At 43.2% G+C, this 144179-nt stretch overlaps 3 protein-coding genes across 17 annotated transcripts; 1 reads left to right on the top strand and 2 right to left on the bottom strand.

The window, feature by feature from the left end:
• Nucleotides 1-1070: 1070 nt before the first annotated feature.
• On the bottom strand, nt 1071-32495 carry LOC118942053 (UBA-like domain-containing protein 1). Of its 2 annotated transcripts, XM_036955993.2 has the most exons (3): nt 32227-32495; nt 31544-31603; nt 1071-5368 (listed from the first exon to the last, which is right to left on the bottom strand). In XM_036955993.2, the coding sequence occupies exons 1-3, from the start codon at nt 32332-32334 to the stop codon at nt 5036-5038; spliced, it is 501 nt and encodes a 166-aa protein (XP_036811888.1). In that variant the 5' UTR covers nt 32335-32495; the 3' UTR covers nt 1071-5035. The 2 variants fall into 2 exon arrangements, with proteins under 2 accessions (XP_036811888.1, XP_036811889.1); XM_036955994.2 differs by lacking the exon at nt 31544-31603 and having other exon boundaries at nt 32227-32478.
• A 15221-nt stretch (nt 32496-47716) lies between these two features.
• On the top strand, nt 47717-51535 carry foxj1b (forkhead box J1b). Its single transcript, XM_036955995.2, has 2 exons — nt 47717-48610; nt 49415-51535. Exons 1-2 carry the CDS (start codon nt 48020-48022, stop codon nt 50270-50272), a joined length of 1449 nt encoding a protein of 482 aa, XP_036811890.1. The 5' UTR covers nt 47717-48019; the 3' UTR covers nt 50273-51535.
• A 25649-nt stretch (nt 51536-77184) lies between these two features.
• Nucleotides 77185-124396, bottom strand: LOC110499166 (inactive rhomboid protein 1). Of its 14 annotated transcripts, none has more exons than XM_036955996.2 (18): nt 123738-124391; nt 105949-106101; nt 104391-104530; nt 103970-104116; nt 89406-89637; nt 88738-88944; nt 86994-87122; nt 86671-86840; nt 86180-86437; nt 85526-85637; nt 85289-85363; nt 83399-83560; nt 83178-83278; nt 82911-83069; nt 81397-81573; nt 79470-79623; nt 78997-79220; nt 77185-78582 (listed from the first exon to the last, which is right to left on the bottom strand). In XM_036955996.2, exons 2-18 carry the CDS (start codon nt 106063-106065, stop codon nt 78387-78389), a joined length of 2760 nt encoding a protein of 919 aa, XP_036811891.1. In that variant the 5' UTR covers nt 106066-106101; nt 123738-124391; the 3' UTR covers nt 77185-78386. The 14 variants fall into 14 exon arrangements, with proteins under 14 accessions (XP_036811891.1, XP_036811893.1, XP_090068015.1 ...); XM_036955998.2 differs by having other exon boundaries at nt 82995-83069; nt 123738-124058; XM_090211889.1 differs by having other exon boundaries at nt 89529-89637; nt 123738-124041.
• Nucleotides 124397-144179: the final 19783 nt, after the last annotated feature.

Below are 144179 nucleotides of genomic sequence, written 5' to 3'. Positions count from 1 at the left end.
TATCAAGAATCTGATTAAGCAGCATGATCATTACACAGGTGCACCTTGTACTGGGGACAATAAAAGGCCACTCTAAAATGTGCAGTTTTGTCACACAACACAATTCTACAGATGTCTCAAGTTGAGAGAACGTGCAATTGGCATGCTGACTACAGGAATGTTTACCAGAGTTGTTGCCAGATAATTGAATGTTAATTTCTACCATAACCCGCCTCTAACGTTGTTTTAGAGAATTCGGCAGTACCGCCAACTGAACTAAATACCGCAGACCGTGTGTAACCATGCCAGCCCAGGACCTCCATATCCGGCTTCTTCACCTGTGTGTCACACCCTGGCCATAGAGAGGTTTTTATTCTCTATTTTGTTTAGGCCAGGGTGTGACTAGGGTGGGCATTCCATGTTCATTTTCTATGTTTTGGATTTCTGTGTTTGGCCGGGTGTGGTTCTCAATCAGAGGCAGCTGTCTTTCGTTGTCTCTGATTGAGAACCATACTTAGGCAGCCTGTTTTCCCACTGTTAGTTGTGGGTGGTTATTTTCTGTTTAGCGTTTGTTGCACCTGTCAGAACTGTTTCGGCTATTCTTTTAGTTATTTTGTATTCAGTGTTCAGTCAGAATAAATAATATGAACACGACGCTGCACCTTGGTCTTCACCTTCTTCTTATGAATGCCGTGACACTGTGGGATCGTCTGAGACCAGCCACCTGAACAGCTGATGAAACTGAGGAGTATTTCTGTCTGTAATAAATCCCTCTTTGTGGGGAAAAAACTAATTCTGATTGGCTGGGCCTGACGCCCCAGTGGGTGGGCATATGCCCTCCCAGGCCCACCCATGGCTGCGCCACTGCCCAGTTATGTGAAATCCATAGAATAGGGCCTAATGAAATTATTTCAATTGACTGATTCCCTTATATGAACTGTAACTCAGTAAAATCTTTAAATTGTTGCATTTATATTTTTGTTCAGTATATATCAATCTCTCTCTACCCCTCTCGTCTCTAAATCTCCATCTCTCTTTCACCCACCAGCTAGAGTAAATTCAGTCACAACTAAAGAGACATACGTCATACCTTGAAGGTCAACATACGATATTTATTTAGGAACACAAAAAATGATAAGTTAATTATCAGGTAGTCCACAAATATTGTGGAAATGGTATATCAATACAGTCATACAGGGGGAAACCATCCCGAGACGCCCGGATTCAAACAAAATGGTGAATAAGGGATGAACTGAAACATTATTTTAGTCAATTTAAAGATGGTTTACTCATTATCGTTATTATATTGTCCAAAGAAGTTATTCCTTGTTTATTTATTTCTTCCTAAAAAAAAAAAAGAAAAAATATTTCTAGCTAGGTTTTATTTTATATACTTTATTCAATTTAAATAACCCAATGACAACAGAACTGAATGGGGCCGACCCTGCATGTGAATATTGCCTTGAATCAATGCCTTTCATAGCCTGCTATAGGCAGGATCACAGTGCACGGGATGCCCAGTTGTATAATGCTGCAATACAAATGATACACCAGAGGGAATGGAAAACACCATGTAGACCGTCATTGTGAATAAGAATTTGTTCTTAACTGACGTGCCTAGTAAAATAAAGGTTCAAATGTAGTATCCCCTACCCCCACAGCCAGAAACACATCTCGGTTTCATGTACGTTTGCTACAAAAAAACAGTATACATTATGAGCACATCATGCAAAGTGGCAAGTTCTGCTTTACAAATAGTATAGTAGTCTGTTTTTTCTCCTCGCCGATCAGCTCTTCCCAAACACAACCTAAAGAAACCCCGCCCACTCCCAAATCCCACCCACCAAGAAAAAAAACATATTAAACTATAATATATCAAACCATGATTTTTATATAATACCCAAATCTGCAGAAACCTTGCAGTGGACAGTTCTATCTTCCAGACCAGGTTAATAGGAAAGCATCACCCCTCGTTGGAAAGAAAAGCTATAGCAGTGAACAATATCATCGTCAACATGAGCAAATACCAGAGCTGAAAAATCACAATTGTTTAAAAAAAAAAAAAGTCCTGTGTTGTCAAACAGTTGAGAATCCCTGATAGGCTGAAAGAAGTCAGGTGACGACTAGGTGAGGTAAGAAGAGTCCCATCTTACGATGGGTAATGAAAACTAGGTTGCTGTTTCTTCTGCTCTGCAAACACGTTCGTGATGAGTAGAGTATAAACACTGTACTGCCAGATCCCCTCTCTCCATGAAGTGTACACACTCTTTATAACATGTTCCTAGTAGAGTATAAACACTGTACTGCCAGATCCCCTCTCTCCATGCAGTGTACACACTCTCTATAACATGTTCCTAGTAGAGTATAAACACTGTACTGCCAGATCCCCTCTCTCCATGCAGTGTACACACCACTCTCTATAACATGTTCCTAGTAGAGTATAAACACTGTACTGCCAGATCCCCTCTCTCCATGCAGTGTACACACTCTTTATAACATGTTCCTAGTAGAGTATAAACACTGTACTGCCAGATCCCCTCTCTCCATGCAGTGTACACACTCTTTATAACATGTTCCTAGTAGAGTATAAACACTGTACTGCCAGATCCCCTCTCTCCATGCAGTGTACACACTCTCTATAACATGTTCCTAGTAGAGTATAAACACTGTACTGCCAGATCCCCTCTCTCCATGCAGTGTACACACCACACTCTCTATAACATGTTCCCAGTAGAGTATAAACACTGTACTGCCAGATCCCCTCTCTCCATGCAGTGTACACACTCTCTATAACATGTTCCTAGTAGAGTATAAACACTGTACTGCCAGATCCCCTCTCTCCATGCAGTGTACACACTCTCTATAACATGTTCCTAGTAGAGTATAAACACTGTACTGCCAGATCCCCTCTCTCCATGCAGTGTACACACCACACTCTCTATAACATGTTCCTAGTAGAGTATAAACACTGTACTGCCAGATCCCCTCTCTCCATGCAGTGTACACACTCTCTATAACATGTTCCTAGTAGAGTATAAACACTGTACTGCCAGATCCCCTCTCTCCATGCAGTGTACACACTCTCTATAACATGTTCCTAGTAGAGTATAAACACTGTACTGCCAGATCCCCTCTCTCCATGCAGTGTACACACCACACTCTCTATAACATGTTCCTAGTAGAGTATAAACACTGTACTGCCAGATCCCCTCTCTCCATGCAGTGTACACACTCTCTATAACATGTTCCTAGTAGAGTATAAACACTGTACTGCCAGATCCCCTCTCTCCATGCAGTGTACACACTCTTTATAACATGTTCCTAGTAGAGTATAAACACTGTACTGCCAGATCCCCTCTCTCCATGCAGTGTACACACTCTCTATAACATGTTCCTAGTAGAGTATAAACACTGTACTGCCAGATCCCCTCTCTCCATGCAGTGTACACACCACACTCTCTATAACATGTTCCTAGTAGAGTATAAACACTGTACTGCCAGATCCCCTCTCTCCATGCAGTGTACACACTCTCTATAACATGTTCCTAGTAGAGTATAAACACTGTACTGCCAGATCCCCTCTCTCCATGCAGTGTACACACTCTCTATAACATGTTCCTAGTAGAGTATAAACACTGTACTGCCAGATCCCCTCTCTCCATGCAGTGTACACACCACACTCTCTATAACATGTTCCTAGTAGAGTATAAACACTGTACTGCCAGATCCCCTCTCTCCATGCAGTGTACACACTCTCTATAACATGTTCCTAGTAGAGTATAAACACTGTACTGCCAGATCCCCTCTCTCTATGCAGTGTACACACCACACTCTCTATAACATGTTCCTAGTAGAGTATAAACACTGTACTGCCAGATCCCCTCTCTCCATGCAGTGTACACACTCTCTATAACATGTTCCTAGTAGAGTATAAACACTGTACTGCCAGATCCCCTCTCTCCATGCAGTGTACACACTCTCTATAACATGTTCCTAGTAGAGTATAAACACTGTACTGCCAGATCCCCTCTCTCCATGCAGTGTACACACTCTCTATAACATGTTCCTAGTAGAGTATAAACACTGTACTGCCAGATCCCCTCTCTCCATGCAGTGTACACACTCTCTATAACATGTTCCTAGTAGAGTATAAACACTGTACTGCCAGATCCCCTCTCTCCATGCAGTGTACACACCACACTCTCTATAACATGTTCCTAGTAGAGTATAAACACTGTACTGCCAGATCCCCTCTCTCCATGCAGTGTACACACTCTTTATAACATGTTCCTAGTAGAGTATAAACACTGTACTGCCAGATCCCCTCTCTCCATGCAGTGTACACACTCTCTATAACATGTTCCTAGTAGAGTATAAACACTGTACTGCCAGATCCCCTCTCTCCATGCAGTGTACACACTCTTTATAACATGTTCCTAGTAGAGTATAAACACTGTACTGCCAGATCCCCTCTCTCCATGCAGTGTACACACTCTCTATAACATGTTCCTAGTAGAGTATAAACACTGTACTGCCAGATCCCCTCTCTCCATGCAGTGTACACACTCTCTATAACATGTTCCTAGTAGAGTATAAACACTGTACTGCCAGATCCCCTCTCTCCATGCAGTGTACACACTCTCTATAACATGTTCCTAGTAGAGTATAAACACTTGGACAGATGAAAAGAGAGAGCAGAAACAGTTGCTGCTTTAAGTCCTTGTCTCAGAAAACATCAGAAGTATAATCCTTGGACTTGAAGATGTTTTGTTCCATACATTTCTCTTATCTATGCATTTACTGAGAATATTTTTTTCTAAACAAAGATTTCAGTTGCTCTCTTTCTTATTACTAAGTGTGTGCGCTTCTTAAAAAAAAAAAGTTTGATTTCTTATTTGCATTGTTTCCACTTCTTGAATTGTCCACGTTTAGTACTTGCTTGGTTTTTCTTGGTTTGTGTAGCTGTCTCTATCTCCACCCTACCACCCTCAATTGGAAAGAGACACACCTTCACTTCCCCCCCCCCCCCCCCCCAGGGCCGTCTAGTCCTGGCCCCTCATCTCTCGGCCTCCATGGCCACACTCGCCTTCTGTTCGGTGGCTGGGTGCTGGTGGGGGTTAACGGTGACCCCCGTGGGCCAGACTGCGGGGTTGGAGGGGGGCTGCGAAGGGGGCTGCCCCTGAGTCCAGAGTCCCTGACCCTGTGGACCACTCATGGGCATGGGGAGTGGGGGCACGCCCCAGCAACCGTGTGGAGGAGGGGGAGAGGTGGCCATGGAGGCCATGGGGCTGCTGGAGGTGAAGCTCTCTGAAGCCTTGAGACGGGAGAACATGGTGAGGGCATCAGGGAAGTTGGGCGGGGTGGCCGGTGTGTTGGCTGGGGTGCACATCTGGAAGAGAGAGATGAAGAGAGATTTTAGGGGGCGAGAAGACGTACGGAGGAGCACATCCATATACATCACACAATGTGATATAATTATCATTATCACACTTATCACTATACGTTTCACACTATCACTGCCGTGCATCCAGTTTGTTTCACACCATCACTACATCCAGGATGAGGATGCCTGTATATCTAAGCCTGTATACGGTCCGTCCAAAACAGAGAGGGGAATGTAGGGGGATCCTGTCCTCTCTGTCCCTGAGGATCCTGATGACATTCCTCTCCTCCTCTTTGTTCTGTTCCTAACAACGTTTTTTGTTGTTGTTTTGTACACATTACAAATATCAGGCACAAATATTCATTCTACAAATGATCAGCAATCAACAACTTACATCAGTAAATCAAACATGTCTAACAAAAAACAAAGTCCACCGGTAAAAACAACAGACTCCAAACACATGATCTCATAATGATTCAAGAAGATGTCATTATGTTTGTTATTAAGTAGGAATAATGTGTTAACTAGATGATTCAATGAAATCAAATATTTGTCATTTTGGTATAGAATTCTGGAATTGTTGATTGTGTATTTGTGTATTGATTGTGTATTTGTGTATTGATTGTGTATTTGTGTATTGATTGTGTATTTGTGTATTGATTGTCTATTTGGCAACAAGAATGTTAAAAAAATCACAATCATTTCAATGGTCTTGTCATCCTCGCAATAGTAGCATAGTATAACCTTCATGTCAAAAACATGGGTAGTTGCCTAAAAGTTGCAAGGTTTTCCCAGAAATCTATCACAGACTTACCCTCATACAGTAGAACCTAGTGTGTCAGATCTTCACCTTTTTTTTGCAGATAACACATATCAACATCGACAAATTTGGACAACATGGAATTACATGGATACGTGATATCTTATGTAAAATCTTAGGAGAGCACTTCCTTAAGTTTGTTTGGTATACAGTATTTGTAAGGCATCAACCAACATGTTACAATATTTGGTTTTACCTCGAAGGTATAAATTGGTTGTTTGACTGGAAATGTGTCTTATGTATTTGTAACAAGATTTCTCAAGTAAGCCCACGCCTTCCAGACTGAGTTCTGGATCAGCTCTGTGATCATCATCAAAGCTCATATTATTTTTCATTAGTGCAGTTAGTCCACTGGGAATGGCTTTGATCACATAAATATACTCTCTGAAAGGTATTGGAAACTCATTCAGTGTTATATTTCCCTATTAACAAGGTGACCCTCCATGACCTCACATCATGTTAGCAGATCACCTGATTGTCACGGTGCCATCTCTGGTAGTAGCTCCTTCAGTGACGACGATGGTGGTGTGGGTGAGGACAACAATGTCAGAAAGAACTCCCCCCTATCCAGCCCAAAACAACATGGACCAACCAACCAGCACCTCCCTGCAGGTCACAAGCCAGGTCAAGTAGATTGAAACAATATTTTTCAGAACACACTCCTCAAAAAGTGTTGTGGCAAAAACAAAAAGGATCTCACTCCAAGAGGCCTGGTTGGTCCAGGGCCAGTTTCCTTTACTCCACATAGATAGGCCTATTATTATAGACCTACTGTTTCTAGCTGACCACAACAACAAGCTGTTACACAGGCAGCCCCATAGACCTACTGTCTACTTCTGAAGGAGGGCTCAAAACTGGGGTGCCAGTGAAATATGTTTTTGTTGGTAAAGTTTGTTTTTGTTTCACTTTTTCTTTTTTTTATGATGCAGGTTTATTCAAACAGCAATGGGTACGCAACAATGGGCATGAAGACCAGGTTTATTCAAACAGCAATGGGTACGCAACAATGGGCATGAAGACCAGGTTTATTCAAACAGCAATGGGTACGCAACAATGGGCATGAAGACCAGGTTTATTCAAACAGCAATGGGTACGCAACAATGGGCATGAAGACCAGGTTTATTCAAACAGCAATGGGTACGCAACAATGGGCATGAAGACCAGGTTTATTCAAACAGCAATGGGTACGCAGCAATGGGCATGCAGACCAGGTTTATTCAAACAGCAATGGGTACGCAACAATGGGCATGCAGACCAGGTTTATTCAAACAGCAATGGGTACGCAGCAATGGGCATGCAGACCAGGTTTATTCAAACAGCAATGGGTACGCAACAATGGGCATGCAGACCAGGTTTATTCAAACAGCAATGGGTACGCAACAATGGGCATGAAGACCAGGTTTATTCAAACAGCAATGGGTACGCAACAATGGGCATGCAGACCAGGTTTATTCAAACAGCAATGGGTATGCAACAATGGGCATGCAGACCAGGTTTATTCAAACAGCAATGGGTACGCAACAATGGGCATGCAGACCAGGTTTATTCAAACAGCAATGGGTACGCAACAATGGGCATGCAGACCAGGTTTATTCAAACAGCAATGGGTACGCAACAATGGGCATGAAGACCAGGTTTATTCAAACAGCAATGGGTACGCAACAATGGGCATGAAGACCAGGTTTATTCAAACAGCAATGGGTACGCAACAATGGGCATGCAGACCAGGTTTATTCAAACAGCAATGGGTACGCAACAATGGGCATGCAGACCAGGTTTATTCAAACAGCAATGGGTACGCAACAATGGGCATGCAGACCAGGTTTATTCAAACAGCAATGGGTACGCAACAATGGGCATGAAGACCAGGTTTATTCAAACAGCAATGGGTACGCAACAATGGGCATGCAGACCAGGTTTATTCAAACAGCAATGGGTATGCAACAATGGGCATGCAGACCAGGTTTATTCAAACAGCAATGGGTACGCAACAATGGGCATGCAGACCAGGTTTATTCAAACAGCAATGGGTACGCAACAATGGGCATGCAGACCAGGTTTATTCAAACAGCAATGGGTACGCAACAATGGGCATGAAGACCAGGTTTATTCAAACAGCAATGGGTACGCAACAATGGGCATGAAGACCAGGTTTATTCAAACAGCAATGGGTACGCAACAATGGGCATGCAGACCAGGTTTATTCAAACAGCAATGGGTACGCAACAATGGGCATGCAGACCAGGTTTATTCAAACAGCAATGGGTACGCAACAATGGGCATGCAGACCAGGTTTATTCAAACAGCAATGGGTACGCAACAATGGGCATGCAGACCAGGTTTTCAAAAAGTTTAGTCCGAAGTCCTGGTTAAATCTTTGCGACGCTCAATTCAGTCATGCGCTGTTTGAATGAACATTTGGAAATGCTTTCTCAAAAAAACTTCCCAATTACAGTACATTTTGATGGCAAGGTAGGCCTGCTTACCTGGCAGAATGATATCATGATGATTTGTATCAATCACGGGGCATTTGTTTTGCTAACTCTGCCATCACACATTGTACAGTACGAAAACACCGCTAGCTAAACAAGGTCTCTAGCTACAATTGAATTAAAAAGGCAACAACACACTCCACATTTTTTTGGTAATGTTTCCCGACCTTAAAAGGGGTCTCCATAAGCATTGTTGTGGATTTAGAATATCCAGATTTTGTAATTTTTCTATTAAAAAAAGACCGAATACCTCATAAACATAGAAAAATTTTACTTCAAAAACTGAATTTATGAAAAGATCAAACACATTAAGGGCTCTACAACTGTAGTGTCTGTTTAAAAACACTAACAATAACACCCTTTTTGAGATTGTGCAATCAATGTAATTGTGATACTGCCAAGTTAAAATGTAATTATTTGTGTATGGAGGGTAGGTCATTATAGGCTACTATAGCACTCAGATTAAAGATTAAATTAAAGATTTAAATGATGCACGCATCATCCGCTTTCCCAGGCAAGTGTTATTTTCATTTGGTCCAGTAGCTTTCAGATGGCACTGGCCCTGGGTGCCACTGCCAAATGTACCTGAATGTCAAGCCCTGCAAGGGCATGCTAATTTAAAAGATGGCTAGTCATTATTATCCTGGTTCTGTATGGAATGCAGCTACATTATGAGACAGTTATTGTTGCCAAGTAGCAGTGAAAAAATGGTGCGACCAAATCATGTGCTGGTGCTATCAACTGAAAAGGTTTGTCTAAAGACCTGGAACTACAACAAGCCAGTATTACACAGCGTTCAACTCCCAACAGCAGGTAAACAAGGTCCAAAGAACAAAACTAGTGTAAGAAAAGCCCAACGCGTGATGAATGCTCATTTTGAGAATGTGTCATGTATGCATCCAGATTTAGCCCCGATGAGCGGCATGATATGAAGGGTGAGCATGTCTCTGTTGCCCTCTAACAGGAAGTGCTGTGTCATGTCTCCGGTCTATTTCCTGTCCTATGTGTAAAGAGACACCCTGCAGCGAGAGGTAACTTCCTGTCCTTCATGGTTACCCCCTCTACTTCCTCCCTATTCACTCTACTCAGATATCTAACACAGCCACCGTTAAACAGACCACCCCAGATTGTTTTACTGCTGAGCTCACATATGCCCTTCACACACACACACACACACGAGCTGGAACGATGAACCGAAAAATGTACGACACCGGCCATACCGATTACTTTTGCTGATATTTTTAGTAGCCTTTACTAGAGAAATGTGAAGTTTGAAATGTATCAAGTTTGCTAACATGGATGATTGTTAATGGGACAATTGATTGCTACAAGCATCAAGTTACTAGAAAAAACTGTGATGTACATTAATAAACTAATCATTCTATTTATCGTTATCGCATCAATTCAGACAATTTATCGCAATATGGATTTTTGTCCATATCGCCCAGCTCTAACGCACGCACACAACAGGACAGAGAGTGATTATGTATTGCTCCATTGGGGAAATTAAAATGATCTGTTCTCAGTGTAGACAGCACACTGTAGAGGTCTAGTCTCTGTGCCCTCAACCTAGCAGTCATTGTCTAGGTGCTGCTTTTGTTTACCCAAAGAGAAACGAAGCAGGCCTAGCCTAGATGTTTTCGGTGCAGTCCCAAACAATGTCAATATATCCTAAGATGAAGCACATGCTCAGAGAAACTATATGTACAGTTTATTCCCACATATCAGTGGTAGCCAGGCAGCACACACAGGCTAGGACTGTGCAGACTGCAGCATTAAGGGCCTGCTGTAAAGCCATAGTAGCTTGATTAGGCTGGCAGCAGATTTAAACGAGGAGGTGTCAGTCTGTGAAGGACACGGTCAGGTAATACTTCAAAAGGCTGCTGGGACAGTGTGTGCGGGCAAAGCATCAAATCCGATTGGCTGAGGTGACTGGGGGCATGTGCATTTAAAATGAGAAAAGCACATTCATGCATGCACATTTGGGGAAGGGAAAGGCATACCTAGTCAGCTGCATAACAATGCACTCAATGGAAAAGTGTCTTCCACATTTCACCCAACCCCTCAGAAGCCATTTTTTCCCCATTTTTTCATCCAATCAGGTGGAAATGGATGTTACCTAAACTAAGTGAAATGCATGTTACCGACCGCAGCATTCATTATTTAGAGAACTGGTGAATATTTGTTCTAGGAGTGTGTTCTAAACACGGCAAACACTGAGGCGTTGCCTTGGGGACGGTCCGTTGCTATGAGGAAGACAGACCTGGTGGTGATGGATAGGACTAGAGCAAGCTTAGACACATCTGTCATTAACTTTCTACAGATCTGTTTACTGAGTGCAGTTTACTGTGGACTCCAATCTGAAGTTTCACCCTGCACTGCTCTAGACATGCCTGCCTGTCTGTCTGTCCAACCAGCCCTCCACTTTGGTGAAGCTTAAGCCTCAGTCGCTCACTCCTCACTGCTCTCTCTGTGCTTCTCCTTGCAAGACTGATGAGCAGTCATTTCCAGTCTGACCGACAACATTCCTGAGTAAAACCCTGTTTACAGGGAGCAATTTGTATTGAATTTGAAAGGGGAAACAGATATTCCTCCCTATAACTATCCAGCCTGCATTCACAGACTGGAGGGGTTCAAACGTTACCCCTCTGCCTTGTAACGTCACATGAATGCTGTAGCACTGCATATGATTCAACCACATGTTACAGGTCTCTGTCTCTCCTTCTGGTAGCTGTTTCATGTCATCACCTGCAGACAGATCCATTAGTTTAACTAGATAACCACAAAGCTCTGGGTAGAAGTTGCCCTTAGGCACAGACCTAGGATCAGCTTACCCTCCCTGAATCCTAATGCTAATCATTAGGGGGGAAAACATCAAACTGACCATAGATCAGTGTCTAGGCGTAACTTCACCTTTCACCATCATTATCTTTCCCGCCACCCACATTTCTGCTATTTTTTAAATTTTATTTAACCTTTATTTAACTAGGCAAGTCAGTTGAGAACAAATTCTTATTTACAATGACAGCCTACCCCGGCCAAACCCGCAATTGGCACAATTGGCCCAGCGTCGTCCGTGTTTGGCCGGGGTAGGCCGTCATTGTAAATAAGAATTTGTTCTCAACTGACTTGCCTAGTTAAATAAAGGTTAAATAAAACATTTTAAAAAATAAATCCTAACCCGGACGACGCTGGGCTAATTGTGCGCCACCCTACGGGACTCCCAATCACGGCCAGTTGTGACACAGCAAGGAATCAAATCAAATCCAATTGTATTTGTCACATGCACCGAATACCTTACAGTGAACTGCTTACTTACAAGCCCTTATCCAACAATGCAGTTTTAAGAAAAATACATGTTAAGTAAAAAAAATTAAAGTAAAAAATAATTATAGAGCAGCAGTTAAATAACAGTAGCGAGGCTATATACAGGGGGTACCGGTACAGAGTCAATGTGGAGGCTATATACAGGGGGTACCGGTACAGAGTCAATGTGGAGGCTATATACAGGGGGTACCGGTACAGAGTCAATGTGGAGGCTATATACAGGGGGTACCGGTACAGAGTCAATGTGGAGGCTATATACAGGGGGTACCGGTACAGAGTCAATGTGGAGGCTATATAAATATCATGTTAGCAGGCAATATTAACAAAATATTCAGGTTTAAAAATATATACTTCTATGTATTGATTTTAAGAAAGGCATTGATGTTTATGGTTAGGTACACATTGGTGCAACGACAGTGCTTTTTTCTTGAATGCGCTTGTTAAATCACCACTCGTTTGGTGAAGTAGGCTGTGATTCAATGATAAATTAACAGGCACCCCATTGATTATATGCAACGCAGGACAAGCTAGATAACTACACACGGTTGATATTACTAGAGATTGTTAAGATTAATAGTTTTTTATAAGATATGTTTAATGCTAGCTAGCACCTTACCTTGGCTCCTTGCTGCACTCGCATAATAGGTAGTCAGCCTGCCACGCAGTCTCCTCTTGGAGTGCAATGTAATCGGCCAAGATCGGTGTCCAAAAATGCAGATTACCGATTGTTATGAAAACTTGAAATCGTCCCTAATTAATCGGCCATTCCGATTAATCGGTCGACCTCTAGTTGTGACAGTCATTGACTGAAGCAGGATGGTCTGTTTGAGTAGGCGATGCATCTTAACAGAGTAGCTTCTGCTCTTTGTCTCCTCTCCTTCATCAGCACTGCTTTCACCTGTCCAGTCCTTTTCAGGTCAGTGCAATTACAGGAAAGGAGATAAGCAATATAATTAACCTTAAGACTATTGGGATGCTTCCTCTGACTATCAGGAACCCTTAGGGCTAGGTGACTAGGACGTCCTGTAGTTCATATAATATTATGGTAGTTAACCTGTTGGATCTCTAGGGGCGCTATTTCATTTTTGGATAAAAAACGTTCCCGTTTTAAGCGCGATATTTTGTCACGAAAAGATGCTCGACTATGCATATTCTTGACAGTTTTTGAAAGAAAACACTCTGAAGTTTCAGAATCTGCAAAGATATTGTCTGTAAGTGCCCCAGAACTCATTCTACAGGCGAAACCAAGATGATGCGTCAAGCAGGAAATTAGCGGAATCTCTGAAGCTCTGTTTTCCATTGTCTCCTTATATGGCTGTGATTGCGCAAGAATGAGCCTACACTTTCTGTCGTTTCCCCAAGGTGTTTACAGCATTGTGACGTATTTGTAGGCATATCATTGGAAGATTGACCATAAGAGACTACATTTTCCAAGTGTCTGCCTGGTGTCCTGCGTGGAATTCGGTGCGCAAACGCCAGCTGCTTGTACTTTTCCATTTGATTGAGGGAAGAAACCATGCTTCCACGAACGATATATCATTGAAGAGATATGTGAAAAACACCTTGAGGATTGATTCTAAACAACGTTTGCCATGTTTTCAGTCGATATTATGGAGTTAATTTGGAAAAAAGTTCGCGTTTTGAGGACTGAATTTTCGTTTTTTTTTTGGTAGCCAAATGTGATGTACAAAACGGAGCTATTTCTAATACACAAATAATCTTTTTTGGAAAAACTGAGCATCTGCTATCTAACTGAGAGTCTCCTCATTGAAAACATCCGAAGTTCTTCAAAGGTAAATTATTTTATTTGAAGGCTTTTATGTTTTTGTTGAAATCTTGCGTGCTGGATGCTAACGCTAATGCTAACGCTAAATGCTACGCTAGCTAGCCACTTTTACACAAATGATTGTTTTCCTATGGTTGAGAAGCATATTTTGAAAATCTGAAATGACAGTGTTGTTTACAAAAGGCTAAGCTTGAGAGATGGCATATTTATTTCATTTCATTTGCGATTTTCATGAATAGTTAACGTTGCGTTATGGTAATGAGCTTAGGTCTGTAAATAGAATCCCGGATCCGGGTTTGGTCGACGCAACAGGTTAATGTGATTACATGGTTGGTAATGGAATAATTGATGAGTCTCTGTACCACCGTAAAATGACATACTGTATCTGTTAAATGTTTAAAGTAGGAGTGCTCAGTGCTACTATGCAGCACATTTGCAGTGTTCTTTGTTCACACACTGCAGCTCTCACTGAGCTCTGACAATCATACTGCTTATGATCATATGCAAACAACAAAAATTGTATATTAAACATTCATGAAAACAAGTGTCGTACATAATTTAAAAGCTTAACACAAAAGCATTACGTACATCTTCTAACCAAGCAGAGGTGTCACGAAAGTCAGAAATATCGATAAAATAAATCACTTACCTTTGAAGATCTTCATCTGGTTGCAATCACAAGGGTCCCAGCTACATAACAAATGGTCCTTTTGTTCGATAAAGTCCTTCTTTATATCCCAAAACAGTATGTTTCATTGGCGCGCTTGACTCAGGAATCCACCGGTTTCCCTCATTCAAAATGCATACAAATGAATCCCGTCAGTTACCAATAAACTTCTTCCAAACATATCAATGTTCCTAATCAATCCTCAGGTACCCTAATATGTAAATAAATGATACAATTTAAGACGGAGAATACCAGAGACCATTACTGGAGATAAATAATGAAGTACGCACCCTCACCAGAATGCGCAACAAACACTACAGCCAAAATGGGAGCCACTTACTAAACTACTTCTAGCAAATTTTTTAAAAAACAAGCCTGAAACTCTAAAGACTTGACATCTAGTGGAAGTCCTTGGAACTGCAATCTGGGAGATATTCCTTTTATATTACGTTGACAGCCATAGTAACCAAGGGTGAGCTGAACAAAAAAAAAAATCTGGATGGATTGTCCTCGGGTTTCGCCTGCCATATCAGTTCTGTTATACTCAGACATTATTTTAACAGTTTTGGAAACTTTAGAGTTTTCTATCCAATACTACCAATTATATGCATAGCCTAGCTTCTGGGCCTCAGTAACGGGCAGATTACTTTGGGCACCTCATTCATCTAAACTTCCGAATACTGCCCCTAGCCCAAAGAAGTTAAACTGTATTTTTTTATCTTGGTTTTCCATTAAAACAACACAAAACCTTCATAAAATTCCACATCAATTCACAATGCAGCTGTGCTGCTGCCAGCAACGGTTTGGGACTTAAGGTGCGTCCCTTTCAGCATTGCACCTAAACAACTTCCTTCTCCTTTAACATCTCAAAGTATTGACTTTGCTACTGCTGCTGTTCTTTCTCTGCCATTCTTCCAACTGTTAACGACAATGACGTAGTGGTGGAGAGTCGACTCCAAAATAATTGATTCCTTGACTCCTTACACATCAACTCCCGGTGTCGACTCCCATTTCTGAGTGTCAATAAATCTTAGGACTCCTAAGATTCTGTATTTTTGGAAGAGAGGAGATTGATTAGTTGCCATAATTCAGAGAACAGAGACACTTGCATCTTCCATTGCGAGCTAACTAGGGGCACAGTATAGGCAGGTCAGCCACCAGGCAGACAGTCAGCACCTACGCCTATCTATTGGTAATCAAAAGCTGTATCACTCAATGGAATGCTGCATCTCACAATTTCTTGGCTTGCAATGTCTCGCAACTTCAGTAAAGCTGGGCCTATCATCAATGGAAAAACCTAGGATATTCTACACGCAACAAACCAACCACCGAACACACACTCGCATTATTAGCAAAGATAAAGAGAACAGCAAGCCAGAGAGGAGGGGGCAGACTGTGCGCATACAGTGCATTCGGAAAGTATTCAGACATTTTGTTACATTACAGCCTTATTCTAAAATGTATTCAATTGTTTTTTTCCCCTCATCAATCTACACACAATACCCATAATGACAAAGCAAATACTGTTTTTTGGAAATTGGAGCAACTGTATTAGATTCAAAAAACTATCACATTTACATACACGTGTTCATACCCTTTATTCGGTACTTTGATGCACATTTGGCAGCAATTACAGTCGAGTATGACGCTACAAGCTTGGCACACCTGTATTTAGGGAGTTTCTCCCATTCTTCTCGGCAGATCCTCTCAAGCTCTGTCAGGTTGGATGGGGAGCATTGCTGCACAGCTATTTTCAGATCTCTCCTGAGATTTTAGATCGGGTTCAAGTCTGGGCTCTGGCTGGGCCACTCAAGGACATTCAGAGACTTGTCCCAAAGCTACTCCTGCGTTGTCTTGGCTGTGTGCTTAGGGTTGTTGTCCTGTTGGAAGGCAAACCTTCACCCCAGTCTGGGGTCCTGAGCGCTCTGGAGCAGGTTTTCATCAAGGATCTCGCTGTACTTCATTCCGTTCATCTTTCCCTCGATCCTGACTAGCCTCCCAGTCCCTGCCGCTGAAAAACCTGCCGTAGGGATGGTGCCAGGTTTCCTCCAGACGTGAAGCTTGGCATTCAGGCTAAAGAGTTCCATCTTGGTTTAATCAGACCAGAGAATATTGTTTCTCATGGTCTGAGTCTTTTAGGTGCATTCTGGCAAACTCCAAGCGGGCTGTTATGTGCCTTTTACTGAGGAGTGGCTTCCGTCTATCCACTCTACCATAAAGGCCTGATTGGTGGAGTGCTGCAAAGATGGTTGTCCTTCTGGAAGGTTCTCCCATCTCCACAGAGGAGCTCTGTCAGAGTGACCATCGGGTTCTTGGTCACCTTCCTGATCAAAGCCCTTCTCCCCCGATTACTCTGTTAGGCCGGGCGGCCAGCTCTAGAAAGAGTCTTGGTGTTTCCAAACTTATTCCCCTTAAGATTGATGGAGGCCACTGTATTCTAGGGGACCCTTTCTAGTACCCTTCCCCAGATCCTCGACACAATCCTGTCTCGGAGCTCTACGGACAATTCTTTCGACCTCATGGCTTGGTTTTTGCTCTGACATGCACTGTCAACTGTGGGACCTTATATAGGCAGGTGTGTGCCTTTCCAAATCATGTCCAATCAATTGAATTTTCCACAGGTGGACTTCAAGGTTCAAGGTTTCTGCCCTAGCACTACACAGCTGATTCAAATAATCAAATAATCAACTAATCATCAAGCTTTGATCATATGAACCAGCTGTGTAGTGTTACGTCAACTAAACGTAAACGTGCACCACTTGGGGTGCCGAGGACCGAGTTTGGGAAACGCTGGTTTAAACGTTCACACCCCTAACATGCTGACCAGTCCGGACACGTCGCGTGCGCGAGCGTCGCAAATTCAATTTAGAAATCCATGTTATTCAATTATTGCACCCACACTGCTCACGTGCGCCAACGAGCGTCTGCGACGCCAAGGGCTAAAATAGAAGTCATTCCTATTTCTGACACAGATCGCGCTGAAAGTCCTGCCTCTCCTCATTGGTTTATAGAAGCAGGTACCCATGTGCCATCTCCTCATTGGTTATACCCACGTGGGTGACTGAAAGATGAACTGTTTTGCCGGTAGTCGTGGTAATACAATGAAAGTTCAGATGCGATCACCATATAAGTTAAACGATGAAAAAGCTTGGAAGGAGGAGAGATGACTAGAAACGATTCGGTTGGCCGTTTTATGTGTGGATGAATTGTCGGAGTAGAAGTCCTTGTGCATTTCAGGTAAAATAACAACTCAATGTTTATATCCCAGGACAAATTAGCTAGCAACAGGACAAATTAACGTTAGCTAGCAAGTGCAAGCTAACTAGCTAAATTGCCATACATGTTTAATGATTTTTGACCTGTCTCCAAATTAATGTCATTGGTTCAGAGTTTGTTTTGATATTTTAACCTGCGTGTGTTGATCGTGGGGGGGGGGGGGGGCAAAATCAATGTATGCACAATAGCGCACGATGGCGCACGCGCGCAGCCGGTTTGGGTTCCATGTGATTAGAACCTGATTCACCGTGAGAAATGGCCTATAGATTCATTGCTAGTTTGCCTAAATACCCTGGTAAGTCTGTCAGTCAGTCAGGCCTGTAGAACTGATATTCAGCAACACAGTCTGGGATTTTCCATGATCCATCAGACACTGTCAGCTGACCCAATGAACACTCACATTTACAGGTTGGGAAAAGTAGTGTGTGTGTGTGTGTGTGTGAAACCAAAGAACACCACTGCTAATGAACACATCTGCTCCTCGCACTCCCCCACGTGTCTTGTGTCGCCTGAGCCAGCCAGCGCGTGTGTGTGTGTGTGTGCCTGTGTGTAGGTGTGGTTAGCCAGGCCCAGTGTTCTCGGAAGCGGTGCTCTTGGAAACACGCAGGGCAGCATGCTGGAACATGCTGAGCTCAGGCCAAGGCTCTTCTGATGTGGCTGACTGCCTGGCACTGTGAAAGGCACAAGGAAATACTATACACACTGTGTGGCCTGAATCACAAGATGGCGCCGTGTGTGGAGGTAATGTTTCTCGCATTATTACCTACAGTCCTAAAAAATGACTTTTGGATATCAGATCGCCGGTCACTCTCTAGCTTTGTGGTCACTCACCAGAAATTTGACTTTCCTGAATTGGATCCTATGTTCTTACCCCCAACCAGCGAGGTTCGCTGTACATTGCACGGACAGGAAGAAAGAACTCTCTGGGAAAGAAGGTGGAGGTGTATGTTTTATGATTAACTACTCATGGTGTGATTGTGGTAACGTACAGGAACTCAAGTCCTTTTGTTCTCCAATGTGAGTAAGACATTTAAGCGTGTTAACCCTCGCAAGACTGCAGGCCCAGCCAGACTATCTCTAGCCGCATCCTCAGAACATGTGCAGACCAGCTGGCTGGAGTGTTCAGACATTTTCAATCTCCCCATATCCCAGTTCATTGTCCCCACCTGCTTCAAGATGTCCACTACTGTTCCTGTACCCAAGAAAGTGAAGGTAACTGAAATAAATGACTATGGCCCTGTAGCACTCACTTCTGTCATCATGAAGTGCTTTGAGGCTAGTTAAGGATCATATCACCTACACCTTACTGACTGACACCTTTAGACCCACTACAATTTGCCTACCACAACAGATTCACGGATGATGCAATCGCCATCGTGCTGCAAACTGCCCTATCTCATCTGGACAAGAGGAATACCTACTGTATGTACAAATGCTGTTCATCGACTACAGCTCAGCCTTCAACACCATAGCACTATCCAAGCTCATCACTAAGCTCGAGGTGGTGAAGGTAGGCAACAACACCTCCACTACGCTGGTCCTCAACAAGGGGCCCCCACAAGGGTGTGTGCTCAGCCCTCTCCTGTACTCCATGTTCACCCATGACTGCGTGGCCACGCACATCTCCATCATGTTTGCAGACAACACAACAGTGGTAGGCCTGATTTACCAATAACTACAAGACAGCCTAGAGGGAGGTGAGTTCCCTGGCAGAGTGGTGCCAGGAAAATAACCTCTCCCTCAATGTCAACAAAATGAAGAAGCTGATTGCTGTCTCCTAAAGTCGACAGAGGGAGCACGCACCCATCCAAATTGACAGGGCAGCTGTGGGGAGGGTGAAAAGCTTCCAAGTTCCTTGGCGTGCACATCACTGACAACCTGAAATGGTCCATCCACACAGACAGTGTGTTGAAGAAGGAGCAACAGCGCCTCTTTAACCTCAGGAGGTTGAAGAAATTTGTCTTGGCCCCTAAGAACATAAACTTCAACAGATGCACCATTGAGAGCATCCTGTTGGGCTGAATCACTGCCTGGTACAGCATGTGCATCAAAACTTGGACCGAGAAAACGGCTTCGATCTCCAGGCCATCAGACTGTTAAGTTACAGGTCTGTGAGAGCCAGAAATCTTGCTTGTTTGTAGGTGACCCAATATTTATTTTTCCACCATAATTTGCAAATAAATTCATAAAAAAAATCCTACAATGTGATTTTTCTGGATTATTTTTCTCATTCTGTCTGTCATAGTTGAAGTGAACCTATGATAAATTACAGGCCTCTCTCATCTTTTTAAGTGGGAGAACTTGCACAATTGGTGGCTGACTAAATACTTTTTTGCCCCACTGTATATACTGTATTCTAGTCAAGGTTCATCCTATATAACTAATGCTGTACACCTTTTCTATTCATATACTGTCCACAATGTCTATACACATACACACCATAATATGTGTACAAAACATTAGGAACACCTTCCCAATATTGAGTTGCACCCCCTTTTGCCCTCAGAACAGCCTCAATTCGTTGGGGCATGAGACTACAAAGTGACAAAAGTGTTCCACAGGGATGCTGGCCCATGTTGACTCCAATACTTCCCAGTGGTTGTGTCAAGTTGGCTGGATGCCCGTTGGGTGGTGGACCATTCTTGATACGCACGGGAAACTGTTGAGCATTGGGGGGGGGGGGGGGTTGCAGGTATTACTGTACTGTTGGAGCTAGGAACGCCCGCAATAACATCTGAAAAATGTGTACACAACCAACATTTTATTTCATTTATGTAGGCCTAGGCTTTGGAACTATGAGCAAGAACACACACACAGTCATACACTCACACAAACCTGGGGCACACTGCACATTCTCAATATGGGAAAAATAAATTGGATTTCAGTTCATTCCAATGAAAAATTGTAACTTGTTTCACCAGCCAGACTGCCATAGACACAAAGCTCATCTGTGTTACCAACTGAAAAGAATGATCTCTTCTCCAAATAATTCATCATCGTTACCCTGTTATTACCCTATTCTACCCTGCTGGAAAACGAAGTGCTCCCCCTTTCTCTTCCCCCTTTTCTCCAATCCTCATTTCTTCCCACTGTTGCTACCTCACTTCTTTCCTCCATTCCATCTCTTGACTTGCTACCTCACTTCTCTCCCTCCTTCCCTCCTGCCCTGGTGATAAACTGACCATGGGCCAGGCAGACAAAGGGATAGGACAATTTCTCTCCCTTCTTCCCTCCTGCCCTGGTGATAAACTGACCATGGGCCAGGCAGACAAAGGGATAGGACAATTTCTCTCCCTTCTTCCCTCCTGCCCTGGTGATAAACTGACCATGGGCCAGGCAGACAAAGGGACAATTTCTCTCCCTGCAGCCATTGCAACAGTACAGTCAGCCATGTTGTGATTTATGACTGATTGTGCATCTCTTACCATCTGAAACACAACCAGATCTAGCGTAATGGAGACTTCAAAATACAGTTGTGTGTGTGCTCTTGTTCTTCTATCCTCGAGGGGACCTAAATCCCCCAAAGTCCCCACGACAGGGTTTCCGTTAGGAAAATGTGGCGCAGGACATTTGACCAGCAGTATTTTAAATTTACCGGACATTTGAGAAATTTACCGGACCCATAGGCATTGGGTTCGTAACCTGATTAGGGCGTCCACCCACGGTGCTCAGAATGACAGAAATCACATTTAGTTGATAGTAATTCAAATTAACAGAACATGCAATGTGCGGGCGGTCCTTCTTACCTAATTCTGATGCACACTTTGATGTTAAAATGACTGTCCACATTTACTTTTCCTCAGCCAACAAGACGAGTAACTAACAGCAAAATCACTAGCCTATGCCAATCTACTATCCAACATAGTAGAAATGTTTACCTAATCTGTTGGTCAGCTTGTCAAGAAAGAATTAGCCTATTCCAAACAGACTCTGGGACAGTTGGGGGACGATAGATCCCAAATTCATACAACCAGTAAGCCTAGGCTACATTTAAAAAAAAGTTCAAAGCAATGAGTTTGATGCAACAGATCAGAAAGTTTAGCTTAAAATGTTGATAAACTATTATTTCTTCACATTTTAAATCGCAGCAATACACACAAGGCCGTAAGCAACTCGCGACTGTTCGTTCCATAATGCAATTAGCGGGAAAACAGTGTTGTCAACAGCACAAGCGAGCGGTTTCATGTGACAGACATGAAAATATCCATTAGAAATTTAGAAAGCTCTAGCATGGGCTGCTTATATGACTAGGATTGTGCCTTTGGCTACTGGACAATGAAAGTTTCTATAAAATAATTGCCTCCATGGATAGGCTAGGCTACTTTGAAGCAAGGTAAGACATGCCTCATAATGTGTAGTTAAATGTTCCGGTTTCAAACAATTAAGTATATGTTTTCAAAATACATACTGCCTCCTGCTCATTGTGAAGTGGTGTGTGACGAGCTGATGAAGGCTGCCTTCCATTGCCTATGCATTTGCTGTTTGAGATGCTGCAGAAGCAGCTCTCACGCTGTCTGACAGATTTGCACTCAAAGGCTCTGTATCTGTATGCTGTACGTGTGCGATAAATAAGATGCATAGTGAATATACTGTACACACACTAACGGTTTTGACTTAAGGTTATTCTTTATAGGGGTGCCAGGTAGGTTGTGCCTACCAGAGAAAACATTGGTTTCTCCTTTTGGTTTGGGAGGGAATGAGTCCCATCTGGTCCGTCAAGTCTTGTTGTTCAGGCGGCGATCGACGTCACCGGCTTTCTAGCCATCGCCGCTCCATTTTTCATATATCCATTTGTTTTGTCTTGTTCCATACACACCTGGTTTTCATTCCCTATCACACTGAATGTATTTATTCCACTGTTCCCCTCCGTGTCTTTGTGTGAAATTGTTTTGATGTTGTGGGTATTGTTACGCGCCAGACTTTTGTTTATGTTCTGTGTTTTGGGCATGTTATATGTACTTATGTGCTTTCGTTTGGACCGGAATAAAAAGTGCGCCTGTTAACTACACTCTGCTCTCCTGCACCTGACTTTGCCTCCAGTACACACCCGTAACACATACACTTTTCATAAACCCTTAAAACATTGAAAATAACTTCAAAACAACTATTCTTTTGCGTGGGTTGTATTACCAACATAAATGATCACACACATATAATAATATGAGTTCTGGATCCTCCAGAAAGGTTCTGTACCACTAAATGTGAATGAATGCAAATTAACCTATAGTCCGATAAGCATAACCAGTCAAATGTATTTACATTAATTAAAGCATTCTTTTGCAATGGGATATTTTCTTCTCCAGAGAATTGGCTGGTGCCAGTTTTATTTATCGGCTTCTCAAAAATAAAATATAGACAAAATGCCTGCTATTACCGGCTAATGTAAACCCTGCTCCACAAGGATAGTACAACAAGAAAATTCTACCTGGTGGGGACATTTCCCACGTCCCCACGAGGACAAAGGCTATTTTAAGATTAGGGTTTAGGTTTAGGGCTACATTTGAGGTTAGGGTTAAAATTACAGTTAGGGTATTTTATTAAGGTCCCCAATAAGCCGGGGCCAAGGCAGCTACTACTCTTCCTGGAGTCCAAACAGGAAACTAAACACAACAAATAAAATATAATATACATAACACTACATAAATGAAAAATACAATGCAAAATATATATATATATATAAATGCCTGCCTCTTCACAGTCCCTGTTGTGCCGTAAGGTGTTCTTTATCCGTTTTTGAAATCTTATTTTATTTTTGCCTAGAATTTCATTTAAGGTGCTCCAGAGTTGAACTATCATTCATCTTTGTTTGGGGTTAGGGTTACGGTTAGGGTTAGTGTTAGGGAAAATAGGATTTTCAATGGAAATCAATTTTAGGTCCCCACAAAGATAGAAAAACAAGTGTGTGTGTGTGTGTGTTATTGACCGTCTGCTTTGCTGGAGAGGGGTACTGAAAGCAACGTGTCTGATCTATACCTCTATCTGGGCCTTACAACTGTAGTAAAGTGAATGAAGCATCATGTGACCTGGGAAGAGGAAGTGGATTGACTTCCACTACATCACATGTGACCCATGTGACCGATAACTAACCTAGACAGCCAGCTACACTAACAACCAGGAAATACAGTTTATAAAGGCTAATACAACATAAGCCTGTGGATTTGACTACCAGGGGAAATGACTCACTCAAACACAAATATACAGTGTGCAGATATGGATGTCATTGTTCATTCATGTCTGGTGTGATATTGTAGGTCTAGGGCAGGTCTAGCTGATCAATGAACAAACCAATAGGCTCCATATGTCATTTTGAGGTCAAATGAACCACTCTTTACAATGCTGGCATTCACAGTCGCTGGCTAACTATCATCTGGGTACAGTGACGTAGTCAAGAAAGGATTGGACCGCAGAGCATGTTAAGAGTAGTTGAAAGATTATTTCCTGGCACTATGCATACTCTGAGGTTGTGAGGGAGGGGATGGAGGGATGGGGGAGGGAGAGGGATGGATGGAGGAATAGTTTCTGGTAAGTATATGCATGTGATTTTGTTTCTCGTGTAAATATAAATAGCGTTCGCATTAATGCGCACGTGCACATACGTACACACACACACACACACACTTCACTGAGTCAGTGGCTTCACCACCTCCCATTCAGAAAGTCTCCCAGCTCATACACCCAGAGACCGACACTATGGCCTCTGTCGAGGCTCTACCAAAACATAGCCAGATAGTTAGCTCTGTGTCTGCAGCCTAACTAGCCCCTGCTGCTCTGAAAGAGTCCATTTTGGGGAACCCGGAGCCTGGCTTCCTGTTGGAATGTGTTGCGGTGGCACTGTTTGTATGGGCAGAGAGTGTGTGGAGAGGGAAACCGCTGAGGGGAGAGCCGACGAGACACAACAAAAAGGCAAATCTAAACATGGCCGAGCACAGACCGGCTGCTTAGGACCGGAGTCAGGAGGGACAGGGGCAGTGTTAATTTTGGCAGCTATTTTAGATTTTGTTTAAATCTAACAATACATTTTTAGTTTTAGTCACATTTTTGTCATTTCATCCTTCTTTAGTTTTAGTTATATAGAGCTTCTAATGTGATCAAAGCAAAAATAGCCTACATGAAAGTAAAAGAGAGTAAACATTGTTTCTAGTTGAGGTTAGTTACAAGTGCCCAGGCATCGCATCAGTTCAAAAGACTGCCTGAGAGCTGTGCAGGGAAAGCCGGGCAGATCAGCTCAATCATACCCCGCAACTGAAAGATGTAAATCCTGCCCATGAGGAGACTGCATTAAATATTCTGCATGCCTGCTTAGGACATGAGGAGACTGCATTAAATATTCTGCATGCCTGCTTAGGACATGAGGAGACTGCATTAAATATTCTGCATGCCTGCTTAGGACATGAGGAGACTGCATTAAATATTCTGCATGCCTGCTTAGGACATGAGGAGACTGCATTAAATATTCTGCATGCCTGCTTAGGACATGAGGAGACTGCATTAAATATTCTGCATGCCTGCTTAGGACATGAGGAGACTGCATTAAATATTCTGCATTAAATATTCTGCATGCCTGCTTAGGACATGAGGAGACTGCATTAAATATTCTGCATGCCTGCTTAGGACATGAGGAGATTGCATTAAATATTCTGCATGCCTGCTTAGGACATGAGGAGACTGCATTAAATATTCTGCATGCCTGCTTAGGACATGAGGAGACTGCATTAAATATTCTGCATGCCTGCTTAGGACATGAGGAGACTGCAATTAATATTCTTCATGCCTGCTTAGGACATGAGGAGACTGCATGCCTGCTTAGGACATGAGGAGACTGCATGCCTGCTTAGGACATGAGGAGACTGCATGCCTGCTTAGGACATGAGGAGACTGCATGCCTGCTTAGGACTCTGGACAAAACAGATGGAAAGAAGCTTCACGTCAAATGAAATGTCCATTAGACTCACGTGGAATTCTCGTCTCATCACATTTTCATCAACTAAAATAGTCATTTGTAATAGTTAGTGTTTTTTTCCAGGGCATCGCGTCTCGTTATCGTCATAGTTTAAGTCAGAAAAAATAGGTTATTGACGAGTATTGTTTGTCCGAGTTATTGTTGATGAAATGAACACTGGGCCAGGAGGAAGAGACAGCCAAGGTGAGGCAAGGGGAGCAGGAAGGGCAGGGGGACTATCCAGACAAGAGTATGGCAAGTACGAGTAAGATTCTCCTTGCCACTGATCTGGAAGTCTGTAGTTCTCCTAATGGTTAAGGTTAGGATTTAGGGAGGGAAAGCTGATCCTACTTAGGCCCGTTACTCATGCAAGCTCCTCACTGAGTGGTTGGCTCCTAACTCCACCATGGCTAGGCTAACTCTCACTTTAATGACAGACACAATGCTTGTCCCTAGGCCCTTTATATCAATATGAACAGGCTCAGAGAAGAGAAAGTCCACATTAAAGAGTCTGCTTTCACGGCCTTTAGTCTTTGTGTTGTCAATTAGAGGATCCTTCATTAGTATTCTACCCATAGCCACATGACTCGTTTGAAGCCTGTCATGCTCTCTAAAAAAACATTGTGTACAAAACACATCCCACATTACCATCCCTTTCCCTCTCTGACACACACACCTCAAATACGTGTCTGTGCAAAGATGAACGTTTGTTTATGTTGTGCCAGGGAACGGGCAGGGCTTTGCAGCACTCCCCTGGCTTTCTTTATTCTTTGCTAGGCTAAATCTACCATGTTTCACAACCTAATGCAGGAAGAAAGAGGGGAGCTGCATTCCGCTACTGGAGATGGTTGATATTAAATTGGTCATCTGTGGCTGAAAAGACTCATGGGTAGAATGTGTTGATTCTAGGGTAAATCCTAATACAATTTAGACTTGATAAGGAGAATATTTTATAGCATAGTCTGGAACAGTTATCATCTCATCATACTGAGGATGATGAACATTTTATGGGAATTCATGAGCATAGACTAAAGAAACGTATGGCGCTGAGCTTTTCCCTGCATCCATCAGGTTTGTCAATCACAATAAAATGTGCCAGTCGGAGGAAATACTGAAGCAAAGTGGATTAAGTCTCTATAGCCAAGCTACGCTGATAAGCTCCAGGGAGTTGGCATTGGCAATGGCTGCAGCCTGCCATGAAGTAGACTAACACACACAGGGATTTTTTTCTGCCATTGAAATACTTGGGCGGGCGTTTTTTTTTCCAAACAGTGAAATTCATTTTTGGGATGGAAAAAAGCTTTCAGTGTAAACTTCAATTACTAAAACCAGATTTTAAAAGTATGTAGAAAAGATAATGTACAATTGTAAATTCCAAAAACAATGAATTTAGCAGTATATCTAGAACACAGCAATTAGCCATGGAAAATGCATAGAATTGAAGAAAATTTGCTTTAAAACGACAACATTTTCTCTCAATGGCATAATGTGTGGAATTGCAGGAAATTTGCATTAGAACTGAAAAAATTTCTCTCGGCTCCATGGAGAAATATGTACAATTGCAGGAAATTGGCTTAAAAATTAAAAAATGTCTCTACACTGCCAAGATGGGGGCCTATAAAATTATCTCTTACATTCAGCTGCGCAGGTGGGCCGATCGCCATGCCCAACACCTAAGCCCCTTTTTGATCCATGCTTCGTAAACAGCAGGTGTAGACTAACAGTGAAATGCTTACATAATGGTCATTTTCCAACGATGCAGAGTTAAAACTAAAGATATATGTATACAGAAATAGTGACACGAGGATCTAATACACAGTGAATAATGAATAACAACGAGTAAAAATAACATATAAAGGGAGTATCAGTACCAAGTTGATGTGCAGGGGTATGATGTAATTGAGGTAGCTATGTACATATAGGTAGGGGTAAAGTAGGCAACACGATAGATAATCGAAAGAAGCAGCAGCCTGTGAGGGTGAGTGTGTGTGTGAGTGTGTGGGGTCAGTATGCATGTGTGTGCATGTTATGTGTGTGTGGGCTAGTGCTGTGCGATGAACCAAAATGTCATTTTTTTGTGAGCTCAACGTACTGTTTCTCTAGAGAGAAATCAAATAATTCACAATAGAAAGTCAAGAACTATGTGGGACGCTGGGCTGAAAGGAGATGTCATTTTTACTGAGCAAATATTCAAAAAAGTTTTGCGCAGAAACGTGGTACCACAATGACCAAAATCCATTGCGCCTGTTCTTTCCGGCTCGGACAAAAATGGATACACTTTTATGCCAGCTGCATTAGGTTAGATAAACACAGATCGCATAGACTACATGATAGGGGAATGTACACAACACAACAAGGAGAGAGGGAATAGAGACAGTTTGTGAAAGTATGCCTTGTCTACTTTGAAGAACTAGGTTAGCCTAAGACTACAGTATGGGGAGCACAGAGATAATGCTGTTTGGCTGGCTGGCTGCTACTGCCTGAGCAGAGATGAGGACTTTAAGAAATTAAAAATATTGAAGTAATTCAATAAAATATAGTTATTTCCTATTTTTCTATTGACGTCTAACCAATGTGGACTTGACAGAGACAATGGAATATTTTCAATGTTTTGACAATTGAATGTTCACTATTTTTGGCTTTGGAATTTTCATAAAAAACAGGGATGTCGATATTTTTGGCCGATACCGATATCCAATATTTTCCTTGACAAAAAAACTGATACCGATAACCGATATTTAAAATTCTTGAGTCCTTTCAAGCATTCTAGTACAGTTATATAGTTGAAACACACACACATACATACACACACACACACTGACCCAAAAATTATTTTGTTGGCATTACCAGTAAAACATAATCAAAACATATTTATTTCACTTACTTGCTGTGCTGTTTCGTTTGCGCAGTGATTTTTGATCAGTTGCTTCATTCTCAACCAGTTTTTCATCATACATGTCAAGCAGTTAGGTTTCAGCTCTGTCTGTCCATTACCTCTTCTGTCGTGGGTTCTCTTCCTCGGTGCACACAGTCACAGTGTCTGTTTCCATCTTGTCCAGCTGTGTCTAACATTTCACGTAAACCCTGTTTCTTGTCTGCATCGAAGTAGCGGTCCTTGTACCTAGCATTGAGCATGATGGCGACACCGTAAAAAGGCTCGGAGAGAATGCCACCGAATCGCTTGTTCACAGCCTCTAGCAGAGTACTTTTGTAAGTTTTAACCCCATGGTCTGTGTTGGCAGTTTTGTTGAGCAGGTGTTTCAATGCCATGACAGAGGGTATGACGTCTGCTGCAGACGCAGTTGATGAGCTTATTTCTGGAGTCAGTTGATCGAATGGAGCTAGGAGTGTTCATGTTTCCAAGTTTCAAACATGTTCTCAAATGCCATTGAAATGGCAGCAGCTGTATGAGAACCAGCACATTCTTGAGCAATACGGCTTTCCTCAGTACGAAATCCTTGTTGAACCACTATGCTGTCAGTCTCCACATGCTCGTGGGGCTGACATCGCTGGTCCAAATGTCAGTCGTGAAGCTAATAGCAGTGAAGCCCATAGCAAGTAGCTCATGGATGTGGTTTCAACAATATTGTGTAACTCCGGTAGGGCAACATCTGAAAAATAGCGCCTACTTGGTAGTGTGTACCGGGGCTCGGGGTGCTCAACCAGTCGGTGAAAGCCAACATCCTCCACAATAGAGAACGGTTGATTGTCAAGGGCAATGAATTCCATTTTCTTGGCATTAATGGATTTCGCCTTTGAGTTGTCTTGCTGAAATGTTCTTACTCTTTCAAATGACTGTTCAACTTGAACTTGTTTAGTTGTTGGAAGTGTTTGCTTAGTTTTTTTCTGCTTTTGTTCTAAGTAGTCTCTGAACGTCTGGGGGTGATGCACTTTCAAATGAGTAATCAGGTTTGTGGTATTGAAATATTTCACTTTCTCCCCTCCTCTGGAAATAATAGCAGCGCAAACGTTGCATATGGCCTTCCTGTTATCTTCCTTTGAAACGTCATAATAGATCCACACAGCAGACATTGTGGGCTAGGTTAGGAATGCTGTGTTGCACGTGTAGCGCTGTATTTTTCGTGGCGTCATTGCATCCTCTACCAACGTTATACAGGTATGCACGTCAGCGTTAAACTAGACATCGGGCTAATGCCGATGTTGACATTTTTAGCTAATATCGTCCGATTCCGATATGCTTACCGATATATCGTGCATCCCTAATAAAACATCTCTAAAATCCTTTAAAGTCATTATTTCATAATGCATTTAATGTTCCACAAAAAAAATTGAAACCAAAATTGAAAACTATTCTTATTTTTTTCTTAAATAATCTAACCAAAACCAAACCAACCTCAAAAAGCACGAATCACTCAGCACTAGTGTATGTAGTGTGTGTGTGTGTTGGGGTGTCAGTGTAAGTATGTGTGAGTGTGTGGGTAGAGTCCAGCATGTAGAGTCAGTGCAAGAGAGTTAATGCAAAAAAAGGGTCAATGCCGGTAGTCCGGGTAGCCATTTGATTGGCTATATAGCAGTCTTGTTTAGAGGTCTTACACAGGACAACACAGAGACAGAGAGCAAGCTGTTTTGTATTGAAATTGAAAAGTTATTTATTCTGTCTCTATGGACAGAGCGATATGAAATACCCTCCACTGATATGATTCAGGCTACTGTACACAAAGACGTGTGTACAACCCAGGTTCACCCATATCCGAGCCAATGTTGACTTACTAAATTAAAGTAATTTCAGGTGACACACATATAGGCTAAATAAAGGTTGGAGGGTAGACATATAGTTTCTGCACAGCTAATAGATGTTATCAGCTCTTGATTTTAAATCACTCCTACTGGATTTTATTTTCAATCACAAAAGCTGCAGGTAAAACACTATATTCTCCAGCTCGAACAATGTTGTATGAATACACTGTACTGTGAGCAACATGCACCCACATTAAACGTATCTGAAACCAATCATTGCATTCACAGACCAGCATTAACACTAAAATGTCCACTAGTATGGTGAGGCCACCTGACATGAGAGAATCTGGACAGACACATGAATGGGTTTCTGCTCAGCTCCAAACTGATCAACATTTCCCCAAATCCTTTATTTAGCCTATATGTGTGTTCCAGAATGCAGCTGTTGCTAGATGCTGCCATGCCATGCAGCTCAACACAAAGGCTTATGTGCCACTGAGTAGGCAATCCAGGGCGTGCAAAACCATAACAAGTGTTCTATAATATTCAGGCACTGTTGACAGACTGACTGCCAATTTTATGCTTGATATTTTCTTTACACTATTCCCAAAACATCACAGCTGCACTACTTTATGTATGTAATACCGTTATAACAACTCAAAATGATGTAATAAAATAGGCAGACAAATGGAATACAACATCAGCCTTCGTTTAACGGGAAATATACATTTTCCCCAGAAACACAAGGACATGGTGTTTGGGGCACACAGAATGTGGATTCCGTTCACGTGTATGCACCACTGTGCAGTACACATATATCACGGACATCTTCTTCGAATCCACCTTCAACATCACTCTTTCCATTCCAAAATCATCAACATTCTAATCGAACGCAGGCTGTGCTGGCTGAACCAAACGTGGCTGCTGCTGCTAAACGCGTGTGTTTATTTATGGGAACCCCGACTCCACAACATGGCCGACATGTGCTTTGTTATTGTTACTACATCATCATCATTATGGGGTCTTTACGCATCGTTTTCTAAGTAATTAATGAACTAAGAGAAGGCGTATCGGTACTATTGACACAGTTAGTAATACTATTGTAATAACACCATTACATTAAAAAAAGATTAGGGTGAAGAGTTGACTGCATTCTAATAGAGAGCCCATACTCACCATCTGATGATGGTGACCGTATGGAATATTCGTTTCTTGAAAAAAGGCACTGAGGGCAGTCTAAAACATACAAAAATAAAATATAATTTGATCAATTATATTTAGCCTTTACTACATAGAAAATGTATTTAAAAAATAAATATATACAAATACAAATTGTGTAGAGAATTGTGTAATATAGGTAATACTGTGTTTACAAAGCATTCAGCACATAAGCAATGGAGCTGAATCAAATTTGATGTGAAAAATATATTCCACTGTTCAGACTAAACAATCACCTGCAGACAATACAAACGAACATGTATCTTCATTGCATAATAGCATTTTCTAGCCTCACCTAGCCGCTGCATGGGAACAGGATTAGCTATAGCTAGTACATTTAATCTCTAGAGTAAATTCTAACGGGTAAACTTTTCCCAGTCGAGCCTTACTTCATGGATATGTATAACATACATAAATACAACAGAACAATTATATATAACACAAATAAATAGACGCTAGAAGTTGAGTTTAAAAGTGTTGATACTGATCTCTATTTTCTAATGTTCTTATGCAACATCAAATGTCAGCCATGATAATAACGAACATCGCAGCACAGTCAAAACTAAAAGTACTGTCTGTCACAATGGCTGACAGACATAAACATTAGCTAGCCATCTCGCTACTGATCGTAAACCCCTTACCTCAAATTGCCAATGTGCCGCTTGCAAAAGCTGCTTCGCCTGATCTGCCGCACAACCTGCTGTCAAGACGAACTGGTTTATCATTACTTGGTGTTTGAGTTCCTCCATTTTGCGACGATGCTTTATTCCTACTCAGGGCTCGTAGTGTTGTGTCTGGACTTTGTTTTCGTGGTTTTAGTCCTCTCTTTTCTGTCTCAGTCATCCACCATTACAACCGGTTGAGCAAACACAAATATTTACTGTAAGAGTGCTGATCAGTAGCGTAAGTAGCGCCCCCTTGAGTGACACCAGCCGGTAGCCAATCAAGACAGAGCGGTGCAAATGGGATATGTATGCCACAAAACTCCTGCCACAACACGAGCGCCGCTGATGAAATGATTCCATTCTCTCGAATCACAAGACAAGATGGTCAGTACAGTGCAAAAACAATATGGAAAAGATTGGAATTTAGACAGTTCACGTGTTCATGAAAATATAATATAGAATAATTATATTAAGTAATATCAAATATGAGAGGATTACCATGTTCCCCAAAATAAGGATGTCTTATTTTTATTTGTTTTGGACCACAAGTCCCGTGAGCCAACGCTTTGTTTGTACATTTCTAGCACATACAGTGGTCCTAGGGGACTGAATTTTGTGAATGACGGCCACCCCTGTCCAATTCCCATACGCGCTGTGTTGCTATCTGGCCAAATATGGTAAACAAATCTACCACCACCAATTACATTTCACGGAGTTACATTATCGACAGTCTCGCGGCGGGTGTATTTAAAGTACATTCAGACGCGTCATGTCTGCGCAGTGAGGTCAATAATGCAGCCAAAACCACACAGCGCAAGCTATATTACCAATATACATTCACTAAATAACTTATGGCATGTTTATAAACAATGTGTTTAATATCCTGCTGTCATTTGAAATTAATCTCTCGGTGTTTTGTGCTATGAATAATTTGTGTTTACAATATGTTTCCACTGGCCTACTGTTTTTTTCTCTCTGTCATTCACCATGCAACTCATAAGAATACCTCATAAGAATACCCAATAACAACAGTCCCTGTTGCCTGTACTTAAAATGGCATTGATGGGGATGCAGGGTGAAAGGAAAATAGCACTGTAGCCACAGGGTGTAGACTGTGTGTATATAGAACCCTCAATACAATCAATAAACTGCCAAGGATTGTGGGAAACTGTAAACATCCTGTTATTGGCCGTGTGCTTATGGGTGTGTGTGTGTTTTTGTGAGCACGATTTAGGCTTTGGAAATAGAGACACCTGCTGGTGAAATGGTCCTTTTGAGCAGTGCATAGGTCAGAGATCAAAATAAAATAGATTTCCTATTACTGTATAGCCATCCTTAGAGCACAGCCAAACCCCCAAATTATAGTTTTGGACTCTATGAATATGGAAAATGTTGCCTCTTTTAGTACTGTAATTCCCTTTTTGTTTGATCTGCTTACCTTTATGAAGACCCTTTGATGACATCATAATTAGACCAAACACCCTGGCATGATTTCAGTTTCCTGAAAGAAAGTGGGCTAGACGTCATGCAGGACTAGGTGCATAATGATAGATTATAAGACATCCCCGATTACAATAGACCCCTGTCTGTACACTGTACACATACTGTATGCCATAGGCCTCTCTTGAGAAACATTGCTGCTGCCTCTCACAGCAATAAGAACAGCTGGTCAAACATTTACCCTGTTTCACCAGGGCCCTTTGTGAATGAACTGAAACTAACCTGGAAGCATTTTGAAACCATGTGATGCCTCCTTCCTTCCGTGACAGACAGCAGCATGTGACAGCTGGATTGGCTTATCTCAGTTTTTAAATGCAGTGATGCGACCCACTCCTCCTTTGACCCAGCATTCAGAGCTCTACTTTGCCCCAGATCTGTACAGGCAGCTAGGCCTACTGATTGTGAACCCCCTCTGCTATCCAGTCATATACAGTCCTGGATGGTGCATGGACCAAAGGCTCCTTAGTACATGAATGTCCACTATTAATAGTGTAATGATTAAGAGACTCTAGTATTATCCCACCACTGCCACCAATGTAACAAATGAGGGGGTACAGCCAGCTCGGGGTTCCAACCATCCTGTTCTGTGTCATAAGGTCCAGATTTCTTGAGAGAGGCATTAGTATAGGATTCTAAGGCCAACATACAAAGATTCAGAGAAACTACATCAGAGGCTAAATTAGGTGAAAGTGCAAAGATTGTGTATGATGTGTAACCAGTCCAGGGATTATGAAAGGGAAACTGCCATAGAGTGTACACATGGTCCAGGGTTGAGCAACAGGGTTACAGCACAGGTCACTGTAAAGCCGTCAAATGCATGAGGGAGAGTTGGGTCAGGTCAGGTTATGATCCGTAATCTGTTTGAACCTCTAGAAAATGCCTGATCTATCGCTGGCTCTGGTCTGGGGCCATCTGTTTGAAGGTACTGAAACCACCATAGGGAGCATCTCAATAGTCTAGTGGGGTTTCCTCTGCTCATGCCCTATACTTAATTTGCATTGATCTACATGCACGTACAGTGCATTTGGAAAGTATTCAAACCTATTCCGTTTTTCCACATTTTGTTACGTTACAGCCTTATTCTAAAATTGATTAAATAAAACATTTTCCTCATCAATCTACACACAATACCCCATAATGACAAAGCAAAAACATATTTTTTAAACGTTTGCCAATTTATTAAAAATAAAAACAGACATACATTTAGAAACACAGTCTTCCTAGAGCTGGCCGCCCGGCCAACCTGAGGAATTGGTGAAGGGCCTCGGTCAGGGAGGTCACCGAGTACCCGATGATCACTCTGACAGAGTTCCAGAGTTCCTATGTGGAAATGGGAGAACCTTCCAGAAGGACAACCATCTCTGCAGTACTCCACCAATCAGGCCTTTATGGTAGAGTGGACCGACAGAAGCCATTCCTCAGTAAAAGGCACATGACAACCCGCTTGGAGTTTGCCAAAAGATGGAACTCTTTGGCTTGAACGCCAAGCATCACGTCTAGAGGAAACCTGGTACAATCCCTACACTGAATCATGGTGGTGGCAGCATCATGCTGTGGGGATGTTTTTCAGCACCAGGGACTGGGAGACTAGTCAGGACCGGGGGAAAGATGAACGGAGTAAAGTGCCGAGTGATCCTTGATGAGAACCTGCTCCAGAGCGCTCAGGACCCCAGACTGGGGCGAAGGTTTACCTTCCAACAGGACAACGACCCTAATCACACTGCCAAGACAATGCAGGAGTGGCTTTGAGACAAGTCTCTGAATGTCCCTGAGTGGCCCAGCCAGACCCCAGACTTGAACCCATTCGAACATCTCTGGAGAGACCTGAAAATAGCTGTGCAGTGACACTCCCCATCCAACCTGATGACAGAGCTTTAGAGGATTTGCAGAGCTTTAGAGGATTTGCAGAGAAGAATGGGGGAAACTCCCCAAATACAGGTGTGCCAAGCTTGTAGCGTCATACCCAATTAGACTTGAGGCTGTAATCACTGCCAAAGGTGCTACAACAAAGTACTGAGTGAAGGGTCTGAATACTTATGTAAATGTGATATTTCAGATATATATTTTTTTATACATTTGAAAAATTTTCTAAAAACCAGTTTGGGGTATTACGTGTAGATTGATGAGGGGGGGAAAAAACATTTAATCCATTTTAAAATAAGGCTGTAACATAACCAGTGGTGTAAAGTATTTCAGTGTAAATACTTTAAAATATTACATAAGTAGTTTTGGGGGGTATCTGTACTTTCCTTTGCTATTTATATTTTTGACTACTTTTACTTTTACTTCACTACATTCCTGAAGAAAATAATGTACTTTTTACTCCATACATTTTCCCTGACTCCCAAAAGTACCAGTTACATTTTGAATGCTTAGCAGGACAAGTAAATGGTCACGTACATCCCTGGCCATCTCTGCTTCCTCTGATCTGATGGACTCACTAAACACAAATGCTTTGTTTGTAAATTATGCCTGAGTGTTAGAATATGGACCTGGCTATCCATACATTAAAAAACAACAAGAAAATGGTGCCGTCTGGTTTGCTTAATATAAGGAATTTGAAATGATTTATACCTAAGTATATTTTAGCAATTACATTTACTTTTTCCACCACTGAACATTCGGAATACGGAATACTTTCCGAATGCACTGTACAAACCAGGAATTTTCTTTCACCTGTGCAGTTCTTTCATATCAATACAGATTGATTCAGCTCTCTGGGTAGAGGTGCATTATCTTAATTTGATCACCCTGTTGCAGGAGAACTGTCCTGCAATGCAGGACATATAATTACTTGAAGTTTATTTGAGGTTTTAAAAAGCTCCTGCAGTTTGTATTTTCCACTTTGAAATTTTAGACTTACCCTTACGAAATATGTATCAAGCCCTACAAAAATGTACCTTAATTATAATCCACATAATAATTCACATTTCCTGTCTCTGCAAGATTATTTTCCTGCTGTAGCAATCTGGCTCAAATTAAAATAATCTGTAGGTACTGGAAGTGAGTCTCAGCTGCAGTACACTTTATTTCCACAGAGTGGCAGTGCATCTCTATGAGTGGAGCTGAGGTAGTTTTCAATAGGCAATAGATGGAAACAAGGTTTTTTCCTCTGTTTTTTTTTGTAAACTTATCAGTATCACTACATTCATAACAACCTCAGCACTACAAAACTTATATTCCATCAAATAAACCACCATTTTGTTTTTTACCATTATTCGGCACTCTCGCTGACCTCGTTTGGTGAGCGGAAAAAATGAAACAACGCCACATGCTGTAGAAGACAGATGTTGGGCCCAGTTATCCCTCTTGCTTCGTGTCTTCCTGTCTGGTGTGACAAATAAATGATTTACTATAGCTCTCACCTTGGGCCAATCAGTGTAATCTTGTAAATGCCGGATCTCTATGGCAAGACGCATCATTTACCCAAGTTTGGTCAAAATCGGGCCAGTGCTGTCTGAGATATCGTGTGTGACTAATGTACGAACTGACAGACAGAGACTGATCCCTCGCCGATTTCATTGTGGGGGACAATAATAACAAGAGGAATAAATACACAATGAGTAACGTGGCTACAGTATATACACTGGGTACCAGTAAAGAGTCAATGTGCAGGGGTATGAGATAGAGGTACTGTAGATACAGTTGAAGTCTGAAGTTTACATACACTTTCGCCAAGTACATTTAAACTCAGTTTTTCACAATTCCTGACATTTAATCCTAGTAAATATTCCCTGTTTTAGGTCAGTTAGTATCGCCATTTTATTTTAAGAATGTGAAGTGTCAGAATTATAGTAGAGAGAATAATTTATTTCAGCTTTTATTCTTTCATCACATTCCCAGTGGGTCAGAAGTTTACATACACTCAATTAGTATTTTGTAGCATTGTCTTTAAATTGTTTAACTTGGGTCAAACGTTTCAGGTAGCCTTCCATAATCTTCCCACAATAAATTGGGTGAATTTTGACCCATTCCTCCTGACAGAGCTGGTGTAACTGATTCAGGTTTGTAGGCCTCCTTGCTCGCACTCACCTTTTCAGTTCTACCCACAAATGTTCTATAGGGTTGAGTTCAGGGCTTCGTGATGACCACTCCAATACCTTGACTTTGTTGTTCTTAAGCCATTTTGCCACAACTTTGGAAGTATGCTTGGTGTCAATGTCCATTTGGAAGACCCATTTGCAACCAAGCTTTAACTTCCTGACTGATGTCTTGTGATGTTGCTTCAATATATCCACATAAATTTCTCGCCTCATGATGCCATCTATTTTGTGAAGTGCACCAGTCCCTCCTGCAGCAAAGCATCTCCACAACATGATGCTGCCACCCTCATGCTTCACGGTTGGGATGGTGTTCTTCGGCTTGCAAACTTCCCCCTTTTTCCTCCAAACATAAAAATGGTCATTATGGATAAACAGTTATATTTCTATTTAATCAGACCAGAGGACATTTCTCCAAAAAGTATGACATTTGTCCCCATGTGCAGTTGTAAACGGTAGTCTGGCTTTACTATGGCTGGTTTGGAGCAGTGGCTTCTTTCTTGCTGAGCGGCCTTTCAGGTTATGTCGATATAGGATTTGTTGTACTGTGGATATAGATACTTTTGTACCTGTTTCCTCCAGCATCTTCCCAGGGTCCTTTGCTGTTGTTCTGGGATTGAGTTGAACTCTTTGCACCAAAGTACATTAATCTCTAGGAGACAGAACACGTCGTGCTACCTTCAGGTGTTTGGAAATTGCTCCCAATGATGAACCAGATTTGTGGATGTCTGTTTTTCTGAGGTCTTGGATGATTTATTTTGTTTTCCCCATGATATCAAGCAAAGAGACACTGAGTTTGAAGGTATGTCTTGAAATACATCCACAGGTACACCTCCAATTGACTCAAATTATGTCAATTAGCCTATCAGAAGCTTCTAAAGCCATGACATAATTTTCTGGAATTTTCCAAGCTATTTAAAGGCACAGTCAATTTAGTGTACGTAAACTTCTGACCCACTGGAATTGTGATACAGTGAATTATAAGTTAAATAATCTGTCTGTAAACAATTGTTAGAAAATTACTTGTGTCATGCACAAGGTAGATGTCCTAACCGACTTGCCAAAACTATAGTTTGTTAACAAGAAATTTGTGGAGTGGTTGAAAAATACGTTTTAATGACTCCAGCCTAAGTGTATGTAAACTTCCGACTTCAACTGTATGTGTGACTAGGCAACATAATAGATAATAAACAGTAGCAGCAGCGTATGTCGTGAGTCAATAGAGTAAGTTAAAAAAGGGTCAATTCAGAGAGTCAGGGTAGCTATTTGGTTAACTATTTAGAAGTCTTATGGCTTAGGGGTAGAAGCTGTTCAAGGTCCTGTTGGTTCCAGACTTGGTGCATGGTTCCGTATGCCGTGCGGTAGCAGAAAGAACATTCTATGAGATGGTTGACTGGAGTCTTTGACAATTTTTAGGGTCTTCCTTTGACACTACCAGGTATAGAGGTCCTGGATGGCACGGAGCTCGGACCAGTGATGTACTGGGCCGTACACACTACCCTCTGTAGCACCTTGTGCTCGAATGCCAAGCAGTTGCCATACCAAGCGGTGATGCAGCCAGTCAAGATGCTGTCTCCGGTGCAGCTGTAGAGCTTTTTGAGGATCTGAGGAAATCGTCAGACGATGCGGACCATTGTGCGGCTGGCTGGTAAGGCTGCTGGCAATCTGAAGTACCAGGGCCAGAGAGTGCACATCTACCTGGATGTCTCTGCTGAACTGATGAAAGACAGGGCATCGTTCAACAAAGTGCGTACCCACCTGCGGGATACAAAAGTCAGATATGCCCTGCTATTTCCCTGCAGGCTGATTGTCACTTTCCGGGACATCACAATATCATTCAGAGACTCCAAAGACACCGAGAATCACTATGGTATTCAAACCAATTCTTGGCCCAATGAGCAACAGCTCCGTCCATCTCCCGTCTGATAATTTGGACAATAGCCTAGCTCCACTTCCAGTCTGATGGAAATATGTATTTTATTTTTGGGTGCTCTCATTTGTGGGTTATGCTGCCTCTTAAGATTCAAGTAGGCCTAGGCTACAGCCAGTGGCGACCCGTCATTCAGGGCAGAATGGGCTGAGCCTGTTATTGCATGTTATTTTGAAATTAATACATGTCACATATCAGTTTGCAAATAATGTTAAAAAATATATATTGAGTTAATAAAGCTACATACAGACAGCCTAGCTCTGTGCTTTCTGTGGTGGAGGGCCAGCCAGTGGAAAATACAGAGCATAGGGTTTGGTACATCTCTAGTTGCACTGTGATTGGCTCAGTGTTCTGTCACATTACCTCACCACAAAATCTACAGGGAGAGCTAGAAAGTTTAAGCCCCCTTGGGTGCTGCCATAGATTTACATTTAGAAGTGTCCATCCAAAAAGGCTCAAGGTCATTGGCCACAGATAAAACTAACGTATCGGTGCTCATCGGCCATTGGACATAAACATAACACACCAAGTACGAAATCGCAAATTCAACAATGAGTGGTTTGGAAGGAATCAGTGACTAACTGCAAGCATTGCAAAGCAATCACTGTTTTGCTTCCCCTGCTATTCAGTGGAGAGGGTGTGTGGTCCAAGTCTGGGTTTAATTCGTCTATTTTCCACGTTAAAAGGATTAACATTCACACGCAACCCCATGGGCCAGAAAAGGTTGAATACATTGGCCATGCTGTCAATCCAGCATGCCTTTTTGCGCGTTCACAACAACTGGAAACTCGGAACAGGGAAATATCCGATTTCAGGGAGTTCAAGACAGCTGGGAACTTGGGAAGAAATGTACTCCGACTGGGAATATACATTTTGAATGATCATCCAACTCGGAATTCCAAGTCGGGAACTCGGCGTCTTTCTAGAGCTCCGACCTGAAGATCACTGATGTCGTGATTCGACCTTGTTTTTTTCAGAGTTCCCAGTTGTCTTGAAAGCCCCATAAATCCAGAGAATGACAGACTTTGATGATCAAGTATCATGACAAAATCTGGCCACAAGTAGGACTGCCGCACCACCTTCCTGTACAAGTGAGTACAACACAATGGTGGGTCCAAAATGTCTTGTATGCTGCTGCATAAATTATGTAATATGCCAGGGAGATATGTATACTGTAGCTAATAAAGTAATACTAACTGTATGTTGTGTAGTAAGCTGTTTGTAGCCCATGTGCCTCACCCTAATAATTTGGTCCCTTTCCCCCTCATAACTTAGCCTACTGTTCTAATTTGGTGGTGCACATGTAGCATATAGCCTGTTTAGAGAAATGTAATCATCGAATGTTGTAGGAGCTTTCATTGTCTGCTTATATGCCTCTTTTATATATCCTACAGTTCTGACTTGGTGTACAGGGAGAATACTGTAAGAACAGTCCATCTTCTGAATTCTGTTGCTGTACATTTCAAAAGTGCTGGACAAATAGTTATGTTGACTATGTTAGTCTTAGCTGCGCTGTTAGGCAGGTGTAGCGGTGGTAAGGATTCACTCAAAGGTGCTAAAAAGAAAGCTCTGCTGTTGGGACAGCTTTATGTAGGCCCTAACACTTTGTGGGCACAATTTATCACATTATAGTGCAATTCATGTATTGTGAAGTGTTGTGTTGTGTTGTGTTGTGTAGTGGCTTTGCTGTCATACAGCTAAAAAAAAAATGGAGTTTGCCCAACCAAGATTTACATGCTAAAATCGCCACTGGCTGTTTGGCCGAAATGCTTCACAGATGCGATTTCTTTTGTTGTATTAGCTAATTAGGCTAATGACCTATCAGACGATAAATCAAATTATTCTGTAGATTCAATCTGAGTCTGTTGATAGGGCCAAATGATCAACAAGCTATTTCTATTTTTGGGTGCTATTATTAGCATTTTTGGGGGCCATAATGAACAATCAATTCTCTGGTTATGGACATTGCGCAGCTCTGTGGAATCAAGCAGAGCAGACCACTCCGACTAGTTCTAATTTACTGAGACCTGGTCTAATAATTGAGACTTGTTGTGTTTGAACGGATGATCTGCCAAGAATGAAATAATTTTGTTTTGTTTGGAGCCCTGTTAAGTATATGAAATAATCTATGCCTATACAATATCTAGTAGCGTTTCACTTTTGCTAATTGGCCGTTATACAAATGGGGTGAGAGTAAACTGGGAAAGTAAATGGACAATTTTCCTTTGCCGAGTTTAAAAAAATATTTAATTAAACCATGCAGGCTCTGCTCATTGGGATGCTTCGTAAGAACACTGACATGAATGAACATCTCAAGCAGGCAGCCTATGATCAGCATTTGTGCATAATGTTTTTTGTATTCGCTAATAATATAGCACTTAAATAAAATGAAAATGTTTTTATTTAGACGGCTAATTTCTTTACTAATTCATGTTTCACATTAGGAGAGGGGGGGACACTTTTTTCCCCTCGTGTCTTGCTTGTTATATGTGCTTATTGTGTTATGTTGTCTTGTGTTGTTATTTTGTTTTTCTTTCCTGTGTTTATTATGTCACTCCTAAGATGATTATGAATTTGAAAATGAAATGCTCAAATACAACTTTGTGAGCCATAATGTCAATGGTTTGGATAGCACTTTGAAAAATACAAAAATATGGTGTTATTTGAATAAAAAGAGAGTAGACAGCTTTTCTACGAGAGACTAATCTCTTACCACCTGCTCATGAGCAACTTTGATCTGGATGGGTTGAAAGTTTTCTATTCCTCTTTTACATCCGACACTAGAGGTGCTGCCATCCTGATTAGACAAAATATGTATTTTTCCCCAGAATAAATTAAGTCTGAGGTCATGTTACTAAACTGCTACTTCCCTAATCATGATGACCCCAAGTGTGTGTGTGTGTGGGGGGGGGGGGGGGGGGGGGGGGGGATTTTATTTGTATTTTGATGCCATTTTTGATAAATCATCGACTAATGTCCAATCATTGTCCAATATGTCTATAGTACTTGTCCATAAAACTCAAGATTTGGGACTACAAGAAGTATGGAGCACAAAATCCTAATGAAAGGCTATTTTTTATTCTAGTGTACACAAATCCTATTCAACAATACATTTGTTCTTTGTTCCATAAAACATTTTTCTCCAAGATTTCAAATTGTGTTTAGTATCCTAGAATCCTATTTGGCCACTCTGTCCTGTTTATTGCAATTGAATTTGCCGAACCTCCTTTGACACCTAAGTCTTGGAAATTCAACATATCATTACTAGTAAATCATTAATTTATTGATTATGTTCATTTGAAGTGCACGGGAACACAGCAGTATGCCTTGAAAGGTCTGGGATACCCTGAAAGTGTACTTTAGAGGGAACAACATAGCATTTGCTTCTTCTCTAAAAAGGAAAACAAAAGATGAATTCAAATATATTGAAAAGGAGATAAAACACTTGGAGAATCTGCATTCGGTTACTAAAGAATCTATCACACTTCGCCAACTAGAGAATTAAAATATGAGATATAACACCTTGATATATTCACTCTATAGAACTATCTATTTTAAAAACAAAACAAAGATATGTAGAGCAAGGTGAAATGGCTGGCAAGTTACTGGCTTGGCAAAGAAAGAAAGAAACAGAAAGAAAGGATGGCTGTAAGGTCTGCTTCCAACTCACACTCTCAATCATGTAGATCCCCTGAACGCAGCTCACTTTCCAGACCACTTTCCAGCTCACACTCTCAAACACAAAGATCCCCTGAACGCAGCTCACTTTCCAGACCACTTTCCAGCCCACACTCTCAAACACAAATATCCCCTGAACGCAGCTCACTCTCCAGTTCCTAATCACCTGAATTCTGATCACCTGTTCACACACCTGTATGTCATTATCACACACTATTTAGTTCAGTTCTTTGCATCCCATCATTGTGAGGTATTGTTTGTTTTACTTTAGCCTAGCGGATTTCCTGTTATCAACCTATTGACTGATCTCCCGAACGACATTTGGATCCCCTGTGTATGACCTTCTGCCTACCCCTGGACCCAGCTACCTGCCTCCTCCTGTGGTCCTTTACAAATAAGCACCTGCTGTGCCCTCTGCTTGAAACCAACTCTCTCCCATCGTGTTCATTACAAGGGTAGTGTTAGATTCAACAGTTGATCCATTTCAAATTAATGAAACGTTTAGACTATTCTATGAAGACTTGTACTCAACTAGTTTGCAATGTAACTCAGACTCTTTAATGCCTTCCTGAAAGATGTCAATATACCAACTTTATAACTTAGGGCTAGAGGTCCCGGGACAACTTTCGGTGAAACTGGAGGGCGCGCAATTCATTTAAATAATCATAAATAATATGGATTTTCAACATGTATGTACATATGTTTCTTATATTGGCTGAAAGCTTACATTCTTGTTAATCTAACTGCACTGACTGATTTACAGTAGCTATTACAGCAAAAACATGCCATGTGATTGTTTGAGGATGGCGCCCCAAATCAAAATATTTTTCCACTGTCACAGGTTTTATACATTCACAAATAACGATTAAATATTCACTTACTTTTTGAAAATCTTTCCCTGATTTTTCATCCAAAGGGTCCCAGCTATAACATGTAGTGTCGTTTAGTTAGATAAAATCCTTCTTTATATCCCAAAAAGTCAGTTTAGTTGGCGCCATCGATTTGAGTAATCCACTCGTTCATCATGCAGAGAAAGGAATCCGAAACTCTGCTTCAACAAGTCAAAATACATTTCCAGTTACTCCTCAGATACCCTAAAATGTAATCAAACTATAATATTTCTTACGGAAAGAAGTATGTTCAATAGCAAACCGATTTTAGCAGGTGCGTAATGTCTTCATAGCGCACGTAAACACGAATTTCCAAGACTGTGTCCTTCTGCTAAAACTGATATTTCTTATTTGTTTTTGAAGTTACAAGCCTGAAACCTTGAACATAGACTGCTGACACCCTGTGGAAACCATAGGAATTGCATCCAGGGAGCTAAATTTCAATATGACCTTTCTCTTGAATTTATAAAAGGTTGGTCTCAAAAACAATAATTCTGGTTGGTTTTTCTTTGGATTTTCTCCTACCATATCTATTGTGTTATATTCTCCTACATTATTTGAACATTTCTACAAACTTCAAAGTGTTTTCTTTCCATTGGTACCAATTATATACATATCCTGGCTTCAGGGCCTGAGCTACAGGCAGTTTACTTTGGGCACGTCATTCAGACAGCAAGTGGAGAAAAAAGGGGCCTAGCCCTAAAGAAGCAAGGCTAAATTTAGATCAAGACATTATTACTGAGGAGCTATCAGATGCTATGGGTTCCCTCCAAAATGGAAAGGCATTGGGATTAGATTGGTTACCTATAGAATTCTATAGGCAATTCTCTGAGTGGTTGATGCCTCTTTTTCTTCCTATGATCAAGGTCTGTCTAGAGTAAAAAACAGCTTTACATGTTGCAGCTATTACTTTACTGAAACAATAAAGATTAAGATCATACATTGGGCTCCTCCCATAGACCAGTCACTTTTCTGTTGATTATAAATTGATTGCTAAAATATTAACTCTGCGCCTACCGTCACATACACACAGACCAAACTGGTTTTCTGCAGGGTCGTCTCTCGTCTGTTCATTTAAGTATATTTTAATTTAAGTCTTTCTTTTTCATGCTAATGATCTTAAGACCCCAAATGTTGCAGTGTCCCTTGAAGCTGAAAAAGCATTTGAGAGTGGAATGGAATTACCTTATGTCTGTATGGTCAAGGTTTAATTTTGATCCAATTTTTATCTCATGGATTCAAAATCTTTATAATTCACCAATGGCAGTACTGTAGTAAAAAAAAACACCCCCCCCCCCCCCTTCCTGTTGTCTCAAGGGACAAGGCAAGGCTGTCTGGCCAGTGCAGGACTTTTTGCTATGGTCATAGAACCCCTTGCCACCATGTTTAGAGCACATGACCAAATTAAATGAATTACAATTGGAAAAGAATACCATATTGCATCATTATATGCAAATGATGTCTTTCTCTATCTCCAAGACCCCTCATACTAAATTCCAGTCCTCCTGTCATTGCTTGAAGAGTTTGGTAAACTATCTTATTACAAAGCCAATTGTTCCAAGACAGATATTATGTGTAAATCTACCTTCAACCCCAAACCTTTACAAGACCAATTCAAATGGAAATGGTCCTTGATGTATACCCATATACGGTCTGATATACCACAGATTTCAGTCAATTGATTATAAACTGGGTAGTTCAAACCCTGAATGCTGATTGGTTGACAGCCGTGGTATATCGGACCATATACCGTGGGTATGACAAAACATTTATTTTTACTGCTCTAATTATTTTGGTAACCAGTCTACAATAGCAATTAGGCACCTAATGGTTTGTGGTATATAGCCAACATATCACATCTAAGGGCTGTATTCAGGCCTCCGCGTTGTACTGTGCATAAAAACAGCCCTTAGCCATGGTATACTGGCCATTTACCACAACCCTTCAAGCTTTATTGCTTAATCAAATCCTCTGTTCTCATCGAACTGATTAATGAAAATGTTCATATTTGAAGATGGCAAAAAGGCCAGTCTCTTTGGCACATGACATGGAGTACAGGGGGTGGATTAGCTAAAGAGACTGGTACCCAGGGTAACTAACTGCCCTCCATTTTTGAAGACGTTTATTTTCATTGTTAGAGAGGCCACTTGAGTATCTGGTTAATGTCAAGGATAATCTGTCATCACACACGAACACATTTCAGTTATCTCAATTTGCCCATTCGTTGGGGATTACATGTTTACTGTTACCTTGTATTTATATTATCTTTCTTTCTCTCTCCATTGTTGGGAAGGGCTGTAAGTAGGCTAAGCACTTCCCTTTAGTTTACCTGTTGTTTACAAAGCAGGTAACAAATAACATTTGAATTGTACAACTTGAGTCATTTTGGATTTTATTTCAAAACCATTATGTTGTTTGAAGACCAATATTCATGCCATGTAAATTAAATTAAACTAAACAAAAACAATTCATATTCCTATGCTTTATTATAGTTTGATGCACTTGTGTAGGAATTTCTTCTCATATTTCCCTCTGCAGTTGAATGGAGCTATTTGATAGTTTACAGTAAATAAGGGGTTAGTTATTAAATGTGGACTAAATGTATGGAATATTGAGGGTAAAGTGCAGTGCAAGCGCGGGACATGTGGCGCGGCGTTTCAGCGCTCCACGGGAGGACTGTCGCGCCAAATCGCTCTCAACGGGTTATGGATGACGTTTGGGGTCGGGACAACAATAGCCTTTAGGAAAGAAGAACGAGATGGCCAAGTGTTGTTGATTTTGTGGTATTTTTTGTATTCCGAGATTTAACCTAAAAGGGGCAATAATCAATTTAAACTACAAGAAAGCGTTTTCCCCGCCCCTGTTTCGGTAAAAAGCTTGGGCAGAGAAATGAAACCACTCTCAAATTCATAGACAGAGCTATGGATGCAAGGACTGACCATCCATGATATCACAATTATAGTTTTAACCATGTTTTGGGGCTATATAGTGTTTGTTAACATTTACTTTGTTTACCAATATTGGAGTAAAACAAGCTTATATTTCTGGTTCCGAGGGGCTACTACAGTTGAACTAAGCTCATGAGGCATGTATGTATATCATTTTAGAATCCATTGGTAGGCCTACATATCATTTATACGTCCAGAAATTGATATAACAACTTCAGATGATTTCCCCCTTTAACATAGGCTAGCCTACTGTGGATATAATTATTCGTATGCTACATCAATTCCGAGGTTGAATATGCAGTTCAGCGCGCTCCTCATATCCCCATGAACGTCAGCAGTGTCTGACAAGCCAAGTGAAACCTGGAGAGAAAGGAACCAGCCAATCAGAGACGTCCAATACGTTTAAAGGGCTTGTGGGCAGTCTCTCCACCTTTTATTATGAGCATCCAAAAACCTTCCAGCACCCAGACTTTTTCATGTATCATTCCGTAAAGCAACTGGCCGGGAATTAAATAATTAGGATTATGCCAAAACGACTGAAATGGATGAAATAATCTGATGGATTTTTAAATGAACAGCTGGATCCTACTTTGGTGAGCCTTCCCCCTCTACTCTTGTTGCGCAGAGGATAGTGCTTCGCTGAAGTCCTTTGGGAATAGAGCACAGGGACGGATCGACAGACGGTTGCAACAGGTGCAAACTGTTCCCGAGCATCATCGCATTGAACAGTCCTACAAAATTTTCACATTTTTGCGGGTGACGGTTTCGTGCGTCACGCTCAGAATGCCTGTCCTGATGAGTCCGGAGATCGCCTCCAAGTTTAAGGAGAAATGTCTGAAATTACAGCCGGAGAACCAGGACACCGCAGCCGGGTCAGTGCACCTGGACGACAGCCTGACCAGCCTCCACTGGCTTCAGAACTTCTCCATCCTCAGCACTAACTCAGAAAGATCCACCGGCACCGGCTCCGGTTGCCCCTCACAGCACCTGGTCTCCTACCACCAGCGCCTGTACCCCCCGGGCACCGACTCCCCGTCTAGCCCTCCAGCAGGGGACACGGCCGCTACCGGGATGCCTCTCTGCCTCGGGAGCCCCGTTACCTCTGGCAGTAACTCCACCGACGCGCGTTTGCTGAATTATCCACACCACCAAACCACAACCTACCCTCACCTCAACCACCACATCACGCAGATCATCCCACCAGAGGAGATTGACTTTAAAACGAACCCCAAAGTCAAACCGCCTTATTCCTATGCCTCTCTCATCTGTATGGCCATGCAGGCCAGCAAGAAGCCCAAGGTGACTCTTTCCACCATCTATAACTGGATCACAGACAACTTCTGCTACTACAGACATGCTGAGCCCAGCTGGCAGGTAAATGACCCGGCTCTCCTCTGTCTCTCTATTATTGATTAGCTAAATGGTGACAGGGAGAGAAGAGAGGGGGAGAAGGGGGAGCAGAAGGTTTGCCACATGCATATTAAACCTGTTGTTTGTTTGTAAGAATATTAATGCACTTATACAACATACATTTAAAACCCATTTATCCTATTATTTCTCATAATCATCTAGTCTAACAGTAACTTACACTGTATTCTATTATGTATGACACAGCTTGACTAGCCTAGTCATATTCATTTTCATTTACATTTCAAATCACAGAACATCTCTGCAATTTCTACCCTCCAAGAAATCTCTGTCAGGCTTCTTTCTCAGGGGGCCAAGCACAAGTGCTATACTGCTCCAGGGATGTGTGTGTGTGTGTGTGTGTGTGTGTGTGTGTGTGTGTGTGTGTGTGTGTGTGTGTCTGTGTGTGTGTGTGTGTGTGTGTGTGTGTGTGTGTGTGTGTGTGTGTGTGTGTGTGTGTGTGTGTGTGTGTGTGTGTGTGTGTGTGTGTGTGTGTGTGTGTGTTAATGAGGATCCCTGTGAGAGCTCCCTTGGCAGCCAAGCACGGCTGATCATGTTTGAACTGCACAGAACTCTACACTAGAAAGCCTCATTAGGTGCATTTGCTTTCCTACACAAACAACAACAATACCTCCTCCGCCTCTACCTTCAATGCCTTTCTCTTTCTACCTCTCTCTATTTGACACACACACCATTCATACATTATATTAAATTAAATACACATTTAACATGGATTTAACATATTTGTTTCTTCTCCCCTCGCCCTCTCAGAACTCTATCCGCCATAACCTCTCGCTCAACAAGTGCTTCATGAAAGTTCCGCGGCAGAAGGATGAACCAGGGAAAGGAGGCTTCTGGCAGATCGACCCTCAGTACGCTGACATGTTCGTCAACGGAGTCTTCAAGAGAAGGAGAATGTCCTCCAGCCACTACAACACCCACAGGCAGAGCAAGCTCCTACACAACCAGGAAACTGGCTACCACAGAGCCACTCAGCAGGGCCAAGATGGCTACCACTACCAAGGAGCTGGAGCCGGCAACAAGCGTAAACAACCTTCTCCAAGGCAAAACAGCAAGATGGCGGGGACACCCAAATCCCCACTGTTAGCCACAGAGGCCCACAGTGCAGATGTAGTTCTGAGGGGAGACTTTGACCTTGCATCTGTGTTTGACGATGTCCTCAGTGGAAACTGCAGTACATTCGAAGACCTGGACATCAACACTGCTCTGAGCTCCCTGGGCTGCGAGCTGGATCTGACCCTGCAGGAGAAGCACTCTGTTGGGCTGGGGAGGTGGTGTGGAGAGGGGGACAACCAGACCCAGAACCAGACCCAGACCCATGACTCTTATGGCTACATGGAGCTGAGTGGCTCAGTGGGATGTAATAGTAGTAACATAGGGAACCTTTACATTCAACAACAGCAGCTGAACCAGGATCAGTTGTTACAGACCCACCTGCACCAGTTTGAGGAGGTGACTCTGTTCCCAGAGCAGCAGGAGGTGCACCCCTGGGAGGAGATGAAGGAGGACGTGCAGGCCATCCCTCAGACTCTGGATCAGGGCTTTGGTCTGTGTGAAGGATTCTTCTCAGAGATACAACCCTGGGAGAGGGCTGAGGCCTACCTGTGACAAACCAACCACTGTTGAACCAATGCTTACGCCACCCCTTAGCCAAGGGATTCAGGCCCTAGCCACGACTTCCTTATAGTAAATGCTGGGACAGGGGATTCAGAAGACTGCTGGTCATTCATGTCCTGTCCATGCAGTTCCTTCAGACTATGGTTAAAGACTGGGTTGTTGTGGTTTGAAGGAGCATGTTGTATTTGTTTCACAAGACAATGAAACACTATTGGGCTTACCTTCTGCTATGTGCTCCACACTCCAAACAGATATGCACTCTATTGGCTTGTGGGGCAGACCTACATACAGATGACTATTTTTCTACATTAGCCTCATGAAATCTTATATACATAAAATGTATTTTTTTCTTGTTTGTTTTTTTGCATTATGTTTTTGAGAGATCTATGCTGTATGTTTATGACTTTATGAAGATCTATACTTCTGGTTTGATCGCTGACTAGGGAAGTCAATGAAGTCAAATGCAGTACTTAGTGTTGGGTCATAGTCAAACCTATTGATCCAATTTCAATGTGTTTTTCAAGTAATCAATTGAATATATATATATATATATATATCGATTAGAGTCTACGATAAGAGCCTAGATGGCCATGTGTCGTGTGTCATAGGCTATGGCAAAGCAGAAAGAGGGACGGAAATGAACTGAAATGCCTCAATCAGAATACCCAAGCATATGCACTTTGAGTGACAACAGGTATGTTTGAGGATATAAAATATTTCTGCTGTGCATCAGAATGCTATTTTCCCTTGTTCCATAAAACATGCAATGTCACAGATTCAGCGTGCACACACCATCATTTGACAGCAACACCACAGCCTTCGTAGGCACTGACGGTTTTGTTCAAGTTTTCCATTTTTCTGCCAATCTTACATTTGATTGAACTCTATTAATGACTCTGTTCAGGATATACTGAGGAAATCTGAATTCTCTCACTGGGTGATTGGCTTCCATTTTGTGATAATGATTACTGATTTTTGATTGATTACGTCAAACCACGATAAATATATAAATTAACAACAATGGACTGTTTTTTTGAAAGGATGATTAATTTAAAATGGTATGTTGTTTGGGAAAACGGATGAACCAATGAAAAGGCTTGTGCTCTAGAAAGGTTTGATTTTTTTTGAGTCAATGGTGAAGATCAGATCAACCTTTATACAATGTCTTCAATGTCATTCTGTTGTTTTTATTTGTACTCTTATAAGTTGTTAAAAATGCAATCATGCCTCAATGCAATAAATGTTGTCAATTTAGATGTTTTATCTCATTCGTTTGCCATATTGCATGTGAAAGTCAAAGATGCAATCCATTGGTCAATAAGGGTCAAGAACAGCTTGTTCATAAATGAGAAGATACAGAATATCTCATTCTTGGTCAGGCCCAGACTAGCCTGGTCTCTCAGAATTGCAACATCACATTGAACAAATACCTATAACTCTGTGAGGTCTCTGCCAGTATCGTAGGTCGATGTGATCTGGCCAGGATCAGTGCTAGGCTAGGTTATGAGCTGGTGAATAGAGGTTGAACAGGAAGGAGCATTATGTACAGGTGGAAAGTTTATAGAATATAATGTGAAAGGAAACCTTGCTCTCTCAGTTCAGATGCTAAACATAGAAATCTCTTGCAGTTGGAGCATGACGAAAGGCATATGGGTTATTTTCTATTTCCAGTTGTCTAATTTTGCTGTATTCTTTCATTTGAAAGGTTAATGTTTCTCAGCAGTTATGTCGATCAAGTCTATATCCAGAGAACATTCTCTCAAACCAGGTTGGTTTGAACTAAGAGCAACAGTTTTCAAGGATTTTATGTCTGCGCCACACACACACGGTTTCTCCCTTCAAATCTCTTTTTAATTGAAAAAGGCAAAAAAGGGGAGAAAAATGTGGATTATCCAATCCCATTGGTTCTCCCTCCCTGCAGTTGGAGTTCAGGAGTAAAGATCTTTTGGGATCAGCCAAATAACTCAGATTCCTAGAAACAGCAGGGACTGTGCAAAGAGACAGAATCGTGAGGTTACGTGATTTCACAATTTCCTGAGAGCTGATGATAACTATGCTATATCAGTTACACACCAGCCTGTACCAGTTATTATGTTCCAGTCTCCCAGGAGTCCTGCTTATTCTAATGATAATGATGATGGTGGTGGTGAGGGTGTGTGTGTGCCTTGATGTGTGTCTATGTGTATGTATGTGTGTGTGTGGGGGGGTTTGTAAATGTGTGTGTGTGTGAGGTTTAAATATTGGCCCCCATGTTTGAATAGATAACCTTATCTCTATGGAGGCAGGATTCTGCAGCTCTATTCACCCTGGCTCTGAGACCAGCGCTGCCCAGCACGCGGACGCTGTGACTGCAAGACCAGGAACAAGACTCGCCTGTCACAGTGGGCTAATGCTACGCTACTTTATAGCTTCTCTGGCACTGTGTGTGTGTGTGTGTGTGTGTGTGTGTGTGTGTGTGTGTGTGTGTGTGTGTGTGTGTGTGTGTGTGTGTGTGTGTGTGTGTGTGTGTGTGTGTGTGTGTGTGTGTGTGTGTGTGTGTTTTTATAGCCCCGACTGGCAATCCATGGACAAACCCTGATTAGCGGGCTGCATACAGACCCCCCTAACACATACAGGACAGGAGGAGGGAATTTGAAAAGTGGAGGGGAGTGGCTAAGATAGGAAATACACCTCAACGATCTTTCTAATAGGTTTATGTTTATGTATGACATGTAAATTAGGTTCCATTTGACAATATTAGCTCTTTTCATCCATGTGCTTTGCTGTGTTCCTGTGATACAATGATTTACATTATGAAAGACCGTGCACGTACAAGGTCGTTGTGTCCAAAATTGTAGTCCGAGTGTGTGTGTGTGTGTGTGTGTGTGTGTGTGTGTGTGTGTGTGCGTGCATGCGTGCGTGTGTGTGTGCCTACATGTCTACGTGTGTCCATGTGTCTGTCTGTCCAGAACACATTACATGTTAAAGCTCTCAGCAGGCTGTGTTGAATGGGGTTTAGGGATGTTATTGTTAAGCTAAACCCAAAAGCTTTCCTGAAGCAATGAACCCTTCTGTCTATGTGACTATGATTAACAAGGGCTGTGTCTCATAACTTCTTCTTTGGTCAAAGACGACAACCACCCATTCTAAATCGACCCCTAGCTATTCTAGGCACCTGAACTAAAGCATATAGACGATGGAAGCAAAATGGTGAAAAAAACACCAACTAGTATAATAGGGGTCAAGGTGAAACTATTAACACACTATTAACACTATTAACACATTATGAATATACCTATGAAATACTTTCAGGTATCAAGTGCCTAGCAGTTAGGGACTGGGGGTCGATTTGGAATTTGGTGCCACCATTGAACCACTGTATAGTAGTAGTTATGGGGTTATCTATATGCTGCAGAACCGAGAGCTTGAAATGGGAAACAGAGACATGACATTTATTTTCATGAATCTCATGAATAGCTTATAGTGCTCGCTCATTGTAGAAGATCCTCTCTGTCTATCAAATTGTGTAAAGTATCAGTCCAGTCAGGTCTCATAACTGGCCTCTAGTCTGATGAGGTAGTGCAATGGACTGTGGTGTATGATGGAGTTGGTATATGCCATAGTGATGTGTGCATTGGTGGTTTGTGTTTTTTGAGTGTGTGAACTGGTGTTCGCTCAGGAAAAATTGCCACTATTTTCCAGGGAGTCCCCCGGACTGTTTTCCAGAGGGTATTGGTGTGTGTTGCCACTGCCCATGTCAGTGAAAGGCATTCCTTTCTGTTCCCTGTGGTCACTATGATCTTTGGGTACTATGGGACTAAACTGGCTGCTCAGGGGAGAGAAGGGAGGGGGGCCTATGAGACTACAGGCTGCTGGCTTTAGAGAGGAGGCCAGCCAGAGGCCAGCATGTCTGGGGTGGGTAAACTGGGCACAGACGTGGGGGACAAGAGGGACCAGAGGGACTCAGTCCTCCTGGACCTCTGCCACACACACTGCCCCATGCCAAACACACACACTGCCCCATGCCAAGCAGCAGAGCAGAGAACAAGTCTGTGCCCAGACTGTCCCGTATTGTGTCTGCTGTATAGTTTCTTCGTTCTCCACTCCTCAGACATACATCTCCTGGGAGGTTTTCTCTCGCTCGTTGTCCCTCTGGAATTCAGATTCTCAATCTATTCACGGAATGAACTCTGCACTACAAAACTACCAAAGCAACCAACATTCTAAATGAAGGAATAATGTAATACTAAACAGGTAGACCACGAGAACGGATGTAGATGGGCTTTGACTGGAGAGTGTAGCAGTAGCAGACGGGTCAAATCGCCTTTCTTGAGACACTTCTTTTGGCTTTTCACAGAGATACACTGTCAATCATGGTTAGATTGTCATGATGGAGATCGTCATGGTGGAGACTGTCATAGTGGAGACTGTCATAGTAGAGATTGCCATAGTGGAGATTGTCATAGTGGAGAAAGTCATGGTGGAGAAAGTCATGGTGGATATTATCAAGACAATGAAATGAATGCTTGTATAATACTTCTTGAGACTCTTGCAACAACAACAACAAATTCAGTAGAATGTGTGTATGTGTGGGGCTCCCGAGTGGCGCAGCGGTCTAAGGCACTGCATCTCAGTGTAAGAGGCGTCACTGCAGTCCCTGGTTCATATCCAGGCTGCATCACATCTGGCTGTGATTGGGACTCCCATAGGGTGGTGTACAATTGGCCCAGCGTTGTCAGGGGTCGGCCGTCATTCTAAGTAAGAATTTGTTCTTAAATGACTTGCCTAGTTCAATAAAGGTTCAATGTGTGTGCCTGTATTTCTATATACCAACTGTGTTATCCTCTTGAAGGCCCTACACTGAGCCTCTCTCTCCCTGCCATCCACACACACTCCATTCTCTCTCTCAGACTATATACACTGCCTAGGGCTCTTATTTGATTGGCTGGGCTTTGCTTTGTCAAGCCTGGCATCTGGCACACCATGAGAGCTACGGTACACCTTATACTGGGCTCTGCCTACGCACACACATACACATCGCAGGCATGTAACACACATACATACACAATCCATCCCCACCATCATCATCAGTAGCATAAGCAGCGCTGCTAACAAAAAACAGGCCAGTCTAAATCATTTACATCTCTCTGACCCTGATCATGACCTCTATGATCTCACTCCATTGTTGGGAAAGCACCTCTGATTACATAAGGGTGACTGTGTGGTGTGTAACTCTATCTGTCAGGCCTTAGTTAAACTAATCCCCTGCTGGTTAAATATGCATGAACTGACTGGTCACCTGTGTGGGGTGTGATTAGGCCATTATGCCAAACATCAGGTGTCGTCCCTCAACTTGCCTTATAGTGACCACATCAACATGGTCATGGTAGAAGATGTTTTTGAAGAGCTTGTTTGCAGGACTATGGTTTTATGATGACAAACCTGGCTGAGCTGAATTAGATGAGTAAGCTATGACAGGTAGAGCCTGCCTGAGAGAGCACACACAGACACTCATGCACACACACACATTATGTACAAACACACACACGCACGGACACACACACGCATGCACAGACACACACGCACACACACACACACACACACACACACACACACACACACACACACACACACACACACACACACACACACACACACACACACACACACACACACACACACACACACACACACAAGGGGTTAATTAAAACTGATTGGGTCTTGTGGGACCAAACCTACCCCTGACAGGTAAGGTATCAGTCTCACATGTACTATTGTGTGTGTGCCTGGGTGTGTGTGTGTGTCTGTGTGTGCACATATGTGTAAGCTAAGCAGTGCCTCCCCCTCCCCAAGTGCAGTGCTTCTCAGTGAGACAGGCATGAAGCTGCAGGGAGGCAGGAATTGGTTCCAGAGTGTTCCAGTGTTCCAGAGTGTAGGCCTAATCAGCAGTCGTGCATTAGCATTCTGAAGTGACTCTGAAGAGCATGGTGCACCTCTCTGGATCCTTCTGGGACTGCTGGGGGTAAAGACACAGCATCTAGAGCCCACGAGCACTACATTAGGCCTATCACTCTGCATAAACGCAGACAGGAAGACATACAGAAACACACACACACACACAGACATGAGATGCACACACACGCGTACCCACACATACACAACAAGCGAAATCCATACAGACAAGCAAATTAAGAGCATTGTCTTTTACTGTCTGTGCCAACATAATGGTGTGTTCATATTAGCATGTTATGTTCTGCTCTGTCACAGGCTGGTTAGAGCTACGTGCTGTTTGTTCATGTCAGCTAAGCAAAGCAATGTTCTATAGCAGCAGCATGGCAGGGCCAGGGGACAGCCACTAACACTACACACCTCCCTGTGCTCTGCCAGCAGGCTAGAACAGTCAAATTGGCCCCTAAAGAACAGACAGAGCCATGGTAGAGATCTCCACCGAGGCTGGATGGGAACGCAAGAGAGAGGAGAGCGAGAGAAACAGGGGGGAGAGAGAGGGGGTGAGGAGCCGTAAGAGCTTGTTCGATGAGCAGGGGGAGAGGGATAGGAGAGAGAGAGGAGAGAGATAATGAGATACGAGAGAAGAGATAGAGAAGAGAGAGTGGGAAAAGAGAAAAATATGTTTTGTTGTCACATACACCGGAAGCACATACAGAGGTGCAGTGAAATGTGTTGTTTTACAGGGTCAGCTAATTGTACGGCACCCCACTGTAGCAAATTAGGAGAACCCCCCCCCCCTCAGAAAAATAAAATAACATTTAATTGTATTTTTCTTATAGGAACTCAGCCTGGCTTTAATTACTTTTGAAAGTTTTAATAGTAGAATGCACAAGGTACCATTTTGATTTTGGGTAGTGCAACATCAGTTCCTCTTGTCATGTCAGTCATTGCATACATTAGAGAGCTATTTATAACTTGTCAGAAATGTTCAGATCAAGTAGCCCATGACAGCTAATTTTTGATTTTATTTAGTTGTTTTTTTTTAGGTACAACAAAGATATTGTTGTAATTTTTTAGTCACTGAAATATTACATGAATACACATTAGACATGGCAAAATGTATACTGCAAAAAAATGTTCCTTGCACCCCATGACAAAATGTGTAGAATTGCAGGACATAAGCTTTAAACCTGCTCAATTTTCTCCACCAACAAGAAGGGCGTGAACAGACGTGGCGCAAACATGATTTTTCCCAATACTGGAAGTGGGGCCAGAGTGAAAAATAACCCTTGATCTATAGGACTCCAAAATGACTTTATTCTGATTCAGTATCAAAGACTCCTGTGGTAGTCCAGTCTTTTTGTCAATCTCACAGTGAGTGTCCCTGAGTTTACGCTGACAAAAATAAAAAGCAATGTGTGTGTGTGTGTGTGTGTGTGTCTGTGTGTCTGTGTGTCTGTGTGTGTGTGTGTGTGTGTGTGTGTGTGTGTGTGTGTGTGTGTGTGTGTGTGTGTGTGTGTGTGTGTGTGTGTGTCTGTGTGTGTGTGTCTGTGTGTCTGTGTGTGTGTGTGGTGAGGTGTGGTGTGTGTCTCTCGCTCTCTCTTCCTAGTCCCACTCTTGTATCTCTCTGCCATTTGGATCCACACATTCTCCCATTCAGGCGAAGAGAAGAGAAGAAATAGAAAATGAGATCAAAAGAGAGGAGAGACAAGTGTTTTCTCCCTAATGCCAGACCTGGGCCAGACCCGGGCCAACTCTGCTGTCATAGGGAGCTTATTATGCTAGACCACAGACACCCTGGGTGACACTGCCAATCAACCCAGGCAAACAGAGGAGAGAAGAGTGGGAGGGAGGAGAGATGAGAGCAGAGGAGGGAGGGCATGTGTTTGTTAAGTGCATGTAGTCTGTGGCTTTGTGGGCAATCAATGCTACCTTACTGGACTGTGTGAAAGGATCCTGCTGAACGGGCGTAACTGCGTTTGTGTGTGTGTCCAGTTTGGCCAGTAGGGCTGTGTTTTCGGTGCAGACATGTACCATTGATTTGGTCCCTTTCTGTGTATCAGTGATTGGTCCAGTGCACATTGGGGTGAGGGGTGTGAATTCATTAGCGGTGGTAATTACAGGATCCCTCTCTACAGTAATAATGTGTCATTAAACCCCCTCAGCCTCCCACATTGCCAATTAAGATCAGGGGAAGAGGTTAAATACCAACCCACAACCTACGAACTGTGTGTATTCGTGCATGTGTGTGGTGTGTGTGGTGTGTGTGTGTGTGTGTGTGTGTGTGTGTGTGTGTGTGTGTGTGTGTGTGTGTGTGTGTGTGTGTGTGTGTGTGTGTGTGTGTTCGTGTCATTGAAGACTCCTCAGAGGAGGAAGGGGAGGACAATCCTCCTCATGGAATTTCATTTTTTATTTAAATAGTGTAACATTAAAAAAGTAATCATAAAACTATACTAAGCATATTCACATGTCACCAAATAATTGATTAAAACAAACTGTGTTGCGATGGTCTACAGTAGCCTCAACAGCACTCTGTAGGGTAGCACCAGGGTGTAGCTGGAGAACAGCCAGTTTCTGAGTACATTGACTTTGACACAAAACCTAGGAGGCTCGTGGTTCTCACCCCCTTCCATAGAAATAAAATAAAATCCAATCAAATGTTATTGGTCACATACACATGGTTAGCAGATGTTAATGTGAGTGTAGTGAAATGCTTGTGCTTCTAGTTCTGACAGTGCAGTAATATCTAACAATTCCCCAACAACTACCTAATGCACACAAATCTAAAAGGGTGAATGAGAATATGTACATATAAGTATATGGATGAGCGATGGCCGAGCGGCATAGGCAAGGTGCAATAGATGGTATAAATGCAGTATATACATGTGGTGTAAGATATGCAAACATTATTAAAGTGCCGTTATTTAGTGGCATTGTATAAAGTAACTAGTGATCTGTTTATTAAAGTGGCCAGTGATTGGGTCTCAATGTTGGCAGCAGCCTCTCTGAGTTAGTAATTGCTGTTTAGCAGTCTGATGGCCTTGAGATAGAAGCTGTTTTTCAATATCTCGGTCCCAGCTTTGATGCACCTGTACTGACCTCGCCTTCTGGATGATAGCGGTGTGAACAGGCGGGTGGTTGATGTCCTAGACACAACATCCAGAGGACGTCCTCCAACCTATCAGAGCTCTTGCAGCATGAACTGACATGTTGTCCACCCAATCAGAGAATGAATCAATCAGAGAATGAATCCAGTACTCATCTACAACTAGCCAGCACTGCAGTGCATAAAATATGGTGAGTAGTTGACTCAAAGAGAGAGAAAGACAATAGTTGAACAGTTTTTAACAAATTAATTTATTCCGAAATGAAGGAGAAGCAAGAGAGAGAGATATATTTTGTTGCATTTTTATTTAACTAGCAAATGCAGCTAGCTAGTTTAGCCTAGTCAAACACCGGGCTCAAACATAGAGGGATGCTATGTTAGCTAGCTGACTATGGCTATCCAACACTGGAACTCTTCCAAGTCAAGGTAAGTTTTGTTCATTTATTTCCTCCGGGGCCCGCCGGAGTAACTGCTAAAGTGCTTGCTGCTGACTGTATACTGTACTGCATGATCGTAGTTTACTAACACATTAGTTCTAGTAGCTATGATGACTATGACGTTAATATGGTGACAACGATGAAGGCTGTGTGTAGTGGCTAGCGGTTATGATATGAAGGTTTGGCTTGGAAAGTTTTTGTTCACCTGGTCACAGAAAGCTGATGTGTTTTGCACTGAAGTCCACATGCAAAGGAAAAGGTGAGAGGAGAGAGCATAGATGCGAGAAGGAATACAACAATCAAAGGGATCATGCTTTTTGTATGTGGCAGTATGAAAGTGAACTGTGCTTGCATATGATCAGGGGTGTATTAATTATGTTGAACAACTTTTCTTAAACGGAAGCAAACGGAACAAAACGGGGATAAACATACCTTAATTTGTGCAATAGAAATGTTCATTTGCAACTGTTGGACTAATGATTACACCCTAGATCACCTAGATGCAGGCAAGAGTGGACTAATGATTACACCCCAGATCAGCTAGATGCAGGCAAGAGTGGACTAATGATTACACCCCAGATCAGCTAGATGCAGGCAAGAGTGGACTAATGATTACACCCCAGATCAGCTAGATGCAGGCAAGAGAGGACTAATGATTACACCCCAGATCAGCTAGATGCAGGCAAGAGAGGACTACTGATTACACCCCAGATCAGCTAGATGCAGGCAAGAGTGGACTAATGATTACACCCCAGATCAGCTAGATGCAGGCAAGAGTGGACTAATGATTACACCCCAGATCAGCTAGATGCAGGCAAGAGAGGACTAATGATTACACCCCAGATCAGCTAGATGCAGGCAAGAGTGGACTACTGATTACACCCCAGATCAGCTAGATGCAGGCAAGAGTGGACTAATGATTACACCCCAGATCAGCTAGATGCAGGCAAGAGTGGACTAATGATTACACCCCAGATCAGCTAGATGCAGGCAAGAGTGGAATAATGATTACACCCCAGATCAGCTAGATGCAGGCAAGAGTGGACTAATGATTACACCCCAGATCAGCTAGATGCAGGCAAGAGTGGACTAATGATTACACCCCAGATCAGCTAGATGCAGGCAAGAGTGGACTAATGATTACACCCCAGATCAGCTAGATGCAGGCAAGATTGTGCAAGGCGTTATTGAATGTGTCTCTGTCACCTTGATTACTCAAATGTCTCTCGACCTGTGCACCTACGTTGTAAACTTTCATTCATAGGTTGTTGCAACCTCATGATGGGTATAGGGAAAATTAGAGAGGCCTAGACCTATCGATGATACTTTGAGCTGGGTGAATGGAATATCATCCAATATGCTGTAATATAAATAAGACCATGCTCATTAAAAATAATCTTCATCCCTCATCTGAAACGATACCGACCATCACTGGTGTGTGTGTGTCCCAACTAAACTACCCCAAAGTCAGGGCTGTGTTTGAATAGACATTTGATCTCTCATTCGGGCTTATGTCACAATGACAAATGTCAAGCTTTTACTTGATGAAAAGCTGAAATGAAATAGACAATAAACTTGACAAAAATGGTCACATTATGATCCATGAGATGCATACAGTATGTGACCTATAGCATTTCAATTATTTACGAGAGGGTAGAGGATACAAAGAGACTACTGGTGTCATCTGGAAATGTTAGGGGATCATAAAAGTTCACACTTGTGATTTGCGTTTCTATCCATATTCCTATTTTTGGACACTGTGCTCTTTATTTGACTTTGGATGAATAAACAGGATATAATGTCCGTGACTCAAAATCCAACAGCAAATGATGAATATTCAAAAGGCTGTAGACAAAGGATTTCATTTTCAGAATATGAAGTATATGTTCAGAGTACATAGATTGAAGGACATCTCCTAGGAGCTACCGCTTTGTCTAGCAAACCGAGCGGATAAGACACAACCTCCTTTTAAATCCACACGATATACACTGAGTGTACAGGACATTGAATTCATGCCAATACTTGACATTGTTGGACATAAAAGTGTGTGTGTGCTTCTGTGCCTTCATGCGTGTGAGTGATCACTGTGTGTTTGTGTGACTACCAGTAAAACAAGAAGAGATGCCAAACACACAAGGTGGTCTTCCAAAGACCCTTACAGCCCTGAGAGACAAAGAACAAGCAAATAAAGGGATACAAGAGAGGAGAGAAAAGAAAGGCTACAGGGATGAAAAGAGAGAAAGGTCATGTCAAGGTCATGTCAGTGAGCCTTGAATCTGACTTCTAGTAAACATGTCAAATCAAATCAAATTTGATTGGTCGCATACACATATTCTTCAGATGTCGCAGGTGCAGCAAAATGCTTTTTATTTTTAGCTCCAACAGTGCACTAATTCCTAACAATACAAAACAATACACACAAATCCCACAAATTTAAAGAAAGAAATGAAGAAATATCAGAACAAGCAATGTCAGAGTCCACATGTATGTGTGTGTCGAGGGTTGGGGTCACCAGATGACCCCACAGTGTGTGCCGGGGAAGAGCAGGACACTGGTGATAATGTATTTCTTATTGCGTTGAAGTAGTACTGAGAGAAACGGCGGACAGGAAGAGTCTGTTTCCTCTTACCCTCTCAGTGCTGTGAGTACACACCAGGGGAGAACGACTGCCCCCTCTCATTTAGGCCACAGAAGTTCAAGGCCGACAACGGTACTGCGGGCGTTGTTAGCAGAAAAAGGATCCCTCATTATATTGAATGGAAAAATGGCAGAAGACAATCATGGTACCAATAATTTATTCTAATATACCAGATGTATGTCCTTGAACGGATTTATAAAAAAATTGCACACAGAAGAAGTTATAAGGATAATTTAGTTGCTAATGGCAGCCTGCAGTACCCAGTTGGTATTCAACTTTAGTTCCTCAATGAGAGTGGGCAGCACTGAGCTAGCCTGCAACGTCACTTTCAGGATTAGCTCAAAATGCGCATGTTATGTCTCCATGAGATGCCATCTTAACTGACTTCATTTGGTTTCAATGCAATATTGAGTCTTCGCATAGGAATGAATGGTGTCATGTGATCGATGGCTTTGTCCATTCATACATACAATCATCCGTACACACAGGCCCGCTACGCTACCCTCAACCCCACATACACAAACTTTTACTGATTATCTCACAAAAGTCAAGCTTCTCTGAGGGGTTTAAAGTGGAACTGACAGTATTTTAACTACTTTGCAGGCAAAAAGACAATCCTAATATCAATCAAAAATATCAACTTTTCAGTATATGCTTCAAAACCAACTTCATAAGAGGTTTCAGATTCAGATTCAGAGATTCAGAGATGTAGATTCAGAAAATGTTGTCTTGTCATTTTTTTAAAAAGTCCTCCGAAACATGACCCGCCAAACCGCACTTCTTAACTCCCGCCCGCTTAACCTGGAAGCCAGTTGCACCAATGTGTCTGAGGAAACACCATTCACCTGACGACCGAGGTCAGCCTGCAGGCACTCGGCCCACCACAAGGAGTACTAGCGCGAGATGAGCCAAGAAAAGCCCCTCTGGCCAAACCCTCCACTAACCCGAACGACGCTGGGCCAATTGTGCGCCGCCCTATAGGACTCCCGATCACGGCCAGTTGTGATATCGATCACGGCCAGTCGTGAACAAACCAGGGTCTGTAGTGAAGCCTCTCCTCTAGCGCTGGGATCCAGTGCCTTAGACCGCTGCGCCACTCGGGAGCGCCTAGCTTCGGTGGCTACAGCTAGAGATGCAGGTGTCATTTGGTTACCTAGCAGGAAATGTGAATCGCTGAGGAAACACAATTCAGCCTGCAGGCGCCCGGTCTTAACGTCAACAGTGAAGAGGCGACTCCAGGATGCTGGCCTTCTAGGCAGAGTGTTCTTTTGCCCATCTTAATCATTTATTTTTATTGGCCAGTCTGAGATATGGATTTTTCTTTGCAACTCTGCCTAGAAGGCCAGCATCCCGGAGTCGCCTCTTCACTGTTGACGTTGAGACTGGTGTTTTGCGGGTACTATTTAATGAAGCTGCCAGTTGAGGACTTGTGAGGTGTCTGTTTCTCAAACTAGACACTCTAATGTACTTGTCCTCTTGCTCAGTTGTGCACCGGGGCCTCCCACTCCTCTTTCTATTCTGGTTAGAGCCAGTTTGCGCTGTTCTGTGAAGGGAGTAGTACACAGCATGGTATGAGGTCTTCAGTTTCTTGGCAGTTTCTCACATGAAATAGCCTTCATTTCTCAGAACAAGAATAGACTGACGAGTTTCAGAAGATAGGTCTTTGTTTCTAGCCATTTTGAGCCTGTAATTGAACCCACAAATGCTGATGCTCCAGATACTCAACTAGTCTAAAGAAGGCCAGTTTTATTGCTTCTTTAATCAGGACAACAGTTTTCAGCTGTGCTGACATAATTGCAAAAGGTTTTTTAAATTATAAATTAGCCTTTTAAAATGATAAACGTTGATTAGCTAACACAACGTGCCATTGGAACACAGGAGTGATGGTTGCTGATAATGGGCCTCTGTACACCTATGTATTGTATATCCCATAAAAAAATCTGCTGTTTCCAGCTACAATAGTCATTTACAACATTAACAATGTTTGCACTGTATTTCTGATCAATTCGATGTTATTTTAATGGACAAAAATGTGCTTTTCTTTCATAAACAAGGACATTTCTAAGTGACGCCAAACATTTGAACGGCAGTGTATGTCAGATACTTTCAAATATGCATGATGAAGGTAACTGAGGTGCTATTGGAGTTTGCTATTTTTGAACTATTCCATTGGTTCCATTGCACTGGGCAGAACTAACCAAGCACAGCTCAAGTATCTGAAAGTATTTTTACGTTATGCATTTCACCCAGGTTTGGTAGATATATAATGACTATGACGTGGGGTTTGTGTACTTGCTCTGATAATGCATGACTAGGGAAACATTATCCTAGCTAGCGCTGCCACCGTCCTTCAACTCTGACAGGGTTTGTGACATCACCAAGGCAAGCTCAGGCTTGCTCAGCCAGCCCTCCCAAGGTCTGAGGCATGAGGACACAAACACACACACACAGACTCCTCTAATCACAGACAGACCCTGTCGATGCCCGGCGACAAAATTACAACTTGCTTGATTTGGATGGAGTGTGGCTCTTCAGACTAAGCAATCATGTATTGCCTCCATCAGCTACTAAAGAGGTCTAAACTCTCAAACCAGTCTGACTGACCTCCAAAACCCCACCAAGGAGTCACTTCTAACCCCTTTGTCTCAACTCCCCCACACAACTCAACATTATACTGTATTCACGTTTCCCATTCATGCCATTAGCATTAGCACACTGAGTCAGTACCCTAGTGGTGAGAGAGAGAGAGAGAGAGAGAGAGACCAACAACATTGGACACTCTATGGAACAAAAAGCCTTCACTATATTATCCTGGAATATCCAAGGCCTGAGGTCATCTGCCTTTGGCCTAAAGAGCAGAAACCCGGACTTCACCAAAGAAATCGGTAATACAGACATTGTCATCCTGCAAGAAACCTGGTATAGAGGAGACGGACCCACTGGTTGCGCTCTAGGTTACAGAGAGCTGGTAGTCCCATCCACCAAACTACCAGGTGTGAAACAGGGAAGGGACTCAGGGGGTATGCTAATTTGGTATAGAGCAGACCTAACTCACTCCATTAAATTAATCAAAACAGGAACATTTTACATTTGGCTAGAAATTCAAAAGGAAATTATCCTAACAGAGAAAAATGTCCTCCTGTGTGCTACCTATATCCCCCCACTAGAATCCCCATATTTTAATGAAGACAGCTTCTCCATCCTGGAGGGGGATATCAATCATTTCCAGGCCCAGGGACATGTACTAGTCTGTGGCGACCTAAATGCCAGAACCGGACAAGAACCTGACACCCTCAGCACACAGGGGGACAAACACCTGCCTGGAGGTGACAGCATTCCCTCCCACATATGCCCCCCTAGGCACAACTATGACAACATAACCAACAAAAACGGGTCACAACTCCTGCAGCTCTGTCGCACGCTGGGTATGTACATAGTCAACGGTAGGCTTCGAGGGGACTCCTATGGTAGGTACACCTATAGCTCATCTCTTGGCAGTAGTACTGTAGACTACTTTATCACTGACCTCAACCCAGAGTCTCTCAGAGTGTTCACAGTCAGCCCACTGACACCCCTATCAGACCACAGCAAAATCACAGTCTACTTAAACAGAGCAATAATCAATCATGAGGCATCAAAGCCAAAGGAACTGAGTAACATTAAGAAATGCTATAGATGGAAGGAATGCAGTTTGGAAACCTACCAAAAAACAATTAGGCAACAACAAATTCAATCCCTTTTAGACAATTTCCTGGGTAAAACGTTCCGCTGTAATAGTGAAGGTGTAAACTTGGCAGTAGAAAATCTTAACAGTATATTTGACCTCTCAGTTTCCCTATCAAATCTAAAAATCTCAAATAGAAAACCGAAGAAAATTAACAATAATGACAAATGGTTTGATGAAGAATGCAAAAATCTAAGAAAGAAATTGAGAAACCTGTCCAACCAAAAACATAGAGACCCGGAAAACCTGAGTCTACGCCTTCACTATGGTGAATCACTAAAACAATACAGAAATACACTACGGAAAAAGAAGGAACAGCATGTCAGAAATCAGCTCAATGCAATTGAAGAATCCATAGACTCTAACCACTTCTGGGAAAATTCGAAAACACTAAACAAACAACAACAACAAGAATTATCTATCCAAAATGGAGATGTATGGGTAAACCACTTCTCCAATATTTTTGGCTCTATAACAAAGAATAAAGAGCAAAAACATATACATGATCAAATACAGATCTTAGAATCATCTATTAAAGACTACCAGAACCCACTGGATTCTCCAATTACATTGAATGAGTTACAGGACAAAATAAAAACCCTCCAACCCAAAAAGGCCTGTGGTGTTGATGGTATCCTCAATGAAATGATCAAATATACAGACAACAAATTCCAATTGGCTATACTAAAACTCTTTAACATCATACTTAGCTCTGGCATCTTCCCCAATATTTGGAACCAAGGACTGATCACCCTAATCCATAAAAGTGGAGACAAATTTGACCCCAATAACTACCGTGGAATATGTGTCAACAGTAACCTTGGGAAAATCCTCTGCATTATTATTAACAGCAGACTCGTACATTTCCTCAATGAAAACAATGTACTGAGCAAATGTCAAATTGGCTTTTTACCAAATTACCGTACAACAGACCATGTATTCACCCTGCACACCCTAATTGACAACCAAACAAACCAAAACAAAGGCAAAGTCTTCTCATGCTTTGTTAATTTCAAAAAAGCCTTCGACTCAATCTGGCATGAGGGTCTGCTATACAAACTGATGGAAAGTGGTGTTGGGGGTAAAACATACGACATTATAAAATCCATGTACACAAACAACAAGTGTGCGGTTAAAATTGGCAAAAAACACACACATTTCTTCACACAGGGTCGTGGGGTTAGACAGGGATGCAGCTTAAGCCCCACCCTCTTCAACATATATATCAACGAATTGGCGCGGGCACTAGAAAAGTCTGCAGCACCCGGCCTCCCCCTGCTAGAATCCGAAGTCAAATGTCTGCTGTTTGCTGATGATCTGGTGCTTCTGTCACCAACCAAGGAGGGCCTACAGCAGCACCTAGATCTTATGCACAGATTCTGTCAGACCTGGGCCCTGACAGTAAATCTCAGTAAGACCAAAATAATGGTGTTCCAAAAAAGGTCCAGTCACCAGGACCACAAATACAAATTCCATCTAGACACTGTTGCCCTAGAGCACACAAAAAACTATACAGACCTTGGCCTAAACATCAGCGCCACAGGTAACTTCCACAAAGCTGCGAACGATCTGAGAGACAAGGCAAAAAGGGCATTCTATGCCATCAAAAGAAACATAAATTTCAACGTACCAATTAGGATTTGGCTAAAAATACTTGAATCAGTCATAGAGCCCATTGCCCTTTATGGTTGTGAGGTCTGGGGTCCGCTCACCAACCAAGACTTCACAAAATGGGACAAACACCAAATTGAGACTCTGCACGCAGAATTCTGCAAAAATATCCTCCGTGTACAACGTAGAACACCAAATAATGCATGCAGAGCAGAATTAGGCCGATACCCACTAATTATCAAAATCCAGAAAAGAGCCGTTAAATTCTACAACCACCTAAAAGGAAGTGATTCACAAAACTTCCATAACAAAGCCATCACCTACAGAGAGATGAACCTGGAGAAGAGTCCCCTAAGCAAGCTGGTCCTGGGGCTCTGTTCACAAACACAAACACACCCTACAGAGCCCCAGGACAACAGCACAATTAGACCCAACCAAATCATGAGAAAACAAAAAGATAATTACTTGACACATTGGAAAGAATTAACAAAAAAACAGAGCAAACTAGAATGCTATTTGGCCCTAAACAGAGAGTACACAGCGGCAGAATACCTGACCACTGTGACTGACCCAAAATTAAGGAAAGCTTTGACTATGTACAGACTCAGTGAGCATAGCCTTGCTATTGAGAAAGGCCGCCGTAGGCAGACATGGCTCTCAAGAGAAGACAGGCTATGTGCTCACTGCCCACAAAGTGAGGTGGAAACTGAGCTGCACTTCCTAACCTCCTGCCCAATGTATGACCATATTAGAGAGACATATTTCCCTCAGATTACACAGATCCACAAAGAATTCGAAAACAAATCCAAATTTGAAAAACTCCCATATCTACTGGGTGAAATTCCACAGTGTGCCATCACAGCAGCAAGATTTGTGACCTGTTGCCACGAGAAAAGGGCAACCAGTGAAGAACACACACCATTGTAAATACAACCCATATTTATGCTTATTTATTTTATCTTGTGTCCTTTAACCATTTGTACATTGTTAAAACACTGTATATATATATAATATGACATTTGTAATGTCTTTACTGTTTTGAAACCTCTGTATGTGTAATGTTTACTGTTAATTTTTGTTGTTTTTCACTTTATATATTCACTTTGTATGTTGTCTACCTCACTTGCTTTGGCAATGTTAACACATGTTTCCCATGCCAATAAAGCCCTTGAATTGAATTGAATTGAATTGAGAGAGAGAGAGAGAGAGAGAGAGAGAGAGAGAGAGAGAGAGAGAGAGAGAGAGAGAGAGAGAGAGAGAGAGAGAGAGAGAGAGAGAGATTCTAACGTAACCATTATTCACTTCAGACAAAGAAATCTGTTGGCAGATTTGAAAAGATAGGAAAGGTTGTCTGAAACCTGATGCATGGCGGAACTGCAACTACAACAGTCCTAGTTACTCAGTACCAAAACCAGTTGTTTTCCCAATGGTTATAATACCGAAACTAAGTACAACAATTGGAACAACATTGCACCATACGTGGCAATTTCTTCTTCCATTGTCTATTTCAAATTTAACTCTGCACAATTGCAGTCCAACAGCTTTCCTGTCCATTCAAGAGTGCACCTTCCGCACAGTCAGCACATAAAACCAATAGCAGCACCATCCTGTCCCAAACCGTCCCGGTCCTCCATTTTACATCCACCAGACACAACAAGCGTGGTCTGAATCTTTACTATGGGGCCCTATACATTCAACCCAGACATCCACCACCCCTTTACAGCTCACAATGGATTGGCCCAGTGAATGAAGCTGCCAGGAGCCCACAGCGGCCTGGGCTATAGCTGGGTAGAGGGTCTCCCCGGGCGGCCATTGTGATGGTAAGTGAGGCCTGAATGGAATGGGGACGAGCAGGACACATATAAAACAGAGGAAATATAAAGGGTAAGAGAAGAGCGGGAGGTGAGACAACAAACAACCACCGCAGAGATAGATCGGATAGAACACAGAGTCCCCTTGACCTAATAACAAGGGTTCTGTTCTTGTGGTTTTGGGGGTTAGGGAAGTGATCTTGGTTGGGTGGCAGGTAGCCTAGCAGTTAGAGAGTTGGGCCAGTCATTGAATTGTTGCTGGTTCAAATACCTGAGCTGAACAATCTGTCCATGTGGCCTTGAGAAAGACCCTGCAAAACAACACATTTCACTGCACCCCATCCGGTGTATGTGACATTAAAAAACCATCTTGAGGTAAATACAGGTTTATTGATTGATTTTATTTCCCAGTTAAAAAAAAACACGTTTTTAAAATGTATGCACAGTTTTAAAAACATGACAGGTATATCACAAAAAAGTCAGATTTATTTCCATTGTGGTCCCTATTACAATGTTTTGGACGGTTTGTGTAAAAAAAGAGACAGAAAGAGTGTGCCTGCTCTTTTAGCTGCACTGAAAGGACAAAGACAGTGAGACAAAGACAATAAACACAAGGCTTGTCAAGGCATCAGGAAGTAAAGGGTTGAAACCGGCTCTATAATCCTCAACCGTTAAGGTTCCAAACACATGTCATTTTCTTAACCCATTTAATGACTTAATAACAGCATAGGTTTCAAGCATCATGCTAGCTAGTCTTGGATGTTAGCCTGAGAGAAGTTACTGGAGAGACGAGTAATACAACGTAAACTGATGATATAAAATGTAAAATTGTTTAAGCACAGGCCATTGTCTCCTGTAGTTCATATTGCCTTTATAATGTTAGCAAAATATCAAAAAGTGACTGAATGTTTGAAAATTATACATGACATCATTAGAATTATGCCTTAATTAATTGACTTGATGGATCAGCTTCTGACAAACTTTTATCAACAGGTTAGTGGTTAAAAATATATATCTTTATGACAGTGGAGGCTTCTCTGAGGAGGAAGGGGAGGACTGTCCTTCTCAGTGAATTTCATACAAATTAAAACATTAAAAAAGTTATCCTTTTTGGATAAAACTATACTAAATATAATCACACGTCACCAAATAATTTATTATAACACACTATTTTGCAAAGAAGGTCTACAGTAGCCTCAACAGCACTATGTTTGTTAGCACCATGGTGTAGCCGGAGGACAGCTAGCTTCCGTCCTCTGAGTACATTGACTTCAATACAAAACTTAGTTCTCACTAGGTTCTCACCATCGTTCTCACCCACTTCTGTAGATTTACACAGTAATTATGACAACTTCCGGAGGACGTCCTCCAACCTATCAGAGCTCTTGCAGCATGAACTGACATGCTGTCCACCCAATCAAAGGTTCAGATAATTAATCGACTACAGAAAGCATAAGCTAGCTAGCACTGCAGTGCATAAAATGAGGTGAGTAGCTGACTCAAAGAGAGAGAAAGAAAATAGTTGAACAGTTTTTAACAAATTAATTTCTTCCTAAATGAAGCAGAAATAGAGAGAGAGATTTCTTTGTTTTTCTACTTTCAGTGGTGGGGACTGGCTGATCCTGGCCTTCCACATTCAATATAGTGATGTAGGGTGATTTTCCACAGTTCAAAAGATTTTGAGAGAAATAATAATAATATGAGCATTCATCCAAATCTACAGCAGCTTTCCTGCGTGTGTGCACCCGTTCGTGTATGCGTGCCTGCATAAATGTGAATGCATGTGTTTGTGTGTTTGTTCTGTTCCCAGTGCTGAGTCAGAAGGGGACAATATATTAAGCCTGACCAGGGATACGGACCGCTCCTCAGTCCAGGCAGATCTCTACCTGCCCTGTTCACTGATGGTTTTACACAGGACACATAATATAACAATTGGGTGCCTGCTTCTTCACAACTATTGACCCAACACACAGTACAGTCAGTGGAACACAGCCCAGGTGGACAAGACGTTCTAGTTCTTTAGAACAGGAGCTCAAGTGGACATTCCATTCTGGAGTGACGTCATACACCATGATGGATGGAAATATTTCTACTTCCTCTAACCGGGTTAAACAGAGATGTGCTGAATCATCTGTGTGTTTGAAAGGATGTGAATACATTACTACACTGATTCCCTCTCTTCTCCTCGCCTCTGCTCTCATCTTTTGAAAATAAACTATTAGATAAATAAGGTCCGCTGTACTCTCTGACCTTACCCATAATGCATCTGTCCTATAAAGGGCACCCAAATCCCTCTCTGTGTGTGTGATTGGAAACAGAGGACCAGAGAGAAGGGGCTTAGGGGATCAGGGCCAAGGCCGGGGGGGACATCTGTAGGGTTGCTGGGGGACACAGGGACTTGGCAGGACGGGTTCTGGAGCTGACAGGTGAGGGGTGAAGGAAAGGAGGGGGACAGCAGGACAGGAGGGTGTTTTTTGAATGTGCACCCTTTTAAGAGCAGATGTAGATTCTTAGTACACACACTCTCCTCTCCGTGTGTCTCCTCTCTGCCAGAGGGAAGGGGGACAGTCAGTCACACAAGAACAACAAACCGAGAAAAGAGAACCAGTATGGATACGCTTAGCTCAGTGTTGTCTTAGTGCTTAAACTCCCTCCTCTCTCTCTTCCAGGGGGAAGTAGGCCAGTCAGTCACAGCCCAGGTGGCAGATAGGCCAAGTGTGATTCAGGCTATTATTATTCACAATAATACTGGGTCATTGGAGGGGGTGGAGGTGGGCTCAGACAGGTGCACTGTGGACCCTCTACCACCCCCCTCACCTCCCACCCCTCTCACCTGGGCTAAGAGCCTGGGGGCCTGGTGTGTGTGTGTGTGTCTGTGTGTGTGTGTTGCTCCAGGCACAATGAAGAGAGAGAGCCTGTCAGTGACCACCTGCTGAGCAGCTGTCAGGGTCCAGTTTCAGGGTCGGCTTTCCAGCCAGGGAGGCAGTAGCACACCCACCTACCTACCTGCCTGCCCATATATCCATCTATCTATTCATTTATCAATCCATCCATTTATCCATCCCTTCATCCATCCATGTCTTTTCACGCTTGCTACGGTAGGTTAGTTTAACCCTAACCTTAAACTGAATGAAAATATATGTTGTTCTTGAATAAAAGCTGAACAGTTGAGGTCAATTTATTTCTTCCACCACTAAATGGTTGGCAAATATCATCATGAATCTAATGTTCTTTCCAGAATAATGTCACTGCATGTTTAATTCTCTGTTGATCACCTGCATTCTTACAATATGCCACAAAGATCAAATCAGGCAAAGTTATGTTTGGAACGTTGACATGGTTAAAAGGTGGATACTGTTGAAATTCAGTTTTATCTCCTAAATTGTAGCAATTTGACTAAATTATCATGCAGAGACTTGATTGTAGAATTTTTGCGAAGTAGTTCTGATTGCATCGATTTCCCAATAACCTTAATGAATCGATATAGCCAAAGTTGTGCTTTCTAGTATAACAAGAGTTTACTGGGCAATGGGCACCAGTGGGTGGAGAGACTAGCCGGTGTGACAAACAGGGAAAGACCGTTTCTGATTGCAGTAAATGTCTTCCGCAGGTTATTTCATTGATACAGTTTCAATTCATTCAGCAGGTCAAGTTCAAATTAGAACATTGACATGGATAAAAAGAGATACAGTTCAAATTCCCTTTCATAAGAGATCAAATATTTACTTTATTTGTCTATACGGGACGGAAATGTATTTTCAATCCCTCCGATATGCACACACACACACAATAAGTTAGAGAGGCTGGAGCAGTTGCAATTGTAGCAGTTTAACTAAATGAACTACCCATACAATGGTTCGCTAAGTCCCAACAACTTGAGTCCAAATTGAGTCCAAAGTCCCTAACGTTTGAGTCAGTCCTATAGAGTCCCAAGTCCCTAGTGTTTGAGTCAGAGTCCTATAGAGTCCCAAGTAGAGTCGCGAGTCCCTTGATAGGCTAAAAGCTGCGGTCTAGCAATCTTTGAAGTTCCATTTAATAATGTGGAAAGCTAGCTGACTTACGGTGCTGAACATTAGTAGGGATAGCTAGCTAATACAGTAGCTACTGCAGTGAATTGAGCAAGGGAGAAAGATTTGCTGACAACATCAAGTCTGAGTTCTGGACTCAAGTACTACAACACTGCATTGCACAACCTGATGTAAGACAATGGCTTAGGATTGGAAAGACAGAAATAACATTTTCACAATGGTTATTCTATGGAAGGCGGGATTAATAACGTAGGTGGCAGGTAGCCTAGTGGTTAGAGCGTTGGACTAGTAACCAGCAGGTAGCCTAGTGGTTAGAGTGTTGGACTAGTAACCAGCAGGTAGCCTAGTGGTTAGAGCGTTGGACTAGTAACCAGCAGGTAGCCTAGTGGTTAGAGCGTTGGACTAGTAACCAGCAGGTAGCCTAGTGGTTAGAGCGTTGGACTAGTAACCAGCAGGTAGCCTAGTGGTTAGAGCGTTGGACTAGTAACCAGCAGGTAGCCTAGTGGTTAGAGCGTTGGACTAGTAACCAGCAGGTAGCCTAGTGGTTAGAGCGTTGGACTAGTAACCAGCAGGTAGCCTAGTGGTTAGAGCGTTGGACTAGTAACCAGCAGGTAGCCTAGTGCTTAGAGCGTTGGACTAGTAACCAGCAGGTAGCCTAGTGGTTAGAGCGTTGGACTAGTAACCAGCAGGTAGCCTAGTGGTTAGAGCGTTGGACTAGTAACCAACAGGTAGCCTAGTGGTTAGAGCGTTGGACTAGTAACCAACAGGTAGCCTAGTGGTTAGAGCGTTGTACTAGTAACCAACAGGTAGCCTAGTGGTTAGAGCGTTGGACTAGTAACCAGCAGGTAGCCTAGTGGTTAGAGCGTTGGACTAGTAACCAGCAGGTAGCCTAGTGGTTAGAGCGTTGGACTAGTAACCAACAGGTAGCCTAGTGGTTAGATCGTTGGACTAGTAACCAGCAGGTAGCCTAGTGGTTAGAGCGTTGGACTAGTAACCAGCAAGTAGCCTAGTGGTTAGAGCGTTGGACTAGTAACCAGCAGGTAGCCTAGTGGTTAGAGCGTTGGACTAGTAACCAGCAGGTAGCCTAGTGGTTAGAGTGTTGGACTAGTAACCAGCAGGTAGCCTAGTGGTTAGATCGTTGGACTAGTAACCAGCAGGTAGCCTAGTGGTTAGAGCATTGGACTAGTAACCAGCAAGTAGCCTAGTGGTTAGAGCGTTGGACTAGTAACCAGCAGGTAGCCTAGTGGTTAGAGCGTTGGACTAGTAACCAGCAGGTAGCCTAGTGCTTAGAGCGTTGGACTAGTAACCAGCAGGTAGCCTAGTGGTTAGAGCGTTGGACTAGTAACCAGCAGGTAGCCTAGTGGTTAGAGCGTTGGACTAGTAACCAACAGGTAGCCTAGTGGTTAGAGCGTTGGACTAGTAACCAACAGGTAGCCTAGTGGTTAGAGCGTTGTACTAGTAACCAACAGGTAGCCTAGTGGTTAGAGCGTTGGACTAGTAACCAGCAGGTAGCCTAGTGGTTAGAGCGTTGGACTAGTAACCAGCAGGTAGCCTAGTGGTTAGAGCGTTGGACTAGTAACCAACAGGTAGCCTAGTGGTTAGATCGTTGGACTAGTAACCAGCAGGTAGCCTAGTGGTTAGAGCGTTGGACTAGTAACCAGCAAGTAGCCTAGTGGTTAGAGCGTTGGACTAGTAACCAGCAGGTAGCCTAGTGGTTAGAGCGTTGGACTAGTAACCAGCAGGTAGCCTAGTGGTTAGAGTGTTGGACTAGTAACCAGCAGGTAGCCTAGTGGTTAGATCGTTGGACTAGTAACCAGCAGGTAGCCTAGTGGTTAGAGCGTTGGACTAGTAACCAGCAAGTAGCCTAGTGGTTAGAGCGTTGGACTAGTAACCAGCAGGTAGCCTAGTGGTTAGAGCGTTGGACTAGTAACCAGCAGGTAGCCTAGTGGTTAGAGTGTTGGACTAGTAACCAGCAGGTAGCCTAGTGGTTAGAGCGTTGTACTAGTAACCAGCAGGTAGCCTAGTGGTTAGAGCGTTGGACTAGTAACCAGCAGGTAGCCTAGTGGTTAGAGCGTTGGACTAGTAACCAGCAGGTAGCCTAGTGGTTAGAGCGTTGGACTAGTAACCAGCAGGTAGCCTAGTGGTTAGAGCGCTGGACTAGTAATCTGAAAGGTTGCAAGATCAAATCCTCGAGCTGACAAATCTGTCCTTCTGAACGAGGCAGTTAACCCACTGTTCCTAGGCCATCATTGAAAATAATAATTTGTTCTTAAATGACTTGCCTAGTTAAATTAAAGTGGGTATGTATTGTAAAGGGTGACCAATGACTAAAGTCCAAATAAGACACAGAAAATGAATAAAACATTTACTTAACTAGAGTGGATAGAGTGAGAGAAAGAGGTAAAAAGGCTAGACAGCATGTCCCCTTCTCTTTGATCCATATGACCCAGTGCAGTTTGCTAATCAGACAGAGGTCATCTAGTCGGCTGATGTGGAGAGGGAAAGGAAGGGGTATTGCCCACTTAAAATCAAATTAGCATCTCCATAGGGCCATGGATGGAGGAGAGGAAGGGGATGGTGGGGAGGATAGGATGGGAAGAGAGAGGCTGGGTGAGTTTAACAGCACTGTGTGCCCGCCTCAGCTGTTCAGCTGTCTTAGAGAGAGAATGGGAGAAAAACAAAGAGAGCGAGAGAGACGTTTTTAGGGGGAGAGGTATACGGTAGAAAATGCATTCAGTTGAGAGGAGAAAGTGAGCCTAAACTAGTCCCATCTAAAAGGGCTGGATGGGTGAAAGTAGTATGGCATTCAGTCTACAGGCAGAGAAGCATCTGTAAGGTGGGATTCATGGAATAGCTCCTAAACATACTACCTAGCTATTATACCTTGGCTGCAAATAAGGGTTTGTCATATTCAGCTTTCTATCGACAGGAGGCTTGAGTGGAGTCGACGCACTGATTAACTTTGAATTACAGACTCAGTGTGTGTGTGTGTGTGTGTGTGTGTGTGTAAGGGCTGGTGACTCAAGGAGAGGGGGGTGGAAGAGAGAATTAGTCAACGGCAAAAGAGAGAGGACTTGAAGTGCACCATAAATTACAGACTGTGTGTGTGTGTGTGTGTGTGTGTGTGTGTGTGTGTGTGTGTGTGTGTGCGTGGGAAGAGGCTGGCGACTCAAGGAGAGGCAGAGAGAATTAGTCAGCGACAAAAGCAATGTCTTGAAGTGCACCATTAAGAGTTGTGTGGGATAAACATATCACATTTAAATCACGAGGCCAGAGCCACGGAACAACATAGGTCTGTAGTCGACATTAGCCTACAAATCCCCTAGCAGAGACAATGTGGATAACACAGAGTACTAGAAATGTTTCTATGCACTCAATGTGTGCATTATATATCTTACTTTAAGAGCCATTCAGACTAAGTTTGTTTAAGGGTATATGAGGACATCAGACATGCATCTTGTGTATGTTACATGTTCCTGATGGCAGCCATTTACTCAAAGCAACTCTGCCATCTACTGGGGGAAGCAAGCATGTGCAACAAGGCATAAGACAGTTTCAGATCCCTCACACACACACACATTCACACAACAGAAATAAATTGGACACACAGACAGAAAGCGTCAGTTTGTGTTGCTGTATTGGCAGGTACAGATAAGCAGGTAGCTAAAACGCTACCCTCCAAACACTCACCACCACTTAGACAGCAGTACACATGTTAACCTACAAGTGTTTTGTCTAGTGTAATATAGGGCACACATGACACACTATTCCCTATATAGTTCACTGTACAGAGCAGTGGTTACCCAAGGGGGGGGTGAGGGGTCGGCAGCCCCCCCCCCAAACAAAAAACACTTGTAATTTGTAATAGTTGAATGCAAAAGGTGCATTTTCGATATTGGGTAGTGCATCATTAGTTTCTCTTGTCATGTCAGTCATTGCATACATTAGAGAGCTATTTCTAACCTATTTATAACTAACCCATGTCAGCTAATGTTTTTTAGCCCATAGATTTTGTTGTAATTTTTTAGTTACTCAAATATCACATGAATACACATTAGGCTCTGCAAAATGTCTATAATTGCAGGAAATAAGCGTTTACAACTCTCTGCCAACAAGAGGGGTGTGAACACTTGGTGTCATGAACAATGCTTGTGCCATTGTGAGATGTTCTCCAACGCTGGAAGGGGGCCTGAGTGAAAAAGTTTGGGAACCTCTGGTATAGAGAATAGTGTGCCATTTGAGACTTGGACCTAGATATGGCAGTAATAACCAAGGCACCAGAGGCAGTCATCGTACAGTACTACAGGAATCCCTTTTCTTTCCTGTGAGATAGTTCCCTGTCTGAGGTCATCCAATAAACCAATACAACTTTTCGTCAGCTTTATGACGTGTGTAGAAAAATACAAAACAAAATCCCTCCACAGCTGTATGTGGTCTGACGGCCACAAGGTGGTGCTGTTGTGTCTGTTTTTAATAAGAGCAGCGGCAAGGCAACAGTCACATTTAACCCCCCCTTCTGTCTTTAAGTCTTTATGCTTTGAAAGTGACAGGTCACTCGCTAGCAATGTCCATATAAACAAAATCAAATGGAGACAGATCAACAGTTATTAAGATCAACAGTTATTTTTCCAAGATTGGCAATCTTCACATCCAATGTCCTGAATACTACAACAAATATGGCCGCCGGTCTGGTCCATGCCGTGACGTTGCTTAGAGTCTTGTTCACCAGCCGACCCTTTTGTCCTGCTATCCTGGCGCGTGAGGCTATAGTTCTTTGAGATTGTCCATTCTAGTCATTGCAATTGTACAGTCAAAGGCCTGGTCAGTGGAGGTGGGCGTTGAGGTCGTACTTGTCACAGAACTTGTCAGTGAGGGGAATACAGGTGAGGTACTCACACCACTCACACTTGACCGGGTGTATGTAGAACAGTACAGCCAGTCCTGAGAAGAGACCCAGGAACACCAACAGGAACACACAGATCTGGACACGCTTACGGTACATGTCCGAACGGCCAAAACTGGAAATAATAAGGAGAATAAGATCATAAAATCAATATTAGTGTTTTAAGTGTATTAAAGGGTATAGCATAACCTTGAGGACATATTTAATTTCAATGTAATTATAAAATATATACAAATTTTACCCAAAGTAACTTAAAGTTACAGTAAAACCTAATATATTCAGGTATATGAGGCCGCAAACCCAGAACCACCTGAGCCATTTACATCTGAGCCATTTAGATCTGAGCCATTTACATCTGAGCCATTTACATCTGAGCCATTTAGATCTGAGCCATTTAGATCTGAGCCATTTACATCTGAGCCATTTACATCTGAGCCACATTATTATTATTTTTTTAAGTAGTTCAAAGCGCTTTACATTACATACACAAAAAATCCCCCAAATATTACTAAATCAAACCAGCTCTCACCTGATGTATGGCAGAAAGGCGAAGGAGAGGAAGAGTCCAGAGATGAATCCGGAGATGTGGGCGAAGTTGTCTATCCAGGGCAGCATGCCAAAGGAGAAGAGAAAGATGACGACACACAACAGCTTGGTGAAAGCCCTCCACGGACGCTCCAGGATCTGCCAGCTCTGGAACAGCTCAACAAAGAGACAGGCCAGGATACCAAACTGAGAGCCAGCTGGACCCACCTGGGGAGGAAGGGGGAGAGGGAGCAGGAGAACAGAAAGAGAGACACACACATTGTGTCATATTGGCAGTTAAATACTTGGCCTCCTGCCACCTAAGGGACAGCCAGTGGAATGACAACAAAACAAAATAAATGACATTTGAGATTCTTGTTTAGTATGGCTTCATAGCATCATAAACAAACATATATCCCATAATTACACCAGTGATATCACTAGACCTATATGATCAGTGAATCTACAGTACTGTACCTCTGCTCTGTAGGGTAGGAAGATGGCGCTGGCCAGGTTGCCAGTGATGCCAGAGACGATGTAGATGATAGAGATCCTCAGCCAGCCGGCCAGCTTCTCTAAGTCCCTCAGGATGGTCATCTGGAAGAGCACCGACACCAGGCAGTGCAGGATCCTACAGGGATACAAATGAGCAAATAAATAAAGACATGGAGAGTCTCAGCAGGTTACAAACAACATTATTTTCCAATAGGGTCTGGCTCCAGCAGATGCATTTTCACGATACAGACACTGTGAGACATACAACATGAGACAGGAGGTTGGTGCCAGAGACGATGGTGCGTTACCGCCCCCAACAGCACGGGTGGTGAAATGACATGTATAATTAGAAGCTACCGAGCCTAGCTAGTATGTACTCACTAGCTGCACAAGTAACAGTGGTTAACAGAGCTAGTGTGTCGACTGGTATGTGTGAAGCACACTAACGCCCTGGAACAAAGCTGACTCGCAATACACAAGACAAACAAACGTCTACAGGTTGCGCATTCACAGAACATTTGAGACGCAAAAATACGATTTTCTGCCCAAATACAGTAGCTTCCTAATTTATTCATGATGTTTGACACATCATGCAGGACATTGTGCAGGACAAAGTTTAAACATATTGAACACAACTTGTCTAATACCATTTACTATTTTACATATATACAGTACCAGTCAAAAGTTTGGACATACCTACTCATTCAAGAGTTTTTCTTTATTTGTACAAAGAAAAACCCTGGAATGAGTAGATGTGTCCAAACTTTTTACTGGTATTATATATATCTTAGTTCCCCCCCCCCCTTTTTTTAAACTTTAAAAACAAACTCACACACAAACAATGACTACATCTCATCTGCCCAGACCCGCATGCTTACACCCCAATCGCTAGTGCCTGCATTATTGTTTGCCACTTGGCCTTAAATTTTACCACGGTCGCTCATGCTATTTCAATAATAAATAATTGTATTTTTCCATTGTGTCAATGATGGCGGATTGATTGACTTCCAAGTATTTAGTATACGTTTTTTCAAGATGAGTGATGAGAAGAGAATCATCCAGCTCACCAGGTATCTCACTACACCCCCATATTCCATGTCTTCAAATATGCAGACAAACGGATCAAAAGTAAGTTTACATTGTAGTACTTCCTGTAATACAGCCAACTTTCTAGCCCCGCCCACAACTTCCAGACTTTATAGCATTCCCAGAAAGCATGGATTATTGAGTCATTATTAGTTTTACACTTGAGACATCGACTCTGAAATGTGTGAATTTTATCTCTTGTATAATAAATGCTATGCATTCGTTTATACTGGATTGAGCATACGTTTTTTGTCATTTCTTTAATTATGCTCCAACTTTCCCTCCATCTTGTGACAACATCAGTTCTTTTGAAAAAAACATTCTAAGAGATTGTCATTTGGATATGCTCTACGCAAGGTTTTGTATATCTTTCCTATCAAATGAACATACCTTTCTGACTCAAATAAGATTCCCACAATGTTGCTCTGATGTCTTAAAGATTTAAAACTGACATTTTGTGATATGTAACTTTTAAGTTGGATGTATTTGAAACGATCTATACTGGTCAGTCCAAAATGACTTTTTTAATTCTGTCATGGAAATAAATGTATTTCCTGTTACCAAGTCATTTACGGATTCTATGCCTTTAGTTTTCCATGTGGACCAATTTATCTGGTAATTTCTGAAAAGCTATCCAAGGATTGTTCCATAGGGTTGTGTTTTTAGGGAGTCATATTGGTTCTTGTAGAATACGTTTCATTTTCTTCCATATTGTTGTAGTGTTCTTAACTATGAAGTTGTTAAATGTTCTTAGTTTAACCCTTTAAAAATAGACACATAAAAATATTCTAATGAATATTCTTTACAGAGAAACACTACTCACCCTGCATGGAGGAATAGAGAGAGCCAGAGTCTGTAGAACTGGTCTGGGATCTCGGGGTTGAGGAAAGGAAGCAGGCCACACACATCATCCATACAGGCCACCTGGGAGCAGAGAGTAGCGTCCTCGTGGAAGTAGCCCTTCATAAAGTCACAGTACTCTCTGGACGTGATCTCACACCTGAATAGTGAACACACAAGACAAGCCATTACAACATCAACTACCTATGTCTGTGAAGACTCAGGGAACTGAACAGCATAAAGTACAGGCTCCTCAGCAACACACTTTCAAAACATAGTTCATTGTTTCATATAACAGGGATCATGAACTAGATATTTTCTTGAGCGGATGCTCAGGAGGCCAGAACATAATTACAAATCATTTATAGACCGCAGATTGACCACAAGAAGCCCAAACAGATGACTAAAACATAATCACTATATAATCACATATACAGCTTTGGAAAAAATTATCCTCACAGTGGGTGCGAGACCTGGAGAGGCCTACAAGCCACAGTGTCTCGCACCCACTGTGAAATTTGGTGGAGGATCGGTGATGATCTGGGGGTTCTTCAGCAAGGCTGGAATCGGACAGATTTGTCTTTGTGAAGGACACATGAATCAAGCCACATACAAGGTTGTCCTGGAAGAGAACTTGCTTCCTTCTGCTCTGACAATGTTCCCCAACTCTGAGGATTGGTTTTTCAAGCAGGAGAATGCTCCATGCCACACAGCCAGGTCAATCAAGGTGTGGATGGATGACCATCAAATCAAGACCCTGTCATGGCCTGCCCAATCTCCAGACCTGAACCCCATTGAAAACCTCTGGAATGTGATTAAGAGGAAGATGGATGGTCACACGCCATCAAACAAAGCCTAGCTGCTTGAATGTTTGCACCAGGAGTGGCATAAAGTCACCCAACATCAATGTGAAAGACTGGTGTAGAGCATGCCAAGACGCATGAAAGCTGTGATTGAAAATCAGGGTTATTCCTCCAAATATTGATTTCTGAACTCTTCCTAAGTTAAAACATTAGTATTGTGTTGTTTAGAAATGAATACGAACGTATTCTGGCAACACGGTCTGGCAACACTGCATATTTTTTTGTTATTTTGACCAGTTGCAAATAAATGCTCTAAATTACAATATTTTTATTTGGAATTTGGGAGAAATATTGTCAGTAGTTTACAGAATAAATTATTTTTTAATTTTTTTTACCTAAACAAATACGTATAAATAGTAAAATCAGAGAAACGGATACTTTTGCAGTGGTCTCTTAATTTTTTCTAGAGCTGTATCTTTATATTATGCGTAAAAATACTTTGGAATAGATTTCCAAAATGTTAATCACTTGGAGCTGATTTTCCAACCCTTTTCCTGTATTTTATGTCCAACAATAATTATTAAAAAAAAAGTTTATTTTTTTTCAAATCAGAATAATTGAGGGGCCTGTTGAGGAAACTCATATAGTATTCACCACTACCGTGCAGTTTGTGGAGGGTACTGTCTGTCCTCACCTCCCTTTGGTCCCAATGCAGCATGGCCGTCCGGTGATGGCACAGTCTATGTGGGGGAGGTTAGTGTGGTTGCCTGGGTTGTACCTGGTACACACTGGCCACTTGGTGATGTCATCAGGCCACTCATGAGGCGACACAGAGGCTGGCTCCAGGCATATTCTGAAAAGAGAGGAACAGAGGAAAGAACATATAATGTATAGAGGGAAGAGGAGATAAAGAAGAAGAGAGGGAGATGGATGAAGAGGAGAGAGAGAAGCAGTTTATTACCTGGGGTCCTGGTGGCAGACTGAGCCGTGCTGACGGACCTTCCCCTCCAGGAGAGGAGCACTGGGGTGATGAGGCCACTTCACCCACACTGCTAGAGTAGACTGGAGAGGGAGAACAGGAGGAGAGAGAGACAGGGGTGAATTGCTGCAGATTGTAGGATATATAATATAATATATAATATAATATGACTGTAACAGTAGTGGAACACCAGGGTAACTCACAGAGCACTCCTCCTGTGAGGTCTGAAGACAGCCGGAGCGGTCGTTCCTCACACAGCAGGCTGACTCCCGCTCTCTTCCTCTCTTCTCCTGGATCAGGTCATGGACCTGCTGGTCCTGACGCATGCAGGGGGAGAACTTAGCCCCCAGGTGGATTAGCGCCTCCTGCAGGTCAGGGGGAGGGTGTACAGTCAGAACACAGACAAGGGGCTCTATTTTCGGCTGGCGCTACGGCAGCACAAGTGCCAAACGCAAGTTCGTTTTGACATTACAGCATGTAAAAACAGATACTCCGGCATTTTGCACCACATGCGCCAGGTTCAGCAATTTACCTGTCTCATATCAATTTACCTGTCTCATATCAATTTACCTGTCTCATATCAATTTACCTGTCTAATATCAATTTACCTGTCTAATATCAATTTACCTGTCTAATATCAATTTACCTATCTAATATCAATTTACCTGTCTAATATCAATTTACCTATCTAATATCAATTTACCTGTCTAATATCAATTTACCTGTCTAATATCAATTTACCTGTCTAATATCAATTTACCTGTCTAATATCAATTTACCTGTCTAATATCAATTTACCTATCTAATATCAATTTACCTGTCTAATATCAATTTACCTGTCTAATATCAATTTACCTGTCTAATATCAATTTACCTGTCTAATATCAATTTACCTGTCTAATATCAATTTACCTATCTAATATCAGCTAGCTTGCGCTGAGGTAGGAATATTTGTGGTATGTCCTTGAAAACAAGCGCAAAAGCAGGGGTTGGAATCAATTCAGGGAACAGAACTGAAACAGAAAAGGAACAGAATCAGAACCGGGAACAAAAGTGATCTATACTTTTCCGGGAAACAGAACCATTATTTTAAAAGCATGGGAACCGGTTAATAACATTATTTAACGTTGCAGGCATTTTTTTTTTTGTCCCACAAAAAGCGCAACAACACAGCTATGCAAAGCCCTCCCTCTGTCTCTCAGAAACTTCTTCCAGTGTCTGCCTGCCAGCAGAAAATCTTTGTCAGAGTGCGTGCGTGTTTAGGCTACCTGCCCCTCCCCTCTGAAGCATAGGCTCCTGTAGCCTACTGACATTACAAGCATGATTCAGAATTCTGGTGCCGGTCTGCACACACAAGCTTGTTAGGTCCAACATTAAGCCATTTCTCTGAAGATCAAAGACATTCAAAGTTCCTCCATAGAAGCTGCACCTCCGTAGGTATAATTCTGTGGGCCTAATTCAGATAATGCATGTCAAAACAAGATCCCCAGTGCTTCAAGCCAAACGTCCTTCTCCACCCTCTCTTGCTCTCTCCCCACCCGTAAAATTTTAGTCGCATCTCATGCCCTACACTTTTCTTTCCATCACACATGTAACTATAGACTGCCTGCTCCATAGCAAGCTGCTCTATCCGTACTGATTGGTGAAGTAAATCTGGTCGGAACAGTGGAAAGAACCCCCAGAAAATAATGGTTCTGTTCAAAAAGTATTTTGCTTCCAACCCCTGGAGCGCATATCGAGAGATGTAAGACCAACGAAAAGCAGGTATTAACGGTAACGCGGTTGGTAATGGCATGGATTTTGTGAGCGAAAGCGCAGCCCATCCAGCTGTGACACACAGTTCCCTTATGCTCATGGAACAAGAACGGAGATGTGCTTTTTGTGCCGGAAACCCTCCGTATTAATAAACATCTTAAGCACCAAAGTTGTATTAAAAGATGAAGTTTGGGAGCAGCATAACAGAGAGTTATGCTACCAGCGCTATGACTTACCATCGGGTACGGTTTTTTCAAATACAACACAGAGTCTCATAGCTGACATATCGGTTTAAATGATCAAATGAAGTCCGTTAGCCGAAAAAAAGTTACACTTACAGAATTTGGTCCCACCCAGAAGTTTTCTTGTTGCACAAACTTGACATTTTCATAAACACCTTTATTTCTCAATACCTAAAGAGAGACAAGGGAGAAGCCAGACGTCTTTACGAAGTGACATGCAAAGAATAACACATTGACGCAACGGATCACGTATCACATTGTAGCAAAGACTATACAACCATCACTGTAACATTCATAACGCAAACTACGTTATATAACAGTCACTGTACTGACCGAGTCGACGGTCTCGTGCTGGGAGAAGCCCACAGGGGCGATGCCGTAGAGACAAACAGTCAGGATGGTGATTAACAGGTGGACAAATGTGATCCAGTAGGTAAAGAAAGGCCTGCGCACACACACACACAGAGAGAGAGACAGACACACACACAATATCAAAACGGTATATCACATAGTACAGCAGCTTGCCTCGTCTGTTAGAAAAACTATCTCAGTATGTCAGCGTGGACTTCACACGGACAACAGCTGCATCCACTAGGATAGGAGTTAGTAATGTATGACAACAACTGTGTAAACCATTGTTTCCCACATGGTGTGCTGGGACTCGACCATCTGTTACTGAGTCACACAGTCCTGGTTTGTTTATTAATCTAGAGGCCAGGCCAGTCACAAAAATTAGGTGCTTTCTATTATCCGTGATGACTCATACTGTATCTTATCTGGGGCAACCTCAGACACAGCTCCGACCTCCACTACAGATGTGGCTGAGCTCTTCTCCTGTAGTGTGGTTAAATCTTAGACATGTTTGATGTTACAGTGCGACTATGTGACCATGCCAGAGTTTAAGTCAAATGCATAGCAATGTAGCAAGTTCAGAATTCCACATTGAAATGAAAGAATCTGAAAATCTTCATTGACAATAAAGTGTACCTGTGGTCGTCCATGTCCTCTATCTGCTGCTGGACGAAGCTGTCGATGCGTTTGCGGTAGGTTCTGTTAGTGAGCCGTCCCACCATCCCTAGGCCGTAGGGCCTCTTCTCCTTGGCGAAGAGCTTCTTGACGGGCACTGTGATCCGCTGGCCCCGTCGCTGCCCACTCACACTCACCACCTCCTGGCGCAGACGCACCTTGGGCTGGACCTGAGACAGTCCAGGTTCTTTACCTTTACGCCAGCCCCGCTCCAGGGGCCTGTGGAGTTGAGTGGGAGATAGAGAGAGAGAGAGGGAGAGCGAGAGACGGAGAGCGAGAGACGGAGAGCGAGAGAGAGAGATAGAGAGGGAGAGCGAGAGACGGAGAGCGAGAGAGAGAGAGAGAGAGAGAGAGAGAGAGAGAGAGAGAGAGAGGGAGAGATGTGTGTTAAGTGAAACTGGCTACAGTAGCAGCAACAACTTGCGTGTGTGATGTCTGTGTGTTCCACGCACAGCATCAGGTGACTCCTCTCCAGTTCGTTCTTGTCCAAGGCGCCACCTGTGAGGTCACTCTCATCCACTGCTGTGTTAGACTCCTCCTCTTTAATGGCGGCCTCAGACGGAGAATCAAACACATCGTCTGCATAGGTAGACAGCTCCTCATCTCCTCTCCTCAGACCATCCTGCATGGAGGAGGAGAAGGAGGAGAAGGAGCAGGAGGAGGAGGAGGAGCAGGAGGAGGAGGAGAAGGAAAAGAGATGAAGAGGGACAGGAGGAACTGTGCGAGTATGCTATCTGTGCGTGAATGTGTGATGGGATGTGTGTGTGTTACTCACTCTAGCAAAGAAGGAGGTGTCCAGCTCGTCAGGGAAGTCCACTGTGTCGTCCTCCAGGAAACTCACTGGCATGAAGCTCCGCCTGCGACACCGCCGGGCAGCGCCCTCCCTCTCTCTCACCGTACGGCCCTGACACACACCATCATCATCGTCATCATCATCACTGTCATCATCATCACTGTCATCATCATCACGTTGTCATCATCATCACCGTCGTTGTAACCGCTAATAAATACTCTCTGATGCACATTTATTGGATGATATTACATTACTGTTGTGTTTGACAATGAGACCATGACGGGTCAATTCCATTTCAATTCCGTCAGTTCAAGAAGGGAATTCAATTTCAAATAGAAATGGAATTGACCCCAACCCGGGATCAAAAACACATCCGGTAAACAGCATCCCCAAAGCCCCAGACCAGTGTCCTCTCTGACTCCTGACAACCATCTGTGGCCAGTGGCCATGATGATTATGATGCTTTGACCTCTTGAGGCGGGATTAGCCCTGCAGCGTTCAATGTTTCAGTTCCAGAATACACAGTATTCTACTGGCTAACAGAACAGACACACAGCTGAGCATTCTGACTGGAGGACGGGACTGACAGCAGGGTTATCCTAATGCCATCTGTTAATGTATATGTCCCAAATTGCACCCTATTCCCTATTTAGTGCACAACTTTCAACCAAGGTAACCTATTCCCTATTTAGTGCACTACTTTTAACCAGGGCACCCTATTCCCTATTTAGTGCCAGGGCCCTGGTCAAAAGTAGTGCACTAAATAATAGGGAATAGGGTGCCATTTGGGATGCAAACATTGTCTCCCTCCCCAGCCAAGTCATCTACCTATGTGCCCCCCACCACCCTGCCTGACACCACAGGACAGGAGAGAGGAACAGCCTCTGTACTGTACTGTTACACCAAAGTCTAATCCTACAATACAAGCCTGAGCTCAACTTTTACATAACACTGACATTGGTAATCGTCCTATACGATATAAACATACACATACTCTGTGTGTTTGTGCTTGTGTGTGTGTGCGTGTGCGTTTGTGTGTCCATAAGCAGGCAACAGTAAACTGGGGTTGTGTGATTAAGTCTCTCAATAACCATTTTGGGCAAAGAGATCAATGCCTAGAACAAACAACGCAATCCAGTAGGGTTCTGCTGTGTTTAGTTGCGTTTTATTGTGCCACCATTAACAAAGACACAGAGCAGAAACTGTTCAATGACCAGAGTCATATCAGACAGACAGCATCTAAGAGGTACTGACACTACAGAGACTAAGGTGTTTGCATACTTGGCTTGAGATAGTAAATATGTGTCAAGGTGACTCCCAATGATGCATTTAGTTAGATCAAAGCAGTGTCTGTTACTAGAACTGTTTTATCTCAGCTGCTGGAGTATCGGGGATGATTCATCAACAGTACAGTGGTAAACATGCGGGAAACACATCTGCTCCCTGCACACACACACACACACACACACACACACACACACACACACACACACACACACACTCTGATCTTCATGCACACACACTCACACAAACACACACACAAACACTCTGATCCTCATGCACACACACACACACACACACACACACACACACACACACACACACACACACACACACACAAACACAAACACACACACAAACACTCTGATCCTCATGCACACACACACACAAACATACACACACACACACTCTGATCCTCACTGTTGACAATGTCTTTGCGACACACCTTAACCAGCGCTGCGGCGGCCTTGAAGCTCATGACGGCGACCGACTCTCGCTTGCGTCGCCGCGGTAACCTGTTGAGTGCGGAGCGTGAGCTGGAAAAGGAGCAGAGAGAGGCGGCACCAGGGGTGATGGGGGTCTGGGGTACGCTGTAACCATCTACCTCCTCCACCATGCGGAATGCACGGCCCCGCGCCAGGGGGTCCACAATCTACACACACAGAGGCAGACACTGTAATGTCCCATGGGCTTGTAAACACCACGGAGCCAAGAATATCCTTTTAGGTTATTTGGTGGTGAACTCACTTGAATAGTTACAACAATGGGGCTCTGCTAAGAGGCTACATGACAGGTCAAGTTCACGGTCATATCAATACACAGGTTACCATAGTGATGGACCTCTAATAGTTGCATTACTCCATGTATTAATACACTCATCAGCTTACATCACAGAAACAAAAACCACAAACAAGCAAAATGTCAATTCTGATATCTATTTGGAATTGTATTGAATAACATCATTGTTCCCAAGGGAGAGACATAGGATTGACATTGGGTAAAAAAAACACAACACATGACATATGCACATATGTATGGCAAGAGACAGAGAAAGAGAGAGATATACAGAGAGTCTAGGAATGTATAGTATGTCTGTGGGCGGCTCTGCCCTACCCGCTGCATGGCATAGGGGTGGTGGGGGTGGTGGTGGTGTGGGGGGAGGTAGAGGGGTGGTGGGGTCTCAGTGCTGGTCAGAGACAGGTTGTCCTGGCTGGACAGCTCCATCTCCCTCATCACCTGGGCCTTGAGGCGGCCGTAGCGCAGGTTGCAGTGCTGCAGGCTCTTCCTCCTCCATCGCTGGGTGCTGTCGTTTTCCTTACTGACCCCGAACCAGTCTGCCGTGCCCCTGAGGGGACAGAGACGGAGATTAGGTCAGGGTGAATCTCAGTTCACTATTGTCCTTGGTAGTAATAGTTGGTAGAAAAAGTTCCAATTTAATTCAAAGAGAAATGGCACGAAACAAACAGGCAGTATTCGGGCTGAGTGTGGGCTCTTTTCTTTGCAGAGAGTGCACAGAAAAGACAGAAACAGATGACAATGACATAGATTAAACAGCCCAGGCAACGTAGTAGGTTTGTAGTTTATTTGTATATGGAGTGTGGCCATTTGATGTCACCATGTGAGTGTGTTTCCCTACTCCTCTCTCCTCAGCTCCACCATTTCAAACCCTACCCCAGTGTAAAGCCTGAGATATTTAGTGACCAGGCCAGGGCATTAGTGTTGTGCGTCACCACTCAGTCAAACAATGACAGAGCACAGCAGGATTACATCACTTCCACTCACACAGAGTGGAAGTCAACTCCAGCTGCAAAATAGGTGCCTTACAGTACCAATGACATGACACTTACACAAAAACATGCTCAGACACACACAATACAGCCCCAATGCATGCACACACACGCATGTACGCAAACACACACACACACACACACACACACACACACACACATCAAACCAAGTGACAAAAAGGACCTGGGAGAATAAAGTCTAAAGATAAGCCCTCTTTCCTCTTTTAGTGGATATATGTATTAGTAGTGTCTGTATTAGTAGTGTCTGTATTAGTAGTGTCTGTATTAGTGTGAGTGTCTGTATTAGTAGTGTCTGTATTAGTAGTGTGTATTAGTGTGAGTGTCTGTATTAGTAGTGTATGTATTAGGAGTGTCTGTATTAGTAGTGTCTGTATTAGTAGTGTCTGTATTAGGAGTGTGTATTAGTGGGAATGTCTGTATTAGGAGTGTCTGTATTAGTAGTGTCTGTATTAGTGTGAGTGAGTGTGTGTGTGTGTGTGTGTGTGTGTGTGTGTATTAGTAGTGTCTGTATTAGGAGTGTCTGTGTTAGTAGTCTCTGTATTAGTAGGGTGTATTAGTGTGAGTGTCTGTATTAGTAGTGTCTGTATTAGGAGTGTCTGTATTGGTAGTGTCTGTATTAGTGTGAGTGTCTGTATTAGTAGTGTCTGTATTAGGAGTGTCTGTATTAGTAGTGTCTGTATTAGGAGTGTCTGTATTAGTGTGAGTGTCTGTATTAGTAGTGTCTGTATTAGTGTGTGTCTGTATTAGTAGTGTCTGTATTAGGAGTGTGTATTAGTGTGAGTGTCTGTATTAGTAGTGTCTGTATTAGTAGTGTCTGTATTAGTGTGAGTGTCTGTATTAGTGTGAGTGAGTGTGTGTGTGTGTGTGTGTGTGTGTGTGTGTGTGTGTGTGTGTGTGTGTGTGTATTAGTAGTGTCTGTATTAGGAGTGTCTGTGTTAGTAGTCTCTGTATTAGTAGGGAGTATTAGTGTGAGTGTCTGTATTAGTAGTGTCTGTATTAGTAGTGTCTGTATTAGTAGTGTCTGTATTAGTGTGAGTGACTGTATTAGTAGTGTCTGTATTAGGAGTGTCTGTGTTAGTAGTCTCTGTATTAGTAGGGTGTATTAGTGTGAGTGTCTGTATTAGTAGTGTCTGTATTAGGAGTGTCTGTATTGGTAGTGTCTGTATTAGTGTGAGTGTCTGTATTAGTAGTGTCTGTATTAGGAGTGTCTGTATTAGTAGTGTCTGTATTAGTAGTGTCTGTATTAGTGTGAGTGTGTGTATTAGTAGTGTCTGTATTAGGAGTGTCTGTGTTAGTAGTCTCTGTATTAGTAGGGTGTATTAGTGTGAGTGTCTGTATTAGTAGTGTCTGTATTAGGAGTGTCTGTATTGGTAGTGTCTGTATTAGTGTGAGTGTCTGTATTAGTAGTGTCTGTATTAGGAGTGTCTGTATTAGTAGTGTCTGTATTAGGAGTGTCTGTATTAGTGTGAGTGTCTGTATTAGTAGTGTCTGTATTAGTGTGTGTCTGTATTAGTAGTGTCTGTATTAGGAGTGTGTATTAGTGTGAGTGTCTGTATTAGTAGTGTCTGTATTAGTAGTGTCTGTATTAGTGTGAGTGTCTGTATTAGTGTGAGTGAGTGTGTGTGTGTGTGTGTGTGTGTGTGTGTGTGTGTGTGTGTGTGTGTGTGTATTAGTAGTGTCTGTATTAGGAGTGTCTGTGTTAGTAGTCTCTGTATTAGTAGGGAGTATTAGTGTGAGTGTCTGTATTAGTAGTGTTTGTATTAGGAGTGTCTGTATTAGTAGTGTCTGTATTACTATGAGTGTCTGTATTAGTAGTGTCTGTATTAGTGTGAGTGTCTGTATTAGTGTGTGTCTGTATTACAGTTTTTTACAACCACTTCGGCACTAATTTCAGAACCTTGATGTCATTTTTCAAAACTCTAGACACAAAACTCACAACCAATGATTAAAATGCACATTTTTCAAAACTCTTAATACTTCTTCCAATTGCTTGGATACAATACACATAAAGCTAAGATCATTTGTTCATTGAACTAAAATCACCTGTTCAAAATGACACAACTTGACATCAAAGTATTACCATTTCAAAATGCAATTCACACATTACATCTGAGATGACTGTCTACTCATTTCATTACAATGATCTCACTATCAATTGATACAACTGTTCAAAATGATAAGTAACTGTTGCATTACTCTTAATGCAGTTTTATGGAAACTGACAAACAATATTCCATGTTTAGATCATGAAAGTTTCAGGATAACGAGATCCATTGACACCAATTACCATTTAACATGAACCAATTGGTCTACATTATCTATGGATGTAATATTTCATCATCATTCTTTATCAGACACTGTTTCTATGGTCTCATGTACCACTTTTCCAGACCATGTTTTCAGATTTGACATTACTGTACACTCAACGGCCACTTTATTAGGTACACCTATCTAGTACTGTGTAGGACCCCCTTTTGCCTCCACAAAATCCTGAATTATAATTTAAGAGATGCCATTCTGCACATCACTGTTTTAAACAGCTGTTATTTGACCATTTGTGGCCTTTCTGTTAGCTTGAATGAGTCTGGACATTTTCCTCTGACCCCTCTCATTAACAAGGTGTTTTTGCCCACAGAACTGCCGCCCACTGAATGTGTTTTGTTTATCGCACCATTCTCTGTAAACTCTAGAGATTGTAGTGCGTAAAAATCCCAGGAGGGCAGCTGTTTCTGAGATGCTGGAATCACCATGTTTGGCATCAACAATCATACCACGGTCAAAGTTGCTTAGATTACTCATCTTGTCTGTTCTAATGTTTGGTTGAACAACATCTAAAGCTCTCTAATCTATATACTCTATATATTGAGTTGCAGGCAGCCACATGATTCGCTGTTCGGATGTAACCGTCCTTGATGAGCTAAATCAGGTCTGTAGAGCTGATGGTATGACCTATGTCATTGTGTGGGATAATGTCAGGTTCCACCATGCTCAAATGGTGCAAGCATGGTTTCAGGCCCAACCACAATTTATCACCCTGTACTTACCCCCATACTCTCCTTTCCTTAACCCGATTGAGGAATTTTTCTCCACATGGAGGTGGAAGGTACAGTGGGGCAAAAAAGTATTTAGTCAGCCACCAATTGTGCAAGTTCTCCCACTTAAAAAAATGAGAGAGGCCTGTAATTTTCATCATAGGTACACTTCAACTATGACAGACAAAATGAGGGAAAAAAATCCAGAAAATCACATTGTAGGATTTTTTATGAATTTATATGTAAATTATGTTGGAAAATAAGTATTTGATCACCTACAAACAAGCAAGATTTCTGGCTCTCACAGACCTGTAACTTCTTCTTTAAGAGGCTCCTCTGTCCTCCACTCGTTACCTGTATTAATGGCACCTGTTTGAACTTGTTATCAGTATGAAAGACACCTGTCCACAACCTCAAACAGTCACACTCCAAACTCCACTATGGTCAAGACCAAAGAGCTGTCAAAGGACACCAGAAACAAAATTGTAGACCTGCACCAGGCTGGGAAGACTGAATCTGCAATAGGTAAGCAGCTTGGTTTGAAGAAATCAACTGTGGGAGCAATTATTAGGAAATGGAAGACATACAAGACCACTGATAATCTCCCTCGATCTGGGGCAAGATCTCACCCCCTGGGGTCAAAATGATCACAAGAAAAACAAAAATCCCAGAACCACACCTAGTGAATGACCTGCAGAGAGCTGGGACCAAGTAAAACACTACGCCGCCAGGGACTCAAATCCTGCAGTGCCAGACGTGTCCCCCTGCTTAAGCCAGTACATGTCCAGGGCAATCTGAAGTTTGCTAGAGAGCATTTGGATGATCCAGAAGAAGATTGGGAGAATGTCATATGGTCAGATGAAACCAAAATATAACTTTTTGGTAAAAACTCAACTAGTCGTGTTTGGAGGACAAAGAATGCTTAGTTGCATCCAAAGAACACCATACCTACTGTGAAGCATGGGGGTGGAAACATCATGCTTTGGGGCTGTTTTTCTGCAAAGGGACCAGGACTACTGATCCGTGTAAAGGAAAGAATGAATGGGGCCATGTATCTTGAGATTTTGAGTGAAAACCTCCTTCCATCAGCAAGGGCATTGAAGATGAAATGTGGCTGGGTCTTTCAGCATGACAATGATACCAAACACAGCGCCCGGGCAACGAAGGAGTGGCTTCGTAAGAAGCATTTCAAGGTCCTGGAGTGGCCTAGCCAGTCTCCAGATCTCAACCCCATAGAAAGTCTTTGGAGGGAGTTGAAAGTCTGTGTTGCCCAGCAACAGCCTCAAAACATCACTGCTCTAGAGGAGATATGCATGGAGGAATGGGCCAAAATACCAGCAACAGTGTGTGAAGACATACAGAAAACGCTTGACCTCTGTCATTGCCAACAAAGGGTATATAACAAAGTATTGAGATAAACTTTTGTTATTGACCAAATACTTATTTTCCACCATAATTTGCAAATAAATTCATTAAAAATCCTACAATGTGATTTTCAGGATTTTTTTTCTAATTTTGTCTGTCATAGTTGAAGTGTACCTATGATGAAAATTACAGGCCTCTCTCATCTTTTTAAGTGGGAGAACTTGCACAATTGGTGGCTGACTAAATACTTTTTTGCCCCACTGTATATGATAGGCGCCCTCACGAACAAGCCACCCTTCTCCAGGCCATGGATGATGCATGCAATGACATCACGGCAGACCAGTGTCATGCCTGGATTCGCCCGAAGATTCTTCCCAAGATGTTTGGCTAATGAAAACATCCATTGTGATGTGGATGAGAACCTATGGCCAAATCCACAAGACAGAGTTGAGGGAAATATAGAAGTACGGTAATCAATCCTTTGTTTTGCTTTTAACAGCAAGCCAGATGAGGAACACTGCAGTTGACGTTTTACTGTAGTTTTTTTCTTTTTTTGTAGCTACTATTATTTTTGCTTTGATTCAAAGAAACCTATGTTGTGATTTTATTGTATTTCATCAATGAATTTCATATTTTGTTCAATGATTCCACTGTGTCTGTAGTATTCTCTCTACTAGTCCTTTTACAGTGATGTATTTACGTGTAGTAGCATAACGAAACATGTATCACATATTTTGTACTACAATATTTAATGATTGTACGAACAACTACACACTGAAACTATCGGTATCTTGTGTGTGGGTGATCTAAATGAATGTTCCTATGGTATTTCGTGATAAATTAGTTATTTGAACCAATGATTCTGCAAGTGCAAGGTTTCTTTAAAGATATGAATGTACAATGCAATGTTTTGAACATTGGACAGCTTGTGTTACAAGTGATGACCGTTTTGAGTTTTGTGTCTAGAGTTTTGAAAAATGACCACAAGGTTCTGAAATTAGTGCCAAAGTGACTGTAAAAAAATGTAGTATTAGTGTGTGTGTGTGTGAGTGTATGCATTAGTCATTAGTGTGTGTGTGTGTGTGTGTGTGTGTGTTTATGTATGCATTAGTATTAGTGTGTGTGTGAGTGTATGCATTAGTATTAGTGTGTGTGTGAGTGTATGCATTAGTATTAGTGTGTGTTTGTGTGAGTGTGTGAGTGTATGCATTAGTATTAGTGTGTGTGTGAGTGTATGCATTAGTATTAGTGTGTGTGTGAGTGTGTGAGTGTGTGCATTAGTGTTAGTGTGAGTGTGAGTGTATGCATTAGTATTAGTGTGTGTGTGTGTGTGTGTGTGTGTGTGTGTGTGTGCATTATACTGCATGTGTATGTCTTCCCCTAGTGACCCTCTGTATATGTAGGAGTGTCTCAGAGTGTGTAAATCAGGAGAAGAAGTGTTCTGTGAAGGATGCGGGTCAGAGGGTAGAGGAGTGTTTACAGTAGAGGACATTCAGTAATAACACAGTCTCCATCATTAGAGAGAAACCAGCCAGCTGGGGAAGCCTTTTAAGGCTGCGCACCGTCAGGGGAGAGAGGGAGGGAGATTCCTCCCAGGAGGGAGTAATGTTTTAAGAGGGGTCACAGGTTTAGGTTGGGAGCAATGTTCCCTCAAATTATTTTAGGCACTGAGCAAATTTCAGGTCTGCTGAGTGCAAACTTGAACATTGTGAAAATTCTGTGCAACTTCTGGCACGCACTGAGGCTGTACCCGCTTTAAATTACAATTGAACAGTGTTCAAGTAGGCTAATGTGGCTGTTTGATCATTATGTAGGCCTGCCAGAGTGGCCTACCATCATCCCATAACATTTTAACATTCAGCCTACAGTAGCAGCCAATGTGTGGTGTTCAATGTAGGCCTGCATGCAGAGCATGACATTAACCTGTTTATCCCACTTGGCCTTCAGACAAGGAGGTGACTGAAAATTTGTTGTGTTGTTTGATGCAAGAAAGCACTCTACAACATAAAATGCATCATTATTGGCTGGCTATTGGCTACTTAGCTTATTCAATCCTGTCTCAAAATACAACACTGCCCCTTTAAGACAAAAGAAAAGCTCTTACTATTCAAAGATGGCTAGAAATGCACACATTTTGTGCTCTTGTAGGAAGCAACCACTCCCCCATTGCTAACTACAAATTATCTATAACTGGGCTAATAGCTCAGTAACTAGCAAAGGATATGAAGAAATGTGCACACGTGGCTACATGCAGCTCTCGCTTTGATCTCAAACAATCTACTCATGACTGTTCATGCTGTAAAAACAGTCCAGTTCAAAGTGAATGGCACAGATCCAAATATGGTAATGACCATTTGCATATAGGCCTACTGCAGCTTTGATTGGCTATGGCGCCCCAGTCTGTGTAGAGTACAGGCCTGAGTCGTGCCTGTCAGTGCAATAGAATCCTACTCCAATGCGTTCTGCCTAAAAAAATATATATTTCATGGTTAGTTTCGTTTCGGTATGTTGCACTGAAAGGGGCAAATACTGCGTTGATTCGATCACAATTCCCACAGTAAAGGGAAACATCGATTGTGTTAATTAACGGTGAAAACTCTACAAAGTTGAGTGAAGTTCAATCTCTTACTTCTCTGCCCAGGCTGATATTTCTTCTGCGTGGCAGTCCCTCTAAGCCGCATGGCAGTCCCGTGCACACGAGCAGCTTAGAGGGAATGGTGGTTGAGAGGGTTTAGGAGGGTTGGGGGGGGGGGGGGGGGTAGACTGAGTGGTGGTGATTGACAGAGAGAGGCTCTCAGGGTATCAGGATACGTAAACACCACAGAAGAAGAAAACAGAGTGACACATGCAGTCCATCTTTCCAGTTAAACACACTCTGTGAGATGAGGTTCTGGGAAGACTCATTTACTTTGTGGAAGGTTGTTTCTAGGAAAATAAACACCTTGATTCACTAGGTTTGTGCGTGTGTGTATGCACCGGGGTTTCCGTTAGGAAAATGTGGCGCTGGTCATTTGACCGGCAACATTTTAATTTACCGGACATTTGAGAAATCTGCCAGACCCAAATGCATTGGGTTCGTAACCTGATTAGGGCGTCCACCCACGGTGCTCATTGAGTTCGTAACCTGATTAGGGCGTCCACCCACGGTGCTCAGAATAACAGAAATCACATTTAGATGATGGTAATTCATATTAACAGAACATGCAAGTGGAGGATGCAACAATGTGAGGTGCTTCTTACTGAATTCTGATGTTTAATTTGAAGACTGGCCACATTTACTTTTCCTCAGTCAACAAGATGTGTTAGAAACAGCAAAATCACTAGCCTATGTCAATCTACTATCCCCCATAGATTTTTTTTAACCTAATCTATTGGTCAACTTGTCGAGGAATAGCCTATTCCAAACATTCTGGGAGTTGGGGGACGATAGATCCCAAATTCATACAACCAGAAGGCCTAGGCTACATAAAAAAAAATTAAGCAATGAGTCTGATGCAACAGATCAGAATGTTTAGCTTAAAATGTTGATTAACTATTATTTCTTCATAGCAATGCGCACAAGGCAATAGGCTACGTACGGGTGAATGTTCATTCCAAAATGAACACGGTTGTCAAGTGGTTTCATGTGACAGAGATGGAAATACCTGTTAGAAATGTAGAAAGAGAGGAGATATAATAGGCTACTTTGAAGCAAGGTAAGACATGCCTCATAATACGTATTTAAACATTCAGGTTTCAAATAAGGACGTTTTCAAAATGCATAGCCTACTGCCTCCAGCTCATTGGTGTGTGACGCGCTGATGAAGCCTACCTTCAGTTGCCGTTTGAGGTCCTGCAGCAGCAACCTTTGCACTGTCTGACAGATTAACTGTCCACATGCTCTGCAACTCTATGCTGTATGGTGTGATACACTAGAAATACAAAAGTATGTGGACACCCCTTCAAATTAGTGGATTAGGCTATTTCAGCCACACCCGTTGCTGACAGGTGTATAAAATCGAGCATACAGCCATGCAACCTCCATAGAGAAACATTGACAGTAGAATGGCCCTTACTAAAGAGCTCAGTGACTTTCAACGTGGCACCGTCAAAGCTAAAGCTTCCATGGTCAACTGTAAGTGCTGTTATTGTGAGGTGGAAACATTTAGGAGCAACAACGCCTCAACTACGAAGTGGTAAGCCACACAAGCTCCCAGAACGGGATCGCCGAGTTCTGAAGCAAGTAGCACGTAAAAATCGCCTGTCCTCGAACACTCACTACCATGTTCCATACTGCCTCTGGAAGCAACGTCAGCACAAGAACTGTTTGTCGGGAGCTTCATAAAATGGGCATCCATGGCCGAGCAGCCACACACAAGCCTAAGATCACCATGTGCAACACAGGAGGTTGGTGGCAACTTAATTGGGGAGGACAGGCTCGTGGTAATGGCTGGAGCGGAATAGGTGGGATGGTCTCAATTACATCAAACACATGTTTTCCATGGTTTCCATGTGTTTGATGCCACTCCATTTGCTCCATTACGGACATTATTATGAGCCGTCCTCCCCTCAGCAGCCTCCACTGATGCGGCAATGCCTGTAGTGGTGTAAAGCTTGCTGCCAATGGTCTCTGGAGCAGTGGAAACACATTTTCTGGAGTGATGAATCACACTTCACCATCTGGAAAGCAGATGGAGGAATCTGGGTTTGGCGGATGCCAGGAGAACACTACCTGGCCGAATGCATAGTCAACTGTAAAGTTTGGTGTATGACGAATAATGGTCTGGGACTGTTTTTCATGGTTCGGGCAAGGCCCCTTAGTTCCAGTGAAGGGAAATCTTAACGCTACAGCATACAATGACATTCTAAATTCTGTGCTTCCAACTTTGTGGCAACAGTTTGGGGAAGGCCCTTTTGTTTCAGCATGACAATGCCCCCATGCACAAAGCGAGGTTCATAAGGAAATGGTTTGTCGAGATCGGCGTGGAAGAACTTGACTGGCCTGTACAGAGCCATGACCTCAACCCGATCAAACACCTTTGGGATGAATTGGAACACCAACTGTGAGCCAGGCCTAATCGCCAAACACCAGTACCCTACCTCACTAAAGCTCATGGCTAAATGGAAGCAAGTCCCTGCAGCAATGTACCAACATCTAGTAGAAAGCCTTCCTAGAAGAGAGGAGGCTGTTATAGCAGTATAGGGGGGACCAACTCCATATTAATGCCCATGGTTTTGGAATGAGATGTTCAGGTGTCCACATACTTTTGGTCATGTAGTGTAAATAAGATACATAACGAATATACTGTAGCCTTCACACGCGCAAATTTAATTCCACAAAATTATGCAAATCTACCAATAGACCAGTCAAATGTATTGACATCAACTGGTAATTCCATAATGAATAGGCTAAAAGGAATTATTTCGCAATGGGATTTTTTCTTCTTCCCCTGACAATTGGCCGGCGGCAATTTTACTTAACGGCTTTTCTATTTTTTTTATAGGCCAAAAGCTGGCTATTACCGGCTAACGGAAACCCTGGTGTGCACGCTTGCGTGTCGGCATTTGAATGTGCGTGATTGTGTGTGGATGTGTGTGCGTGTCACAGTCACACCCACACTAAATAACACAACAACAACTGGTTCATGAGTACACCAGTCTGCCAAGCGACAACGATTGAAACTACATCACCCTACATCAATAGGCTTTTTGATATCCTAAAGGTAGGGTTGGCTGGTGCACACAGTGTACTATTTCATTCACAATCATTATCTACCTCTGAAGGGGAAGCTTAGCTGACTATTCACACACAAAGCAATAAATCTGCCACTCAAAGAAAGACAAAGATGCCAACAGAAAGTAGTGCCCTATAAGGATAGCCAATGCTACCACTTTCTCCAATCATTCTGAGACCGGCAGAGATCATAACAATCAACAGCTATTGCCAGTAGAGCCAGAAGCTCTTGGTATTATTCCACTACCAGAGATACAGACAAAGGTCATGTGTAGCTTGGGGAGACATTTAGTGAGGGTTGAACATCCTTATTTATGTCACACTGATCCATGCATGTTCTATATTCCTTGTTCTATTACATGTGGGTCACATTGGAGCACCTAACATTGTAGAAACAAGCATCCCTCAACTATGAAAAATCTAAAGATAAACAGTTCCTTTGTAAAACACTGTCAGTGATCCCTGCACAGCTGGAAATCCTCTCCTCTAATCTCCCCTCCCCTTGACCGCTCTTCTTTCCTTCCTCTCCCTCCCTCTCGCTCCCTCTCTTCTTTCCTTCCTATCCCTCCCTCTCGCTCCCTCTCTTCTTTCCTTCCTCTCTCTCCCTCCCTCCCTCTCGCTCCCTCTCTTCTTTCCTTCCTCTCCCTCCTCTCGCTCCCTCTCTTCTTTCCTTCCTCTCCCTCCCTCTCGCTCCCTCTCTTCTTTCCTTCCTCTCCCTCCCTCTCGCTCCCTCTCTTCTTTTCTGTTCCCCAACTCCTTCCCTCCCTCCTGTTTCCCACATGTTCCTCTACCCAGTTCCACACTGTCTTACCTGTCCAGACATTCCCATGCCCCCCCCCCCAAAGTCCTCTTACCTGTCCAGACATTCCCATGTTGCCCACCCCCCCAAGTCCTCTTACCTGTCCAGACATTCCCATGTTGCCCACCCCCCCAAAGTCCTCTTACCTGTCCAGACATTCCCATGTTGCCCCCCCCCCCACCCAAAGTCCTCTTACCTGTCCAGACATTCCCATGTTGTCCCCCCCCCACCCAAAGTCCTCTTACCTGTCCAGACATTCCCATGTTGTCCCCCCCCACCCAAAGTCCTCTTACCTGTCCAGACATTCCCATGTTGTCCCCCCCCACCCAAAGTCCTCTTACCTGTCCAGACATTCCCATGTTGCCCCCCCCCCCCCCCCCACCCAAAGTCCTCTTACCTGTCCAGTCCATCCCAGTCCCAGGAAGCAGGTAGGGTCATGCCTCTGGCTCACACAGAGCTACAGCAGCCTGGAGCCACAACCACATAATGTCCTGGTCTCACCCCTAACTCCTGTCCAACGTCTGACCCCAAGTCACCCTCTGGTTCACAGCTGGTGAGAATAATTGAAGGTCCGTTGAGGCTGAGAGCTGCTATACATCCACTGGGTGATGATGTGAAATGTACTTCCATTCAGTAGTATGTTCTTCCCAGAGAGGGGGTCAATCAAACGGCCTGGCCAAGTTGATGTTCCTCCGACCAGCGGATCACACTAAGAGAACGTGTCGTCTAGAAGCTGGCTGAACTCCAGTGTGACTCCGAAATAATTGTCTTTCTCCTGCAGCACTATGATCCGTCTACTGTGCTTGGAAATAGAATCCAACAGACTTTTAATTCAACAGAAGATTTGCTCTCTGAACTTGAGACAATCTTGACGCAGTGTGATATTCTAGTCTGTATCTATTACAGGGATTTGCTGTCTTCAGTTCCATAACCTCCAGGCTATGATCTGTGATCCGTCTACTGTGCTTGGAAGAATTGAGTATCCAGTTTTCCTCAAAACGGTCTTCTCTCTCCAGGATTCCTTTTAATTCAACAGAAGATTGTCTCTCTGAACTTGAGGTTGTGAAATCTTTCCGACTGTATCTCCATGAATCCTCTCTAGCTGCCTGATCCTCAGTGGGAATGGACAACGGCTCTACATATCTGCTCTCTGTGAATCTCTGTTCTCACCTCCCTAACACACTTAGTTCTACATGCCTCTCCCTCTTTTTTTCTCTCCCTCTCTCTCTCTCCCTCTCTCTCTCTCTCTCTCTCTCTCTCTCTCAGCCCTCTCTTTCTATTAACCCCTCCTCTCTCCCTTTTTCTCTGCCCCCCCCCCCCCCCCCCCCCCCTGTTTGGGGAGTTTGTGTAAATTGGCCAACGCTCCCACTAACATACCAGCACTTCCCAGGAAGAGAGAGATTAGAAGGAGAGAAAAAACAAGGTAGGTTGTACATATCAGGCGGTGGAGGGAGTGTGTGGAACCTGTCTCAACAAGAGAGAGAGAGGGAGAGAGGATAAGAGAGACAAAGGGAGAGACAGAGAGAGAGAGAGAGAGAGAGAGAGAGAGAGAGAACAGAAGAGGGAGGGAGAGAGAGAGAGAGAGAGAGAGAGAGAGAGAGAGAGAGAGAGAACAGAAGAGGGAGGGAGAGAGAGAGAGAGAGAGAGAGAGTGGGAGGGAGGGAGAGAATGAGGAAGAGAGAGGGGGAGAGAGAGGGAGAGAGAGAATGAGGAAGAGAGAGAGAAAGAATGCACACAAGGTTGACGCAGCAAAGTCATGAACCCCTTGCATGATCATGAGGAAACTACCTTAGTGTGAGGTGTGAAAAAGGTTAACTACTGCCTTTCGCTCAGCAGGCTAACACAGTCTTGTAACAGACACACTGCTAACACGGGGGTTCAAACTCAGTCAGTCACATACTGTATCATCATGTCTATGAATATAACTCCATAGGTGTGACAATAGCTGTCAATAGAAAGTTAGCATTGCTGACATTCCTGTCCCTCTCACAGGCCTTAGCCTGCCAGTACAAGTGCCCCCTCAGTGTGCTACTGTCATGCTATTGATAGAGTCCTACTGGAGCCAACTGGACCACACACACACACCGTGGTTCCACCTTTCGAATGCGAAGGTTCAGGCAGGCCTTTGAAGAGGTAGCTGTCTTTGGTGTTGGCCCACTGTCACACAATGAGCTGAACACACAAGCCAGCTACATGGCGCTCCGATGGATTCACAGCGGCCTTGATGTGGGAGGCCAGGTAGCTACTCTTTATGAGTCATTGTGTGTGTGTGTGAGTGTGTGTCTGCATAAGGGGTGGTGGGTGGAACGTGTGAATGCATCCTCTATGCGTCATGGAACACAGTCAAAAACATGAAAACATAACACACAGCAGATGTGGTCCCTGCGTGTTGCTCTGACGATTCATCCTTAAACACATGATTTGGTGAGCGAATTGCTGGAAGTTTGCGTTATATCATCAGGGGATTCTTACATTGTCGCAGTGAGGATTCTTACATTATCGCAGTGAGGATTCTTACATTGTCGCAGTGAGGATTCTTACATTGTCGTAGTGAGAATTCTTACATTATCGCAGTGAGGATTCTTACATTGTCGTAGTGAGGATTCTTACATTATCGCAGTGAGGATTCTTACATTGTCGTAGTGAGGATACTTACATTGTCGTAGTGAGGATTCTTACATTGTCGTAGTGAGGATTCTTACATTGTCGTAGTGAGGATTCTTACATTGTCGTAGTGAGGATTCTTACATTGTCGCAGTGAGGATTCTTACATTGTCGTAGTGAGGATTCTTACATTGTCGTAGTGAGGATTCTTACATTGTCGTAGTGAGGATTCTTACATTGTCGTATTGACACATTATCTTAATCTGTTCATTCTCTCTCTTCCCTTGTTCCTTCTTTCATCCTTCTCTCTCTTCATATCCCTCCTCATCCCCTCCTCCCCCCTCTCTCACTCTTACTTGATGATTTGTTTGGGGATGGACGAGCGGCGGCGGGTGACCAGTTTGGGGACACAGGAGCGCCTGCGCAGCACAGACACCCGTCGGGGGCCCCTCTGGCCCTTAGGAGGGACCGTGTTGACCCGCTTGAAATGCACCCTCTTCTCACTACACACATACACACACCAGACCGAGGAAAGCCGGGGAGGCAGGTAGGCAGACGGGGAAGGAGAAGGAAGTGACACCAAGAGAAAGGAGAGAGAGTGGGAAATAAAGGAGAGGAGTAAAAAGGGAAATGAAAAGAGTATAAGTTCAGATCAGCTGGAAAAGAGTAAGAGTCAGTTAGTAAAAGTGTTATTTAGAAAAGATATTCAGGGAATGCAGAAGCAAGTAGAGTGGAAGGTGTGTTGTGTGATACACGTGTGCGTGTGTGTGGTCTCACCTCTTGATGGTCTGTGTGATGGAGGGCTGGCGCTGCAAGGGGGGTTGGAGATAGTTGCTGGGGTCAAAGGTTGCGATGCCTGATTGTATGTTCTCGCCAGGCATGCTCACACTGCGCAGGAACCCCTGCCTCTTCACCGGCTGTGACACACACCAGACAACAAGAAGACATTGCACCTCAACAGCTGAGTGGACTTACTGTAGCTGGTCTCTATTGTACGCTTGTATTGAATCTGTATTGAACCTGTGTCTAGGCCAGATTACAGCAACTGTACATGTATGTATGAATGTGTGTGGGGTGTGTGTGTGTGTGTGTGTGTGTGTGTGTGTGTGTGTGTGTGTGTGTGTGTGTGTGTGTGTGTGTGTGTGTGTGTGTGTGTGTGTGTGTGTGTGTGTGTGTGTGTGTGTGTGTGTGTGTGTGTGTGTGTACTTTCCTTGTGGGGACCTGTTGGTAGTAAAACAAGGAAAGCATTCTGCTGGTCCCCAGAAGGAAAAAGGCTTTTTTAGGTTTAGGGTTACAATTAGAGTTAAGGGTTAGAGTTAGGAGTTAGAGTTAGGGGTTAGAGTTAGGAGTTAGGAGTTAGAGTTAGGGGTTAGAGTTAGGAGTTAGAGTTAGGAGTTAGGAGTTAGGAGTTAGAGTTAGGGGTTAGAGTTAGGAGTTAGAGTTAGGGGTTAGAGTTAGGAGTTAGAGTTAGGGGTTAGGGGTTAGAGTTAGGAGTTAGGGGGTAGAGTTAGGAGTTAGAGTTAGGGGTTAGAGTTAGGGGTTAGAGTTAGGGGTTAGAGTTAGGGGTTAGAGTTAGGGGTTAGGAGTTAGGGGTTAGGAGTTAGGGTTAGGAGTTAGGGTTAGGGGTTAGAGTTAGGAGTTAGAGTTAGGGGTTAGAGTTAGGGGTTAGAGTTAGGGGTTAGAGTTAGGGGTTAGAGTTAGGAGTTAGAGTTAGGGGTTAGAGTTAGGGGTTAGAGTTAGGAGTTAGGGGTTAGGAGTTAGGGTTAGGAGTTAGGGTTAGGGGTTAGAGTTAGGAGTTAGGGTTAGAGTTAGGGGTTAGAGTTAGGGTTTAGAGTTAGGGGTTAGAGTTAGGGGTTAGAGTTAGAGGTTAGAGTTAGGGGTTAGAGTTAGGGATTAGGGTTAGGAGTTAGGGTTAGGGTTTAGGGTTAGGAGTTAGGGTTAGGGTTAGGAGTTAGGGTTAGGGTTTAGGGTTAGGAGTTAGGGTTAGGGTTTAGGGTTAGGAGTTAGGGTTAGTGGTTAGGGTTAGGAGTTAGAGTTAGGGTTAGGAGTTAGAGTTAGGGTTAGGAGTTAGGGGTTAGGTGTTAGGGTTAGGAGTTAGGGGTTAGGGTTAGTTTTAGGGTTTGGTTAAGGGTAAAATAGGGGTTAGGAAAAATGTGATTTTTCTTTTTTTTTTTTTTCTGTGTCCACTGCCCATCTGGGAATCAATTGTTTGGTCCCCACAAGTATAGTAAAACAAACGTGTGTGTGTGTGTGTGTGTGTGTGTGTGTGTGTGTGTGTGTGTGAGTGTGCGTGCGAGAGAGAGAAAGAGAAAGAGAGAGAGATGTGTCATCATACCTGTATGAATGTTGAGGGCTCATCCAGGGACAGCTGTGGGGGGATGTCCACTCTGAGCCATGGAGGTTTCTTCCTCTGCAGACTGCTGCTCTCCTGGGGCTGGCCTGGCTCAGCCATGCTCTCTACCGCCCCCTACCGTGCTACGCCTGCCAGCTGGAGACACAGGGAGAGAAGGAGAGATCTGAGACAGAAGTTCAGAACACACACACACACACATTGCAGCCGTATTACAGAAAAACCCAGTGATCTGACTCAGAGCAGAGCACATGAAGCAGCTTTTTGGAGTAATTTTCATTATTGGATGTTGGCTGATCCTAATGCAGGTGATGCTGCCAGCCAGTCTAACACAAACAGACAACGTGCCCTCCAAACTGGACACACCCTGCCCTGTGTCCACTGTCTGTCTGCCCATCTGGACACAGCCTGCCCTGTGTCCACTGTCTGTCTGCCCATCTGGACACAGCCTGCCCTGTGTCCACTGTCTGTCTGCCCGTCTGGACACAGCCTGCCCTGTGTCCACTGTCTGTCTGCCCATCTGGACACAGCCTGCCCTGTGTCCACTGTCTGTCTGCCCATCTGGACACAGCCTGCCCTGTGTCCACTGTCTGTCTGCCCATCTGGACACAGCCTGCCCTGTGTCCACTGTCTGTCTGCCCGTCTGGACACAGCCTGCCCTGTGTCCACTGTCTGTCTGCCCATCTGGACACAGCCCGCCCTGTGTCCACTGTCTGTCTGCCCATCTGGACACAGCCTGCCCTGTGTCCACTGTCTGTCTGCCCATCTGGACACAGCCTGCCCTGTGTCCACTGTCTGTCTGCCCATCTGGACACAGCCTGCCCTGTGTCCACTGTCTGTCTGCCCGTCTGGACACAGCCCGCCCTGTGTCCACTGTCTGTCTGCCCATCTGGACACAGCCTGCCCTGTGTCCACTGTCTGTCTGCCCATCTGGACACAGCCTGCCCTGTGTCCACTGTCTGTCTGCCCATCTGGACACAGCCTGCCCTGTGTCCACTGTCTGTCTGCCCGTCTGGACACAGCCTGCCCTGTGTCCACTGTCTGTCTGCCCATCTGGACACACCCTGCCCTGTGTCCACTGTCTGTCTGCCCATCTGGACACAGCCTGCCCTGTGTCCACTGTCTGTCTGCCCATCTGGACACAGCCTGCCCTGTGTCCACTGTCTGTCTGCCCATCTGGACACAGCCTGCCCTGTGTCCACTGTCTGTCTGCCCGTCTGGACACAGCCTGCCCTGTGTCCACTGTCTGTCTGCCCATCTGGACACAGCCTGCCCTGTGTCCACTGTCTGTCTGCCCGTCTGGACACAGCCTGCCCTGTGTCCACTGTCTGTCTGCCCGTCTGGACACAGCCTGCCCTGTGTCCACTGTCTGTCTGCCCATCTGGACACAGCCTGCCCTGTGTCCACTGTCTGTCTGCCCATCTGGACACAGCCTGCCCTGTGTCCACTGTCTGTCTGCCCGTCTGGACACAGCCTGCCCTGTGTCCACTGTCTGTCTGCCCATCTGGACACAGCCTGCCCTGTGTCCACTGTCTGTCTGCCCATCTGGACACACCCTGCCCTGTGTCCACTGTCTGTCTGCCCATCTGGACACAGCCTGCCCTGTGTCCACTGTCTGTCTGCCCATCTGGACACAGCCTGCCCTGTGTCCACTGTCTGTCTGCCCATCTGGACACAGCCTGCCCTGTGTCCACTGTCTGTCTGCCCATCTGGACACAGCCTGCCCTGTGTCCACTGTCTGTCTGCCCGTCTGGACACAGCCTGCCCTGTGTCCACTGTCTGTCTGCCCATCTGGACACAGCCTGCCCTGTGTCCACTGTCTGTCTGCCCGTCTGGACACAGCCTGCCCTGTGTCCACTGTCTGTCTGCCCGTCTGGACACAGCCTGCCCTGTGTCCACTGTCTGTCTGCCCATCTGGACACAGCCTGCCCTGTGTCCACTGTCTGTCTGCCCATCTGGACACAGCCTGCCCTGTGTCCACTGTCTGTCTGCCCATCTGGACACAGCCTGCCCTGTGTCCACTGTCTGTCTGCCCATCTGGACACACCCTGCCCTGTGTCCACTGTCTGTCTGCCCATCTGGACACAGCCTGCCCTGTGTCCACTGTCTGTCTGCCCATCTGGACACAGCCTGCCCTGTGTCCACTGTCTGTCTGCCCATCTGGACACAGCCTGCCCTGTGTCCACTGTCTGTCTGCCCGTCTGGACACAGCCTGCCCTGTGTCCACTGTCTGTCTGCCCATCTGGACACACCCTGCCCTGTGTCCACTGTCTGTCTGCCCATCTGGACACAGCCTGCCCTGTGTCCACTGTCTGTCTGCCCATCTGGACACAGCCTGCCCTGTGTCCACTGTCTGTCTGCCCATCTGGACACAGCCTGCCCTGTGTCCACTGCCTGTCTGCCCGTCTGGACACAGCCTGCCCTGTGTCCACTGTCTGTCTGCCCATCTGGACACAGCCTGCCCTGTGTCCACTGTCTGTCTGCCCGTCTGGACACAGCCTGCCCTGTGTCCACTGTCTGCGGGTGTAGCGAAATGCTTATATCAAAGCAGACCTATGATTTCCATGGACTGTGTGTTTAAGACTTTGTACTAGTATATTTTCCCACAAGGGGGCGTTGATTGCCTCAAAAACTTCTCCTCATCCAACCCCACTCAATGTTGTACTTTATTTATTTATTTAAAAAAAAATAAGGCAAGTCAGTTAAGAACAAATTCTTATTTACCATGACGGCCTACCCCGACACAACCCTAACCCGGACGACACTGTACGCCACCCTATGGGACTCCCAATCATGGCCGGTTGTGATACAGCCTGGAATCGAACCAGGGTCTGTAGTGTCATCTCTAGCACCGAGATGCAGTGCCTTAGAGTGCTGCGCCACTCAGGAGCCCCGAGTACTTTGTCTTTGAACTCAGCCACCCCTGAGGATGTTCACACACACACACACACACACACACACACACACACACACACACACACACACACACACACAGCCGTCAGCACCAGAACCCCTGCATCAAAGGATCAGCCTGACTCAATCCCAGTATACTTAGGGGCTCCACTCCACACATACAAACATACACTACTAAGGAATCCTGTGGATAGAAGAACCACAGAGAGTCGTTGATTGGTATACTGTACACATACAGTAGCACACCCACTGAGTCAAACCTAAACCCACACTGTCTCCAGACAAGCAGGGCTTCCTCACTGAAGCAGTTGACTAATAGATTGTTTGCCATGTGTCAAGAGCTAAGATATGATGTAAGCAAACTTGTATCCACATAATCCTTCATCCATTCAGCAGGGTGGTCTTGGCTGATCAACAGCAGGCCGTATTGAGCATTGAGGCTGTCCTATGTCTGTGTGGTGACAATGTGAGATCTAACTATGATCTGGAAAAGAAGTCCTAGAGCCAATGTTAAATAAGAGTTAAACATGAGATGATCATGAAAAGGACATCTGAATGCAGCATCTGTAAGACTGAACAGACAACCACCATTTAAGGAGATATCAGATGTGGATGGTTTTGAGGTCCATTTTGAAATATTTCTCAGAAGGGAAATTACAGTCGTTGGTCTTGCCATGAAATCATTAACAGAACAATCGTCTATTATATCATTGATTCTTGAGGCTTGAGACTCACTGAAGCCAAGTCCAACAAGCGGTGTGCTATTCAATACCAGCAGCGACACACTAGCCAGCCAGGCAGTCAGAGTGGGTGTGTTTCCAAACCCAAGGGAATGGAGTTTACGGTAAGAATTCAGAGAAAAGCAGCACATAAAGAGTTATCCCTCAGCTGGCTGTGTTCTGAAGGTCATTCTGTGGCGGGTTCTAGAACCCTGTGTGCTCCTTCAGAGACAGAGAGAGTAAACACACTCCTACAAATAGCATCTCACCAGAACAATATGACCATATCCTATGGCCGCACACACGCACGCACATACACAAGCACACAAACGCTAACATATGCACACACACAGTTGCATGTACGCACACAAACTGCGGTTAAGGCCTAAGTCAGAAGTTAGCAGTACGAGAGGTAAAATGAAAATAACGAAAACACTCCCTTTTTCTCTCATCCCCTTTTGACGCAAAACAGCAATCAACACACATACACATTGTTTCTATTCCATCATCCCTCTATCCCTCTTCCACCCGGTCAGTTTTTTCCATCTGTGTGTGTGTGTGTGTGTGTGTGTGTGTGTGTGTGTGTGTGTGTGTGTGTGTGTGTGTGTGTGAGACAAGCAGATTAAGGTCCAACGGACAGGCTTTAATCCTGCAGTAGACCACGTGATAATACGCCTCCTCCTGTCCGTCAGCCTGGCAGGAGATCAGGACATGGATTGGACGGGTGAGAAACATAAAGAATGTCCAGGAAGTCACCCTGCACCAGGAGTCAAAAGGAACTGAATGGAAATGAGTTATCACTGAATGAAACTGAATGAAAGTGTTTGAATGGATTTGATCTTGTGTTATGCAAGTGCTGATTTCACTACTTAAAAAAATAATAATAATGAACCTTTATTTAACTAGGCCAGATCAAATTCTCATTTACAATGACGGCCCACAAAATACTGTAAACTACAGTATATGGATGGATTTGGAGAAGCAGCTGCCCAATATCAACTACTTAGGCCTGTTTTGCATTCAGGGACATTTCTTCCAGACACATCTTGCTGAAATTAAACAGAATGTCACATTGCATAAAAGAGTTGTCCAAACATTGTCCTCTCCTACCCTCTTTGCTGTGCTCATGGAAAGAGCTTTGCACCGGACAGTACTGGGGTTGAACTGAGCTCAAGTTACTCCTCATTGTGTCTGTTTCAATAGCCTTGCACTTTCCAAACCAATCTTTCTCCTACTCTCTCTCTCTCTCTCTCTCTCTCTCTCTCTTTCTCTCTCCATCTTTCCTTCCTTTTCTCTTCATCTCTTTTTCTACCTCTCTCATTTCAACCTTCCTTGCTCGAGCACAGAAATGCCAAGCTGTATTTGACATTGTAATTGACACTTCCTTCACCGACTGTGTTATGCTGCATCTCAAAATAGCATTTTTTTTTTTTTATGCGAAACAATCGCTCGATTTAGAACTCAGGATAAGGTCAGTGTAACCTTACAGAGCCCAATACCACCTCTTCTCATTTCAGCTTGACAAAGTATTGTAGAGGAGCTCTGCATGTTATGCTTTATGCCCCATGGACAAAGCAATGGGCCTGATATCATCTCAGTTCAAAAAGTGATGATATTTATTCTCTTGTGTCATGTAAATGGACTCGTGTGTTATGAATCTTTGGCTGAAATCAATATTTGATGTGTTGGAAAAATCGAACCCCAGCAAACCCGCCATCTGCTCTTAGATAAGTCCTAGTTATGTCCCCCCCGTGACATCATCAGAGGTCTGTGTAGTGGGTTTGATCTGTGCCAGATGTTACAGTCATATCTCTTTGTGTGTGTGTTCTCCAGCGATGGATGACCTCATTTTGTTGCTTCCTTTCTGCAGAGTGGTGCTGTGTTGTGTTTGTTGTGTTGTGTCCCTCTTCCGGTGCCTTACCCTCGCTTTGTTTGACTGCAGCACACGTTCAGGCCATCTGCAAAAAACACATCTACCTAACAACAGTGAGTATAACAGAGAAAACAGCCACAGAATGAATGCACAATCAACGTATGACCTACAGCAGGGATGGGCTGCTTTGATGGGGGTGGGGGCCACAAAGAAACTGAACTCATTATGAGGGGCAGCAGTGGCTTGTGGGTCTGCGTACCCACAACCATACCCCCTCCCCCCCAACAAAAACACCACTACCTTGTGAGCAAAACATTTTAGCACCCCCCCCCCCCCCCCCCAAGTGACAGCGAAAATCATTTTAAAGTTCATCTCCTGCAATTCTACACATTTTGCCATGGGGCGTAGAGAAAATGTTGCCATTTTAAAGCAAGTTTGCTGCAATTCTACACATTTTGCCATGGGGCGGAGAGAAGAGTTAACACATTTCCTGCAATTCTATATACATTTTGTCACAGGGTGGAGGCAAATGTTCGTCATTTTTAATATGATAGCTGATGATCAATGGACCCCGCCCCGTTTGGTCATTCGTCCACGCTAACTACAAGTTTAGATAGCTGGCCGCTAGACTCACTGACCAATAGATAAATAGAATAGCTGAAATGGCACCTTGTGTCTTCTACTATTCTAACTCTCAACAGTAAGTTGAGACCCTGATTTAATTGGTCCGCGGGAATACAAAAGGGTTGCCGCGGGCCGCAGGCGGCCAGTTGCCCATCCCTGACCTACAGTAAAGAAGAGGGTACACTCATTGGCACAGAAAGTAGTTCATCTCCTTATCATATTGGAAAGAGAACTTATGGATTTTTTAAGAAGTTCAAACAAGAGGTCACATTTTAGTTTGACTCCACTAAGGTTTACCCACATTTTGGACTAACTGTTCCATAAACCGCCCACACCGTCATCATCCCCAGCAGAACAAAACCAAGCCAAAATATGATCTGATAAAGAGAAAATACAGTCATCTTTTTTGTATTCCAACTCATTCTACTATTGACATATGTCACCAAGTTTAATCTGGTATTACGGGTCCATTCTATTTGTCTCAACCCTCAGACCCAGTGGTCAACCAGGAAACAAGGGGAAGTATAAGCTTTTGACTAAAGACTTCCTCTCTTTTTTCATAAAGCCCAATCCTGACGTAAATGTATATGCATAACTCGAATTTAAAACCAAATCCCATGCACATCAATACAAGATTTATGAGAACGGCTGTTGTGTGCATTCCTCAAGTTAAGATCCGGTCTATAATGCATTATGTATCGCTAGGGAAGTAGAGGTAGAATCAAAGTCCTCTACTGCACAAACCACCACCAAGCTAGCACAGATCATTCTCAACCTTTATTTGACCAGGGTAAGTTAACCATACCAGAAGTCCTGTGGTAGTGGTGCCCTTGATAGTCATGGCGCACCGCCTGGTTGGCTCGACACTCTGTGGTGCACATGCTCGGAAATACCTCACATCCCTCCTGAGAGACCAGGCCGTTCCACCCCATTTCATCCCACTCAGTTCTGTTTCTGGTGAACCGTGATGGTGTGGCATGGCTGTACAGCTACAGAACCAAAACCACTCTGCCAGCCTGATTCAGCCACGAGGCTTTCGGGAAACTCACCCCCTAGGACTCTGTTATTGAGCCATAGCAATGAAAATGCAGGCGAAGCAAAAGACCAGCTGTTTTCACAATAAGAGTTCTCAGTAGTCCAATAGAGAATATTCACACGCATAAATTAAGCCCTCAAACATCAACAGTTTCAGTCATTCATTGTCCTGGGCTGGTTTAATACTGTATGTCAAAATCACAGAAGTGTACAGGCTTGCTATGCTGAACCCCCGAATTCGACAAACCGAAACGGTCTCACTAGTTACAAGGTCGAATCTTTCAAGACCATTTACAGTGAATGCGGGTTTTCCTTCGATCCTAAAAAAAGTGCACACCAGGCATTTATATACAGTAGTAAACACTATTTGTATTCAGGATTGCAGGAGGATTCCAGCCCTGCTGGAGCTCCGAATGTCACTCTGACAGCATGTGTAAGAGGCTGGTTATCAGCCAAGCTCTCAGTCCCTCAGGGGATCACCGTGGAAAAGGAAGGAGAGGAAGGAGGAGAGGAGAGAACATGAACAGGAGGAGAAGACATACAAAGGGGGTGGGGTGGAGAAAAACACAGGACGTATTGAAGAAGAAGAAAAGAGAGAAGAAAGAGAAGCATGGTGGTAATTCTACTGGGACCCACCATCCCTCCCTCCAGAGCCCTCGGACTCCCTGGCCATGGGTCTCTTCCCCTGGATAACTCACAGACATCATTTCCATTGCATACGCTATCGTAGCTGTAGACTTCCAGTCATTGCCAGAATATCGCAGTATTCCCCTTAACTCAGTTAGTTTCTGAGTTCAAGTGTCACGACTCTCGTGGGTTGAAGAAGGAGACCAAGGTGCAGCATCGTAGGCGTTCGTGATATTTAATAAACCGAACACCACAACAATGTAGAAAAACGAACGTGCACAGTTCTGTCAGGCAGCTAAACATAAAATAACTACCCACGAAACACAGGTGGGAAAAAGGCTGCCTAAGTATGATTCCCAATCAGAGACAACGGTAGACATCTGTCCCTGATTGAGAACCATACCTGGCCAAAACATAGAAATAAAGAAACTAGAATGCCCACCCTAGTCACACCCTGGCCTAACCAAAATAGAGAATAAAAGCCTCTCTATGGCCAAAGGAAAGCCCACACAAGGCACTGCTTTATTCCTGCACTAACATGATTGTGTCAGGTCTGCTTCTAAATCAAGCTTATTGAGATAACATTCACTCAATTTGCATACCTTAGAAATATAAATGACTGTTCTAAGTTTATGAAGATATCTCAGAAATAATGTAAACAAAAAAAAATATATATAAAAAAAATCCTATAGTGAAAACTCACTGCAGTTCCAACATTTCCAATATCTTATCACAGCATATTTGACTGCCAGGAAACCTTGAAATAAAAAGTTGCAATTCTCCCCAACATCATACCAAGTTACTTCAAAAGCCTGAGCAGAAGGCACAGCAGAAGGCATAGCCTGGTTCCCGTCTGTCAGTTTGTCATTTTTAAACAGTGAGTTGACAACAGAGACCCAGAATGAGAGGGAAAGAGTGAGCGGCAGGGAGGAAATAGCCAGACCTACCACAAAGCGGTCCCTCGGGGGAGAGGAGAGAATACAGACACAGTTAGGAGTCTGAGGGTTGGTCTCTTCTCCAACTGGCACTGAACAAACTGCCTGGGGAAATAAACACTATTCCGCTGTCACCACAACCCACTCCAGTCAGTCGGCAGACTAAGGGCTCAAATGCATGGCACACTTTTCCATATAGTGCACTACCGTGATGTGGCTTCACATATCACAGTCTCAAGCCAACAGTCCTATCACCTGACAACAAAATGTCATCCAATACCATAAAGACCGTGTGGAACAAGCTCAGAATGGATTGGGAGTCGGTATTCCAATTCTGCTTCATTCCATTCCGGAATGGAACTCTGAGAGCTGTTTGCCAATCAGAAACACACCAGAGGTAACGGCCCATAGTGTCCATTAGCAAAGAGGGAATTATGAAGCATTAGCTGCAGTTTCATAGGGGTACACATCCACTGAGAGCACTGTCTCTAAGCTGCTATAAGCTTCATGGAGCCCACTGACTAATGACGGTGTGAATCAATTCTAATCCTACATTACGTTGGTTCGCTATGATGCAGCAGGAAGGATCCACCTGTAACTCAACCTGAAGGAGACACAACTCCACTGACCTTTCACCACTTTATGACATGGTGTCATATTTGTAAAATGACATGGTTCAAATGGACTCCGGCTGCTGCCTGGTCTACCTTCTACACTCACGTTACACTGTAAATGACAGTTACAACGGCGGTCAATCTGCTCCCATCCTCCAGTTCAACAATGCTGTTTTTGATACTGACAGCCAGCGGCTAGTGCTTGACTAATATGCAGTGAGACTGGAGGAGACTTGGGGGCCCAACACACATTTCAGAGGACACGCAGTTGCAGTTTTACGAGTTCAATGAATCTATCACGAACGAATACATCTATTAATGAACTCATAAAAGCCCAACACAGACATTCACCAGGCCATTCCAATGTCACTTTATTTTTTCGCTGGAAAATGTGCCCCATGTGCCATGGATATTTAGCCTGTACACTGTCATTGTGCCAAAGGCACCAACGGCTTTCTGATGTCTGCTGGGAATGTGATAGATGACAGATCTATAGATGACACAGTCCCATAGTTAATAACAAAGACCGAAAGAGGGAGAGGGAGAGGGAGAGAGAGAGAGCCAATCTCTTTATGGAAGACTCCTTTGTCTCAGCTAGCTGGTGGAAGTGAAGACCATTGTCACAGTCAATGTGTGGCCTTTAGTCTGCTCTGATGAATAGAGCTCTTATGGACCATCCACATGCTGTGACTTAGACATAACAGCTTCCTCTGTTGGCTCGCACTGGATAAAAACATCTAATGGTAATTGCGCACAGATGCTGCATTGGAGAAAAGAGGGTGGAGAGGGAGAAAACTGACACTGAAAAGAATATTTAGAGAGGAGAATGAAGAATGTCATAATTGTGGCTGCTTTGAAATGGAGCACTCAGTCTGGAGTCACCATGAATAACTTTGGCCTTTGTGACAGCACTGACATCATCCATGTTAATTGACATCAATGAAAGAAGTGACTAGACTTTGGTGAAGCATTTTCCATTCAACCACTCAAGTTTGGTGAGATTTTTATGGGGGATTCTAGCCTCCATTACACACCTACATTTACATGTATTTTCTCTCTGCAAAATCCACATCTTAGCCAAAATATAACCCTATCCCCAACCTACAGCAATCTCCCTAAATGAAATGTATCTATCTATCTATCTATCTACTCTTCCCACACCACTGTTGCCCCCAGCCTCCATAGCAGTAGATCCCAGATCATTACTGAGGATCATCTCAGATCACATCCCAGATCATCATCACTGAGGATCATCTCAGATCACATCTTGGAGGACCATCTCAGATCACATCTTGGTCATGTCATACTGTGGGAAGCCCACACAAACAGCAACCACCACAAATGGTTCTACAGCAACAATCCCAGTAAATGCCAGTGCTGTCATATTCCTATGATCTGATGGAAAAGCCAATCTCCCTTCACAGAGGGAAGGGTGTAAGAAGTTCGTACCTCTGGGTGTAATGGCTAAGGTGTTGGTAACCCGGCCGGGTTACCAATTCACTGAAATATCCTAGCAACACTTTCCTTGAACCTTCTAATACAAAGCATACTACATAATGGTGTTATGATAATGTCAACATAAAGTCCTGCCAGCAGGGATGGGGTCGACTCCATTTCAAATCATTCCCAACCAAAAATACGAATAGGAAAAATGATCTTTAAAATGTGTGCTTTTTCAATCTCCTGAATTGACAGGATTAAAATGGAACTGACCCTAACCAGTATCGTCACATGGAGCCAGGTGAGATGACAATACAGGTGAGGAAACAGTAAACTGATATTGACTTACTACTACTACTACTGAAAGGTCACTGGTTCGAATCCCAGGGCAGACAAGGTGAAAAATCTATTGCTGTGCCCTTGAGCAAAGCACTTAACCCCAATTGCTCCCTGTCCGTGTCTTAGGGGAAGTTGGAATATGCAAAAAAAACACATTTCTATGGACAAATATAAGCACCGCCCAAATTACTACTGGCTACTACTAATGCTGCTACTACAGCAGCAGCTTCGCTGGTGACAGGTCAGGATAGCACAACAGCATCAGCCCTGATATAAGCATGATAAATACCATCACTGATTTGATTTACTGCCTACTGTGCCTAGCAGAAAACATGCCCAGACACGCTTCCCATGGCTGCTGTGTGTGTGTAGGGGGATTGAAGTTGACGCTGTAATTAGAAAAGGGGACACACCAATATGTAACAGAGCAAAGAAAAGGTTAGATGGATATCTACTCTCTCTCTCTATCTACTCTCTCTCTCCCCCCATCTCTTTCTTCTCCATCACGCTACCTCTCTCTCTCTCTGTAGTATAATAAACAACATGTGAGCATGTTTCACGACCAAGCCACACCCTTCATAATGCGTTAACACTTTGCATAACTGATTCCAAAGTACTGCTGCTGTAAAGAGGAATTCGGAAGCTGTTGTGTCATTCACTGGAATTTCCCTCCAGGGAACCATTGGATTTCATGCCCTTCAATCTGTTGGTGCATGCAGGATAGGCCCTAGTCCAGTGTAAGACCAGTGTGTTATGTTTCAGGCTAAGTATCGTGTTGGAAAAAAAGGCATATCCCATCTGTTGTCAACTAATCATGTTGACAACAGAAACAGCATGGGTTTGGGATGTCTCAAACCCCCAGCACTCTATCGACCAGCTTTTATATAGGAACATCGTTGTAATAAGCAATGTAACCATACGTAATGCACCATGTAACACCATACGTAATGCACCATGTAACACCATACGTAATGCACCATGTAACACCATACGTAATGCACCATGTAACACCATACGTAATGCACCATGTAACACCATATGTAATGCACCATGTAACACCATATGTAATGCACCATGTAACACCATATGTAATGCACCATGTAACACCATATGTAATGCACCATGTAACACCATATGTAATGCACCATGTAACACCATATGTAATGCACCATGTAACACCATATGTAATGCACCATGTAACACCATATGTAATGCACCATGTAACACCATACGTAATGCACCATGTAACACCATACGTAATGCACCATGTAACACCATACGTAATGCACCATGTAACACCATACGTAATGCACCATGTAACACCATATGTAATGCACCATGTAACACCATATGTAATGCACCATGTAACACCATATGTAATGCACCATGTAACACCATACGTAATGCACCATGTAACACCATACGTAATGCACCATGTAACACCATACGTAATGCACCATGTAACACCATATGTAATACACCATGTAACACCATATGTAATGCACCATGTAACACCATATGTAATGCACCATGTAACACCATACGTAATACACCATGTAACACCATATGTAATGCACCATGTAACACCATATGTAATGCACCATGTAACACCATACGTAATGCACCATGTAACACCATACGTAATGCACCATGTAACACCATACGTAATGCACCATGTAACACCATATGTAATGCACCATGTAACACCATATGTAATACACCATGTAACACCATATGTAATGCACCATGTAACACCATATGTAATGCACCATGTAACACCATACGTAATGCACCATGTAACACCATACGTAATGCACCATGTAACACCATACGTAATACACCATGTAACACCATATGTAATGCACCATGTAACACCATATGTAATACACCATGTAACACCATATGTAATGCACCATGTAACACCATATGTAATGCACCATGTAACACCATATGTAATGCACCATGTAACACCATACGTAATACACCATGTAACACCATATGTAATGCACCATGTAACACCATATGTAATGCACCATGTAACACCATATGTAATGCACCATGTAACACCATATGTAATGCACCATGTAACACCATATGTAATGCACCATGTAACACCATACGTAATGCACCATGTAACACCATACGTAATGCACCATGTATGCACTCTTAATGAGTGTGACCAAATGATTCAGATGGTTCGATGAGTCAGTCTATGGAAGGACCATAACGACGTCCACTAATAACTACTTTTACAGAGAAGTCTTGAGTCATCAGAAGTCACTTCCTGTCAGACAGGAAAACAAAACAAACAGTTGAGGTTATGGGTCAGTTTATCTCTCCATGGGATACTATCATCCTTCTGCAAGATGGATAAGAGGAAATTGACCCTGTCTCTCACATGTTGTGAGAATGGGGTAAATTCTGTATAGAATTTCGGGATTGTTGTTTGTTATAACACAGGGCACAATTGAAAAATAAATCAAGGTTAAATAAATAATTTATCAGCAAATATTCTACGGGATTGGCTAATACCTGCCTCAAATATATCACCAGCCAGATACTCACATATACAGGTGGGAAAATGAGAATGTTCCAAGTTATTAATGCTCCTGTGCTGGTCACATGTCTCGGCTGTAGCCAGGGAAACATCGATAGCACAAAAATGGATTGGAGGGGGAGGATAGAGAGAGAGAGCGAGGAGAGAGAGGAGAGAGAGAGAGAGAGAGAGAGGGAGAGAGAGAGAGAGAGAGCGAAAGAGAGAGAGAGAAAGAGAGAGAGAGAGCGAAAGAGAGAGAGAGAGAGAGAGAGAGAGAGAGAGAAAGAGAGAGGAGAGAGAGAGAGAGAGAGAGAGAGAGAGAGAGAGAGAGAGAGAAGGAGAGAGAGAGAGAGACAGAGAAGGAGAGAGAAGGAGAGAGAGAGAGGTGGCATTCCACCTGTTTCTTTCATTTCAACACTCGGCTCTGGCCTCTGGCTACAGTATGAACAGAACTTCTCTGGCCCCTGGCTACAGTATGAACAGAACTTCTCTGGCCCCTGGCTACAGTATGAACAGAACTTATCTGGCCCCTGGCTACAGTATGAACAGAACTTCTCTGGCGACTGGCTCCCACAGTGGCTGCTATCTAGAACCTAAAAGGATTCTTTGGCTGTCCCCATAGGAGAACCCTTTGAAGAACCCTTTTTGGTACCAGGTAGAACTCTTTTGATTTCCATGTAAAACCCTCTGTGTAAAGGGTTCTACCTGGAACCAAAATACATACATGAGATCATAGTTGACTTCCCTCAGGCAAGTCTGGTGATCCCACCCCAATGACCTGTCTCCTGTGCTGGTCACATGTCTCAGTTGTACCCAGGGAAACATCAATAGCACAAAAATGGATTGGAGGGGGAGGATAGAGAGAGAGAGAGAGAGACAGAGAGAGAGAGAGAGCGAGAGAGAGCGAGAGAGAGAGAGAAAGAGAGAAGGTGAGAGAGAGAGAGAGAGAGAGAGAGAGAGCGAGAGAGAGAGAGAGAAAGAGATGGCATTCCACCTGTTTCTTTCATTTCAACACTCGGATCTGGCCCCTGACTACAGTATGAACAGAACTTCTCTGGCCCCTGGCTACAGTATGAACAGAACTTCTCTGGCCCCTGGCTACAGTATGAACAGAACTTCTCTGGCCCCTGGCTACAGTATGAACAGAACTTATCTGGCCCCTGGCTACAGTATGAACAGAACTTCTCTGGCGACTGGCTCCCACAGTGGCTACTATCTAGAACCTAAAAGGGTTCTTCGGCTGTCCCCATCGGATAACTTCTTTTGGTACCAGGTAGAACCATTTTGGGTTCCATGTTAAACCCTCTGTGTAAAGAGTTCTACATGAAACAAAAAAGGGTTTTACCTGGAACCCCAAAGGGTTCTACCTGGAACCAAAAATAGTTATCCTATGGGGACAGACTTTTGGAACCCTTTATTCTAAGAATGTAGAGTTGGCATGACACAGTCTGAAGTGTAATGAGCATATTTAGTTTGGTATTGTGTTGTTTATCTCATAACTCAGTCAGCCACAGTGTGATCTAATCTCAATTGATGATGTAATAAAATTGAGATTATGAAATGGTAGTTTGCAGAAAAGAGGATTATCGGTAATATTATTGGTGCTCTTTTCCAAATCATAATCCAGTGGTCCCTACATCCAAAACTCCCTATCAGACATTCAGTGAGAAGGAATAGAGAATGACAGTAAAAGTAAAGGTAGAGGATATGGAAATCATGTTGCCCTTTCCTGCCTCACAAGACTCAAAATAAATACATGAGATCATAGTTGACTTCCCTCAGGCAAGTCTGGGGATCCCACCCCAATGACCTGTGTGTGTGTGTGTGTGTGTGTGTGTGTGTGTGTGTGTGTGTGTGTGTGTGTGTGTGTGTGTGTGTGTGTGTGTGTGTGTGTGTGTGTGTGTGTGTGTGTGTGTGTGTGTGTGTGTGTGTGTGTGTGTGTGTGTGCGTGTGCGTGCGTGTGTTTGACAGTGATGGGGCAGTAGACAGAAACCTGTCTTAATGTCATGCGTGTTGACGTGCCTGAGGAAATGTCATGCATGTACTTTAAAACAGAAAGCAAACAGGCCTACTTATTGTACACTCTTAGAATTAGTGGTGACTCGAGGAACCACCCTGGAGAACCTCAAGAAACCATTGCTAGTCAATGGTTCATATTTGCACCTTTGACTAGTTGAGGGGTTCTTTGAGGAACCTTTAATGTTTCAATTTAGCAAAGGGTTTCTGGAGGAACCCTGGACTGGAGGTGTGGCTTAGTAGGGGCGTGGCTTTCAGATAGATCTTTTTAGGCCACCTATGGGAGTAAATGTCATTCCTGTTCATCTGTTTTGTTGTATTGTCATCACATGTTAAGGTTGAACACTAACAGTTTTGTAGCTTCAATGAGGCTTATAGAGGTGTATGCAAATTCATGAATCATTCTTTGTTTTTACCCCCGCACCTCACAACTCCAGTTCTTAGACGATGACCCAAAGTGGTCAAAAATGTCAAAACGGAAAAGACCATACAAACAACAGACCAACAACAGACCCGACCAGAAGACCTGTACTGCTTGTTCATTTTGAGGCGCCGTAGCCAGTATACACTTCCTCAAAATAGTCCTAATTAATCTACGATAACTCAAGAAATGTGTCATTAACTGATGTTTTTGCAGAGGAGATCTTAGTCACTCAATTTTACAGCTAACTAAGATGTTTGGTGCAGTGTTTCGCAATTAAGAAATGTGCATGAAAACGAGTCGTCTCTTGTTATAAGACAACAAAGACTTCACTGAAAAATCCCTACTATTGACCTATCACAGATGAAGGGGTGTGGACTCAAGAAAAACAATGTATGCACGAACAACCAAAAAAAAAAACTTACCGAAGTCCAAAACTAACATAATGTTGTTGTAATATATGCACAAACTCTTCCGAACGGTTTTGGCTGGTACTCCCCTGGTCTGGTTCCCTCTCACAAAACCAGACCAGAACCAGGAACCATTCATCACCACACAAGAAGAGGCGCGGAGGAAGGACCAAAACTCTAAACCTACGCCTAAAGCAGGCGACAGGGGAGTACCATCAGCACCAGACCACCAGAAGAGGTGTGGAGAAGGGACCAAACACCAGACCTTCACTCGAAGTGAGCAGCCCACAGGGAAATTACACCATTGACCTGCAGGTCTAGGGCTCCCTTGTGTGTCTGCTTGCTCCTCAGGTTGTCCTTCCTGCCCTCTATAGATGCCAACCCTGCCCCCGTTCCCGGTTCTTGGTTCCCAATTCCTGTTTTTCCTGTTTCTTCCTAGGTCCCCAGTCCCAGCACCAAAACCAGCACCAACCCCTGGTTTCCAGCCCTGGTACCAGCACGATTTCCAACCTGGCCCCAACACCAACCCAGGTTTTCCTGGTCCCAGCCCCAACAGCAGCACCAACCCTGGACACAGCACCGACCAACCACAACTACCACCTCCATCCAGCAACTGTCAGCCCAGACCCTACAGCTTCTCCTCCTCAACACAAAGACACACACCGGCAACCACTCCACCAGACCAACCATGACTAACTGACTAACTAATTGATGGACTGATAATTGACACCTGATTATTCACTGAATATATGTTTTTTTTCTTGTTGTTTTTTATTTTGACCTGTTTAGCTTAAGTTGGTTTGATTACTTATTGTTTGAATTGTTTATTGTTTTGAATTTTAACCAAATTGATTTGACATTTATACTTATAGTGTATTTTGAAAAACTGCACTGACAATTGAAATTAAATACATCTTTACACAGAAGTTCCTCAAAGACCCAAAAGGTTCTTCCGGCCCTGGCTCCTTTACTTCCCAAGCGTGTATGCTACAGCATCACGGATGCAATACTATCGGCTTGTCACCGTGGGCTGTACAGTCGAAATCATGTTTTGAACAATTGAAATGTGTTGGATTGAGGCCAAATGCAATCCTCTCTCATTATTCAAATCCTATTTTCCCTCGAATAGACTATACAATGTGCATCATAACATAGATTTGGCATCTCCAGTAGAAAACTCTAAATGTTAAGTTTGTAATTCTCTGCACTTTTATTTTTTTTTACAGTAGCCTACCAAAGCATGCATGGTCTCATAATTGCCAGAACACCTACCTTACTGAAAATGCTCCGGTCCTCAACAGCTTGCTCCACCTTGTTGGTCGCACTCCGATGGACAATATACCGTGTAAATCAAGTCACTTCATGATTCAATCATGCAACTGCAGGATGACATATACAATATAACCTATTTTATAACTGCATCCGAAAGGAGGGGATTATGTCACTCTCACAAACCGTGTCCTCTTCGTTGCCATAACAGAGACATTCTCCTACCGCTGGCTGTCTCCGAATCGGCTCGGCTAATTCCGCGGGGAATTTCAGTCCGTCTGTACCGTTGACACGCGAGGTTGACTGTGCTGTCCTGGAGAGAAACCGAGCGTTGTCAAACGTCACCGCCAACCGGTGTGCCCGTGCTATAGCAGGCGCGCGTGCGTCTTCTTTATGCGTGAGTAGGAAATAGAATACACCGTTCTACCATAGAGAGCCAGCCATATATGGTTCATGTAGTTGTGAGAGCATGTTATATTTTTCCTTATCCTTTAAAACTCATTGCAGCCCCTCACCTCTGATGGGCCATGGATACCTACAGATACTAGATACCCTAACCAGTGAAGCCAAGAATAACACCACAGAACCCCTCCTGGCAAAACCCTATCCAGGTGGGCTCTTTTCTCCCTCCTACGGCAGGGTGTCCATTCGTGTTCTGTTCTGTCTAACGGTCCTCCTTTACATCTGGGTTACTTTTTCTGTCTAATCAAAAAATCTCAAATCAAATCAAATGTATTCGTCACACGTGTTTAGTAGATGTTATTGAGGGTGTAGTGAAATGCTTGTGTTTCTAGCTCTGACAGTGTAGCAATATCTAACAAGTAATATCTAACAGTTTCACAATTTATACCCAAAATACACGTAAATCTAAGTAAGGAATGGATTAAGAATAAGTACATATTTGTCAGAGTAGCATTGGACTAAGATATAGTGGCTTAGTATAGAATACAGTATATACATGAGATGGGTGATGCAATATTTACACACAATTAAAGTGACTAACATACCGTAGAATAGTGTAGAGTACAGTTTATACATATGAGATGAGTAATGCATGATACGGCTAGTGGCTAGTGTTTAATTTCCCTAAAGTGGCCAGTGATTCCTAATCTACAGTTTAAATCGTAAATTTACACACACTTAGGTTGGAGTCATTAAAATAGTTGTAAAACCACTCCACAAATTTCTTGTTAACAAACTATAGTTTTGGCAAATCGGTTAGGACATCTACTTTGTGTGTGACAAGTCATTTTCCAACAATTGTTTACAGACAGATAATTTCACTTATAATTCACTGTATGACAATTCCAGTGGGTCAGAAGTTTACATACACTAAGTTGACTGTGCCTTCAAACAGCTTGGAAAATTCCAGAAAATGACATAATGGCTTTAGAAGCTTCTAATAGGCTAATTGACATCATTTTTGGTCAATTGGAGGTGTACTTGTGGATGTATTTCAAGGTCTACCTTCAAACGCAGTGCCTCTTTGCTTGACATCATGGGAAAATCTAAAGAAATCAGCCAAGACCTCAGAAAAACAATTGTAGACCTCCACAAGTCTGGTTCATCCTTGGGAGCAATTTCCAAACGCCTGAAGGTACCACTTTCATCTGTACAAACAATAGTACGCAAGTATAAACACCATGGGACCATGCAGCCGTCGTACCGCTCAGGAAGGAGATGTGTTCTGTCTCCTAGAGATGACTGTACTTTGGTACAAAAAGTGCAAATCAATCCTAGAACAACAGCAAAGGACCTTGCAAAGATGCTGGAGGAAACAGGCACAAAAGTATCTATATCCACAGTAAAACGAGTCCTATATCGACATAACTTGAAAGGCCGCTCATCAAGGAAAAAGCCACTGCTCCAAAACCGCCATAAAAAAGCCAGACTACGGTTTGAAACTGCACATGGGGACAAAGATTGTACTTTTTGGAGAAATGTCTTCTGGTCTGATGAAACAAAAATATAACTTTTTGGCCATAATGACTATTGTTATGTTTGGAGGAAAAAGGGGGAGGCTTGCAAGCCAAAGAACACCATCCCAACCATGAAGCACGGGGGTGGCAGCATCATGTTGTGGGGGTGCTTTGCGGCAGGAGGGACTGGGTCTTCCAAACGGACAATGACACCAAGCATACTTCCAAAGTTGTGGCAAAATGGCTTAAGGACAACAAAGTCTAGGTATTGGAGTGGCCATCACAAAGCCCTGACCTCAATACTATAGAAAATTTGTGGGCAGAACTGAAAAAGTGTGTGGCCTACAAACCTGACTCATTTACACCAGCTCTGTCAGGAGTAATGGACCAAACTTCACCCAACCTATTGTGGGAAGCTTGTGGAAAGCTAACCGAAACGTTTGACTCAAGTTAAGCAATTTAAAGGCAATGCTGCCAAATACTAATTGAGTGTATGTAAACTTCTGATCCACTGGGAATGTGATGAAAGAAATAAAAGCTGAAATAAATAATTCTCTATACTATTGTTCTGACATTTCTTATTCTTAAAATAAAGTGGTGATACTAACTGACCTAAAACAGGGATTTTTTACTAGGATTAAATGTCAGGAATAATCAAAAACTGAGTTTAAATGTATTTGGCTAAGGTTTATGTAAACTTCCGACTTCAACTGTATGTCTATAGGCAGCAGCCTCTGATGTGCTGGAGATGGCTGTTTCACAGTCAGTGGTGTAGTATAGAATACAATACAGTATATACTGTATATATGAAATGGGTGATGCAATATGTAAACACAATTTAAAAGTGACTGAGATACCGTAGAATAGTGTGGAGTGCAGTTTATACATATGAGATAAGTAATATTTGATACAGAAACATGTTTAAAGTGGCCAGTGATCCATTTTTAAAAGTGGCCAGTGCTTCCTAATCTATGTCTATAGGCAGCTGCCTCTGGTGTGCTAGTTATTGCTGTTCAGCAGCCTGATGGCCTTGAGATAGAATCTGTTTTTCAGTCTCTCTGTCCCAGCTTTGAGGCACCTGTACTGACCTCGCCTTCTGGATGATATCGGGGTGAACAGGCAGTGGCTCGGGTGGTTGATGTCTTTGATTATCTTTTTGGCCTTCCTATGGCATTGGGTGCTGTAGGTGTCCAGGAGGGCGGGAAGTTTGCTCCCGGTAATCCGTTGGGCAGACTGCATCACCCTCTGGAGATCTTTACGGTTGTGGGCGGTGCAGTTGCCATACCAGGCGGTGATACAGCCCGACAAGATGCTCTCAATCGTGCATCTGTAAAAGTTTGTGAGGATTTTAGGTGTTAAGCCAAATTTCTTTAGCCTCCTGAGGTTGAAGAGGCACCTTCTTCACCACACTGTCTGTATGGGTAGACCATTTTAGTTTGTCAGTGATGTGTACGTCGAGGAACTCAAAGCTTTCCACCTTCTCCACTGCGGTCCCATCGATGTGGATAACACCTGAGAGCAGAATACCACATTTGATCTATTCACCTGATCACTGTTACTCGTCATCATGACCAATCACTGTGTGACTCACTCAAGGGCATCATGCAACCCCAAAATATGAGGTGGTACAAAGTACGTAATGGTCCAGAAGTATAATTTTTAGCATTTTTCCTAAACACTGAAACTTGTTTTTTCTGCAATCTAGAGCCATAATCATTATGCTTAATTCTATGTATGTCACGGCTCTTGTCGGAATGAGTGGACCAAAGGGCAGCGTGGTAAGTGTTCATGATACATGTTTTACTCAAAACACTCAAACAAAATAACAAAGAGGGAAAACCGAAACAGTTCTGTCAGGTGCAGACACTAAACAGAAAACAACTACCCACAAAACCCAAACGAAAAAGGACAACTTATCTATGATCCCCAATCAGAGACAACGATAGACAGTTGCCTCTGATTGGGAACCACACCAACATAGAAATAAAGAAACTAGAATGCCCACCCTAGTCACACCCTGGCCTAACCAAACCTCTCTATGGCCAGGGCGTGACAGTACCCCCCAAAGGTGCCTTCACGGCGGCTGCTCTGGTGCGGACGTAGACCCCCCTTCGCCCACAGATCCCTCCGCTTTGGTGGCGGCCCTGGTGCATGGACCTTCACTGGAGGAACCGGGCCGCTGATTATCGCCGGAGGAACCAGACCACCGATCATAAGTGGAGGCTCCGGACTGGGGACCGTCGCTGGAGGCTTAGTACGTGGCGCCGGAACAGGTCTCACTGGACTGAGGAGACGTACTGGCAGTGGAGCTACCGCAACACATCCTGGCTGGATACTCACTTTAGCTCGGTGAATGTGGAGAGCTGGCACAGGACGCACTGGGCTATGACTGCGCATTGGAGGCATAGAGCCAGCGCAGGACACACTGGACCGTGGAGGCGCACCGAAGGTCTGGAGCGCAACGCTGACACAACTCGTCCTGGCTGGATACCCCCAGTAGCCCGGCACTCTCCTGCAACCCGCCTCACCAATTTATATATTTTTTTAAAGAAAGTATTATTTACCACAAATCTGTAATCCTCCATAGAAGCTAACCAGAAGCTAACCAGAAGCTAGCCAGAAGCTGGCATGAAGCTTACCAGAAGCTAATCAGAAGCTAGCCAGAAGCTAGTTAGCTTCTTTACTGGCTAATCGTTAGCATTCAGCTAACCACGGTTTGTGGTCATCAGCTATCCTTTAGCTCGAAAATCTATCTCCAGTTTTGTATGGCGCGGCTCGGACCGGAACATACCTGACCTATTTTTCTCTCCATGTCCCCGGATTTCAACCGCAAGCTCTGGACATTTAAACCTGGATCTCGCAGCTAGCTAGCTGCTATCCATGTGACTATTAGCTTACGTCGATTCCGGAGCAAACATCAATTATTCCGGAGCTAGCCAGCTGAAGAGTTCCATCAGTCAATCCTGGGCTACAATCACCTATCCGGACCCATTTTACTGCCAACGCGGAGCCCCACCGGGCCTTCACTGGACTACCGACGTTATCTGCCCGAGGGAGTTATCCAGCTGGCTCCTCCGTCGCGACGTTACCTGAACGCCCATCTGCGGTCCGCTAATAGTTAGCTGTCTTATCGGCTGCTATCTGAATAGACCTATCGGACAATTTTTTTCTTTTTTCTTGGGCCTCTATAACTATATCTATTTTTTTTTTGCGAATTGGATTGATCCCCTCTACCACACGGAACCCCAATAATCCTACCGACGGAAACGCACGAGGTGGCTAAAAACAGACCTCCATCCTATGCTAGTTTGCTACCGATGGCCCGGCTAGCTGTCTGAATCACCGTGACCCCAACCAACCTCACTACTCACTGGACCCTTTTGATCACTCGACTAAGCATGCCTCTCCTTAATGTCAATATGCCTTGTCCATTGCTGTTCTGGTTAGTGTTTATTGGCTTATTTCACTGTAGAGTCTCTAGTCCTGCTCACTATACCTTATCCAACCTATTAGTTCCACCACCCACACATGCGATGACATCTCCTGGTTTCAATGGTGTTTCTAGAGACAGTATATCTCTCATCATCACTCAATACCTAGGTTTACCTCCACTGTATTCACATCCTACCATGCCTTTGTCTGTACATTTTACCTTGAAGCTATCACCCCCAGAAACCTCCTTTTACTCTCTGTTCCAGACGTTCTAGACGACCAATTCTCATTGCTTTTTTTTTACCCTTATCCTACTCCTCCTCTTTTCCTCTGGTGATGTAGAGGTGAATCCAGGCCCTGCAGTGCCTAGCTCCACTCCTATTCACCAGGCGCTCTCTTTTGATGACTTCTGTAACCGTAATAGCCTTGGTTTCATGCATGTTAACATTAGAAGCCTCCTCCCTAAGTTTGTTTTTTTCACTGCTTTAGCACACTCTGCCAACCCGGATATTCTAGCTGTGTCTGAATCCTGGCTTAGGAAGACCACCAAAAATTCTGAAATTTTCATCCCAAACTACAACATTTTCAGACAAGAATGAACTGCCAAAGGGGGCGGTGTTGCAATCTACTGCAAAGATAGCCTGCAGAGTTCTGTCCTACTATCCAGGTCTGTACCCAAACAATTTGAACTTCTACTTTTAAAAATCCACCTCTCTAAAAACAAGACTCTCACCGTTGCCGCCTGGTATAGACCACCCTCTGCCCCCAGCTGTGCTCTGGACACCATATGTGAACGGATTGCTCCCCATCTATCTTCAGAGCTCGTGCTGCTAGGCGACCTAAACTGGAACATGCTTAACACCCCAGCCATCCTACAATCTAAGCTTGATGCCCTCAATCTCACACAAATGATCAATGAACCTACCAGGTACCTGCCCAAAGCCGTAAACACAGGCACCCTCATAGATATCATCCTAACCAACTTGCCCTCTAAATACACCTCTGCTGTCTTCAACCAAGATCTCAGCGATCACTGCCTCATTGCCTGCATCCGTAATGGATCAGCGGTCAAACGACCTACACTCATCACTGTCAAACACTCCCTGAAACACTTCAGCGAGCTGACCTTTCTAATCGACCTGGCCGGGGTATCCTGGAAGAATATTGCTCTCATCCCGTCAGTAGAGGATGCCTGGTTATTTTTTAAATGCCTTCCTAACCATCTTAAATAAGCATGCCCCATTCAAGAAATTTAGATCCAGGAACAGATATAGATAGCCCTTGGTTCTCTCCAGACCTGACTGCCCTTAACCAACACAAAAACATCCTATGGCGTTCTGCATTAGCATCGAACAGCCCCCGTGATATGCAGCTTTTCAGGGAAGATAGAAACCATTATACACAGGCAGTTAGAAAAGCCAAGGCTAGTTTTTTCAAGCAGATATTTGCTTCCTGGAACACTAACTCAAAAAAGTTCTGGGACACTGTAAAGTCCATGGAGAATAAGAACACTTCCTCCCAGCTGCCCACTGCACTGAAGATAGGAAACACTGTCACCACTGATAAATCCACTATAATTGAGAATTTCAATAAGCATTTTTCTACGGCTGGCCATGCTTTCCACCTGGCTACCCTTACCCTGGTCAACAGCACTGCACCCCCCACAGCAACTCGCCCAAGCCTTCCCCATTACTCCTTCTCCCAAATCCAGTCAGCTGATGTTCTGAAAGAGCTGCAGAATCTGGACCCCTACAAATCAGCCGGGCTAGACAATCTGGACCCTTTCTTTCTAAAATTATCTGCCGAATTGTTGCCACCCCTATTACTAGCCTGTACAACCTCTCTTTCGTGTCGTCTGAGATTCCCAAAGATTGGAAAGCAGCTGCGGTCATCGCCCTCTTCAAAGGGGGGGGGACACTCTTGACCAAAACTGCTACAGACCTATATCTATCCTACCCTGCCTTTCTAAGGTCTTCAAAAGCCAAGTCAACAAACAGATTACTGACCATTTCGAATCTCACCATACCTTCTCTGCTATGCAATCTGGTTTCAGAGCTGGTCATGGATGCACCTCAGCCACGCTCAAGGTCCTAAACAATATTTTAACCGCCATCGATAAGAAACGTTACTGTGCAGCCGTATTCATTGATCTGGCCAAAGCTTTCGAGTCTGTCAATCACCACATTCTCATCGGCAGACTCGACAGCCTTGGTTTCTCAAATCATTGCCTCACCTGGTTCACCAACTACTTCTCTGATAGAGTTCAGTGTGTCAAATCGGAGGGTCTGCTGTCCGGACCTCTGGCAGTCTCTATGGGGGTGCCACAGGGTTCAATTCTTGGACCGACTCTCTTCTCTGTATACATCAATGATGTCGCTCTTGCTGCTGGTGAGTCTCTGATCCACCTCTATGCAGACGACACCATTCTGTATACTTCTGGCCCTTCTTTGGACACTGTGTTAACAACCCTACAGGCAAGCTTCAATGCCATACAACTCTCCTTCCGTGGCCTCCAATAAAACTAAATGCATGCTCTTCAACCGATCGCTGCCTGCACCTGCCCGCCTGTCCAACATCACTACTCTGAACGGCTCTGACTTAGAATACATGGACAACTACAAATACCTAGGTGTCTGGTTAGACTGTAAACTCTCATTCCAGACCCACATCAAACATCTCCAATCCAAAGTTAAATCTAGAATTGGCTTCCTATTTCGCAACAAAGCATCCTTCACTCATGCTGCCAAACATACCCTTGTAAAACTGACCATCCTACCAATCCTCGACTTCGACGATGTCATTTACAAAATGGCCTCCAATACCCTACTCAACTAATTGGATGCAGTCTATCACAGTGCCATCCGTTTTGTCACCAAAGCCCCATATACTACCCACCATTGCGACCTGTATGCTCTCGTTGGCTGGCCCTCGCTTCATACTCGTCGCCAAACCCACTGGCTCCATGTCATCTCAAGAACCTGCTAGGTAAAGTCCCCCTTATCTCAGCTCGCTGGTCACCATATCATCACCCACCTGTAGCATGTGCTCCAGCAGGTATATCTCTCTGGTCACCCCCAAAACCAATTCTTTCTTTGGCCGCCTCTCCTTCCAGTTCTCTGCTGCCAATAACTGGAACGAACTACAAACATCTCTGAAACTGGAAACACTTACAGTGGGGCAAAAAAGTATTTAGTCAGCCACCAATTGTGCAAGTTCTCCCACTTAAAAAGACGAGAGAGGCCTGTAATTTTCATCATATGTACACTTCAACTATGACAGACAAAATGAGGGAAAAAAATCCAGAAAATCACATTGTAGGATTTTTCAGGAATTTATTTGCAAATTATGGTCGAAAATAAGTATTTGGTCAATAACAAAAGTTTATCTCAATACTTTGTTATTTACCCTTTGTTGGCAATGACAGAGGTCAAACGTTTTCTGTAAGTCTTCACAAGGTTTTCACACACTGTTGCTGGTATTTTTGGCCCATTCCTCCATGCAGATCTCCTCATCTTTTTAAGTGGGAGAATTTGCACAATTGGTGGCTGACTAAATACTTTTTTGCCCCACTGTATCTCCCTCACTAGCTTTAAATACCAGCTGTCAGAGCAGCTCACATATTACTGCACCTGTACATAGCCCACCTATAATTTAGCCCAAACAACTACCTCTTTCCCTACTGTATTTATTTTATTTATTTATTTATTTTGCTCCTTTGCACCCCATTATTTTTATTTCTATTTTGCACATTCTTCCACTGCAAATCTACCATTCCGGTGTTTTACTTGCTATATTGTATTTACTTTGCCATCATGGCCTTTTTTTATTTTTATTTAGCCTTTACCTCCCTTATCTCACCTCATTTACTCACATCGCATATAGACTTGTTTATACTGTATGTTTGTTTTACTCCATGTGTAACTCTGTTGTATGTGTCGAACTGCTTTGCTTTATCTTGGCCAGGTCGCAATTGTAAATGAGAACTTGTTCTCAACTTGCCTACCTGGTTAAATAAAGGTGAAATAAAATAAAAAATAAATAAAATAAAGTGTGGGGAGCTGGAACAGACCAGGGACACCGTGCGTAGAGCTGGTGCAGGATAACCTGGACTGAAGAGACACACCGGAGGCCAGGAGCGCTGAGCCGGCACAATCCGTCCTGGCTGAATGCCCACTCTAGCACGGCCACTGCAGGGAGCTTGCACAGAGCGCACCGGGCTGTGGATGCGCACTGAAGGCATGGTGCTTGACCGGTCACTCGCTCCCCATGGTAAGCATGAGGAGTTGGCTCAGGTCTGAACCCTGACTCTGCCAATCTCCCTGTGTGCCCTCCCCAAAAAAATATTTAGGGGGCTGCCTCTCGTTCCTGCATCGCTGCTCCAACTCCTCGTAACGTTGCCGTTCCGCCTTTGCTGCTTCAATCTCCTCCTTCGGACGGCGATACTCCCCGACCTGCGTCCAGGGTCCTTTTCCGTCCAAGAAAGTGTGATGCATGCCAGCAGTCCCAACATCTTACCACTGCTACACCTGGCTATCAGCGAGCCATGTCTGGTAGCGAAACAGTTCATTCAGCCTTATTTAATGCCTTAAAAAAAACATAGCTGATATGGCTGACTTGCTTAAACAAATGTAGTTTCTAATGATAATTGAGATGTGCAAACTTTTTTTTTCTATAATTGTTTTGGTGCTTGCTGAATGTGGGGCTCAAAACAGGTGGGGCCCTGTCCCCTCCTTCCCTGAATGACGGGCCGCCACTGGCCAGCAAGCATGCCAGCTAAGATAGTGAGACAAGCTTGTGAAAGAAAGAAAGAAAGAAAGAAAGAAAGAAAGAAAGAAAGAAAGAAAGAAAGAAAGAAAGAAAGAAAGAAAGAAAGAAAGAAAGAAAGAAAGAAAGAAAGAAAGGACAGAGGCAAAGCAGGGACTTGATCCAATTAAAAAAATCTGCTTGTGTCCCGGGAAAAAAAAATCTGCTTGTTAAGAATAACATCTGTTTTAATGTCTCTACAGGCCTGTCAGGTACATTGGGTGCATGACTGCTTTTGGAGCAGGTGTCAGAGAATGTTTCTCAGAGAGAAAAATATGGATTTGGCACGGAGAGAGGGAAAATTATAAACATCAGCCAGGGACCGTCTCCAAATGCTCTGTAGCATGATACCATCCTGGCTGCATGGTAACACAAATATTGTATCTTAAAGAGTGGCCGTGTCCAGTATAAATATTTTAATTCTTCACTGTATAAATACTTCAAGAGCCTCTCCAACCATTTCCTTTAACATCCACTGACAGGGTGATACAATCATACAATCGTAATACAGCGCAGACTCATTTCTAGTGAAATGTAAATCACATTGAGCCTCTCAAGCAGTTTGCTCTGACATCTACTGAGACTGTGGGACAGTCAAAGAAAATAATAGTTATAAAGTAAAATACATCTCATAACAGGTTGTTATACTATTACCCTATGAAGACAGGCCCAACCAATCATCAGGTTGACCTTACGAACTTTGTCAGAACCTAAATATAAAGAACCAGGGAGACTTCCAACAAATGATTTAAACCTCTTTACATCCTAGCATCTATACCCCCAGGACTGCTGAGTGTGTGTGTGTGTGTGTGTGTGTGCATTCTACTTCCTCCCTGCAGACCTGTTTTGGGATGCCTGATGTTCGGTAACACACCGCTGTGCGATCGCTTCAAAGCTCCCTTCCTCCTGCCGGAGCTCTGAGGCTCTGGGCAGGAAACAGCTCTGGCAGCACTTCACAGAATACAGGGTCAGAGAGCTGGGGCACTGGGGCTGCTGCAGTGTGGCTACACACATACACCACCACCAACCACTACACATATACACTGAACAAAAAATATAAACGCAACATGTAAAGTGTTGGTCTCATGTTTCATAGGCTGAAATAAAAGATCACAGACATTTTACATACGCACAAAAAGCTTATTTCTCTCAACTTTTGTGCACAAATTTGTTTACATCCCTGTTAGTGAGCATTTCTCCTTTGCTAAGAGAATCCATCCACCTGACAGGTGTGGCATATCAAGAAGAAGATTAAACAGCATGATCATTACACAGGTGCACCTTGTGCTGGGGACAATAAAAGGCCACTCTAAAATGTGCAGTTTTGTCACGTAACACAATGCCACAGATTTCTCAAGTTTTGAGGGAGTGTTCAATTGGCATGTAGACTGCAGGAATGTCCACCAGAGCTGTTGCCAGAGAATTGAATGTTCATTTCTCTACCATAAGCCGCCTCCAACATAATTTTTGAGAATTTGGCAGTACGTCCAACCGGCTTCACAACCGCAGACCACGTACGTATATGGCTTGATGTGGGTAAGCGGTTTGCTGATGTTAACGTTGTGAACAGAGTGCCCCATGGTGTGGATGGGGTTATGGTATGGGCAGGCATAAGCTACAGACAACGAACACAATTGCATTTTTTTCAATGGCAATTTGAATGCACAAAAAAAACGTGACCAGATCCTGAGGCCCATTGTGAGGCCCATTTTTTAAAGGTGTCTGTGACCAACAGATACATATTTGTATTCCAGTCATGTGAAATCAATATATTAGGGCCTAATGAATTTATTTCAATTGACTGATTTCCTCATATTAACTGTAACTCAGTCAAATCAATGTAATTATTGCATGTTGCGTTTGTATTGTTGTTCAGTATACATACAAATGCACACACAGATACTGTATACACAAACACAGACATGCCATAATTAACCAGAGTAATCCAATGTCTGTGGAATATGTCCTGTTATCATACAATAGATTTACTGGGAACCTCTGCTGCTCAGATAATTGGCCAGAACAGAGAGAGAACTCTAGTTTCTGATGGTTTATGGCACTACGGTGGTTGGAAGGCCACGTCTGGGAAGTACGAGACAGAGCCACTTGGACAGGCCAGTCAGTCCCAGTGGAGCGCAGCTCAACTGGAATAACAAAGACCCACAGAGGTCAGAGAGGGAGCAGAGGGGAGCATTCTCATGCTTTATGGTACCTGTTTCTCAGCCGTTGTCATTGTGTGTGACCCCCACACACACACATGCCAGGGGGTGTCTGGTCTGGTCTTTTGAATAGTGTATGGTCATGTCATCACAAGCAGCCACATTCATGGCCTAACCGTCTACTGTCAGACCCATAAAATACTGGGGCCAGTGGTGACAGAAGGGACGAGATGAAACCAACCAGAAGTCCATGCAAGGGACGACCATAATGTATTCTGCAAGTCAGCTTTTACACAGTCACTTCCATTTATTATTAGATCATTTCAAATACGTTGTGGCCTAACGCTAGCCTAAAACATTTCCTTATTATAAAGTGCGGCTTCAGATGTTAATGAAAAGCCTATGTAAGAGATATTATGGCTCCAGGGTAGATAGTAGCTAGGGTCTGAGAGACTTACCAGACTACATTAAAACCTAACAGAGCAACTACCTTCTCGGCAGAATCCCGCCCTGACTTTTTTATTGAGGAAAAATGTACTTGCTTCAACTGTGATATGTGGTTGTCTTACCGAGGTATCTTACGATGAATGCCCTAACTGTAAGTCGCTCTGGATAAGAGCGTCTGCTAAATTACTCAAATGTAAATGTATTACCCAGAGTCAATAATCCTCAAGGGACACCACCTCGTTTAGTTATTTTTAAAGCTTTTTCCCCACTCTTCTCTCTCTCTTCATCTCTCCATTTCTCTCTCCCTCAACTTCTTTCTTTCTTTCTTTCTCTCTCTCACTCGCTCGCTCTCACTCACTCATTCACTCACTCTCTTTCTTTCTTTCTTTCTCTCTCTCTCTCTCTCTCTCTCTCTCTCTCTCTCTCTCTCTCTCTCTCACTCTCTCACTCATTCTCTTTCTCTCTCTCTGTATAGACACCTTAACTGAGGAAAGAGAGGGACAGTGAGATAGAACGCCAGACAGAGAGAGAGAGAGAGAGAGAGAGAGAGAGAGAGAGAGAGAGAGAGGGAGAGCAAATTTAACCGTGTAATAGCTTTTATAAGGCATGCAGGCCTTTCCCCTCCCTTTTAATTGTTTTGTAGCCTGTGTGAGCCCTAAACTACGTGCAGGAAATTCAGAAAGCCACTTCCCTTTTGAATAAGCTGAATACAATGCACAAGCAGAACAAATGAGCTTTCAGTCCAATATATGTCGGTCAGGATGGAGTGAAGGCTTACAGGATATAGTGGAGAAAAACAGATTGAGATGTTTTTTTCTCTGTAAATTAGAGGAGTATAATTCTTCCATTCTAAAAGTTACTGTACAGAGATACGTTTGCTAAAGCTTTCTAGACACTTCACCTCAGTGCTCCTCCTCAGTATAACAGTTCAAAATAAAGTGTTAATTCAATAAGAAAGGGCTGGACCAAACCACCAAGTATTACAGTTATTTGTTTCAACTAAATTCCTGTTATTTATTTGTGGGTCCCACCTTGCTCTCAAGATCCCAAGGCGTTAACAAGGCATTCTGCCTTATCCCAAGGGTTCTCAGCTATAAGCACAGCTTACCAGTGGGACGATGTGAACTCACAATCACAACGCTCTGTTTTAACGTTTAGAAACTTTAATAATCATCGCTTGTGATACACTTTTCAAATCATATGGAACTATGTTTCATATCAGTGACAAATAATCTTTCAAATAAAAACATGCACTTACTGTAGCAGGTCAGATCCATGCGGCTGTGTGCCTCCAGCCAATGAACTACACTTACGCTACACTTCCTCCCCAGTTACGCTTACACACAGGTGTTAGTAGTTAATAGATAGTTAATTAGCACAGGTGGTCATCTCTGTCTTCTGTCTGTCTTTTGTAAAGAAGTGCTGTAACATGGAGATTTGGCAATGTGGGAACAGTAACCCTAGCCCTGTAATTTAACCTTGAGTTAATTTGGGGGTATTTTTCATTGATATGAAAGATGCGTTTCCAAAAACTTAACAAAACTCCCACGGCCATACAATACCTTCATGAATAGACGCTGAAGGTACTTAGCGTCTATGAATGGGCTAGGTCCCACCTATCTTAACGTTTAAAGTCTATTTTTAGCTTTCAAAGTGGGTTGCGTGGGTTTGTGTTTTCGATGCATAACTAGCACATTTAGTCACTCATGGGTGGACCAGGGGATGAGTCATCACCTGACAGATACTGAGGTCGCCAGGTGACACAGAAAACTAGGTATCCCCTCACCTCTCACTAAAGGAGAGACCAGGCAGGGAACGCAGTTACAGAGAGAGATAATTAGAGAGTGGGAGAGAGGAGAGAAAACAAGATAAAGAGAGAAAGAAGGAGAGAGAGAGAGAGAGAGAGAGAGAGAGAGAGAGAGAGAGAAGGAGAGAGAGAGAGAGAGAGTGAGGGAGAGAGAGAAGGAGAGGGAGAGAGAGTGAGGAGAGAGAGAGAGAGAGGGAGAGAGAGTGAGGAGAGAGAGAGAGAATGCATTCCACCTGTTTCTTTCATGTCAACACACGGCTCTAGGCCCTGGCTACAGTATGAACAGACCCAACCCATCCAACAGCAACACAATAGTGAGATAGTAATCTTGATTAGGGGAAAAGCTGGATGTTGTTCAGTCCTCCTCCTTCTCCTCCTCCTTCACACTCCCTCTATGATGCAGGAAGAGCTAAGAGAATGCATAGCACGCTCTCACCACTGATTGTGTGTGTGTGTGTGTGTGTGTGTGTGTGTGTGTGTGTGTGTGTGTGTGTGTGTGTGTGTGTGTGTGTGTGTGTGTGTGTGTGTGTGTACATTATTTTCAATTAACTTTTGAGTCCCACTGTACTGGTGTTAAAACAACACATTTGAAAGTGTTAAATATATAACTCTGTTGCAGGGTTCCCCATTTTCCTCTTAAAGTGTTCAAAGGAACTTGATAGTGGTATTTGCATAGCTCTACTGTGGAGTATTACGCAACACCTACAGTGTAAAACATAACACTCAATTTAAATTCAACTGGACTCACTTTTCTTAGTGCTGAAGCTGTTACACTTTCTCAGTGTAGTAAAGGAACACCTGTAATGTTACAGGAAATAATTGTTGAGTGTTGTTTTAACACTGTATGGTGTAAAGCATAATTTATTTTATTTTTGAGTAAATTGTAGAGTTAACACCCATGACTGTTAGTGACAGAGACATTGTTGTTGAATTCTTTCCTTTTAAATACCTGTGGCTTTCATCAAGTGAGTTCCTAGGCAAATGTTATCAATACGTTATACATTACATATATCATAAGGCCTGACATATTGGCCTAACTGATGGATTGGTTTTACCCTAACACAGCTTTGTTAGGAAACTCCTAGTTTGCAAGTCACATTATACTGGCTGGCAAAATGATGTGTAATTCCTATTGGAATCCAGCCAAAGTTAGGATATCCAACAGTCTTTGTATTAAACTGCAACCTGCATTCAGAATGACTGTTAGGGTTAGGAAACTTGATTTAAAAAAACATTTAAACCGGAACAACCATTTCAGTAACGGGTGCAACAAGTCTAACTAACTGATTGGATTAGTTAAGAATGTTATTTATCTTTGTGTAGCATAAGATTAATCAATCAATCAATGTACACATATATTAAAAACAAAGACGATTCAACTTGCAGTAGAGCATGCTGGGAAATATGATAATGATGGGTGTGGTTTTGATGGAACTGTTTTACTCTCCACAGTGTTAAACAATAACTCTGGTTGCTAACACCAACTCGGATGGTTATTTTACATCACAGAGTGTTAATTTCACTCTTACAGAGTGATTTTCACTCCTGAATCAACACTAGAAATGTTACACTGAAATATCACCAATTTGCTGTGCACACTGATTATTCTGTGTCCGACTGCATGACAGAGGTCAGGGTTAACCTCCTATGGATCAGTCACCAACATCCTTCCTGTCTGCTTCTCATTCTGAAAATCTTCACAGATGTCCCATCACTCCCTCTTTCTTTTCTCTGATATTCCACTTGCTGTTTTGTGTTTGCTTACAGCCCCTTGGGAGAGTTAGTTTGTGTTTACGACAGATAGCCATCTCCATTCCTGTAATAAGTCTTATTTACCTGCAACTCTTATACTTAAATTAGACAGATAGAATTATGTAGACGGAGGAGAGAGGACTATTCTCATACACCAGCGATATGCCGAGCAGAGGTCTGTCAAGGACTTGGAAGTCTAACACAATGGTGTCACCTGTTGGACACTCATTGTAACTGCACTTTGTCCTTGCATCCCAAATCGCACCCTATTCACTAAAAAGTGTGCTAATTTTCATGCCTTTAATAAAGGCAGCAAAGCTAGACCTTGACCTGAAAGGTACAACAGAAACCTCCCTCAGCAGAGAAATATTGTGAGACTTTTTTTCTCATGAAAGTGCAGTTTTTTTTAACAACAATATCATGTTGCAGGACTCATCTCATGGCTGTCCTCTTTCTCCATGCAGGTTGATGGGTCAAGTGGGCTCATGACTGTATCCATCTAGGCAGGTTTACGAGCTACAGGCAGGAGCAGGCAGACTCCGCTGCAGGTGATGGCTAACACTGCAACTAAAACAGTGTGGATAAAAATGCTACGACAGAGTGTCAGATGAAACATAGTATTAAACATTAGGATTAGGTAATACAATTATACAATGAAATAAAAAAGGTTGTAGATTGGGCTAAAATAATATTGAGCTAAAATCAAACTAAAAGCTTGAGTGCCAAACAAGAACACCGGCAAACACCAGCCGGATGTGAGTTAGATCACTAGGTATTACTAGCTAACTATTATGAGGCCTAAAACCATGGTTGAATTACAACAATTGAAGCATGCATTTTAAAACATCTAGAAGCTCCTGTATGCATCTGTCTTTATGTGTTTCCGTGAGTTAATTTAGACCGTCTCTGTTCAGTAGCTTGAGATGTGATGAGAAAACAGTGAAGTGAGAGTCTGCGTGAAGGACATCTGTACCATCTGTATAACTCATCTCTGTATTTCATTTATTTATTTCACCAGGGATCTGTCCACTACCTATGAAACACAAAACACACCGTGAATGTAGGTTTGACATGAAGTCTGGGGTTGGCTTTCCGTGCATGGAAAGTACTCTGGAGAGTGTTGGTGGGTGGGGTCTGATTAAACGCAGACAGGGCCAGGCTCAGCTGGGCATTGGTTGGCATGAAATGATGACAGACAGCCAATGTGGAGGGGCTAGATACAATGCTAAAGGCAAAACTAGCTTATAATGGAATTCTCATCTTGACCAGGAACAGCAGCTCATCCAACTTGTAAGGGATTTCTTAACTCAATGTTACAGGAAGAATATGGATTTTTGTCAAGCGATTTGGTCTCTATTCTCATGGATATGGATACTGTGCTTTCAGACTGAGGAAACATTTAAACAGATGACAAACCAGAAACATCTACATATTCTGTCTGACAGCATTGGATATTTAGTCATTATTTTGTTGTTTTTAAGTTGCTATTTAGTCAGGATTATGTCATTATTTTGTAACAACCTTTCATTTAATTTAGAAGTCAATATTGAGTAAATAGAAACATAACAGTATGTTATTGTTTCATCTGGCTCATCCCGTGCTCTGTAGTTAGGGTAGCAGAGAGATCCCTCTTTCTGCTAACTCATGCTTATGCCTGTAAACATATGTAGAAGTTGCCCTAACCACTGATCTAGGATTAGATAATGTTTAAACTCCCTAGGGGTTAGGGTTAGAATTGTAGGTAGGGGTAATCTGATCCTAGATCTGTGTTTTGGGACTTCAACCTTCAACCTACTTCTACACAGTGCGTCACAGCTCCCTGGCCCCCTGCCCCACCCTGAACAGAGCCCCAGTCTGGTGCTGCTGATAGGGGCAGCTGTAGGCCTTTATCAGCCCCCTCCCTCCCTTTCTGAGAAACCTGGGCTGACTTCTCCCATACCTGGGCCATGCCCACTGGAGTTCCAACCATAGATATACAGACAAATGCAAAATAGGTACATCTGGTTTTAACAACAAGTGTGTGGTTCCATAGTAAATAAAGCAATAAATACACACATAAATGTATCTAAGAGCAGCTTATTTGTTGTTTTCTCCATTTATGTCAGTATAAGATCTAACCCTGGGTTGCTGTTGTACCCATCGTATGAGTACAGTATGTAAAGCCTATGTATAGCCTACTGCACACTACTGTAGAATAAAGACTTTGATCCTACAAGATGTTGCAAGCTCTCTTGGATGTTGGTTTTATTGTAATATGTTTTGTTGGTACCCTTGAATTGGACTTATGCAGATGTTAAACATGCTGTGGAACCTTGAAACATGGGCAGGGCAAATATCTTAACCACTAGATGGCGCATTGTTGATCCAGAAGACAAGCAAACCTTTACCACAACCTGGCTCGAGTTGAAGACCGATATAGAGACATGTAGTAAGGCTCATATATAGGTTATTCTACAGAAGGGGTAACAATACAGGGTTGAAAAAAAAATGCTAATTTGTATCCTAATTCTCCCAAATCAGATAGACATATTTACTACTCACACAGTTTGTTTGTATTGCATATATTACATTTTGTCCTGATTCCTTACCACCCCAATAAATGTGTCACTACTGAAACATAGTGTAAAAGTAGCAGTAAAGGGAGAACCATGCACAGTAGGAATCATTTTCATTAACCTTCTATTACAGATTCGTCTTAGACATTGTATTAGCATGCAACATTTATGTGTTGATTTTATTAGTCTGAAACATATTGATTGATTTAATTACTTATGCATCTAATTAATTATGTTGTTAGATGTTCAATTGCCACTTTTCCTATCTTCATTGTAGTAAAATATCAGGTGTTTTAGTAGTGACATTGTTTTGGTTGTGACCTGATGTATACATTCTGAACTTAATTGCTTACTTAATTAACACCATATCGAATGAGGCATGTGATTGACATATTCATGACGATCAATAAAATACACAATTCTTTCTGTCTTTGTCTTTCTGCCTTTTCACTGGTATGATGTTGTCATGGAAACCTGGTTCTGGATGGTGAGTTGTGGATAAAGAAACAAATTCTGGGCTATCTCTGAAAACAAATGTGTGCCCAGTTTTACTCTCAAAATGCACATTTTATTGTATTTTTCTCTGACTATCTGATGTACTTTTCAGCATGTTGGCACCTTATGGATGTCCCTTTCCTTCAACAACTCTACAAATAATCCAAAATACAAATAATGATCTAAGTGTTTAATGTAGATGTCCCTTTCAGATGTTTTTTTTTCCAATAAATGTAAAAAAAATACAGGGGACTAACAGTCAAGTGTCAATCATAGAGATAGATAGAGGACTCTTAATGGATATAACCCATTTTAGTATAGACATTGCAATTGAGGCCTTCCACCATTTTAAAGGATTCATCTGGTTGGGGATTCCTGGGTTAATGATTATAGTTTAGTACAGTACAGTACAGTCAAGTTGAGTATAGTTCAGTAAGTACAATACAGTAGAGGACAGTACAGTAGAGCACAGTACTGTAGAGCACAGTACAGTACATTATATATGTCTATGTTTGTGTAACCGATGTGAAATGGCTAGCTAGTTAGCGGTGGTGCGCGCTTACATTATTAGCTCAGGAAATGTTTTGTGTCATTACATACAGCCGGGGGGAACTATTGGATATTAGAGTGGCGGGAAGTCACCAGAAATTCCAGCATTACGACCAGGAATATGACTTCCCTGCAGCAGATCCTTTGTTCACTCTCCCCAGAGCAATTTAACTTATTCCAGAGGCCGACCCAAAACATCGCCGGCTGAGGAGAGGCACTCGAGGCAGCCTGCTGGCTCGATTTAGAAGGAGCGCACACCACCCACCGCTTCTGAGTATATTACTTGCTAATGTTCAGTCTTTGGATAACAAAGTTGATGAGCTTGGCGTAAGGATTTCTTTCCAGAGAGACATCGGGGCCTGTAACACACTTTGTTTCACAGAAACATGGCTCTCTCGGGATACTCTTTTGGTAAAGCCAGCAGGATTCTCAGTGTCACGCCCTGACCTTAGAAATCCTTTATTCTCTATTTTGGTTAGGTCAGGGTGTGACTAGGGTGGGCATTCTAGTTTCTTTATTTCTAGGTT

The sequence above is a fragment of the Oncorhynchus mykiss genome, chromosome 20 (assembly GCF_057628025.1).
Source record: "Oncorhynchus mykiss isolate SJ-2025 chromosome 20, ASM5762802v1, whole genome shotgun sequence".
NCBI classification, from domain to species: Eukaryota; Metazoa; Chordata; class Actinopteri; order Salmoniformes; family Salmonidae; genus Oncorhynchus; species Oncorhynchus mykiss.
Note: the sequence above shows the minus strand (reverse complement) of the source record. Positions and strands in the feature narration are given on the sequence as shown.

Coding starts and splice junctions, on each gene's coding strand:
- foxj1b (XM_036955995.2), top strand. CDS start 48,020: ATGCCTGTCCTGATGAGTCCGGAGATCGCCTCCAAGTTTAAGGAGAAA. Junction 48,611..49,414: donor ATGCTGAGCCCAGCTGGCAG/GTAAATGACCCG, acceptor TCGCCCTCTCAG/AACTCTATCCGCCATAACCT.
- LOC118942053 (XM_036955993.2), bottom strand. CDS start 32,334: ATGGAGGAACTCAAACACCAAGTAATGATAAACCAGTTCGTCTTGACA. Junction 31,604..32,226: donor CGGCACATTGGCAATTTGAG/GTAAGGGGTTTA, acceptor TGTATGTTTTAG/ACTGCCCTCAGTGCCTTTTT. Junction 5,369..31,543: donor ACGGTCACCATCATCAGATG/GTGAGTATGGGC, acceptor TCTCTCTTCCAG/ATGTGCACCCCAGCCAACAC.
- LOC110499166 (XM_090211887.1), bottom strand. CDS start 106,065: ATGGCTGAGCCAGGCCAGCCCCAGGAGAGCAGCAGTCTGCAGAGGAAG. Junction 88,945..89,405: donor ACCCCTATGCCATGCAGCGG/GTAGGGCAGAGC, acceptor CTGTGTGTGTAG/ATTGTGGACCCCCTGGCGCG. Junction 78,583..78,996: donor GCCTTTCTGCCATACATCAG/GTGAGAGCTGGT, acceptor TATTATTTCCAG/TTTTGGCCGTTCGGACATGT.